At 39.9% G+C, this 144179-nt stretch overlaps 1 long non-coding RNA gene across 1 annotated transcript; it reads left to right on the top strand.

The window, feature by feature from the left end:
* Positions 1–26300: 26300 nt before the first annotated feature.
* Positions 26301–86613, top strand: LOC148115121 (uncharacterized). The gene is made up of 3 exons (XR_015732207.1): positions 26301–26380; positions 85524–85602; positions 86198–86613. It is a non-coding gene; the product is annotated as an uncharacterized LOC148115121 (long non-coding RNA).
* The last annotated feature ends 57566 nt before the right edge of the window (positions 86614–144179 follow it).

Genomic DNA, 144179 nt, shown 5'->3' with positions numbered 1-144179 from the left:
TAAATCCTGGAACAGGTTTACTTGATATATAATACTAGGTCTTGCAAAGACTCTCCTAGCCATTGCTGCCACCCACCAGTTCTATCTGGGGGAAAGGCAACCCTCCCCAAACTAAAGCTGGAAAATCACTGAATCCAGAGAATCCTAACATCCAGAGCTACTTAATCTTGCTAACGTTGAACCTAAGCCTGCTCCTCCCCCTTCAGATTATAACAACCTCAACCTCAATTGCATCACTTGGTTTGGCAGGGGTTGTGATATAAACTGAGTACCTTATTGATGATGCCTGATCGTTTGCTGTTGGATAGCCTTATCCAGCGGTCATGTACAGATAGTGAAATAGGAGCACAGATTGTGTTGAGCCCTGAGAAACCATCCAAAGCAAGAGCCTAAAGCTTGATCTTTGCTCCTCTACCAATGTCAGATGGAACCATCCATGGAGAAAAAGGGGATAATCAGTACCCTGCACTCCTAACCCCAAAATCCTCAAAGTTATGGTCCACAAAGATATCATAATCAATGGCATCAAAATCTGCAAAGAGTTCAAGAAGGACAAATTGAGTTTCATCATTCCTATCCTGGCACCAATATAGATTCATGCACATATTCAGTTGGACTGATATGAATTGACTGCTTTTACTGCTGAAACCTATTCTACTTTAATGGCAGGCAATGAATGCTAATGTCATCATAGTTTTAAGGAAGACTGAGTTAAGAAAGCATTTTATGGATTCCCAGGTTTCATTTTCCCTCCCGCTGAATAGCCCTTGCTGATAGAAGAAATCATAACCAATGTATTTAATATGAGTTTAACTACATTTCAAGTTAACCGAGCAACAGAATGGAGGCATGGAGGTACTTTGCATCTGTGATCTGTCACTTGAGTTATTTCTGAAAACAAGTTTAGTACTCTTCTGGGAGACTAGTAAACTCATGTCTAAAAATAACAATCAGAAGGACTGTGTAGAGGTTGTAAGGATCATCTGGGGCACTCCCTGTCATATCAGCCAGTGTCCCTTCATTACAACTATGTAGTCAAGGTATTTTTGGACGGAGGTCTAGTAGTCTACTAGAACCATTCTGAGGATCATTGAGTGCATTCTCTCTCTTGGCTCAATCCCCCATCTTTTGTGCCTGCAACCTGTCACTTAGACTAAAAGGGAAACTGATGGAACCCTTGATAAGTTCACCTGAGCTCAGTTCACCTTGGCTCCTGTGCAGGCTGGAAAAATTGCAAAGTCCTGGAAATAATCAGAAATGGGTATCGAAAAATGGGACCACATGACCCCAGGACACTGCAACTATCAAAAATATGAACCAGTTGCCAAGCATCTGGATATTATTATTATTATTATTATTATTATTATTATTATTATTATTATTATAATAATAATAATAATAATAATAATAATAATAATAATATAATCTGGATTTTGATCATGTGACCATGGAGATGCTGCAACAATTGTAAGTGTAAAAAATGGCCCTAAGTCACTTTTTTCAGCGCCGTTGTAACTTTGAACAGTCACTAAATGAACTGTTTTAAGTCGAGGACTACTTGTGTCAACATTATGGTAGGTCAGGCCTTGTTATGAGGTTGAATCAGAAAGCCCCTTTTAATCCACAAAGGGGACAAAAAAGGATGTGAGCTACAGTATTCATTCCTTCATTGTGTTTTTCTATGCAAATGAAGCACCTGTGGATCATTCACTAAAATAATCTCACTGGCCTCGAATGTGATTATTTATTTATTTATTTATTTATTTATTTATTTATTTATTTATTTATTTATTTATTTATTTATTATCATATTTATATACCGCCCTACTCCCAGGAGACTCAGGGCGGTGAACAGCCAAGATAAAAATACAAATAACATACAAAAGTTAAAAGCTATTAAAAATAGATTAAATAATTTGGGCTCAAAAACAAATTTAAAAACATCCAATTTATGTAAAACATTTAAAACCCAATTTAAAAGGTAGAGTTAGGCCAGACCAGCCTGTTGGAATAAAAACGTTTTTAGGGCATGGCTGAAAGTGCATAAATCTTGGATCCTCCGTATCTCCGGGTGGAGCTCGTTCCAGATGGCAGGTGCCCCCACAGAGAAGGCTCTCCCCCTGGGAGCTGCCAGTCGACATTGTTTGGCCGATGGCACCCTGAGGAGCCCCTCTCTATGGGAGCGAACTGGTCGGTGAGAGGCTACTGGTGGCAGCCAGTAGTCTTTCTTTGACTTGGAAGAAAGAAAAATATATTTTCTACTCTGCCTTAGGCAGCAAAATGTCTTGGGCTGGGCATGTTCTCAGCTCCTACAGGCAAGTCACGCTTTCTCAGCCTTATCTGGTAGCTACTGGATTGTAATGAGGGTAAAATGTGAACTATGCCTGTGTAAGTCACACTCTGGCATAAAGCATGAAAGAAATCTATATGGATAATAACAATAGTAATAGGGAAAACATTCTGTACATATTTTGGTATCATTTTGACTTTGCTGCTTAGTCTTTTGTCTTGAGTACCTGGAGTAATGTTCCCTTGCAGTGTTCTGTTCTATGGAAGTCAGGTTCCCCATGTCCCTTGAACACGACTTGGGTGTGAGAGAGAAACTCCTCTGAATCACAATGAAACCTCTTAATACTGTCCTTCTCTTGGGAGTGTTTCCTCAAGGCACCTTTCTTGAGAACATTTCGCCAATAATGCGAGTCTAATTGAATGGAATGTCCGGGTGGACAAGTTTCTCTGATAGAACCTGGCAACGATTCCTAGCAGTTTTAGATTTTAAGTGGTTATAATGATAATGTAGACTTCAAAGGTAATACCTGCCCAGAACAAATGGAACAAGTTCATACTTTTTTCTCCCGGATGGTAATAAGCATCTGTCCCAAATAATACATATTTGTGTGAAATTACCAAACATTTTTTTGCACATTGTTCATGTTCTGGAGGAAGAAGGTGCAGATCAGAATATATCTTGTTTGCCTACATTATCACCTTAGAAGAGCACATTCCAGCTCATTGGATTGTAATGGATTTTTTTTCTTAAAAAAAGAATTAATTTTAAAAAGCCCTCCAGCCATTGTATTCAAACTTTCCCAAATATGCAAGCAAGTTTCTCTATACAACTTTCCCAGAGGTGGTATTCAGCAGGTTCTGACCAGTTCTGGAGAACCGGTAGCGGAAATTTTGAGTAGTTCGGAGAACCTGTAAATATCACCTCTGACTGGCCCTGCCCACATCTATTCTCTGCCTCAGTCCCAGCTGATTGGGAGAAAATGGGGATTTTGCAGCATCCTTCCTCTGGAGTGGGGAGGGAATGGAGATTTTACAGTATCCTTCCCCTGCCATGCCCACCATGCCACGCCCACCAAGCCATGCCACGCCCACCAAGCCACACCCACAGAACTGGTAGTAAAAAATTTTGAAACCCACCACTGAACTTTCCCCAATATGTGTTATAAATAACTGCAAAGTATTTTTAAAGCAAGTTCTACTTTTAAAGATAGTCTTTTTGTTGCATACTTTTTTCTATGCCTATTTTTCTCTGATACTACCGTAGCTGCTCTTCTAATGTGAGCCATCATTTTATATGGAATTTTCAGAAATGTATCTTATTTTTTATACAGTTCTCACATTTTTTTTTTTTTTTTGCAGAACTAGAGAAGGCTGGGCATATAAAGGTCCAGAGCTGTGAGTGCCAAAATCTTGAGAGTAATCCTTTGAATTTCTCCAGAAGTTATTTTTAATCAGATAAAATAGAATAGAACAGCCAAATTGCTTCCAGTAAAATTTAGGAGAAGAATGATAGCAATTTTCCCTGAAAGCAAACTAGAAACTTCAGAAGTAATTTTATTTTAAATCTTGGTTGGGCTACTCTAATTGTATTTTTCATGATATCTTGATATGCAATGATTAGCACAGCATTTATCGAACTTGGCACCTTCCAGGTATGTAGCCTTCAACTCCCAAGATTTTTCATATTTGGAAAATCTGGAAGTTAGCCTGCAAAGTCCAAATGGGGCATTATGAGAAGGCTACATTCAAAGGCATATAAGAATGCAGGCCAGAGCCCACTCTAGTCCACTATCCTGGTTCTCATGGTGATAAATCAGTTGAGCAAATTGGTAATGAAAATCTCATCTTGCCCAGTTGTGCGTAATTGCCATTAGTTTATTATGGACCTTTTAGTAAATGTCTTCAATAAAAGGTGTGGTGGATGAGAACTTCAAGCACCAAAATTTCCCACTCATCGTATGTCTAGGCGATATGTCTTTGTTCCAAATGTGGAACTAATGTGTACAGCTTTGAAATCGCTTCAAAGAATTACTTCACATAAGAAGGGAGGGAAGGGGAGAGAGAGCTGGGAAAGAGACAGGTAGGCCTGCCAAGACCCCACCTTAGTTTTGGCTCCCTTCCATACCAGTGTTTTTATTCTGATATAATATATGGTGTATGTTTGCGCCCTGAGGCACATGTACATGCCATAGCATTGAAAATAAATTTCTGTCTGCTCTTGAATAATTGCATCTTTCTCCTCTGCACACCTCATTTTACCTCTAAAATGTGAAAAAATGACTTAAAATCCCGCATGCCTGATTTTTGATCTATTACCAGCTATATATGCATATCCTTCACAAATTACTACAGTAGTGCATCTGCACTACTAATATGCAGCATCATACCCAAAGTTGTCTTGCAGGAAGCTAAGTTACTTTCTAAAGGTTGCTGCATCCACACAACACTAACCCTGCCATTTAGATGCATGGCATAGAGCAGTGTTTGTCAAGGTTCACAACTTAAGATGTATAGACTTCAACTCCCAGTATTTCCTAACCAGTATGCTAGTGTATGGCTGTATGAATAGTGGAACTGTGTGAACTGTTCCACAGCCATATATAATCATTAAAATTTCTGAAAAGGGACCATCTTTCAAAAAGAATAATATCAATGGTAGCATGGTTGATTTTTCATAAACTAAGTTATTCCCACTATTGCAACATTTAGGTCCTAGAATTGAGTAAATCTCCATGGCTTCCTCTTGACCAGAGTAGCTGCATTCATGCAACACACTCATCTATTATTAACTTTGCAATGATTTAATACATCACTTTTTAGCTCATAGAGCATATTGGACTACAAACTGACCAAGCAACATGAGTTGATATATTAGATTAAAATTTGCTTTGCTAAATTGTTTGTTTGTTTGTTATCCTGCCTTTATTATTTTTATAAATAAATCAACTTGGCAAACATACCAAATGTTCCTTCTTATTTTCCCCACAACAACTCCCTGTGAGGTGAAATGGACTGAGAGAGAGTGAGTGAACCAAAGTCACCCAGCTAGTTTTCATGCCTGGGGCAGGACTAGAACTCACTGACTTTAAGCTTGGTGCCTTAACCACCAGACCAAAATAGTGCCACTGTGGCATATGAATACAACCAGTATTTTCAGTTGGTGGAAGCTGTACATCTGATCAGAAGAATTACATTACTTCTTGAAAGCACCTGCAATAGACATTGTTGGTGAGGCATGGGAGCTTCAACTGTGTCTCTACACAATGTCCTATACAGATGTTTAGTACAGATCATGCAGGTGAATCACTTCAGTGAGTAGTAAAGAATGGAGTGGAAAAGGTGAGGGCACCTGCTGCTGTCTCACACATGATTCTTTTAATGAAATCATCACTGCTGTGAATGGTTCATTCTCTAATGTCCTTTGTACAGTTAAGCACATGGCTAAAGCCTGACTCATTGATGGTACAATACGAGGAATGAACTTCAATCATTCTAAAGGACCAACATGCTGATAATGCCACACAGGCATAAAGTCAAGATACACTATAATAACAAGTATTCCACTGTCCATGATCTTTACCTAATCTTTATGATGCAAAGAAATCTTTAGGCTTCATTATGAAATCATAGAAGACCAAAAGCTTTTGTCCACCCACCCACCCAACCCCACAAATGATTCAAGGGAAGATTTCTGAATTGCTCTTTCCTTTTCAAGCTTAAACAAAAGAATGGAACAAAATAAAACAAAATAAAAAGACTTTCCCCCTCTCCAGTCTTAGAGGGCAGTGCTCATCTCCGTTTCTTACCCGTGGGAGCTAGCATCGTCTAAAGACACTTCTGTGGTCATGTGGCCAGCATGACTATATATGATAAGGTGCAGGGAACACTGTTATATTCCCACCAAAATGGTACCTATTTATCTACTCGCATTTGCATGCTTTTGAACGGCTAGGTTGGCAGGAGCTAGGGCAGGAAGAGGAGTTTGGCCCATTGATCAGAAGGTTAACCGTTAGAGACCCAAGTACTGCATGACGGTGTGAGCTTCTGTCCTTATTCCGGCATAAACTCCTATTCCCTCTGCCCCACTTCTGTTGTACCTGAATAAGATGACTGTCTGGAACGTCTTGAAGCTTGATTCTCACAGGGTTGTAGTTCTGATTCCTATCAGATGCCCGATAAACCTTTTTGCTTTGCAGAAAAACTAACCACCACCAATTCTCATAAAATGGATCAAACCATCTATATAATATTGTTATATACTGTTATAATGTTTCAGATTATATTATAAAGATGCCCAAGAATAGTAACTACATGCTTTAGTACTCTAATACTACTTTGCCCTAGTATTATATTTTATTAATCAAAATAATAGATCTAGATTGGTTATAAACTGTTTAGTACACATTGGAATCTTGATTAGTCACTCATTTGGGCTGATCATTTTTGAGGAATTAGAAAGAAAATTTCAAGCCACTTCAGTTTGGTCTAAGAATTTTTTAAAAATAAAGAGTGAATAAGTAAAATAGGCACTTGTTCTAAACACATTCACTTAATAATATGAACCAGATCCACTGTTACTTCTGTAAGCATGGAGCACTCAATATCAAGGATGCAAACAATGATTTGAGGCTCCAATTTTACTTTGGGGATCCAGGTTTGCACCTGTTGGTGTTTGTTTGTAGCGTAGTAACTATTCTCTTTGATTTGTGGAGCAGGGCGTACAATATAAAAGAAAAGAAAAAAGGATACAGATAAATGGCAGCTTTTAATACAGAAAAATGGAGCAGGCAATTGATGTCTGCAGACATACCTCTTCTACTGACATCTGTGTTTTATTTTAACCCAGATTGTCAAGAAACTGAACTATGCATTCATATTTATATGTCCCTGTAAAGATGTTTCTCAAGGCAATCTGAATACAAAAAAGCAATCTATTAAATAGCTTCTTTTCAGAACAACAAAGCTATAAACTCCTCAAAGTAACCAAGCATCTCTTCATTGTCAGCTTCTAACAGGCCCACTGCTTCATCTCCACATAGCTTTTTTCCCCTTTTGTTTTATGTTGCTCAAAAGTGAAGAGGGGGAGGGTTTTTTTTGTCTTCTCTCTGCTGTCTGGGAGGTGAGGGAGGGCTCCTGCGGGTTAATCACATTGAGAGATTTTAATTCCTGTCTCAAAGAAAAGTGAGGACTGGCAAAATGTTCCACTTCTAAGACAGGGATCCAGCAATTCTGAAATGCTGGGAGAGAGGAGGGGAAGGGGGAGGGGGCAACGGGCAGAAACAGAGTGTAGTAGGGCAGGAAAAACTGAGGTAGCTTTTGTCAAATTGGTTTATTGAATAATTTTTCCAGTAAAAGACAAGGATTGCTTAAATTGCTAAATCTTTGATTTATTTACCTTCTTACATGGGAAGGAAGGAAGGAAGGGAGGGAGAGAGGAAGGGAGGGAGGGAGGGAGGGAGGAAGGAAGGAAGGAAGGAAGGGACGAAAGGAAGAAAGGAAGGAAGGAAGGAAGGAAGGAAGGAAGGAAGGAAGGAAGGAAGGCCTTTGTGACCAATTTTCAATTGTAAAATTTCTATGATGCAGCTTTCTGCCATTTTGAAATTGAGACCATCTGGAAGCTCCAGTATATATTTATAGAGAACAGAAAACTAAGGAAGTGAATAAATATATTATCCTTTATCTGGATAAATTTAATCATTAGAACAAGATCCTGTGGAAACAAGGGCAAAATTAATGCTTTGGGTTCTACAGCACTCCAAGGAATGGATGTATCCTCAAAACTGCCACAACAGCAAAATTGACCTAGAAGATTTTGGGAACTATTGGGATGCTTCTAAGGACATCATTTTCTCCCTTTAACCTCCCCTCCCCCCAAAGTACTGAAACATTTTGGGGGAGGGGTATGGATAAACTCTGAGAGTGACAGAATTAACTCTGGAAGTTTCATGTGGCAATTCGATAACATTGTTCTACATTACTGATATATGAACTTTAACATGTACTATAATTGCACTGCCTGATTGCCCCATCACCAGAATGAGCGGAGAATTGTTGCTGGAAGCAGAAATGGACACATTATTCCCTGTTCATCCCTCACTCACCTTCCAGATGAATGGAATGTTTTGTTCTGTTCCACTTCTGAAGTACAGGTTTCTCTACTGTGGATGCTTGAGGCTTTGAGTCAGTCTTGATTCCTGATGACTGCCTGGATCAGGCTCTGCAGTTTTCTTGCCAAGGCTTTCCAGAAGTGGCTTGGCTATTACCTTCTTCCTATGGCTGAGTGACAGTGATTGGTCCAAGGGCCTCTCACTTATTTGTGCCTCAGGCAGAACTAGAATCACATCTCTTGGTTTCTAGCTTGACGTGTTAACCACTGCAATTAAACTGTTTTTCCTGTACCAAATTGGCTGTCCCTCTCATGTCACTACAAATGTTCCTGCCTACCAGGGCTACAGAACTTCAGTTTGTTGCAAGCTAATCTTAGCTGTTCATTGGATGTTTTGCAGAGGAAAAACTACCCTTTCAACTGAAACAAAGCTTATCATTAACCCTAATACCTTTTAGATTGCACATTTATTTACTAGTCACCCTAGTAAATGATCTCTGGCGGGCCAGGGATGGGGGTTGTTCCTCCATCCTGGTCCTTCTTGACCTCTCAGCAGCTTTCGATACCATCGACCATGGTATCCTGCTGTAGCAGCTCAGGGGGATGGGGTTAGGAGGCACTGTTTTACAGTGGTTCTCCTCCTATCTCTCTGGTCGTCTGTAGTCTGTTTGGGTGGGGGGTAAGGGATCCTCCCAGAGGCCTCTCACTTGTGGGGTGCCTCAGGGATCGGTTCTCTCCCCTCTGCTCTTTAACATCTACATGAAACCGCTGGGTGAGATCATTCGTGGTTTTGGGGTGAGGTATCATCAATATGCTGATGATACCCAGCTTTACATCTCCACCCCTGACCACCCTAGGGATGCCCTTTCCGTGATGTCCCACTGCCTGGAAGCGGTGCGGATTTGGATGGGGAGGAACAGACTTAGACTCAACCCTTCCAAGACTGAGTGGCTGTGGATGCCGGCATCCCGGGATCTGGAGGTTCCATCTTTAGTGATCGGGGGAGAGACTCTTGCTCCCTCCGATAGGGTCCGCAACTTGGGTGTCCTTCTGGATTCTTGGCTGTCCTTGGATGATCATCTGATGGCCATAACCAGGGGGGCCTTCGCACAGGTGCATCTTGTGCGCCAGTTGCGCTCTTTTCTAGACCGGGATGCTCACTCACGCCCTCGTTACTTCTAGGTTGGACTACTGTAACACCCTCTACATGGGGCTGCCCTTGGGATGCGTCCGGAGGCTCCAGCTAGTCCAGAATGCAGCTGCACAGGTAGTTATGGGGATGTCTAGATACTTCCGTGTAACACCGCTCCTGCGTGAGCTGCACTGGCTGCCAGTGGCGTTCGGATTCATTTCAAGGTGCAGGTGCTTACCTATAAAGCCCTTCATGGCTTAGGCCATGGTACTTGCAGGACCATCTCCAGCCGCTCTCCCATCGTCCTGTGCGCTCTCACAGAGTGGGCCTCCTCAGGGTACTGTCGGCCAAACAATGTTGGCTGACGGCCCCCAGGAGGAGAGCATTTTCTGTGGGAGCCCTGACCCTCTGGAATGGATTGCCCACCGAGCTCAGGACAGCCCCCGACCTTCTTTCCTTTCGTCGCAAGCTGAAGACGTGGCTCTTCCGTCAACTTAACTGATCCGTTTGGGGGTACACTGTTATAATTTTAAATTGTTTTAATAGGGTTGCTGATTTTAATTTTTATTTCATTGTGATTTGTATTGGAAATTGTCATTTTGTAAGCTGCCTTGAGTCCCCAGGGAGGCAGCATATAAATCGCATTAAATAAATAAATAAATAATAAATTTACCCTGACTGTTTGCAATGGCATAGACACAGTGGTGAAATTCAGGAATTTTCCCTACTGGTTCTGTGGCTGTGGCTTGGTGAGTGTGGCTTGGTGGTCATGTGACTGGGTGGGCATGGCTTGGTGGTCATGTGACCGGGAAAACCAACTATCACACTTTACACAAAATTAACAGAAAAGCTATATAACTGACTCACACACAATGCAAAAGCAGCTGGACTTCACACAAAATGGCCCCTGCAACAAGCAGGAACCTCACAGAGTCACAGATACTGCCCGAACTGGTAGTAAAAAAAATGCTAAAATAAGTTTTTAAAAAAGTTCAGATGATCAGCTGTGCCGCGCAATCGTCGGAACTTTTTTTTTTACTTTTTAAAGCATTTTTTTACTGCCTGTTCCAGTGAACCAGTAGTATTTTCACTACTGGTTTGGGCAAACCACCCTGAACCTGTAGCATTTCACCCCTGCATAGACACTATCACTTTTGCTCATAAGGCAAATATTGTTTGGTTGAAACTTTACAAAAACCTTATTTTTTTCTTTCCATGCTTGCTTCTTCTGGTCTATACTTTGTTCCATTGTTCTTTCACCTTTCCAAGAGTAACAGGTACTCCATAGCTGATAAATAATGAAACTAAGGATAAAAACCTTTCTATCAGTGGAATTGTGGAACAGAATTTACCAAGAAGATAAAGCAAAGGGAGAAGTAGATCCTCGCTTGCAGTATGGACCAAAAGCTCTTGCAATCTGTTACCAAAGTATCTTAGCATAGATGGGGTTTGAAAAAGCTTGTTTAGATTCAAGGTGGCATGAGCGCAGGACAGGAGCAGTTTAAAGAGTAAGTGTGGATATACCGTAGGTACTGTATAAAGTGGATGGCCCTGAATTAGAAGACAGGTGATGAATCTGAAGCTACTTCTCTTCAAAGATAATGTTTCCCAATCTTGGCAGCTTTAAGTTATGTGAATTTCAACTCTCAGAATTCCCCATCTTCCTTGTTCAAACACGAAACACTTGCAGGAGCTTCATAATGGCAGCTGATTCTTATTCGTTCTATTAAAACCACAATAAGAACATTTGGGAAAGCAAAAAAAAGGAGTTAGCTCCATTGAATTTGAGAATTCAAGGAACATTTAGTCCAGATTAGCTAACCTAACTTTTGTTAAAGACCAGAAATATACTAAACACATTACTTACTGTACTTGAGCAGATGTAATTTTTTAATGAGTGCAGGAATTTCTTGTAAATAACTTGAATGAAATTTAATGTTGCAGAATTTCCCAAAAAATAAATGTGATGGGGTTGGTTCCCAGACTTTGATTGCAATTCTCTATTTTCTAGGAATAAAGCTGTTAGTCATTTAAAAGTCTTTTAAAGAGGACAAGAAACAAGAGACATTATTGCTGATGCACTCTGGATAATTAAGAAAGCCAAAGAATATCAAAAAGAATGAAGGGCCTGAGTTATTTGTTTCTTCTATTGTTTTATGTGGAGAGTTTGCCATCCAGAATTATGTATATAAGATGATGTGTATATATATATGTGTTTGTGTGTGTGTGTGTGTGTGTGTGTGTGTATTTTTCTGTCAAAGCACCTGGTCTACCCCAAAATGGGAGGGAGCATCCTGCTTCCCTTTCGCCTTTCAGCTCCAATCCAGGAGCCCTCAAGCAGTCGCATTCACGACAAACCATTTTTATACCAAATCTGAGTAAGGGAATGGCTAGCTGATGAGAGCTTGAAATAGATCTATACTAGTTTCCCATTATTTCTTTATCGGAAAATATAAATTTGGTGTGTGTGTGTGTGTATGTATGTTTTCTGAGGTTTTCGCGGGTGTTTGTATGTAGGTCTTTGGTTATTCGGGTTTTCTCCCACGTAAAATTGGAAGTGTCTTGGCGACAATTGCTCATTCATTGCTCCTAGAAGCACGAAGCCGAAAACACCAGCCTGAAGATGACGAATGAGACTTTGTCGAAACGTCGCCAAGACACTTCCAATTTTATGCGGGAGAAAACCCGAATAACCAAAGACCTACATACAAACACTCGCGAAAACCTCAGAAAACACACACACACGCACACACACACACACACATATACATACATACATACATACACACACACACACACACACACACACTATTGGTACTTTGATAGCTGAAAATCATGGCACAAATAACAAGCTCGTGGTATAAGATTTTGAATATATTATGGGAAGAGCCATTTTCTTTGAGAAGTCCATATTCCTGGAAGAGATAGGGAAAAAAGGGAAGATGATCAGCCTCAAGAATTCCCTCCCTAAAATCTTGCCATCTAGCGGGAAGTCAGAACATTCCACCCATTGGCAATTTGATAGGCCCCCACCCTTCTAGACTTTCAGAAGGACATTAAGATCTGGTTTTTACTCAGATGCTGGGATTGTAGAGGTAGAAGCTATGGAAAGAAGGCAGATCAACCTGCTGTGGGTATCCCAGAGGAATGATTACAATGCATTATTGAGCCGTGGTGGCGCAGTGGTTAGATTGCAGTATTGCAGGCTAATTCTGTGGACTGCCGAGTGCCAGCAGTTTGGCAGTTCAAGTCTCACTGGCTCAAGGTTGACTCAACCTCCCATCTTTCCAAGGTTGGTAAAATAAGAATTGTTGGGGGCAATATGGTGACACTGTAAAACTGCTTAGAGAGGGATGTAAAGCACTGTGAAGCAGTATATAAATCTAAATGCTATTGCTATTGTTTCACTGTTTTTATTGTTTCTATGATTGTTTTATTTATTGGTTTTAGTGTTACTGTGAGCCATCCAGAGTTGCTTAAGATTGGCAGCCATATATATCTTTCAACAAATAAGGATGGATTTCATTACAGAAGCAAGAAGGATGCACTATTGGAAAGGCTTAATGGGCCAAACTGGGGACAGACCATCCTGGAGAAGGATGTATGTCCACTAAGCGAGGAGACTAATTTGATTGCCTATAATAAAAACAAAATAAAATAAATTCCTATTATGGCTTCAGTGAAGTTAAGTGCTGTTGTCCTGGTCCTGATGTCTAGTACATAGAGCTTCTTTCCAAATTCCAGTTAAATTGCTAAGTATATGCATTTGTACTAAAATTTGTACTTTTCTTATAAATCAGTAAAAATTTTGACATTTCTGTGAATATTACCAACCAAATCATCTCTGGCAATTAATGGTTTATTAGCTTTCTTACCTATGATTAAGTGAGGTAGCATTTATTTGTTAATTAAACATGGCTTAAGAATGATCCTGATGTGATAGATGGAAAATTATATAAGTGTTTGTTTTTTAAAAAAAGCAAAAAACACACTTGGCTTTTGTGGCCAATTACATATCTCATAACATGATGGACTTAGTGTAGATGGAACGGAAGGAAGCATTCGGAATTGGTAACTTCTGAAGAGTGTCCTAGAAATAGACCTTCCCTGCAGACATTTGTCCTATTTCACAGTAGTCTTTTCTTTAAAATACAAAAGGTAACAATGTCAAGAGGAAGTGGAGACTGTTGTTCAACAGATGGGTTTGCTTGTATCTTTCCGGCTGATATCTTTTGTAGCAAATACTTAGTAGTTCCACTTTTGTTGGGCAATACCACAAGAGTATACAAATGGTGAGTGTGAGACTTTCTCAATTATTTGCAAATAAGGAGGCCTATGTACAGGGGTGAAATGCTCCCGGTTTGGACTGGATCGCCTGATCCGGTAGCGATGGAGGCGGGTGGTTCTGAGAACAGGTAGCAAAAATCCCTGCCCCCCCCCATCCCACCTGAGCCGCACAATCATCAGAGGCTTTTTTTTTACTTTTAAAAGCATTTTTTCTATAACCGCTTCGGCCGAAAAAATGCTTTTAAAAGAAAAAATGATGATCACGTGGCTCAGCTGGGATCGTCATTAGCTTTTAAAAGAAAAAAGCCCCTTTTTTTGTTTAAATGCCTCTGACGATCCCAGCTGAGTTTTTTAAAAAGGTTCTGCCGATTAGGCAACTCAGCTGGGATCGTCAGAGCCTTTTGAAAGCATTTTTTAAAAACCTCTTTGCCGAAGAGGTTGTAGAAAAAATGCTTTTAAAAGTAAAAAAAAAAAAAAAATTGGCCACGCCCACCCAGTCACATTACCACCCTCCCCCACCAAGCCACGCCCACAGAACCGGTAGTAATAAATTTTAGATTTCACCACTGCCTATGTGCCAGATGTTTGCACCTTCTGACATGTGTGATTACAGACTTGATTATATATATAGATAGCAATACTTGCAAAGTCTATTTTCCTGTTGGGAGCCCTTGGTACTCCCCAAGTCTTGCCTTTCTTCCTGTTAATATACCAGAAATGAGAAATAGGTGGTGGCTGCAATTCACTGTCCCAACCTTTTGGAGAGTCACAGAGTCTATCCAATGATGAAGTGATGACACCAGCACGAGTGGAGTCAACACCTTTAAAGCTGTGTTCTTTTGGGAGGAGCGGGGAGGTTTAAAACTAGCAATTAAAATGGGAGCCAAACTATTCCCGTTCCATCTTTAATCTATAGTGATCCCAAATCATGGTTTTAGGAAATCCTTTTTGTAGGGACTAGAGATTTTAAGGATGAATGTGGGATTGACTTATAGCCATTTTGCAATGAAATTGCTGCACTTTCATCTTTAGAAACCTTTAATATATAGCAGATCAATTTTGGATTTTTAATATAGCTACGAGTGGCGCAAAGAGCCATGGAAAGATACACACTCAGCATTATAAGACACGATAGAAAGATCTGCACATGGATTAGAGAACAAACAAAAGTCTATGATGTCACCAAGAGAGTCAAAGAATAGAAATGGAAATGGGCTGGTCACATAGCAAGAAGACCTGATGGCAGGTGGACCAAGGCAGTCATAGAGTGGATCCAATTTGATAAAAAGCATCCACGAAAGAGTCCTAAAACAAGATGGATTGATGACATCCGCAAGTATTGTGGGCCCAACTGGCAAAAGAAAGCTCAGGACTGTATTGGTAGGAAAAATGGGGAAGAGGCCTTCATCCTGCAGTGGATAGACAATGACTAAAATGATGATGATGATGATTGGAACCATTGAGGCAACAGCATAGAGTTTCTCTGTTTGATGAATGTAGATCTGAAAGAATACTATACTATCTACTTATTACTATAAAATTTCATAACAATTAGAAATATTTAAACATACATGCTAAAAGTTCACATTCTCACATTTGTAATTTTGGCTTTAAATATGATTGATGGGAAATTGACACCAGCTGCAACAATTTCTTGGCAGGTTCTGCTCTCTGAAGCACTTCAATTCCAGGCACCCTTACTTCCAGTATGTTATCTTTTTTATAATGGCAAAATATCAATAATATTCATCTTTTTCCAGGTAGAAAGCTGGACATAGCATTTTAATGGCATGCATTCTGAAAAGTAAGTTGAGCCAGGATCCAAACAACGTTAGTTGAAATTAATTATCACCTAAATTGGATTCAAATTAAATGCAATTAATTAAGGACAGCTAATTACATCTGGTGTATTTTGCTACAGTTACATTCAATTACATTAAACAATTATTGTTTTGGTAATAATTTTTGGAAAGGCCCTGAAGCAGTGGTGGGTTCCTCCCGGTTTGGCCCAGTTCTCCCGAGCCGGTAGCGGTTCTTCCCCCCCGACCTCCCGCATCCCTTCCCATGTCCCACCCATGTCCCACCCACCCACCCCCACGTTATTCTTACCTTTCATTTGGCCCCACCCCCAATCTATTGCTGCCTCCTGAGTCCCAGCTGATGGCTTTAAAACTGTTTAAACTCTTGCCGCGGGGCTTCAAAGGGCCTCCCTACACCTGATCAGTGTTAAAAGAAAACAAATGAGTAGACCTGTGTCTGCAAAAATAAATGGGTAGATCAGTGCCTGCAAAAATACATGAGTAAACCAGTGCTTGCAAAAAATAAATGGGTAGATCAGTACAGCTCTGCAAGCAATTAAAAGCCTGGTAGACCAGTACCTCTGCTAAATCCTAAATAATTGTCACACGACCATCAAGCCACGCCCACAAAATAAGCCACACCCACTGAACCGGTAGTAAAAAAAATTAGAACCCACCCCTGCCCTGAAGGTCACATCCACTGCTTCTGGAAGCCTCCAGTATTGTAATACATTCTCATAATAGCATGTACACTTGAAAGAACAATAACTCTGAATTTAAGAGAATCCTTCCAAGAATCAGTACTAATGCGCTGGTTTCTGTCCCTTACCACATTCTCAGCTAGTGTGATTTCTCCCTATCCTTCAGTCAGAAAGAAATATATATTGACATAAATTGCACTTGTACTACTTTCGCCTCAGCAAGAAGGTGAGTGAGGAAAACTTAGTACAGCAACTGATGTGTTCCCTGTTCTTCTTTCTCCTTCCATAAAGTTCCATTTGTCTGCAGAAAAAAAACACAAATCATCCTCCTGAATCTGTGGGGTGTATGTGTGTGTGTGTTTGTTGTGTAAGAGAGAGTGGGTGTCTTCAAAAGTGTGTATGAATGTGGTATCACAATAGCTGCCATCAAGAGTCCGTTTGGTGTTACTGCAAGCTGGAAGCAGTTGGCAAAGTCTTTTCATACCACAGATACGGGAACTTTTCCACTTTAAAACCAAATTGATTGTGGTGGTAGGAGTATGCTTTATAGATAAACACAGTCTGAGGAGGCAGCATTCAAGGACTTACTTGTTACACAGCCTGGCTTTTAAAGCAGGTTTCAGAAGAAAAAGGAGAGGCTATAATAAGATTCCTAGGAAAGACTTGCAGGCTTCCTTAAATACTCTTGACATATAAACAAATGTACCACACACATTGCATGACATTCAAGGCACTGAAATGGGGAAGTGAAATCAGGCATTGGATTTGAGACCATCACTCTCTCTTATACAACTTTTTAGTAATGTATTGTTGCATTTTCTTTAGCACCGATAGATGCTTTGTGGAAACTCTCTTTCCACCCAGAAAGTGTATCTGCAAGAGAGAGAGGATCACCCTCTCTGTTAAATCTATTTTTGTTCCTATTGTAGATATTTTGGAAAGGGTTGAACACCAAAAGGGCTGGCAAGACAGTTCCACAAATTTCAGAACGGAGGAAGGAATTGTGCCAAGTGTTGGAATAGTTTAGTACTGCCAGTTTTAAATGTGTGAATGTGTCATTCATGACATAAGAGAGCTGGGTTTGTCGACAGAGCCTCCTTTTGGAATCAGCCTCCTGTTCTGAAATTCATATTGTTGTCGTTTTGTGAGCATCTTTGAAATTCAGCCTGAGCAGGTAGTCCTCAACTTAACAACAGTCCATTAAGTGACCGTTCAAAGTTACAATAGCATTGGAAAAAAAAGTGACTTATAAGCATTTTTCAAACTTATACCACTGCAGCATCCCCATGGCCACGTGCTTAAAATTCAGACGTTTGGCAACCAGTTCACACTTATGACGGTTGCAGTGTCCCGGGGTCATGTGATCCCCTTTTGTGACCTTCTTACAAGCAACCTCAAGGGGGAAACTGGATTAACTAAGCCTAACTTCACAACTGCAGTGATTCCTTTAAGAACTGCGGCAAGAAAGATAGTTGAAATGAGGCAAAATTCACTTAACAAATGTTTTCCTTACCCTGTTTCCCTGAAAATAAGACATCCTCTGATAATAAGCCCAATCGGGCTTTTGAGCGCTAAAATAACCCCCCCAAAAAATAAGCCCTCCCCGAAAATATTTAAACGCATGCGCAGCTGGTCCCCGCCATTTCCTCTTAGGAAAGGGTTAGGGAGACAGAGCTGGAAATCAGGTAAGATGGCAAGAGGAGCCCCGTTTGCTCCACGTGCCCCAAAATAATAAGACCTCCCTGAAAATAAGGCCAAGCGCTTATTTCGGGGTTCAAAAAAATATAAGACAGGGTCTTATTTTTGGGGAAACACGGTAGCAACAGAACTTTTGGGCTCAATTGTGGTTGTAAGTCAAAAACTAACAGCATTTTCAGGAGATAGAGGTCAAGTGTTTTTTTTTAAATTGGCTTCAATCTTTGCTGAAGAGTGAGCAGACTGGGTGCACTGCCAGTTCTTTACTTGACCATGTGGGCCCATTAGGTTTCCTCCTCCACCCCTTCCTGCTAGGGAGGTGCAGCAGAGCTGTTCTTCTGGCCTACATGCATCTCATGATTAATTGGATGAAATATCTCAGTGCTTATTAGTGGGCTGGTGGTGGGAAGACTGATGATCAGCCTTTGCTGTCGTTTTGGCACTGAACATTTTAAGTTGGAACCCAAAGATAAGTTGTGGTCGTGGCTTCGGAACAGAAGGAGATGTGCTGGGGTGGCAGTGCAGGCTCATGGACTCAGGAAGGGAAAGCCAGCCTGGCTGGCGAGATGAGTAAATCGTATTCTCTGAACGCCCAGTTGCTTATTCATGCTGTGAATGAGAAAGCTTGGCAAAGGCGATTGCAGCCTTCGCACGGTTGCTTAGAGATAGCTGTCTATAAAACCGTGCAGCGGCTTTATTAGGATTTTTTCCCCCTAATCCTCTCCTCACGGCCAGTAGGAACACCAGTCATCTTTGTCAGTTGAAGATCTGTACAGAATGGCAATTTAATTAGCATCCTTATCTGGAATACTGAGCTTTGGGTTGTTGTTGTTGAGCTGTGTATTGAAATAAAATAGAGTTTTAACCGAACATTTGCTCTGCTGCCTGACTCCTTCCCAAACATACCAGTGATGATTCTGAAATGAGAGGACTGAATTATTGTACTGAGAAAAACTGGATGGTGCTGCCTGTGTCAGTTATGCAAATGTGGATTCCTTCCTTCCTTCCTTCCTTCCTTCCTTCCTTCCTTCCTTCCTTCCTTCCTTCCTTTCTTCCTTCCTTCCTTCCATCCATCCCTCCCACCCTCCCTCTACCCTCCCTTCCTTCCCTCTACCTACCCTCCCTCCCTCCCTCTCTTCCCAGAAGAAAACCTATAAAGTTGTAACCATGTTCTATTTTTTTCTAGCCTCTAGAGCAGACAAAGCTTTGAGATCCAGTGTCCTTATTTTTCATGTTTCTGATCTTAAATTGACTTCATCTTGTTTTTCTATCACTTTTAGCATTTTAATTAGGACTAATGCAAAAAGTTCATTTTTGCATATTTATCTTATTGAGCCATGTCTCCTGCAAGCAATATTCCACAATAGAAACCATTTTCACAGAGGATACTTTTCCATTATAGCATCAGTGCATGCACTTTTGGATTAGATAATTACATATTACACATGTTACATACCGGTAAGTTGAAGAAATTGAACTAAGATGGATAACTCTTTAGGTAAATTTGCAATCTAAATTATTTTCTCTCCATGCTGATCATAAAACTCATCTACTTCCTCTTCTTATGTATGTTGGTTGGAACATAAACTTGGATGATTGCCATATTAAACACAGGTCCACAAAGTCTAACTGATATTATTTGGTCATTGATTGCTTTGTAGCCAAGAATCATTCTTGCTAAATCCTATTCAACTATAAAATCATTAGGCTGAAGTCAGACTAAAAAGGTAAAGGTAAAGGTTCCCCTTGCACATATGTGCTAGTCGTTCCTAACTCTAGGGGGCGGTGCTCATCTCTGTTACAAAGCCGAAGAGCCAGGGCTGTCCGAAGACATCTCCGTGGTCATGTGGCCGGCATGACTAAATACCAAAGGCGCACGGAATGCTGTTACCTTCCACCAAAGGTGGTCCCTATATTTCTACTTGCATTTTTTACGTGCTTTCGAACTTAGGTTGGCAGAAGCTGGGACAAATAACGGGAGCTCACCCCATTACACGGCACTAGGGATTCGAACTGCTGAACTGCTGACCTTTCAATCGACAAGCTCGGCATCTTAGCCACTGACCCACCGCGTCCCTGAAGTCAGACTAGGATTATAGAAAATAAAAGGGAGCAGTTCCAAGAGGGGCACTAAGACAATATTTGCTTTGATTAAAAAACAGCATGATGGAAAGAGCTACAGTCAGCACAGCATAGCACTTTTTTAAAAGTGACATTTCTGAGTGTTTAGTGGCAATCTTCATGGAAAACTCTTCTTGCACTGAAAGCTTGTAGCACAATTTATCATCAATGCAAATGGCACTGGAAGCTAGGCAAACAAACACTCTGGAACTAGTTACTGAGCAAAGGGAAGCATAGAGTTTGAAAAATGTCCCAGGGTCACCTTGAGGATGCTCTTCCCAGGCTCTTCTCTGTGCCAGAATGGAAGTAAATCAACCTATAACTGACTTCTCAGCACATTGTACTACTGTCCATGTTGGAATGGAGCCAACTCCTACCCAGCAAAGGGAGTAAACCTTGTGAAATTTGTTCCTGTTTTGAATATCTAAGGTAATATGGATTATGTCAAATTAATTAACATACCCTAAGAGTTCTATATGGAAACTGAAAGCTGTGGCAAAGTTAGACAGCATACTAAAAAGCAGAGACATCACCCTGCTAACAAAAGTGTGTATAGTCAAGGCTATGGTGTTCCCAGTTGCAATGTATGGCTGTGAAAGTTGGACTATAAGGAAAGCTGAGCACTAAAGAATTGAGGCCTTTGAACTATGGTGCTGGAGAAGACTCCTGCAAGTCCCTTGGACTGCAAGGCGATCAAACCGGTCAGTCCTAGAGGAGATCATCCCTGACTGCTCTTTAGAAGGCCGGATCCTGAAGATGAAACTCAAATACTTTGGCCACCTAATGAGAAGGAAGGACTCACTGGAGATGAGCCCAATGCTGGGAAAGAAGAACGGGACAACAGAGAACGAGGTGGCTGGATGGAAGGAGGAGTAGGTGTGAGCACTGAAGAAGTAGGTGTGAGCTTAAACAGACTCCTGAGGATGGTAGAGGACAGGAAGGCCTGGAGGAATGTTGTCCATGGGGTCGCAATAGGTCAGACATGAACTTCGCAACTAACAACAGCAACAAAGGTGATACTTTTCATATAAACATCAGATTGCATGTTTTATCTCCTAGAGAGATCAATAACCTCATAAAATGATTGACAAACATCTATCCCATGGCGAATATTTCCAATAGGGCTATATAGTGCTTTGAATCTGATTTCCAGATCATCTGCTTCAGAGTGAATGGGTGCGTGAACGCAGCATCCTTCTGGAACCTTAAAGTTAGTTGTGCCTTTTACAAGATCATAAAAGTATCTGCAGACCCTGGAAAAGAGGAAGATCTTTGAAAGTTTCATTTAGATTTGTGCTCCAATTTGCTCTATAGCACTTATTAAAGACCAAATCTGAAGCACTGAACATTCTTTGGAATGAACCTTTGCATCTCTATTATTGGATAGAGAACACAGAGAGGCCGGGCAAATTAGACTTTAGAAGAATTTCTGCAAAATTACTGGTTTAGAGGAAAACCACTTTTTATAGAAAAAGTTTCAAATTAATGTTTTTATGGATTTGATGTTCTTCTAACCTGTTTAGCTGGAATATTTGCTATAAATTAGGATAGGTTTCAGCAGATCCAGCATAACATCAGCAGAACTGCAGAAATTAAGGAAATTGTTTCCTTGAGAAGGAAGCCTTGAGAAATTAAGAAAAACTATAAACAAATCCAAATTTGCATAGAAAAAATGCAAGCAAACAGTAAGATGTCAGAAACATGAAACTTTAAGGAACATAATACTAGAACCTATGCTCACATCCTCATACTCTCTTCAACCACATAGACATTGGTTTCACAAGAGGCAATGATGGCTGCTGGAACCTTAATATATTTTATATATTTTAAGTATATTTTAAAAGGATGATTTGTGGAAGGTAAGGCTATCAAGTATGTAAAGAGATAGAGGGAATAACATAGAAACCTTTAAGATAAGGGAAAATAAAAGATTACTTTTGCCCAAGGAAGAGATGGAACAGCAAAAGCACGAGTCCCAAATGGGACTAACAAGGAAAGAAGAGCAGCCTGTGGGGTGCAAAGGATTCGAGAGTATCTGCTGGCAGTTTGGCCAACACTGAGAAACAAAGAGTAGCTGGGATTTTCATCAGTAAAGAAATTAGGGCAACATCAGAATTGTTTTGAGGGAGGCCTGAAGTTGAAGGCTGAGAGTGAAAAACAGACTGGATACAGATGGGCCAGACAAGAGAAGGCAGAAGGGGAAACTATCATGTGAGACCTGCAGAGACAATCGTTGCTGTGGACATTTTTGCAAGAGAAGGGAAAGAATTGGATTGTTAAACTATATACTGTGCTTTAGAAGCTGCACACTTTTCAGATGACTGCTGTTGGAAGAAATGTCCATCTGGGTTCAGTTCCAAGTGGGGAGAAAGACACTGGAAACATGGAAGCTGTTTGGAAAGATGGTTTGATGGTGGACAGGACCATATGGTTTGAGGTCCTTCGCTATTGAGCTTCCTGTTCCTATGTAAGAGCAGGTGTCCTGATTGGTTGTCAGACTCCCATGGAGTCATGCAGGGGTAACTTTGTAGGTTGTCTTGAGTCCCAGGCTTGGTTGAATCTTGCTGGGTGATGAGGTAATGAAGCTAATCCTATCATGTCCTGAGGGTGAAGATCTTAATCCCATCACCCTGGAGCTGAAGTGTGGGGCAGGGAGCTGCAGGGAGCTGTTTTGTCTTTAAAAACATGTTTCTCCTTTTCTCATCCAGGGGATGAGAATATTTCCTAGAATATTTCATTCTTTTAGGAGATGGGTAGGTGCTAACTTTCTTACTGCATAGTCTGCTGCACTAGCTCTGAACAAACCTGTCCGCAGGGCACAAGAAGATTTATTCCACTGAGTTCAATGCCTTATTGATTTATTTTATTTCTGAAGATTCTAAACAGCTTGTGAACCATGTGTCTCCTCTCTGTATATCTGTTTTTCTAATACAAATAATGAAGTTGTTCTTTTCTGATCATAACTAATAGTGACTTTTTAAAATTAAATGTCCCAGGGAAGAGGGAACATTATCTTTCAAGTCCTATTGCTGATTGGACACTCTGGATGGTTTACAATACAGATTTACATGCATGCAATTAAAATATAATAGAAACAGTGAAAACAAGCTCTAATGGAACATGTATTATTGAGCAAGACAGTCTTTACTTCTATGTGAAAAATAAACAGAGTCGGAACTGAAGACAAATTTAAAGTTCTCAGTTGCATGGTATCAGAAGGATCCAAGAGAAAGCCTTTATATGTAGGCCTGAAATACCTTGGAAAATTGAAAAAAGTTTCTTTTTCCTCATCCTGATGTCTGCATAAATTCACATAGAGCTATGTGGTTCCCTAGAAAGTTAGATGCTATGCTATTCATGACTTTAAAATCAAAATCAACACCCTCAATTTCCAAAGAAAATAACTGGTGCAGCTCTTCCAAGATTTATGATTGCTTTGGGCTTCCAGTGAGATTTATGGCAGAATAGTTGTCCCTGAAGGAACAGGGATGGCATTGCAGTGGAGATCAGCGCTCAGACGGTGAATTCTGGCCAGCAGAGTCTTTCCAGATGAAGGACAGATCATGAGATTGCCCACTTGCCCTCCAGATAGCTGCTCCTCATGATAAATGGCAGAAACTGAAGTTTTTGTGGTTGGCTTGTGAATTGAGCAGTGGGAATTGATAAATTTCCAACAATCCCACAGCTGTAATGGAACCTATAAATTACACAAGGTTTGCACAAGCCTAATTTCTTAAACACTTTTGGATGTAATTACTGTAAGTTGTAATTAATTATGTATTATATATGTGTGTGTATGTAGGTGTACACCCACCCACCCACGCTGTGTGTGTGTATATATATATATATATATATATATATATATATTGGATGGATGTTTTGAACACCTTTGATAAATAAGACTTTCTCTTAGTGGGAACTTACTTTTTTGCTCTCTAATTGGGACCAGGGGTGGGTACTATTTACCTCCGCTACCAGTTCACAACAGGAGCGTGCATGCTTCTGCACATGCACACCCGCTTCTGCACATGCGTAGAAGCTTCTGCACATGCACAGAACTTCCATGGTGACGTCTGGCTGGGTGGGTGGAGCCTCCCGCCACCATTACTACCAGTTCACAAGAACCGGACTGAACTGGGAGCAACCCACCACTGATTGGGACCCTTATAAAGTGGTATCAGAAGCTAAAATGGCTGCTGATAACAATGTTTTTTTCTAATTGCTTTGCACTTCCACATCAATCAGAATAGAGTTGGAAGAGACCTTGGAGATCATCTAATCTAGCCCCCTGCTCAACCAGGAGACACTATACCATTTCAGACAAGTGACTGTCCAGTCTCATCACATAGGAATCTTCAACACTAAATTGCTTATTTGCTGTTTTGACCCATGCCTGTACCATAATCATGCTTCTAACTCAGAGGGTTTTTTTTTACAGGTAGTACTATGTTTCTTGATAATTCTTGATTTACAGATAATCTCTTGAAACCAATGGGACTGAACTCACCCATTATCTTACCCATATTGTTTCTCTGGCAACCCTGTGCTTTTGCTTTACAGAACAGCACTCACTAACCTCTACAAACTATTACTATGAAATTCTTGAAAAACTATGGCTTTGGTGAGTTTCCTTTGTTCTGCCTGTTGACATAAATCAGGGGTCTCCAAACTTGGCAACTTTAAGACTTGTGGACTTCAATTCCCAGAATCCTCTAGCCAGCCATGGGAATTGAAGTCTACAAGTCTTAAGGTTGCCAAGTTTGGAGAATCCTGATCTAAATGATGAAAAACTAAACCAATATATTTACCTTGGCCACAATAAAATCAGAACTCTTACAACTTAAAATGGAATAGGAGTGACATGATAGCAGTGTTCCAATATTTGAAGGGCTGCCACAAAGAAGATGAGGTCAACCTATTCTCCAAAGCACCTGAAGGCAGGACAAGAAGCAGTTGATGGAAACCAGTCAAAGAGAGAACCAACCTAGAACTAAGGAGAAGTTTCCTGATGGAACAATTAATCAGTGGAATGGCTTGCCTCCAGAAGTTGCATGTCCTCCATCACTGGAGATTTTAAAGAAGTGATTGGACAACCATTTGTCTGAAATAGTATTTGGTCTCCTCCTTGAGTAGAGGATTGGACTAGAAGATGTCCAAGGTTCCTTCCAATTCTGTTATTCTGTTATAAACAAATGGGACCTATTTGCTTTTTTTTTTGGCCTATAACAGAAGACTTCTATTTGTTTTCTAAAAATTATCTAATTCAGTCATACTATTCTGACCTAACTGGGAAAATCTATTTGCCACTAAGTTGAATGAAAACACTAACTCTTTGTTTTAACTGTATGACATACGTTGTACGTATCCCAAACTTGTTCTCTTTGTAATCATTTTCCAGGAAACCGTAATGTGTTTCTGTTCTACATGGAGCTCTTCATTTACTAAATCATTCAGCCTGAATATTGTTCCTTCTGGAAAAAAAATAAAACAAGAGGAGCATTTTATAATGAGAGTGTGAGACAGCTTTTCAAAGTTAGAAGTTAGCAATTCAAGGAAAATACCAATTATAAAAGAGCATGGAGAATGACTGACATGACTATCAGTTTATAACGCTTAAAATGTTGTGTTAGTCAGTGGACTATTGAATCAACATTGTGCAGCTTGTCAGCCATAAGGCCAACTCTGCTCTGTTTAGAATACAATCAGTAAATCTAAATTGTGAAATCATCTGGGGCAAAATTAGGTGGGCTAAGGATCACAAATAAAAGGGCAGCAACATATCAGAAATAAGAAAAAACCTAAAGAAATAGGAACTTTCTCTTGGGGCCTGATAACCATAATCAGATCCAAAGCTGTGTTTCTGAAATAATTGCAGAATATGATCTATGAATGATTAAGACCAGCCTGTTAATATTATTTATGGCTTCAGTCCAGGGTGAAATTCAGCCGGTTCTATCCGGCTTGGGTGAACCAGTAGTGACGGCTGCAGGAGGCTCCGCCCACCTGCGTGGACGTCATGACGTCGCTTTTTTGTGACATTTTAAGCCTCTGCGCATGTGCAGAAGGTTTTGCACATGCGTAGACGATGATGCACATGAGCGAAGCGAGCACACATGCAGCGCACACACATTTGCAAACCAGTAGGGAAGGAATTTCACCCCTGCTTCAGTCCCTTTAATGAATAAATGCATTTTGTGATGCTTGAGAACCTTGATGTGCTATCTACAGGGTCAAAGAAGCAAGTAAAATGGTAAGAGTTTAATTTTTAAATATTTTTTTAAAAAGTTTATATTTTTAAATTGGGGTAGGACACTTTCTGCATTGGTTCACTGCAGCTTCTGATCTTTGTTGAACAATTTGAAGTTTGTCACGCACCCTGTCCTCATCCCTGTTTTCTCCGTCTTGAAAGAAGTTGCCAGAGGACTATTTCAAAAAATGATTACTGTAAATATTTGCAGTTTTAAAATGAGTGGACTTTAAATCCCAGAATTTCTTTGCCAGCACGCTGGCTGGGAAATTCTGGAGGTTGAAGTCTAAACATCTTATAGTTGCAGACACTGAGAAGCACTGCTCTAAATACTGTAGTTGATTCTCCCTGGAATCTCCCATCACAAACTAAATCCTGATTGATTCAAAACAAGAATACAAACTATGAGTTGGGTAATTTACATTGGCTTATACCAAGGGTCAGCAACCTTAAACCCTCAAAGAGCCATTTGGACCTGTTTCTCACAGAAAAGAAAACACTGGGAGCCACAAAAACCTTTTGACATCTAAAATGAAGATAATGCTACATATATTGTTTTTTTTACCTTTATGCTATGTATAAAAAGCTATAATGTGTTGCATTTATGTGATCAATGAACTGCTACAGAGAAAACAAATTTTTATTTCTGCATGCAACAAAAACATTTTGAACTCTGAAAAAAAAATGAGTTGAAAAGCTCAATGAATCGCATGCTGGTGGGTGTCACACATTGGTGGTTGTGACGCATGTTTTGAGCGACAGGGAGCCGCAGCAGAGGGATGAAAAAGTCCCATGCGGCTCCAGAGCCACGGGTTGCAGACCCCTGGCTTATACCAATGTATGTTGTATTCCATTCAGCTGTCCCAAAGATGTTAATATTTTTGTGAATTCCCAATGCATTCTAATGGCTTTCTTTTATATGTTTGCTCTGGTTTTATATGTCTGAATGTGGTAAAGGGCTTCCTAATAGCAATGAACTTATAATGTAGAAACAAGGTATAAATCTGCACATATATTGAAATGACTTGATTGCTAAAATTATAATAATTTTTTATTATATTTTTATTATATTTTATTATATAAATGACTTGGTTGCTAAAAATGTATTATAATTATATTTGAGAACACAGTCATATAACTGAATCCCAGATCAAGCATTCTTAGGTTGGGTCAGGGGTGAAATCTACTTACCTTCATTACCGGTTTGGAAGTGCGTGCGCTCCACGCATGCACTTGCTTCCCTTGCGTGCAGGCGCATCACATGTACGCACAGACTCTCTGCGCATGCACAGAGGGTAAAAAAACACATTACTTCCTGGTTAAAACCAGGAAGTAATGACACCCGGGTGGGTGGGCGGAGCCTCGCGCTGCCATCACTACCGGTTCTCCGAACCACCTGCCACAATAGCTACCAGGAGCCTTTCACCACTGGGTTGGGTGTAGATTTACTCTATTGACTTCACTGGATTGATTTGGAACCAAACCATATGGATTTGTTGGGTAGAAAGGGAGAAATCCAACATGTAATTATTTATTGAGTATATTTTAGCCAGATTTCAGGGCAGAACATCCCCACAGTATAGTCTTTCATTTTCCATAGGTTTGAACTAACCAAGTCCAATCTTTATTTAATATTTGACAGTGGTTTCTTGCTTCCTCCTAGAAGAAGAATAAAATTCCCAAAGAGAAAACCTTAACAGATTTAAGTTAAAGCCTTAAAAGAATAGGTTGTGCATTAGGAGCCTCTAAATCATTTTGGAACGACTTGCAGTCTCTTCACAATATGCTATTTTGCTGGTTTTAGAATGATATCAGTTTATCCTTGGAAGAGAAGTTGGCATCTCACATAACTCTTTTTGGAACTGCCAGGTTAGACAGGAACAAAATTTTAGACCCATTTTTAATTATATTGAATAATTTGGGGGATAAAATCTCCCCGGCCCCTTAAGCCCTCATCTAAACTGCCCCAAACATAGAAATACTATTCTGAAAGTGTTATGTATATGGGCATCCCCGCTGGATTGGCTAGTCCACTGGCGGGAGATTTGAAGATCTGTCATTGGCCGGCTTGCCTGCCGGCTCCCTTTATAAGGCGAGCCCAGCAGCACAGTCGGCTGTTCTGATTCTCTTAATAAAAGTGCTGAACGGACCACTCGCTGCTCGCATATTCCTTTTCCCTGCGCCAATCTAACAGAAAGTCTATGGAGTTTCTCAGTCATCCAGGTCATGGTGTCCCAAAGGTGCTTTTTCAAAAGGCAACTGGACTTTCTGTTTTTTTCTTTGAAGACATTTTGCTTCTCATCCAAGAAGAGCTGACGAAACATCTTCAAAGAAAAACCAGAAAGTCCAGTTGCCTCTTTTGAAACTTTCAGCTTTGGTTTAACAGGAGATATTTGGACCTCATTGGCCATAAGTTCAAAAGTTGTGGGGCAGAACCCAAAAAGAATCCAGGTATACCCTTCCAGCCAACAAGTGGGATGAATCCTTGCCTTAAAATGTTAACCTAAACTTTCAATCCACAAAACAGAACGAAAGAAGAAATTAAGGAAAATGTAGAAAAGAGGTGTGTTTCTGGCTAGCAAGGTTTGCCTATCTTTTTACATAAGAAATTCCCTTGTGACAGTTTTCTTGCATATATGGTTGAATATGCTTTTCAGAAAATGTAAACATTCTTAGTCAGATGTGTGTGTAAGGTAGCCCACCATGGGTAAAATGGGCTTAATTTTGAGAGATGACAAATTTCATGTTATACAAATCAGGAACAGATACCAACAAAGTCAAATAACAGGAGAGTCCAACAGGACATATGATATTCTCTCTGGCCAAGCGATTAATTTGTTAGTATCATACATGGAACAAATTCCTAGAAAACCGGACAGTGTGTCAGCCTGCAGCTAAAGAAAAGCTGGAGCTGCCCTACTGTATTCTTTTTTTAATTTCCTTATTCTGCTTCCTCTCAGCATATTTCAGAAGTGGGATGAATTTTCAGCCTTGCAAACAGCTGTCTTGCCTCTCTAATAGAGCAGACCTAAGCAAAATGCCAGAAGGCATCAGGTAATTTAATAAGACAAGGCATGCAAGGCCCTGACTAACCCTGTGCCCAGAGAAATGAATGGTGCTATTGTATTCTGCTGCAACAGCAGTCCTGACAGCCAGGCACTCTTAGCAAAAAGAAAAAAAGAAAAATGTGGATTGCTCCAGATAATGAATTTTCAAAGGAAAAAAAAATAATTTGATTGCTTTCCAAGGTTTATAATATTTTTTCCAAGAAAATTCTAAATAATGTTGGAGTTAATAATGGAGAAAATCCATCTTGTCTTTCAGAAACCTCCCTTTTTTTCTTCCCCTCCTCCACTTTCGCTCTTCTAAAACCCTTACAATTTTAGACTATGGAACAGAGAATTTGTTACTACAATAGAAGGAACAAGGACCAATGGCTGTCCTATCTTGATAGAAGTTGTTCAATCAGGGTAACTTGCACCAGTGAGTTTGTAGACCATTTTAATGCTACCGTTACAGTTTTATGGCGAAAGAGTGAATTATAAAACGGAGAATGAAAATATAATACCTTCAGACAGTATCTTCAGAATCACATTATGCATGAGATGAAATAATCATGGAATTCCACATATTGCTCAATTACAATTCCCAGAATTCTTAATACTGTCCGTCTTAGTTGGGAATATGCCACTTTTCATTCTGCACCATGTAAAAACCCAGCCTCCTCACCTCTAACATATCCCATTCTACTGAGTGGGTTTTGCTCTTAAAACGGAGTGTTCCACCCAACATTATTCCTGTGTATGGACTTGGTTGCTTTAGTTGGCTATTTTCTGTTGCAAGGTATTACAGGATTTAAGTTATTTTATCTATTTAAGATCAAGCATATTTATCAATCCAAAGATCTGATTTTCCACTCTTCCATAGTTCAAAAGTGATTTGGGAATCTTCATGGACAAGAAAGGATTCCCGCTGAATGTGGCCAAGAAATTAATGTGGGAGGCAACAGAATCCTGTTCTCCTTCATATGCGCTTCCAAAATGTCTCGGAAATTACATAAAACATTTTAGAGCTTGTGATACTTTCTTCTTAGTCTTTTTGATATGAACTCTTTTTTTTTTTTTTTTTTAGATGGGCTGACTATCTTCACAACATTGTACACTCAATGATTTTCAATAACCACGCAGAAAATGGTGCTAGGATCACAATCCTTAGGTTAGATCCTAATAAAGTCAGTCATAAGAAATGAGAAGACACCAACCTGATTAAATGTATGTTAGCAGTAGGAGATTATAGCTGGACTAGTCATATTAGTACATTGGGCCAGCAAATAAGTGTGCAGTAGCACACCACCTTTTCCCTTTTGTAAGAGACATGGCAGAAGACAAGGATGAATGTGCTCCGCCTATTACTGTACAAATTGCTGTAGTACATTAATATGGATGCTTCATAGGCATATTAAAAAAGGCTATTCTCTGTTTCTACAATTTGGGTTAAAAAGCAAAACAAAATATCTGCAAAGGATTTTGACTGCATAAAGGTGAGGTGTGTAAAGTTTTCTACGCTGTATTTCACATTAGGCTAACATGATGTTGCTCAAACTTTTTATTTATTTATATTTATTTATTTGTCAAGCATATATAAGATAACAGGTAAAAGTTGAAACATAATTTGAATAAATGAAAAGAGTAAGAGTAAAAAGGAATATTAGGACAGGGATGGTAGGCATGCTGGTGCATTTATGCACGCCCCTTACAAACCTCTTAGGAATGGGGTGAGGTCAACAGTAGGCAGTTAAGGTTAAAGTTTTGGGGGTTTGGGGAAGAAACCACAGAGTCAGGTAGTGCATTCCAGGCATTGACCACTCTGTTACTGAAGTCATATTTTCTGCAATCGAGTTTGGAACGGTCTACCTTGAGTTTGTATCTATTATTTGCTCGTGTATTGTTGTGGCTGAAGCTGAAGTAGTCACTGACAGGTAGGACATTGTGGCAGATAATTTTATGTTCTACACTTAGGTCAGACTGAAGTCGGCGTAGTTCTAAGTTGTCTAAGCCCAACATTTGAAGTCTGGTGGCAACTTAAACACGTGTCAACTTCAACTCCCAGAATTCTGCAGCCATGCTTGGAAATTCTTGGAGTTGATGTTCACATATCTTAAAGTTTGAGAAACAGTGGGCTAACAGAGCTAGTAATATCTTCTCCCTTTCCTTTCTGAACTTGTGTTTTGTTGCAGGATATCAGGAAGGTAGGTAGGTAGCTCTTGGCTTCCTTGTCTGCCTTCCAAGATACTTTGCATATGAGCTTATAATATTTTACACAGCTATTTTAGGACTACATTTTCTCCCACAAACATTTATGAGAGGAACAAGATTTCTTCAGTTAAGAGGCCAGCTAGTAACTGACATGAGCTGCCTAACAAGTCGAACTGCCAAGACAAAAAGCTGAAGAAATTAGAATATCTTCCTGAAGTAGACATGTAGGACGGGCACTTGCAAGTAACTGAAAAAGGTGGCGTCATTACATTAGTATCATGTTGGAACTCAGTGTTCCTTGGTGTAAAGTCCACGTTTTTAATAGTAGCAGCAAACAACGCATAATTTTTCTTAAAAAAAAAGTTTAGATCTTAATTCATCATGAAGATATGTATAACTAAATCAATGAAGTCCGGATAAAAAACACTGCATTTGAATGCTGCTCCAATTCATAAAATAAATGCAATATGTATATTTATATTTTACCCTAGATCACAGCTGTCAAATTTGCCACATCACGTTGCCGCCATGTGATGTTTCATGACGTTTTCCCCCTTTGTGGAGCTAGGGTGGGTGTGGCTTGCATGTGATACATCCGGCCTGCGGGCTGCCAGTTTGACCCACCTTATCAGATAGTGGTGCATCTGGATTTGCATTTGCATGCATCGTTCACCCCATATTGTAACTCAGTTCCACACCAACTGTGCATGACTAAGGAATTTTAGGGATGACTTTTGGTAAATATAGATACCTAATGATTCAGAAATGAGTTTTATATTTAGAAAGAAAAATGTGTAAAATCATAATTCTACTACATCAAGTGAGCATGAATCTGTAACCTTCCATTAGAACATGAGAAATGGCTTGCTGGATTAGATCAGATTACACTTCATCCAGCATTGTTTCCAAGAAATAATTAAGTATATGGCAATAAATGGGTAGTAATTCACAGGTGAATCTTCTGTTGATCTTGTTTCAGCTATTGAAACATGTATTTATAATCTGTATGAGGAAAATAGCTGTAAGATACAATTGATCCAGATGAAGAACCACTTTGGTCTTGCCTTCACAAAAATAATAAAAAAAGGATTTTCATTGACAGGAAACATTTAGTATTACAAAACTATCTGAAATGAAGTTTGTTTTATGGTTAATATTGTTTAAGAACAATATCAAGGAATATTTTCTTAAGGGCAATCAAGGAATGTCTCCTTAAGCATCACAGCACAGGCACCAACAAGAATTGATATGGGGCATATGCACTATTGAACTTGAATTTAATTATCTATTGAGCATGGTTCATAATGTAGCCAAGCATTATGAGTGTAACAAATTCATATTAGCTAATTATCACGATACCACTATTAAATATGAATGACACCATTAAATGACATTCGTTCCACATGGCAGTGTTTGCTCAAGTTCACTGTTTTTCTTACAGGCAGTTTGGATGCCATGCATGAGCTGGAAGTTCAAAAATTAATCAATTCAAATCAAATCTTGGTTGGGTGTTGTGATAACACCCAGAGTAATTAAGTGAGACTATCTTTCTCACCATCCTGTCTAGAATTTGCATCCTAGGTTTTATATCAGCCTATAAGTTTTCTTCCCGGTCTTCCTGCTGCTTTTTTTCCCACAGCCCTTTTGGCTGTTGATTCAGGAAGAGATTAGGGGTTGGCCTGCTATAAAAACAACGACTTCTTTTCTTAGTAGAACGGATCTGGATCCAGCAAAACTTTCTTACTCAGGAAGAGATCAGAGTGGAATATTTTCCCCAATACCTATTCCTCACTCAAAACCCTGGCATCCAATTCTGGCATGTTATTCACTCTCCTGAGATTTTCTAGGGCAGTGATGGTGAACCTTTTCGGCACTGAGGGCCAAAAAGGGAGCACACGCGCACCTGGGCAGCAATCCAGAACAGGAACTGCCCAGGGTGCTTGCGCGCCCCTGAAAATGAACTTCTGGTTTCAGCTACTGAACTTCTGGTTTCAGCCAGTTGCTCTTCTGGGTTTCTGGTGCCCATGTGCATGTGACGATCAGCTGGCTGGCATGCATGCTCATACAGGAAAATGGAAGACCATCTAGAAGATCTTCTTGTTTCTGGCACTGCCGCATGCAAAAAAGCTAGCTGATCGTCACACGCGCATGCGCACCAGAAACCCAGAAGAGGAACGGGCAACACCACACATGCCAGGTGACATGGCTCCACATGCCACTTCGGGCACGCGTGCCATAGGTTCGCCATCACGGTTGTAGGGTTTCCTCTGGATAGTCAAGTTGTCATCCTACGCATTTTAAATTCAATTTATTGTAGAACATGTAACAGTGTTCCATATTGCCCAATTGCATAGGGTTAACTGAGGTACCTTGAAAGCTACTTACTGAAGTTGAAATTAATCTTGATCAACCAGAATGACACCCACGTATAGCATGACAAGTGCATAAGGACTTAATGTACATTTGATTTAAAATCTTATGCTTGCGTACCATCTGAAAGGGATTTTTTGCTGACCCGGTGTAACCTCGAGTAAAGATTTGGTTTTTGGTCTTTTCCTTGAAACATGAACATAATACAATATCCAATAGAAGAAAATAGTATGCTGCTATGTTTGGGACGTGTATGCTACCTGTTTCTACAGGGATGCATGATGATTTATTATTTAATTGTATGGTCAGAGTTGCTTGCTTCATTCAAGAGAATGCAGTGGGAAAGGTGGATATTTAAGATCCTGTAGATCTATACTCAGGCACAGACCACACACATAATCCATTTTTATATATTGTGGCTTTAAGAATGGAATCAGCTGTGGGTTTTATGTCACCATAGGCTTCTTTTCAAATTCAAATCTTTATTGTCAGTGCACAACATATGTACAATGAGATTGGTTGAGCTCCCTCAGTGCACCCCCCCGAAGCACAATACAACTCACAGTGAAGACAGAAAATCCCCTAACCCAATAAATCATATTAACAAAACACCCAGTCCTATTGCACCAGTGTGAACATGTTACACATTGCGCCGGCCCTGCAGTCCATCATACTACATAGTTATGATGTTATTTCTCATTCAGGAGTCTGACAGCCCACAGATAAAAACTGTTCTTCAGCCTATTTGTGCGGCTGGCTATGCTTCTATATCTCCTTTCCGATGGTAGGAGGGTAAAGAAGTGATGACCAGGGTGAGAGTCGTTTTCAGTTTACTGCAATAAGCCATTCAGTTGTGATATCAACTGATATAGAATATTAAGCCCAAAACTACTGTTTATGAATTGCAGTAGCAATAGGTAGGTTTGAATATCACATTAGATGAAACTGAAACATATTATGACTAAGCACTGTATGAAAACCTCATGTGTCTAAGCACCTTATGATAATTGTTTGGATAATTTGGTATTTTCAGAATCCAGAATTTGCAAAGGTATCAAAAATGGCCATCATACCAACTGATTTGCACCTATATTTGCAGCTCATTTCCAAAAGGTGGCTAATTTGGATTTTTAAAACCTTAAATGCTTTACATCAGGGGTGTCAAAATGGCGGCCCCAGGCCATGCCCATCCTGGCTCCTCAAAGGCAAAAAAGTTACGATATGTCGCGATGCATCATGTGACGTGATCAGTAGTGGTATTCATTTACCTTCACTACCAGTTCTGAACTGTGATCATGTGCGCGTGCCACCTCTGCGCATGCGCAGAGCCTTCTGTGCATGTGCAGAGCATCCGTGATGACAACCAGGCAGGTGGGCGGAGCCTCCCGCCGCCACCACTACCAGTTCACCCGAAGAACCAGTAGAATCCCACCACTGGACATGATTGAGTTTGATCCAATGCTTTACATCCAGACTATCTGAAGGACTGCCACCAATCATATGAACTTTCCAGATGTTACAGAAGTTAGAACAACAGTAAGATGAAGTATAGGGTATTTATTTATTTATTTTAAACATTTATATGACTGCCTAGTTCACTTTCAGTGATTCCTGCTGGCTTATAAATTAGGAAATGAATTATCAGTCAGTGGCAATCCATTTTTTTGACTGGGTCATTTGAAGCTGATCAAAATAGTTTATATTTCTGGCTTCCTTAACAATTTATAAACCTATAAAGGTTTTTAAGTGTTTTGTAGCTGCTTTGGTAGGAAAGAAGGAAGCTCTCTTAAATTCCTATTATACACTGCTTCTTTTTTAATATTGTTTTATACATCTTATTTCTCATGCTTAGAAGAATGGGATACACCATCTTAGAATCTGCTACTGAAGGGTAGACTGTTTAAATCAGTTTCCTTTCTAAATTTGATATTTCAAGATTGCATTCTGGAAAAGATATGATCCATTTTAGTAGAATTGTTTAAGTATTTTTCAGGTTTTCAATCTATGAGACACTGGATTTTACAAAACCAGGCTAAAAAGGTTAGATTACAATTTGCAATGAAAACCAGTGTGGCATATACTACAAGTATATGAGAATTAAAATTAACCCCGCCTGGTTTTACAAATACAGATAGTCCTATATTGAATTTGTTTTTCTCTGAAGAATTTGGTCCACACAAAACGTCTGCTAAAGTCAATGAATACTTGTTTCTAGAATCAGATGTGATTAGTGTCATGCCTCAGATCACTACAAGTAGTCCTCGATTTATGACCACAATTGAGTCCAACATTTCTGTTGTTGTGTGAGACATTCGTTAAGTGAGTTTTGCCCCATTTTACAACCTTTCTTGCCACAGTTGATAAGTTAGTAACCTGGTTGTTAAGTGAATCTGGCTTCCCCATTGACTTTGTTTGTCAAAAGGTAATCACATGACCTTAGGACACAGCAAAGTCATAAATATGAACCAGTTGCCAAGCATCTGAATTTTGATCACATGATCATGGGAATGCTGCAAAATTTATAACTGGGAAAAATGGTCATATGTAGCTTTTTTCAGTGACGTTGTAACTTTGAATGGTCACTAAATGAACTGTAAATCAAGGACTTCAACTTCGAAGGCAGGATATTGAAATATTCAGACATCACTCATAAGCTTCATGCATTATGATTTGTTAGCAGCCGTTTGTAGTTAAAAAATGCCCAAACTCAACAAATGGTGGTTTAATCAAATTATAGTTAAGCAAAAACAATCTACTCATATAAATACAGTTTCTCCTTTTTTTTGCCATGATCTTGGCCTGAAGGTGATTTCTCACTGATTATATTGAACAGATTTAATATAAACATTAGCCAGGGCGGAATGTTTTAAAAGAAATAGTACAATTTCATTGCTATTTTTAATTTGACTGAAATATGACAGTGAAAATGATTACAAAAGAAAGATGCAACCTATTTAAAAATCCTACTTTAGGGAACTTCAGTTTGCTTTTCTGTGGTTTTTTTCAAGTGACAGATTTGTTTAACATTTACCTTTTTAAGCATGCAAATGTCTAATTAGGTCTAATAAAATCTTACCAGACCTTCAGAAACTCTTAGATGTCACAGTGACATTCATGTTAGGTCTCAGTAACAAAAGTGACTCTGCCCTTCTTTTTTCTTGGATTTGTATCTTAAATCAACTTTAAAATGACACTAAAGTATTATTTTGCAAAGGTTAAAACTAAGTAAGGGAAGTCATATTCTTAAGGTTGTAATGCAAAAATCGCATTTCTAATTTCTAGTTTGAGGAGTTGTGCTTTCTTGAAATGTTAAGAGAATAAACTATGCCTACAGACTCATAAAACGAGAATGTTTCCATTCTACTATTTCTATTAAAGGAATAGAATTAGTGACAAACAATTCTTCAAGATTTCCTAGAGCTACTGGGACCATGATAGATACATTCCAAACAAACCAATTTGAAATGGGTTTTAAAATGCATACATTGACTCTCTATGATTTCTAGGAGGACAACCAGATAAGTGCTGCTAATATCCAGATGAAAACAAAATGGCAGCAGAGAGCTACAAACACCCACCAATCACTGAGCTAAGGTGCAAAAGGCTTAGGTAGCCCTGTCCAGATTCCTAGGATGGAGGCTTTAGTCATTTTTCAAGTTGTCTGAGTAATAAGGTCACCAGGAATAGGTTTTCAACTTTGATAATTTTTCACTCAGACTATATCTGAATATGGTTCTACTGCTACTTTGGATGGAGAGCTGAACCCATGTATATAAAGAGAAGCTGTCTAAGAGGTTGGTGGACAGGAGAAATGGTGTGGAGATCATTTAGGAGGAGCTATGCCAGAATCTTTAATTCTAGATCCTTTGTCTTGTCTAGTGGCCGTTCAGAGTTTTGTAATCCACAGATGATAGCCCTGTGAAATATCATGAGATATATTTAGTACACATGCTAATCACAATTTTAAAAAGTGTATCTGTTTGTGGGTGGCAGACATGTCACGAATGAAAAAATCCTACTTATAAATAAAACATATTTTTGTTCTCCATATTTTTCCTGCCATAATGTTTATGCAGATGTACACTCTCTGAAGATTAATGCTTAACCATCCACACTCAGAAAAGTGTACATTGTTTCTTGGAAATATTATACAACAGATGCAATTTTGAAATCTCCTATTTTGAATGTCCCTAGAGCCAGAATTTAAGAGCAAGGAATACAGCCACTCCAGCGTAAGCTGCACAATAGGAGCTGTAGTGACTCCACCTCCAAGAGGTAACTGCTGACATATTAGTCAGTGAAGAATTTCAGGTGTCCTCCTTGACAAAAATGCATCCAGATGCAATATTAACACCGGACTAGCTAAAAATGAGTTAAAACTGCCTCAGGCTTGGGCTTGGAATGAGGTGAAAGCAATGTGCAGAAAGATAAAAGTAAAGGTTTCACCTGCCCAGTCATGCTAAGAAGTGGTACTCATCTCTGTTTCCTAGCCAAGGGAGCCAGTGTTGTCCGAAGATGCTTCCATGGTCTTATGGGCAGCAGAACTATACGCCGAGGTGCATGGAACGCGGTGACCTTCCCACAGAAATGGTACCTATTTATCTATCTGCATTTGCATGCTTTCTAATTGCTAGGTTGGGAGGAACTGGGTTAGGGTTAGGGTGGGGCAGGAATGGGAGCTCACCTCACATGGTACTTGAGTTTTGAACTGCCAACCTCTCGGAGTCTTAACCGCTAGGCCACCATGCCCCCTGTCAATGTCAAGAAAGGTAAGGTAAAGGTAAAGGAGTCCCTGTGGATTTTAGTCCACTAGTATTTGCCAACCATAGAGGGTGGTGCTCATCTCCATTTCAAGGCCATTGAATCAACACTGTCCAAAGACATTTCTGCAGTCATGGGACCAGCATGATGTCATGGAACATTGTTACCTTTCCACCTTTGTGTTTGCATGTTTTCAAATTGCTAGGTTGGCAGGAGCTGGGGGAAAGATGAGAGCTCACCCAATCGCATGGAGCTTGGGTCTCAAACCTTTCCAGGTGACAAGCCAAGTGTCTTAATCAATGAGCCATCACACCATCCCAATGTCAAGAAAGCCAGCAGCAAAAAGGAGTTGCCAGATGTGTCTACACCATGGTGGCATGCAAGTGAAGGACCTATGTTTTCTTGACTACAGTTGGGAAGATAGAACACTTGTGAATATAGAAGGAGTTCTTACTTGTTCCTCTACTCCATGCTCCAAGTGGCCCCAATATAATTAATACAATAAAAAAGGCAAAGAGTTTAATCTTTTGAACTTTCAACTTCAACAAATATAACAAAATAACTCAGCGCAGATATTCCAAGCTTCTCCTGCCAACTTTTCATACATATTGTTTTTATTAAAACCTAATTGAAAAGTAGTATCAAAGCAGCACATATTGTAAGCTTGTTTATTGTCAATAAGCATCTTTGGCTCTGAAGATTTAAGATGCATTTAAATCAACAATAACAACAACAGCAGTCATTTCAAAGAAAGAAAATGTCAGAATGTACTAACTTTTATACCAAGAAAAACTAATTCTCAGAATCAACTATTGTATGCATCAATTAAAATGGCAAGACTAAATATGCTTCTAACACACAGAAGAAAATATGTCACATATTTCTTTTCAGGTGATCCATCAAAATGAAATATAGTGGATACCAAAAAGTGTTATGTGAGCGAAATTGCATATTAAAAAATTGTACACATGACAAGTAACGAACAAATAAAAGTGCAAATTTTTGTAAAATAAAAGTTACTTTTGGAGCTTGCAAGCAAATTAAACACTATAAGATATATTCATTTACAAAAATGCTTTTGCATTGATTGATTATGTGCTATCAAGTCAAGGTTGATTCTTAGTAGTTGCAGAGAAAGTTCTGGCTGCATCAATGCTTAATTGAGTTCATCCATCTTACTACTGGTCATCCTTTTGCCATCATCTTTTCAGCATTATAGACTTCTATAGGAAGCTAAGTCTTCATAATTGACCAAAGAATGATAATTTATGCTTGGTCATTTGTGTCTCAAGTGTGAATGCTGAATTGAATTGTTTGGTGATTCATTTGTTTGCTTTCTTGGTTATCCATAGTGTTGTCCGGACTGCTTGAATACCAAGATTCAAAAGTGTTAATACACTTTCTGTTCTGCTTCTTCAAAATCCAACTTTGGCATCCATAGAGCATCACAGGGAAAATGATTCCCTGTATGGTTCTGATCTTTGTAGGTACAGATGCATCTGAGTATCTTTTCCAAGACTTTCATATCTGTTCTACTATTCACTAGTCTACATTGTATTTCCAAATTATTGGTTCCATTAGTGTTGATAGCCAATCCTAAAAGTCAGAAAATAGACCTCACTTCAATATCTTCATTGTGAATTGTTGTACTTGTTGCCATTAGGTTGGTCTTCTTCATATTTAATTTTAATTCCATTTTTCACCATGCTCATTGACTTTTACAAGTAGTCTTCGATTTATAACAGTTCATTTAGTGACCATTCAAAGTTACAATGGCACTGAAAAAAAGTGACTTATGATCAATTTTTTCACACTTATGACCATTGCAGCATCCCCACAATCACATGATCAAAATTCAGACACTTGGCAATTGACTCATATTTATGACTTCAGTTTCAGTGTCCCGGAGGACCATGCAATCACTTGCAACCTTCTGACAAGCAAAGTCAATGGGGAAGCCACATTCACATAACAATCTTGTTACTAACTAATCAACTGCAGTGATTCACTTAACAATAGTGGCAAGGACGGTCATAAAACAGGGCAAAGGTCACTTAACAATTGTGTTACTTAGCAACAGACATTTTGGGCTCAATTGTGGTCATATGTCAAGGACTACCTGTATTACTACAGCTTTCAGACAGTTAGTATTTTCAGCTAAGTAATGTCATGAGCACAGTTAGGGGGCATTAGTATTTCTTCTTCCAATTTTAAAACTATGCTTATCTGATATCTTATCCAGCCTCCCTCTATACATATTCTACATATAGATTAAATATATAAGGGGAGAGTGTCCACCTCACTGCTTTGCCAATCTGGAGCCAGTTTGTTTTGCCATGTTCTGTCCAGACAATACTTTCCTGCCTTGTGTATAATTTTTTCCATGAGGACAAGGAGATATTCTGGAATTCCTGTTTTTCTAAGCAAATTCCATAATTTCACATGATTTCCACAATAGGAACCCAATAATTACTGAACTGTATTGACTTTTTGTGTATTTTTTGGCTTTCTCAGTGATCCTGCATGGAACACCAATGATGTCTCTCTTACTTTTTATAAAGCCAGCTTGAACATCTGGGATCTCCCTGTCCATGTGGGTCTCTATTCAGCATTGGATGGTCCCAGTGGTGGGATTTAGCTGGTTTACACCGGTTTGGGAGAACTGTTCGTTAATTTTCTGAGCAGTTCGGAGAACCAGTTGTTGAAAGAAATCTCCTTCTAACAGCCTTTTGTTTTTCCCACTTTACATAGCTAATCCTGTCAGGAAGGCAGAAAGGAAACATTCTGGTGTGCCTCTGTGTTGTTTCTAGCCTAATCTTTATTGTCCTGCTTTAAGTGTTTTCAGAAACTGCCTCTTTGGTAAGCCTTGTTACATTGTAACAGCAGCTAAAGGTTCTTGACAGTACGCCCAGACTTGCTGGAGCGGCTTCTCTGGAGTTTGTTTGTTTGTTTGTTTGTTTGTTTGTTTGTTTGTTTGTTTGTTGGTAGCTTGCTGGTAGTTTGTTTTTAGGAGCTTGACTTTTTTTTAAAGCTTTCTATGCTGCTTGGGGTGTACTTTTGGGGTGTACTTCCAAGAGACAGGATGCAAGCTTGGCACTCTGTCTGATTTTTTTTTTATTGCCTTTCTGGAGGCATGTGATCTTTCCTTAAAACTGGATGACTTCCTTAGGATGTCTTGTGAAGTGAGTGAGACCAGTTAGTATCTTTAAGTGGTGCAAATGGATCTAAGGATTGCTTCTCCTGGGTGGAAAAGGGTGCTTTGTCAGTTCACTGAGCACAGGAATCTCTTGTCTATGGGGATTCTCCAGTTATCCAGGTCATGGTTGTCCCAAAAGTGCTTTTTTCAAGAGTGTTGGAAGAAATATCCATCTGGTTCAGTTCCAAGTGGGGAGAAAGACACTGGAAACATGGAGGCAGATTGGAAAGATGGTTTATTGGTGAACAAGACCATGTGGGTTTGAGGTCCTGGGCAGCTGACCAATTGGTTTGATGAGTACATGGATTTCTATACAGGATTTTGTAATTTAGAGGCTTGGGTTGTGTATTTTGTTATTCGATTTTAATTAGTTTGTCTCGCGAAAGCTGTCAATGAGTTGGGGTTTTTAATCTTATATAACATATGTAATTAATCCTAGATGCTCACTTCCTTGGGGTTTTAATCGTGTCTTGAATGGATTACCAAATCTGCATTTTTAAAAGGTGAACTCCTCAGTTTCTTTGGGGCTATTAAGAAAGATTGAGTCTGTTTCCTGCCTTTTAAGAGCATATTTCTCTATTTCTCATTTAGGGAAATACGATTTACACAAAATACTTCATTCTTCTGGGCTGTATGTGTGTGCTAACTTTCTACAAGAGGCAACTGGACTTTCTTGGTTTCCAGAAAGTCCAGTTGCCTCTTGAAAAAGCACCTTTGGGACAGGAATTTCTTTCATTGCTTTGGAGTGGCCAAGGCACATGATTGCTCACTGATAGTAAGATTAAAAAAAAAAAAGGAGGTAGGGATGTGAATCCTTCAATTCGTTTTAGTTTTCTCTCATGATAATAAGCCTTAGTAACATGGCACCAGACTTGAAGTTTATTTAGATATCTGTGGCATGTACTAATTTTATTGTGATCCTGACAAGCTTGGGAGGCTTGAACATGGGTCCCCTATATACTTTGTTAATTTGTCTCTTTAGCTTGGCATTTTGTAGCCCAAAGATGCCCATCCACTTTCTGGAGAGTTTAAATGACCTCTCTGCTAAAGGGTTTCACTTTAGGAGCAAGAGTTGGCTGCTAATAGTTATCATTGCATTTTAACTATTTTAATTCCTCAAGGTACTCTGGCACCCTGCCTGATTTGTAACTCCAGGTTGCAGGTATTGCTGATGAAAAGGAAGGTATTCGGACAGAATGGTTTAGTTTTCCATGATGGCTGTGGCTATCATTGATCTTCAGTGGGTATTCCCCTATTTCTAATCTAATGATTGGTATTTAGGGCAGCTTTTTGCAAGCAAAGAAGCTTTTTGTATTTTTCTATAGGTAATCCTTGACTTACAACAGTTCATTTAGTGACCGTTCAAAGTTACAATGGCACTGAAAAAAGTGACGTTTGACCATTTTTTACACTTATGACCATTGCAACACGGTCACGAGAGGCCGGGCGAGGCAAAGCACCCTTTGACATCGAGTTGGCCATACCCAGCCAGTCACATGCCCACCCAGCCACGCCTACCCAGCTGGTCATTACAGTAGAGAACCGGTTGTTAAATTATTTGAATCCCACCACTGGATGGTCCTAAGTATTATTATTATTTTTTGCAATCATGTGAAATTAAGGGTATGGTATGATAGTTTGCACTCTCAGTTAATTTTCCTTTTGGGGAATGGGGTATTGGAATGTGGAATTCTCCAGATTTGCTAGCATGATTTGGTTAGAACCTTGACTGATTCTTGCTTGAAGAGAGAATAAGGAATGAAAGTATTCTCTGACACAAGGGTGAGGTATTTACTCAGTTTCAGACAGTGGTAGGTACGATCTCTCCATTATTATCGTAAACAGCAGGTTTATATAACAGCAGGGTGATATAATTGAACTTTGGAATGACAGATAATTCTAGTGTCTAAAGATTTAGATTTTTAAATCTTTATTTTTAAAAATAAAGAAGTTGTTGGTATAGTTATGTATACAATTAATTTATTGTTTTATATTCTCTTCTGGTTTAAATAGGAAAGTTAAAATCAACATTGCAATTCCTTGGCTATTATTTGTTTGGCTCTTGCCCAGTGTTAACAGGGAGAAGTGGAAGGATTCCAAGAAGAATCCAGTAGTGGTGCTTACAGAAACTCATAGACATTCGGGTTTCCAGTAAGTCATTTTTTTGCCTAAGATCCAATAATGAAAGGATTTTCCCATATCTAAACCAGCTTGGAATTGATCCTTTATTTTCAACTGCAGCGTGGCTTCCTCAGTATTTGAAGAAGCATCATATATAACAATTCTAGGCATGCTTTTCATGAACAATTTGCAAAAATAAAAATGGGTTAAACGGAGCAATTCCTAAATACATACCATACTGACATATGGATTTGGTTTGTCTAATCATCACACCTCTTTCTTAAGATCTTTTAATTATTTGGAGGAAAGCAAAAATATAAGCAGAACATTTACATCTATGAAAATGTACTTGTGGCTTTTGAATTAAACCAATTTATGGTTGAGCTTATTTCCCTGGAAACAGAAAACAGTGGTTCCTTGGGCTAGGAAAGAAGTTTAAGGCTATTCCAGGTGAGAACCTAATTTCTTGTGAATATGAGCTGACTGTTAAGGCAGCACAAAATTAAATAAGAATGCAGCATAATACAACAGTGAAGCTTTCACTGACAAAAAACAGCACTTAAACAAAATATTGATACCAAGGTCATACTTTTCTGTGTTGTTTTTGCTTTCAGATGAAGCTTCTATTGTGCAATAGCCATATAAATATTCTGTCAGCTCAATTATGTAATCATAAAATGATTGAGAGTTCAATATAAATGCATACCAGCATTCAAGAAATTTGAATAACAGAGATACCAGAATGTTAAAAAACTGAGAGGAAAAGCTATATTCATTCTCTTTGGAACAATAACAATTCAATCAACTTAAAGGCACACTAGTAGAACTGTACATAGTAAAATGTTCACAGTGTTCTGTGTTGAGTTGTTCATTGGATGCATTGACACAATCCCCAGTCAGATTCAAAACATCCTGAAAGCAAAAATACTGTTCAGTTGGGAACAATTTGTTATTTATCATTCAGAGGAATTCCAGTTTTAAATCCTTGACGTACACACCTTTGCAGTATACTTTCCAATGGTCCTTGATCTCTGTAAATACCACCTATCTCAGTTATGTTGTTTTTGGTACACTGCCACAGATACGCTATGGAAGAAAAAAGCAGCAACCTCCATATCCCCCCCCCCCGCTCTCTCATACACACACATACACACACATTATCGAATCACCTAGTTGAATTTAGTGGTTTATGTGATGTTTTACGACATAATTTTACACTAATCAAATAGCCTTTTGAACATCTAAGCAAACTTTTAAATCTTATAATTCAAATAATCAGGCAATAATTTTGCAGGCAACCAAGCATGTTGCTTGGTTTTTGATTGGAGATACAGGAAACTTTCAGAATTTCATGTTGGCTAATAACACTCTATGACAGCTCTACATATATAAGGGAGCTATAAGGGAGAAAACTATAAGGGAGGGGGAAAAAATCCAACTTACAAAGTCACATGTGCCCTAATCATCTTGAGCCTAGATTACTACAATGCACTCCACACAATTATCATTGAAAAATATGTGAAAGTTACAGCTGCTTCAGAATACAGCAACGCATGCAGTTATTGGTGTAGCTTTCTGCAGCCATAAAATGGCTACTCCACAAACTGCACTAGTTACTGGTATGCTTCCAGGTGTGAATTGTGCCCTTACTTTCTTTTCAGAGGCCTCTGAAGATCTAGCTCAGGCATATCAAGCTTGCGGCCCATGGGCCGAATGCTTCGTGTGCTGGCCACGCCCCCGCCTGGTTTAGCGAAGGGGAAAAATGACACCGCCATGACAAACATGAGTTTGACACCCCTGATCTAGCTTTTTCTCTATACATTGAATGTGAGCTGCCCTTGATTATTCTGATTGTTTGGGCTTGGATGAAGTTGTCTCATGTGTGAAAAGCTTCATTCTTTTTTATTTTTTAAACTTATTGTTATGTATTTTACCTTGTAGCCAATCCTGAGGCACATGTGAAGTTTTATAAACCAATGTAAATGAATGAATAAATACATCCTATGATGAGTAAATATGTCTGTAAGCCATGGATAGACTCCCCATTGTTAAATCCCAGTTCCCATCAGCCTATCAAACATGGTTTGTCCAGAAATATTTTTATTGGGCATTCTGCTGGAAAAATATGACAAAGGGACTATATACTTGATTTTACATGTATTAATTGCAGCTAGAATTGTATATATTCAACAATGGAGGTGTGACGAGATCCTGACAGATAAGAGTGTAATTAAGAAAATATTAGAATGTGCAGAAATGGATAGACTAATGCTTACTATTAAGGACAAAGAAGAAACTGAATACCTTTTGACATGGGACTTATTTTACCAATGATTAGACAATAAAAACAGAAGTTAGAAATGCAGGGACATAAAAAGGATAAATGTTAAAATGGAAATTTGATAAAATAGACAAACTAAATATTATTGTTATTATAGTATCAATGTTATTGTGATGAATGTTATTGTAAGGATTTTGATTACGATTGCCTAAAAACAACTGTACCCAGACAACACATTTTGATTGAAATGGAATTTTTACATATTATTCAAACAAAGTAAATAAAACATTAAAAAAAACATGGTTTGTGATAAGGTTCTATGGGAGCTCCATCTCAGCAACCCCTCTTAGCAATCTCAAAATTTGTTCTGGCTCAGTGTATTTTGCAAACTGACAAATTTTATACGAATTATAAAACGCCTCTTTATTTTTTTTTCAGTCATGAATCAATGAACTGGAAAGAAAGTAGTGGAAGACCTCTTGTGGAGCATTTGAAATCTTTGCCTTAACTTATTTATTTTCATTTTGACTTGCAAGAAGCACTGATAACATAGCAAACAACCTTTAACCAATGAAAGAAAAATAGGTGCACAATACAGATGAACCTAAGGAACATAGGAGAAAATGGAATCTTTCCATTTAAGCAGAAATTCTGGGGAAATATTTGAATATATTTTCTCCTTGTCTCCCTCTCATTGTTCCACATGACCTTTTATAAACCTGTGTGCCTTAATAAAGCAGAGCCTGGCCAAAACTAACATTTGTACAATGTTTGCTTCCTTTACCATCTTACAGGATTACTTTCCTTGCAGCATGAGTAACTCTAAAAAAGGTGTCTATTTTTATGGAAGGGTAGGCAAAGAAAGAGCTCTGCCATGAAGCTGTAGGCCACAGCAAACCTTGATTTTCCACTGCTTTGTTTGCTGATGAGGAAATGTTCAGTGCTCACATACAATATTCTACATGAGGGGAAAAAGTGCGTCAGAAAGAAGGCTGCTTTGACATTCTTTCTGCGTAGAGAAAGCTTCTGCCACCTGCAGAATAATAGTGCAGAACCAGATTATCAGTTCTGAGGGAACTGAACCATATTGACAGCTTTCACTTTGTTTTTTTTAAAAAAGGTCCTTGACCAAATAATTGAAAGGTTGTTCCAGTGGTGAAATACAATTTCTTTTACTACTGGTTCTGTACGTGTGGCATGGTGGGCGTGGTGTGGTATGGCTTGGTGGGCATGGCTTGGTGAGCATGGCAGGGGAAGGATACTGCAAAATCTCCATTCTCACCCCACTCCAGGGGAAGGATACTGCAAAATCTCCATTCCCATCCCACTCCAGGGGAAGGATACTGCAAAATCCCCATTCCTGGGGGAAGGATATTGCAAAATCTCCATTCCCACCCCACTCTGGAGCCAGCCAGAGGTAGTATTTGCTGGTTCTCCAAACTACTCAAAATTTCCGCTACCGGTTCTCCAGAACCTGCCAGAACCTGCTGGATTTCACCCCTGGATTGTCCTTATAGAGAAAGGAAACCTAGGGCACTTCTGATTTTCCTGAACTGCAATTCCCTGCCTCTTTTCCTGTTAGCTATACTGACTAGACCTGAAAGCAGTTGTGGCATTAGGAAAAAGGCCTTTGTAGAATAGATTTGAACCCGGAAATGTTTTTACTAGGCATGAAACCAGAGAACTTAAACAAATTTAATTGGTATCTCGCTCTCCACATCACCATTGCAGCCAGGATCTCGTTCGCGCAAGAATGGAAATCCAAAAATATCCCATCGGAGGCTACGTTAATTGCAAAGATCATGGACTGTGCAGAAGCAGACAAGCTTACTGGACTTTTGCGAGATAGACAAGAATCGGGGCTATATAGGAGCTGGGACAGATGGTATGCTTGGCTGAAAAAAAAGAAATCTTAAGTAGAATGAAAATATTAACCTTAATGTCAACGTGGGTAAATATTTATAGGAGCATTGCATGACAGTTGAGAATTTTTTTCTCCTGGATAAACTCTTTTTTCTTTTGATGAGTTGGCTTAATGGAGGTTTGTACTTTCTCTAGGCGAAAATTGATACTTTAAAACTCTATATGTATTATATTACTCTCTGCAATTCTATCCATATTGTTATACTTTTTTTCTGTATTTTTTAATAATTTTCAATAAAAAAATTTTAAAAAAAAAAAGGAAAAAGGCCTTTGATAGAAATTGTAGGAGCTCCGGCAGCTGTAATCATGTGAATCATTAAATGTATCTTTTCCTTACCATATGGCTTCTTTACCATTCCCAGGAGAAATATCTCTGGTGTTAGTTCAATATCTTCGCCAATTATTTCATATAACCACTTCCTGATCTTATTCCAATATCCTTTCGCTTCCGGGCATGTCCACCACATGTGAAAGAAGGTGCCTTGACCGTGGCCACATTTCCAACAATTGGGATATATATTAGGATATATCTTTGCTAATCTGGCCGGGGCTAAATACCATCTATGGAGCATTTTGTAATGGTTTTCCTTGTAGGCCACCGTTCTAGTCAGTTTAAGATTCCTGTTCCATGCCTCCTCCCATTCCCCAAAGTTTATATCATGCACAGTACTGGAAAGAGAAAACTCAACCACCAGAAGAGCTCACAATTAGGAAAACACTGGAGTGCGCAGAGATGACTAAATTAACCCATGAATTAAATGATGACGAGAAGTCAGTTTACTATATTGTGTGGGAAAGGTGGTACAAGTGGATGCATGATAAAATGAAAGAAAGACTTAAAGGTGTGTTAAATAATGGTTAAAAGTGATTTGAAATATCACCAAGTATTATTTATGTAAATAGTTAAAACATTGCACATCCGATATCAACTGAAAATGACATTACATTTATGTTTTTTATGTTTTTGTTTGTATGTTTTTCTTTTTCTCTGTTTGTAAAAAATCTTAATAAAGTTTCTACAAAAAAAAAAAAAGAAAGAAATTGTTGGAGCTCCAATTTTAGAGAATGAAGGCTAGAGAGTTAATCTTTCTTGCAAAGAGGTTTTTTTCCCCAAGTGTTTCAGGCATTTACTTGGAATACCTTGACACTTTATGCTTTGTAAAAGTGCCCTGATTGACAAATAACTCTTATACTTCTCAAGTTTGTCCTTTTTTTGGCTCTAATTCAATCTTGGCAATTATCTGCTATACCACACACAATGTATTATGCTACAGAAAGGAATCCTCTAAGCCTGTGTTTTTCAAACAGGCTTACGAGACGCCTTCTTCCACCAGTAGCCTCTCACTGGCCAGTACGCTCCCATAGAGAGGGGCTCCTCAGGGTGCCGTTGGCCAAACAGTGTCGATTGGCGGCCCCCAGGGGGAGAGCCTTCTTTGTGGGGGCACCTGCCATCTGGAACAATCTCCCCCTGGAGATACGGAGGATCCCGGACTTACGCACTTTCCGCTGTGCCCTCAAGACCTTTTTATTTCAACAGGCTGGCCTGGCCTAACCTCCTTTTTAATTGTTAATTTTAAATTTGTTTTAAAATAATAGGGGTGTTTTAAATTGTTTGGGCCAAATTATTTAATGGGTTTTTATAGTGTTTTTAAATTTTGTATTATGTGTGTTTTATCTTTTGGCTGTTCATCGCCCTGCGTCCTTCGGGAGTAGGGCGGTATATAAATTTAAACAATAAATAATAAATAAATAAAATAAATAATTTTAAATTATGTATACTTCTTCTCCCAGAATTCCCCAGCAGTGGTTGAAGTCCACACATTTTAACATTGCCACGTTTGAAAAACTCTGCTCTAGACCAGGGGTCTCCAACCTTGGCAACTTTAAGCCTGGCGGACAGCTTTGCTGGCTGGGGAATTCTGGGAGTTGAAGTCCGCCAGACTTAAAGTTGCCAAGGTTGGAGACCCCTGCTCTAGACAATAGAGCACTTAATTGGCAAAAGCTGAGAATTGCAAGATAATCCTGAACAAATCTCTGACTCTGCTGCATGCCTATCAGAGTGGAAAGATTGGAAAGCTGTGTGCTGCACAATTAAGATCCCTCCCTCCCATAATGAGATATTCCAACATTACAGTTACTCTTCCATGAGAGAAAAAGATGTACTTTTATTCTATCAATCAGCAAGGGAGGACCCAACATTTCCTTGTAATGGGAGATTCCTCCAGGTAATCCGCTATGCATCCTCACATTGAAGCAGAAGCAGAATTTTATAAGTGAAGCCATGCTTCTTGTTTAGATTATATTTGCAAGGCATAATTACCCAGCGATCACGCACAATTTCTGTGATAGCCTCCCACTGTATATACAGTGGATATAAATAGTTTGCTCACAGTTTGCTCACATAATAATCAGCCATTTCCCATGTGCCATGATGAGAATTAGATTGACTTTTAGGTGAATTTTTAGATGATATAAACATGATCACTAGCTAATTTTCACGTGACAATTTCTTTAGGACAATTCCCTACACTACACCTGCTTTTGTCACAGTATGTGGCAGAGCTTAAGCAAACAGCGTTGATTTTTTATAGATACTCAGTAAGGTCAGACCTGGTTAATACTTGTAAGGGAAACTGTCCAGAACTCCTAGGATTGTAGACTGTATGGAGACACAAATAGCAAAACAGAACAAAACAAAACAAAACATGGAAAAAGGTACTGGCACACTACTTCAGTAAGTTCACTTGACATTTCTGCAGTTCTCAAATATATATTATTTCTTTCTACAACCAGAGGATGTTTGTCTAAAGTAGAATACCTATTGAACTAAACAGGGGTCCCTGTAAATCTTTTTAGTCTATCTTTCGTTGTAAAAGCATTGCCTATCTATTTAGAACTAGAACATTGACTAAAAGTTTTCCTTTTCACAGCAGGTACCTAATGGTAGTTTATTCTTCTCTGCTTGTTTTATTTCAGTTTTTCTTTTCTGTCACCTTCTTTCTCTCATTTCCCCCTTCCCTCTCTTTCTACTTCCCCTTCTCTTCCTCTTCCTTCTTTTCTTGTTTTACCTGTAATGAAACATTGCTCCTGAATATTCTTAATATTTCTTTTAAGACTGGCTTGTTCAGGTAATTTAGGATTTCATTGGAAATTTTGGTTGTGTTGTTCATTGTACTTTAATCAGCTCTGCATCTATAAATCCTGGAGAATTTATTTTATGAAGCTCCAAATAGGCATCAGATGTAAAAGAATTGTTGTTAGTTGCGAAGTCCTGTCCGACGTGATAAAATGAAGTATCTTGCCTTCATCCTCCCCATTTCTCCAAAGCTGTTGAAAATATCATGTTGATTTTTTTCTTGTTTGAATTTCGGGGCAAAACAAATTAGTCAACATTCTGCCAGGCAGGGTAGCTCTTTCTTGCTGATGGCACTTAAGAATTTATTATCGCATCTAATCATTTCCTGCTGCCCTGTTAGACTATACATTTCCAAGCCCTGGACTTTATTTTCTTTTTTAAATTGCCGGCTGGTAAGCCCCACCGCTGTTGGCAGAAAACAGAAGCTGTGTTCCTAGAATGTGCCCAGGAGAAAACTTCACATCTTTCGATTGGTCATTTCAAGACAGATTGCTCAAGGAGTGCTTCATGGAAAAACCATTTGCTTTGCAGAGAAACCACCAGCCACTGGAGTGCTTTAGCTCCACCTGCTTGTGTTTCCCCACTACAGAGAAGCTTTCCAGGAAAGGCAGAAGCTGGTAAGTGTTTAGAGGAAACCTCACTTCTTCTTCCCCTCCTGCCCATGCCACACCAGGTTTCTCGTAAGCAGGCTGCTTGAATTCCTCTTCTCATTCACGTCAAACCTCAGTACGGAGCAGTATTTCAGAAGTAAATTGCTGTGACCTCTGGCATTCTGTCAGTGTTTGGAAAATAAAACCATTTTTTTAAAAAAAGTGCATGGCCAGTTTGAACAAGGACAAGGAAAAGTCTAAGCTGTGGAGTTTGACACTGTTATAACATTTTCACGACTGGCCTGTAAAGCCTGTCCTTTTCTCATTCACACCCAAGGATTTTTCTTGCACAAAGTTGCAATGAAAGCAAAGCAGGCTGCAGGGCAAACTGGCATGGCGTGCACACGGAAAACTAATCTATGGTAATTAGATCTTTCTTTCTTGTGGTTTTGCAATAGTGGAAAAATTGCTTCTGAAGATTATGAGGCTCTCAGGAACTGAGTGGGCTACAGAAGATGTTTGCAGAAGAAGGGTAAAAGGTGAAAACATTTTATCTTCTGCTAGTGGAAGCACTTTTTGTGCCGGCAGGAAAAGTGCCAATTGGTCCACACTATTTTCAGCTGGATTTGGCATTTTTATTCATGAATTTCATCCTTTCCAAGGACCTCAGATCGGCAGTTGTTTGATGATATTAAAGATATTATTGCAGGATGTGAGCTGTTCCAAGTAATGTTGCCTTTTGCAATTGACTGATAATCATTCTGTCAATACCAAAGGTGATGTTGTGGTAGTGGTGATCGTTATTGTTATATAAAAATCCCAAGTAAAAAAAACCCTATGTTTCTTTCATAGAGAATCCCATGAAATCAGGAGACCTGATTCAGTCTACTCTTATTGTATCTAGAAGCGTATCCTCTGACTTCCCCAGAGATGAAATGGGCAGCCTAGATATTTACTAAAAGAAAAATAATAATAAACCTTTCTTCATGTCCTTAAAACAACTCTTTGAGGATCAAACCATATCTATTCTGTTCCTGATTTTTTTTTTCTGCAGAACAGAAGATGAATTCAATAGCATTTTTTCATTTACACCTTGCAATGTGTGACAATCGTAACTAATGTTATTCTTCGTAAATATATCTAATTCTCTTTTTTAACTGTCCAAACTGGCACCCAGTCTTGTGACAGTGTTAACTAAGCATTTCGTGAAAGAATTATATGCCAGTGAGGTAACTCCCCACTTTGACAAGTTATATACACAGGCATTTACTACAATGAGATATTAAAATAACCTACATTGACATTAATGGAAAAATATTTTAACCTTGCATTGCTATATTGGGAAAAAATATAAGGAATGGATTATTTCTGATTTTTCTCTTTTTAAAAAATAAAGTGTCTGTCTGCACCTGTGCACATTTAAATAAGCAGAAAAAAGGGGCTTAAAATAATTTCCTTTTACAGAAATGGAGATCAGTAGTACAAACACATAATCAGTAGTGTTTCCTTTTCTGCAGAAACATGAATTGGAGTGATTCAGAAAGGAAGATAAAAGCTAGATTAAGAATCACATGGTATCTCTGCTGAAATTGAACTTCTAACAAAACATTACAACTTCATACATACACATTATATATATATATCGGGGTGAAATCTAAAATTTGTTACTACCGGTTCTGTGGGTGTGGCTTGGTGGGGGTAATGTGACTGGGTGGGCGTGGCCATTTTTTTTAACTTTTAAAACCATTTTCAGTGAAGAAGTTGTAAAAAAATGCTTTCAAAAGGCTCTGACGATCCCAGCTGAGTTGCCTGATCGGCAGAGACCTTTTTTTCTTTTAAATGCCTCTGACGATCAGGCAACTCAGCTTGGATTGTCAGAGGCATTTAAAAGGAAAAAAAAGGATTTTTTTGTTTTAAAAGCCTTTGATGATTCCAGCTGAGCCGCGCAATCATCAGAGGCTTTTTTTTTTTACTTTTAAAAGCATTTTTTTGGCCGAAGAGGCAGGGATTTTTGCTACCGGTTCTCCGAACCACCCGCCTCCATCGCTACTGGATCGGGCAATCCGGTCCGAACCGGGAGCATTTCACCCCTGATATATATGTACAATATATATACCACTCAATATATATACCACACCATTCCAATCTCTCAGGAGACGCCAATTATTATATGGAACATCCAATAATTTATTCTTACGTCCTTTATAAAATTCTGTTTTATATTTATTTGGGGCATAAATTCCCACTTTTAAAGTTTTAGTGCCCTATAGATTAATTTCTACACCAACATATCTGTCATGATCATCAGTCAATGTAAACTTTGGATATAATTAAGGATTTATATACAAAGCAACCCCATTATCTGATTATGGTTAAATAATGAGTTCTTATTTCTGTGGATGTTGAATCATTGTCTGGTTTGGATGGTTTTAGAAATGTCTAATGAGGTAATGGATTAGTTTGTGATATATAAATAAGAGGAGGTTATTTTTGTAATGTTTAATCATTAAGAGAGGATGACTAGAATGTAGACTTAATGGAAAAGGGAGCCACAGTGTATACACACTGTATGTACAATGTATTTATTTTAATAGGTATTTTTGCTAATTTTTACTGTGTCTTTACTGATTAATAAGGAGAGTCAAACCAGTCAGAGCTGAATTTGTCAGCCAGAATCCAGAATTGGGTTTCAGCAGGTTCTGACTAGTTCTGGAGAACCGGTAGCGGAAATTTTGAGTAGTTCAGAGAACCGGTAGTAAAAATTCTGATTGGCCCCGCACCCATCTATTCTCTGCCTCCCAAGTCCCAGCTGATTGGGAGGAAATGGGGATTTTGCAGTTACCTTCCCCTGGATTGGGGAGGGCATGGAGATTTTACAGTATCCTTTCCCTGCCATGCCTATCAAGCCATGCCACGCCCACCAAGCTTCATCCACAGAACCGGTAGCAAAATTTTTTGAAACCCACCACTGCCAGAATCTGTATTTTGATTTCACTGAGGCACTATCTCCCCACTCACAGAACCATTTACAAAGATGTCTAAACCGCTGTAGTAACTAACCAAGAAGCCACAACTTGTAGTGTCTCCTAATGTGCTGTGAGGCACAGTTTAGGCAAAAGGATACATTGGAAAAATTGAAGCATGTGTTAAAGGTTTTCTACTTGAAACTTTGCATGGAGGTTTCTTTGCAGGCTTTCTAAACAGGCTCCTTGGAGAAAAGCTTGATTCCTGTAATTCCTGATTTCCAAAGCAGGTCTTAAATTAGCAGACTAAGCAAAGTAACCTTCCATTTAGCAATTTGGCATAACTGGCTGTAAACTGAACGGGGTTTTTTTTTTTGGCAACTTTCATTCAATAGATTGATTTCTGCTGCCCAGAGTCACCTTATAGGGGAGATGGCCAACATAAAATAAATAAATCAATAAAACAAAATAAATAGATTGCAATCCAACTAATCTTTTTGGGGGGCTAATTTATAACCTGGATATAAACTAATCAAATCCCCTGAATCTTCTGAGACTCATACAGAAGATCTCACGTAAAAATGCTAAAATGCCGTGCATTTTGGGGCATCTTATTTTCTTAAAGCATATTTCATTCATGGCAATGCTCCCTGAATATGGTAGAGGCAGAGCTGCCAGTGTGCACTTTAACCACTTATATCACAACAAACCTCATCGAATGTGCACGTTAAGCATGCGTGTAGAATTACAGCCTTGTTAATGTCTTGAAATCGTTTTGTGTACTGCGAATAATCCTTCAGTATAACCCATTACTCTGTTCAGCCTATTGCTTTGAACTATTCCTTCTGTCAATATTTAAAAAACCATTAACCTGCTCATTAAAAACAAAAGCTGGGTTGTGAATGAAGCTTCGTCCAAACTTACACCGTGATTGGCCAGAAAATAGATTTCAAGCAAACAATGCCGATGAGAGTCAGAAACGTCAGCAAGAGCTTATGTTTGTTTGTGCAGTGTGTATCTCTGACCTTGAAGCCAACAACAGAAAATGCTCACTTATCTTTCCTGGTTCGTATTGGCTGAAGGGTATTGCTGCTTGCAGGGTCAGTTCTCTGACTCAACAAACCAGAGGAGCTGCCCGGGGCAACACTTTGGCTCCAGTAAGAAATGGAAAGTGCTTGTTTTTTCTAGCCCAGCCTCTGTCCAGTTTCTTCAGTTTGTTGGGGCAAGCTAGGACACCGAATGGCTTCTTGGGTTCATATCAATATGCTCCAGGGGACCAGTCAGATGTCTGTTTTGGAGGCCTAGTATTTTTATCTCTGTTGGTTCTACTGGCTCTGTTGACTCCTGGATATTATGTTGTGGTGTAAAGCTTCTCTCAGGCTGTAAATGCATTTCTTTCCCTGGATAGAACTGAATATTAAGAAGTAGGACCGGTGGTTAGCACAAAGTTCTCCAGCACTTGTCCAGAAGCATCTGAACCAATTGCTATTACGTTGTATCTTCTTGCATGCATCTTGGAGCAAGGTTATAAATGAGGAAGCATCTTTATTGACTATCGTTCTGAGCAGAGATGTTATTCAGCAGGTTCCGACCAGTTTTGGAGAACCGGTAGTGGAAATTTTGAGTAGTTCAGAAAACCGGGAAATACCACCTCTGACTGGCCCCACCCCCATCTGTTCTCTGCCTCCCGAGTCCCAGCTGATCGGGAGGAAATGGGGATTTTGCAGTAACCTTCCTCTGGAGTGGGGTGGGAATGAAGATTTTACAGTATCCTTCCCTTTCCACACCTAACAAGTCACGCCCACGAAGCCATGCCATGCCCACCAAGCCACGCCCACAGAACCCGTAGTAAAAAATTTTGAATCCCACCACTGGTTCTGAGACAACCAGCCCTCTCACAAAATATGGGAAGAGCACCAGGGACGTCACCTTAAAATGTCAACATCCTTTCTCAAGTGCAAAAGAAATAGGTGCTTCCTTTTCACAAAATTCAGGAAAGAAGGGTCCAAATCAGTGGTGGGTTCCTCCTGGTTCGGCCCGGTTCGGCCGAGCCGGTAGCGGTGATGATATGACATCAAAGAACCAGTTCTGCCCCCCCGCCCCCTGCCCCCCCAGGTTATTCTTACCTTTTATTTGGCCCCACCCCCAATCTATTGCTGCCTCCTGAATCCCAGCTGATGGCTAGAGGGAAAAAAACTGTTTAAACTCTTGCCGAAGGGCTTCAAAGGGCCGCCCTACAGCTGATCAGTGTTAAAAGAAAACAAATAAGTAGACCAGTGCCTGCAAAAATAAATGGGTAGACCCAGTGGTGGGATTCTACTTCGGTAGAACCGGTTGTTAAGTAGTTAAGTAGTTAAGCAGTTTGGAGAACCGGTTGTTAAAAGAAATCTCCTTTTGTTTTTTTCCACTTTACAGGGTTAATCCTGTAAGGATTAATTACAACATTTGGTGTTCCTAGCCTAATCTTTATTACAGAAACTGCCTCTCCGGCAGTATGCCTAGACTTACTATCACTTCCGGTTCCGGAGGCTATTTTTTTGCTTGACTTTCTTAAAGGGGAAGGGTTGTTTTAAGCTTTTTACACCGCTGTTGAGAGGAAATACTCCCCTGTTGGAGTTCTTCCAGCCAGGGTGCAATCATCAGCACTTTGAAGAAATAATTGAATCCTTTTGTGCATATGGACTACTCAAGGGCTGAAAAAGTTATTTTTGACTGGTCCTCGCACTTTTGACCAGTCCTCGAATTTACGACTGTCCTCACATTTTATGTTTTTCGCCCTATCTTGTCACCATGGTGAAGAGAAGCAGTTGTGAAATGAGTGACATGGTTGTTAAGAATGCTACAATGGGCATAAATGATGACCAGTCATAAGTGCGAAGACCAGTCAAAAGTGCAAGGACCTGTCAGAAATCACTTTTTTCAGCCCTCTGGGTAGTCCTTTTGTGCATATGGACTATTCAGAGGGCTGAAAAATTTATTTTTGACTGGTCCTCGCACTTTTGACCGGTCCTCGAACTTATGACTGTCCTCACATTTTAAGTTTTTTGCCCTATCTTGTCACCATGGTGAAAAGAAGCAGTTGTGAAATGAGTGACATGGTTGCTAAGAATGCTGCACGGGCATAAATGTGAGGATGGTAATAAGTGTGAGGACCAGTCAAAAGTGCGAGGACCTGTCAGAAATGACTTTTTTCAGCCCTCTGGGTAGTCCCTATACACATAGCCATGGCCACCCGGTCACATGACCAGCTAGCTACACCCAGCCAGTCACATGACCTCCAAGCCACGCCCACAAAATAAGCCATGCCCACAGAACCAGTAGTAAAAAAATTTAGAACCCACCCCTGGTCCAAATCGCTCCCAAACTCTCAGTTGAAAATCAAGGCTTAATCCAGACCTCAGGATCCAGGAAACGTAGTTTTTCCTAATATTATTAATCTCATACATAAAATTCTGATGCAGGAGTTTTCTTCTCCTTCCCTCTCTTTCTTAGGGAATCATTTTACATGGTTTATAAGTGTCATTGCATTTTCTTCAGTCTTGCTATGCCACATCAGGTTTGTTCCAAAAATATCTCTGTTTACTCAGCTAAGAAAAATTAACTTGAGTGCCTTTTTCAAGCTACATATAAAAAAGAAATATGATATCAGATAACATCTTTCACAGAACAATGGGACATTTTATCAGCTCTTCAGAGAAAATGTTACCAGTTTTTGCAACTGATTATTTATTTGGAGAAACCTTTAAAAGTGACAAAAATGTAATGAGGCCAAATAATTCTTTCTGCTGTTTCTTAAATAATTTGGACAATACCAGTTTTAATTGGGACAAATTATTCCCCCAGCCAGCAAATGCTGGCTGGGGGAATTCTGGGAGTTGAAGTCCACCCATTTCTGGGAGTTGAAGTCCATCCATTTAAAGTTGTCAAGGTTGAGAAACACACTGCTATAGTCCATTTGCTCTTATTTTTATTTGGAATGTGCACCAGTCCTTTGTGGAGGCTGAGCTTGAACAATTCTCAGGTAATATTCACTTGGAACTTTACCCAGTCATGCCATTCCAGAAGTAGAGAATTTCCACAAATAAAGTCCCTGCTTCTGAGTCATCTTGCCTAAAAGGAATCTGCCCTTAAAGAGATATGTAGTACTGTCACACAACACCACAGAATTCCAGATCATTGGCTAAAGGCCAAGCAAGTTGCCAAATCAAGGTCACTTATACCAGAACTATAAAAATCATGGGCCTTTGGAGTCCCAAATGCAGACTTTACTAGGTCCTGTTTTGTTTACAGGGGATGTGAAAATAACATACCTCCTGCACAGATTATGATGCATTCTTAATATATATGCAGCATTGCTGAGCCCATTGAAACTGTATTTTGTCATAAACTGGCCAACATTTGCAGAATACAACAAGCCAAATCTGGCTTTTACGTTTTACCCCAGGTAAGTAAGTTACCCAATGATATGACAACAGGTGATCTAGAGTAACAATGGCTGTCATATCTACATTGGGAAAAGCCATCTTGGGTAGTATCTTAGTTGCTTGGTAGTGGCTAACAAAATATTATCTCCTTTTAAAAAATTGATAAAATACCCAAGGAGTCATGGTGGCGCAGTAGTTAGAATGCAGAACTGCAGGCTACTTCTACTGACTGCCAGCTATCTGCAGTTTGGCAGTTTGATTTTCACCGGTTCAAGGTTGACTCAGCCTTCCATCCTTCTGAGGTCGGTAAAATGAGGACCCATATTGTTGGGGGCAATATGCTGACTCTATAAACTGCTTAGAGAGGGCTGTAAGGCACTGTGAAACAGTATATAAGTCTAAGTGGTATTGCTAGTGCTACCCAATGGGGATTCAACTCATCAAAAGTGTCATAGGGAAAGCTTGGCTTTTCCATAACTTTTTTGGAATTATTAACACATTTCACCACCCTGTTTACATATTATAATCTTTCAATTCTTCTGTCCAGGGCCAGAAGAGAGCACTAAGCTCAGGTTAATCCTTGCTTCTACAATATGGTCAATCAAAGAAGTTCAGGATTATGTAAACTGTCTGCTGGCTGACTCTGGGACTCTGGAGTTAGAGCATGATGGTGGTCCAGAAATCATCAGACAGTAAAATTCACATTACATGTTCAGTCTTTTATTGCATGCAAACACTGCCATTCTTTATACGTCTTCACCTAGTGCTTGATATTGGCTTCCTTTCCACTTAGCAAGGTGATAAATTTGACCTGGCCAAGTATGAAGTTGAACCTGAACCACATTTTTCTTTTATGTTAAGATGCTCTTTCTCTCTTGTCTGCAATTTGTTTCAGCTACCTTACTGAATTGAGTTGATAAGAAACTGGTTTTGATTCCCATCACCCTCTAGGAAATGAGAGTTGGGTAATTTTTCATAGATGAGATTTTCATAGGGTGGATTCCACAAACTACCAGACGTGGCCCTTCTGGGGCAATTCTGAATTATAGATCTGACAACGTTTTGATGTGTGCAGTATGATTTCAATAGATTTATGCTATGTTGTTTTAATTGTTGATATGGGCAGAGTTCAACATAAATTTGGTGTAGTGCTTAAGGCACCAGGCTAGGAACCAGGAGGCTGTGAGTTCTAGCCTTATTTTAGGTATGAAAGCCAATTGGGTGACTTTGGGCCAGTCAATCTCTCTCTCAGCCCAACTCATCTCACACAGTTATTTTTAGAAAAATAGGAAGAGGAAGGAATACTGTGCATGTTTACCACCTTGAGTTATTTATAAAAAATAATAAAGGTGGGATATAAATAAATAAGATGGGCAGCTATATAAAGGTTTTAATAAGTAAATGAATGAAACAAACTTCTTTTTAAAGAAAGAGAAAGATTCAAAAGAATTAACTGTCCTTCAACTGACAATGACCTATGGGAAAACATAATTGAGTAAGTAGAAGTAAAGGGAACATTATGTGACAATGAATGTGAAATGCTGAATCTAAGAGAAGCCTAAAGCCATTGCTACTGAAAATGTATCTTGAACTTTGAAAAAGTAGAATTTAATACAATCAAAATAATGATTAGTAGGATTCCATGGGAAGAAAAGCTAATAAGGAAAGAGATTCAAGATGGCTGGGAGTTTCTAAACATAGAGGTACCAAAAGCCCAATTTCAGTGAAAAAATGCAGAATTATAGTGGCAGATTGCAGAAACGTAGTGAAGTTCTGAAAACAAAAATAAGGGTGGAAGAAATGGAAAGAGAACTGGTAACTGAGGAAGAGGATGTATAGGTAGTTTACAATTGTGAAGGTCAGGAAAGCAAAAGCCCAGAATAAACTGAAATTGGGGGAATGGACGTAAGAAGAAGGCAAAATATTTCTTCCCATATGTTCAAAATGAAGGGAGAAAAATCAGTATACCCGCTGCTCAATACAGATGGCAAAATACTAACAGCGAAAAAGCCAGCTGAATGTGAGTGGGCAGCAGCTAAGTGGTTCAGTACTATATTGGGCTGCATCAACAAAAACTGCATTCAGATTCTAAAGTCGTGGCTGGGTTGTTGTTGGTGGGTGGTATTAGTTCCACTGTGCTATGTGCTGGAACTGGTTAGAATTTGAGGGAAATCCCCAGTAAGACCTTACATTATAGGCATGGATTATGGACCTGAAGAAAAGGCAACAGCAAATCCCTTTAGTATTCTGTAAACTTCTCAATAGCAGAACCCACTGAGAGGTCTCAAAGTGGGCATTTTAAAGGATAGGACTAGGGAAGCTTTGGAGTGATATTTCACTTTGGAGTGAAACCCCTTACTGTCTAAGTGGGAGGAAAAATATTAAATTAGGAAACATCAGAAGGGAAGCTAGTCAAGAATTATCCCACTTAGCACTTAGACTTATATACTGCTTCACAGTGCTTTACAGGCCTCTCTAAGCGGTTTACAGAGTCAGCATATTGCCCCCAACAATCTGGCTCCTCATTTTACCGACCTCGGAAGGGTGGAAGGCTGCGTCAATCTTGAGCCAGTGAGAATCGAACTGCTGACTGCCAGCAGAATTAGCCTTCAGTACTGCATTCTAACCACTGCACCACCATGGCTCACTTGCCACTTTGTCTGTGCTCCACATGATGGCTTGGAGTCACCATAGGTCTGCCCATCAGGTCATTTGCCCCGTTCTACTTCTAACAATATTATACACTAAGTTAGAGGTATTCAGTGGTGGAATTCAATTTTTTTTTACTACCAGTTCTGTGGGCCTGGCTTGGTGGGCATGGCAGGGAAAGGATACTGCAAAATCCCCATTCCCTCCCCACTCCTGGGGGAATGATTTTGCAAAATCTCCATTACCACCCCACTCTGGGGCCAGCCAGAGGTGGTATTTGCCGGTTCTCCAAACTACTCAAAATTTCCGCTACCGGTTCTCCAGAACCGGTCAGAACCTGCTGAATTTCAACCCTGGAGGTATTCCATTATTAACAGTTCCACAGCTCTGGCTGAAAGAGAAATTGGCCAACCTAACTAATGTCTCATGAGCCTTGAACTGTTCATGCATTTATTTATTATCACCCTCCTCACATTAATAGGGATATCCCAAGAGAAAACATGGTAGATATATAAAAAAAGAAATTTCCAAAGATAAGCTCAAGATTCCTGTTCTCAGTTGCACTCTGTAAACCCCAGTCCACCCCTAAAATGGCTTGCATGGTTTGGAGGTTACCCAGTGCAGAAGATGATATTGTCAGTCCTTCCCACCTTCTGGAATGTGAGAAGATAAATGACATCCTCAGTGCAGAATGCTGAAAGGTCCCGGACTACAGCTGTGTCATCACAGGGCTGGAATGTACAGTATTGCTGGGTCTGTGAAGGGAGCTTTGGACCGAGACGTGTACCAGATCAACAGCACCTGCCTCCAGGAGGACAGCTCAGCTGTTGTGAGAGCTGATGTTCTAAATTTAAGGCACGCATATGCTTGATTCTATTTAGTCATCTGCAGAAGGGGAAAGTGTTGTTTGTTTTTTTAATGGCCGTACTTCTGAAATGGGGAAAAATAATCCCAAGCTCTTTTGATAGTTATATCTAGAATGGCACATTAAAAAAGGAAAGAATGCTGATTTAAGCATGGCTTGTGGTACGCACAGGCTTGTGTGATCTAGGAATTGAATAATGCCAGAGAATTCACTTTTCTAAATATTAGATGACTGCACATTCCATAGAAACTCATAACTTTCTTACCTTCTGTCCTATGTTTCTTGTAACATCTGAATTTGATACATAAATTCTTTCCATAGAATTCCAACCCCAGCTATGTAAAGAGGGCATAACAATATTATGCTTGTTCTTTTGGACATATTCAAGTATGAAAGACATATGCTAAATGTGGTTTATTAATCATGACGGGAATTAAGATACTGCAACATACTTTCGGAATGAATGCATGCCAAAAGCCTTCTTCAAATTCCTTCCCTGCGCTGGCAAGGAAGATTGAACTAGCTATGACAGATACTTATGTACATTCATGTTAGCAGTAACAGAAAAGTTTAAGATGTTTTAAAGGGCCAGGACATGATATTTTTAACATATCAATAGAACAATCCTACATTCCTCCTTTTCAACCATATACCAGTTTTTTTCAATTGGCATCCTCCAAAAACCTTGGATTATAACCACTGTCACAATTAACTATTCTGGTTGAAGATTGTGGGTACTGTAATCTAGCAGGCCTGGTAACCAAAGTGGCTTGGAAAAGGCTGTTAGAATGAGGCCAGAGAACTGGGCAGAAAGCATTTTTAAAACTACCTAGCTCATAGAGCTGGACCAGAGGTGGGTTTCAGCAGGTTCTGACCAGTTCTGGAGAACCGATAGAGGAAATTTTGAGTAGTTAGGAGAACTGGTAGTAAAAATTTTGACTGGTTCCACCCCCATCTATTCTCTGTTTCCCAAGTCCCAGCTGATTGGGAGGAAATGGGGATTTTGCAGTAACCTTCCCCTGGATTGGGGACGGAATGGAAATTTTACAGTATCCTTCCCCTGCCATGCCCACCAAGCCATGCCACGCCCACCAAGCCACACCCATAGAATTGGTAGTAAAAAATTTTGAAACCCACCACTGAGCTGGACATAATGTTTTTTCAGAATTATCCATCAGATTTGTAGCCAGATTAGATATGACCTGATAAATGCTCAGTTTTCCTGAAGAATTCCTCAAACACAGGATTTTTCCTTAGCAAAGGCAATGGCACTGTGATTGAAAAAGCCCAATGGGTTTTCATGATGATTTCCTTTGGGATTTAATTAAAATGTGAGAAGCCAGGAAAGAGAAAGGCAGCAGAAATATTGATTATATAAGGAAAGCAAGGCTATCTCATATCCGTGGGAATGTAAGAAGAGCACACTGCATTCATGATTTCTCCAAAAGTGTCTCCTTCAAAAGGAATGTCTAAAGCAAAATTTCTTCTATCATACAAAATGAACACTGGTAAGTTATTTTCTGTCTGTACTACTTGCTAAGAAATATTGAGCCAATAAATCTTTCCAACTTCCATCCAATATTTCCTTCAAAAGAACTTTCCCGAACAATGAAACCTTCCCTAACTTATTTAGGACACTAGCTGCATTTAACCATCCCAACTTTCCAACTTCCAGCCAATATTTCCAACAATGAACTTCCCCTAATTTATTTGGGAAAGCTGCATTTAACCATCCATTGAGGAGGTTGAGCATTGCAACACATGGTTTAGGCAAGTTTAGGGAACTACCTCTTCAAAAGTCATGCTCCTTGCTTTGTGAACAATAGTGGCATCAGGTGGGAGACATTTAATATTGGTTGCTATATTATTATTGTGGTTTCATATTAACAAGTGACTTTTGCTGTTTCATTCTTGAATTGTGTCTCATCCAATTAAGCTGTCATCGGGCATACCGGAGGAAGGTCAAAAAAGTTGAGATGTTGGCTGTGACCGCATGATTGAAGCTCTGCTCCTTTTTTATGTACACCACAAGTCTTTAATTACAATCTTGACATTTTTGATCAACCTTGCAAATGTCCCTGCTGTCAGAAAGCTTTCTTGTGTAGACTTCCTGTTTTCCAGGAGTTAGAAGCACATTTCCTGAATCTTTCTTCTAGGCCTGTTCACATTTTCATGACTGAACTTTAAGGAAAAGCAAGCAAGGAAAGGAGTGGAACTAGCAGCAGGCCTGACGCCTATTTTATCATTTTGGCAAAAGTAGCAAAATTCTGTTGATGCATCTGGCTAAGGTGCTTTTCCAGATACAGTATTTATTATACTTATTGATTATAACATTGATTGCAACGTTATACAGATAGTCCTCAAGTTACGACTACAATGGAGCCTGACCATCATGGCTGTAACTTGTGATATTGTTGTGATCCAGGCCCACGTAGTTAATATTAAATGCAAAACAGCTCAGAATTAACTCATTCTCAGCTTATTCCAAATTAAATGAAAGCAAAGTTCTCAAAACACCTTCAGTTTATCTCTGACCTTGGGATAATTAGGCAAACTGCCAAAGGCTTTTCTTGGCAACAGTTCAGGAACAGAAAACGCTAACAAGAAAGAAGTACATCCAAACATGAAGCAAATCTCTCAACAGTTGTTTTCCGGCAAAGAGGCCAAGAGCCGTTGCTGGTCTTTTAAGCCTTATGGGAGAGGCCAATCATCTCTTGGCCCTACTCCCGAGTCAACCTCTCTGCTTTAGCTGCTCCTGCCTTCTGGCAGCTCTTCTCATATGTGCACTAGGAACAGGCTCCTCCTGTTCCTCTGCCTCTCTACTGTCAGCCTCTGGAGGCTCTGAAGTCCGCGCATCACTCCCTGATGGCCCTGTCCCCATCTCTGCCTCTGATGCAGAGCCCTTATCTGGGCCTTCCCCAGCCTCCAGGACTGGCCCATGTTCTTCCTCAGCCTCATAGCTGCCTGAGTCTGCTGCCAGCTCTGCAGGCTGCTGGCGGACCACAACAAGTACAACCATATAAAGTGGGTTGGTCACGTGGTGCGGTTTTGCTGAAAACTGGAAGGAAATGCTGGTTTTCAGAAAAACCATCATAAAATCCAATCACGTGACCATGAGATGCTGCAAATGGCTATAAATAGCGAGCATCCAAAATGTGGTCACATGATCTTGGGGGGGGCAATGTTGGAATTTTAAACCCAGGTTGTAAGTATCTCCCCCCCTCCCAGTAGGTCCATCGGAACTTTGAACAGTCACGAAAAGATCAGTTATAAACCAAGAACCAGTGATGGGATTCAGCTAGTTCGCACCACTCCGGGAGAACCAGTTGTTAACTTTCTGAACAGTTTGGCAAACTGGTTGTTGGAAGAAATCATTAGGGCAGAGAACCAGTTGTTAAATTACTTGAATCCCACCACTGCCAAGAACTACATATAAATGCAAAAAATGTTTTAAGTGCCCATCAGTGGTTTCGAGGAAAGGTGTTCAAAATGCAAAATGCAGAAGTGGTGTCACAATGCAACAAGCCCTACCGCTTTTGAATGTGCTATGATGCTGCATGCCCATAAAAAGGGGGAGCACGGCTTTTACTGCATTGTTGCTTCCCTTTCTCTACCCCCATCCCCAGAGGCTGCTGCTCATTTGAATCATTTTAAACATGGAATCTCTGCTAACACTGAGTTGGGATAGTGGAGGTGGCAGTTATGCAAAGCTATTCAGCCCACATCACTCAGTGTAAAGCTTAGCACATACTGGATTTGGAAAGGAGAATTTGTAGATCTAATGCATCTGGTAGTTTCTTCCATTATGTACTTTGGCTATGCATCCATGGAACTCATTCTGGTGTCCCATAGTCTACATTACTATGCTCTGCAACATGAGAGCACATGCATCATTTGCTTATTTGTGTTTAAACCCTGAGAATACTGATGGGGGTAACCCCGGTGCTGAAAATGGCAGCACAGGGTCTTTCAAGAGGATAATTGTGCTGAGATCAGGAAAGTGTGAAATATATTAGGTTATCTCTTTGCAGCATACATAAATTTTGAATCTGCTTACTCAGATTGCTCTTAATTGGATTCTGCTGCCCTATGAAGGGACTTCTCATATATGTTTGTTAAAAAGAAAAGTTAAATTGGCAATCAGAATATTGCAGGAGCCAATGTATTCAGAAAGAAAATGCAGAGTCAGTTTTAGATATTATCCAATCATAAAAGAACTCCTGGCAGAGTTTCTCCAGATAATTACATTTTTTTTTTGAGAGAAGAAAATTCTCCACATAATATATATTGCAACAGGCTTAATCTTGCCATTTCCCACTGCTTCAGGATTTCAAATAAACATACTGTAAGCTTTGGCGCCAGGTTGCCTAGCTGAACTACCAGAAAAGGTATCGCTTATGTGTCAACAATGTTGTAATGCCAGAGCCAGATTACAGTCTACTAGGTAAAATGAAAATGCTTATGTGGCTACAAAAACTACTTTGGAAGTTAAATCTATCTGTGCATTCCTTAGGAGCAAGTGCCAGTTTGCGATTCTGTTAAGCCTTTTATCTATGGAATGTGCATTGAGACAGGAAGCATTGATGATATCGGTATCGTGTTTTGAACATAAATGTAGTAATAACCTCATGTATTGGATCTTTGCAGATTGTAGAATTGCAAGCATAATTACCAACCCCATAACTTTTTTTTTACTCTGTATATCAATTTTCAGTCCTAGTATATTAATATATATATATATAATCATAATCCATTTATTTATTTGATCTCCCATTTTAATGCTCAGTTTATTTACTTTTTTCAGAACAAAGGACTTTTTAAATCTCCTCTGTCTTCTGATTACTTTTATATCACCATAATCAAATGATTAGGGCAGTGGTGGGATTCAAATAATTTAACAACGGGTTCTCTGCCCTAATGATTTCTTCCAACAACCAGTTCACCAAACTGCTCAGAAAGTTAACAACCGGTTCTCCCGAAGTGGTGCGAACTGGCTGAATCCCACCACTGGATTAGGGGTTCTCCAGACAAGATAAATCTTTTGGTTTCTATAAGGAAGAAGGTTTAAAGTTCTATTCTATTTATGTCCACGAAGACTTGTGTTCCATTCTGAATAGTCATCCCAGACAGGTCAGCCAATATTAATGAACAGGTGTAATTTACTGCATGTTGAAGACAGGTGAACAGAATACTTCTGTCTATCTTCTTCCACAATATTAAAAGCCAATATAATTGGCTAGCACTTCAAAGAAACAGAGGAGGCCTCATGAGCAAATTGTCCAATAATCAAACACCTTTTAAAGTTACCAAGTCAGATGAAGGGAAGACTGTTAATTAATGGAAACTTGCAATACCAGCCATTATGCCTTATGAGGTTACTAAATATAATACCTGCTGATGTGGCATCTCCTGTTGTTCACTTTGATAAAAAAGTTGGAGAAATGTATTAGAAATGGTTGGTATATTAAAATGCATGATGCGAGGTATTTTTTATTAAAAGAAGGGATAAAAAAAATGGAAAAGGTGATAAAGTACAATAAAAATAGGGCGTTTAAATTTAAGATTTTTCTAGAACAGGATTCTGATTTACCCAAGATCCTTTTAGAATTTGGCTTCAGAATGAATGGTTGTGTTTCATGTTTATTTCTGTGCTAGAACCTGACCTGAGATTGTCAGATACTCTGTTTTTATTTTTTGTCATAAATTAAGGCTATTGATGGTGGTTGCAATAGCCAAGCAAAGTTAGGGTTAAAATGACTTTTTCATAAAAATATGGAAGGTGATTGATAAAGTAATCAGCTGCAAATGTTTTAGATGGGTTTCCCCTTTAACAGACAGATTTTTTTTAAAAAAATCTACTTATTTTTGGAATTTTTCTTCTCAGTCCTGTGAATAAATCCATTTCTTTTTCAAGATCCTCTTGAAAAATGTATGCAGTTTTTCATCTGGGACAAAATCCTTCTTGACTTTATAAGCTATCAAGAGGTTATTTGTTGATTGATGATCTGCCATCAAGTCTTTTTCCACTCCTAGCAGGTTTTTTTCCATGACGATCTGTCACTAATTTGGCTTTTCAGGTCTGACAATGGTGTATCCATCGCCACTGTAACTACTCACCAGTGGTGGGTTGCCCCAGGTTCGGACCAGTTCACAAGAACCGGTAGTAAAACCAGCGGGAGGCCCCACCCACTGCCCCAGATGTTGTCATAGATGATCTGTGCGCATGCTCAGAAGCAAGGTGCACACGTGAGCGAAGCAAGCGCATGTGCACGATCCCATTGCAAACCGGTAGTAAAGGTAAGTAGAACCCACCCCTGTACTCCACCCACCTTGCTGCTGCTCATCCTCTTCTTTTCTGTCCTTCCACTTTTCCCAGCATTAGAGCTAGATTTTCACATAATATGTACACATCAAGGTCTCGTTACATGTTATGAAATGTTAAGCTGAAATATACAGTATGTGTCAGTTAATGCAAAATGCTATTAAGGTGAGGTGGATTCAGTTAAGGTATTAATTGTCTTCACTAGGGATTTATGATTCAACTTTCTTGGTCTATTTAGGACACATTGCTTAATTTTAATTATATTGTACATAAACTCATGTGCCCTGCTGAGCTTACCCATGGAGTAATGTCATTCTATTGTCACCAGTATGCTGTATTCCTACCACCACTTATTGTACTTACTTAACTTTTTGGGTCCCATAATATTGCTGTAGCCACGGGTCACCACGGACACAATTCTGAATTCCTATGAATCCAAACACATGCTCAAAGGTACATATCAGAGCAGTTTCAGACTTCAGCTTCTGCCAATTTGATATTTATATGTGAGATATGCTTACTTGCTAGAGTAATCCAGGAGACCTAGGCAGTTTGCCAAACTAGCATCATAGCATTCTACTTACTTACCCATATTATATTTGCAGAAAGTAAGTTCTGAATTTCATATTGACTCCAGGCAAGTATTTGAACTGAAACCCTGTAGCTTTCTTGGCAAGATGCTTTTTGGTGCACTGTGGTTCTAGGGCTGCTTTCCCTCCATTCTCACAGCACAAAAGCCAGCACTAGCTTGTCCCAAAAGCATGGCACAAAAGGAGCTTTTTGGCTCACTGTAGTTCTGGGGCTACTTTTTGCTTTTTTTTCTGTAGCATGAAGCACAACCTCAGCTTGACCCAGTAGCCAAATCAGACATACCTTGCTGTCCATGGAGATGCTGCAATATATAACATCAGGCATGGGTTGTAAATCAGTTAGTTCAGTGCAGGGGTGAAATCCAGCAGGTTCTGACAGGTTCTGGAGAACCGGTAGTGGAAATTTTGAGTAGTTTGGAGAACCATCAAATATCACCTCTGGCTGGTCTCAGAGTGGGGTGGGAATGGGGATTTTGCAGTATCCTTCCCCTGGAGTGGGGTGGGAATGGAGATTTTGCAGTATCCTTCCCCTGCCACACCCACCAAGCCACGTCCACCAAGCTACACCACGCCCACCAAGCTACGCCTACAGAACCGGTAGTAAAAAAAATTGGATTTCACCATTGGTTCAGTGCCACCATAACTTCAAACAGTCAATGAACGAATGGTCTTAAGTCAAGGACTACCTGCATATATTTTATTGGGCTTTAAACTGATTGTTGCAATTACTAATCATGTGACAGTGAATTGTATGTAGGTGTATTCCTGAAGTTTGAACTGTAAGAGCAACGTGGAATTATTTGAAAAGCAACAATTCGCCTATTCAGAACACACAATGTTGACAAGTGTTGAAAAGAAGCACAGCTCCGTTACTGCTTTAACTTTGCCAAATGTTCTTTGCAACTGTCAGTTAATGTAACACTAGCAACACTTTGAAGACAATTTTGAATTTTTTCAAGTAACAGAGTATGTCTAAGCTACCAGGCCATTGTTCTTTTGTTTTAGAAATGCAAAACAAACTGTGGCAACTAATTATGCTACATAAACACTTATCATAAAGTTCCCCACTGAACACCACACATGAATTATGGCTGAATGTATGCTGATGCAGTGTTACTTGTGAAACAGTTTTCTTTACATCATAGGAGAACATAAATAAGCCACCTACATGTTTCTTCCTCGAAGTATATAGGAAGTCATAGTTCCAGTTCAGAGGAGCGGATCGGAATGCAGTAAGTTTTTCAAGAAAGGAGCTCCTTCCAAAGGAAGAAGCAGAATAAAGTTGATGAATTAGAACAGGGGTGTCAAACTGGACTTCTTTGAGGGTCGGATCAGCATGTAGTTGTCCTCCGTGGGCCAGCCAGGGGAGGGGAGATGGGACGGATACCTCCTGCAGCACCCTGCTGGCCAAAATGGGGCGCAGGGGGCTTCAGGGGGGCCTGTACCCCATGCTAATCCGGTCCTCAAAGAAGTCCAGTTTGACACCCCTGTTCTAACCCTGCACCCTGTTTTGGCTGGCAGAATGCTGCAAGAAACCATCCAGGCTAAAAAAGGGGTGCAGGGGGTGTATGCACACACACATACCCGTGCCCTGTTTTGGTCGGCAAAGGCACCACGGGCCGGTCCTTTGCTATTTCTAGGCTGGCCCCGCAGGCTAGATCTAAGCACCCCACAGGCCGGATCTGGCCCACGGGCCTTGAGTTTGACACTCCTGAATTAGAATGTATCAGAATCTGTAATTCAGCTTATCTGGGGGGAAATTGAGACAATAGTTTTGCTGTCCTACTATTGCCATTAATTAACATAGCAGCAAGGAACTTTAGCCCAGCAGGCCCTCTCCCGCAAGAGCCTTCAGTAGTTTCATGTTTTTACTTCATAACTGATGCAGACAGATCAGAAAACAGGCAGACAGGTACACATGCGATCCGTGCAATGCAGATGAGGCAGCCAGACTAGAAGTTCCAATAAGAGATGCCATACACTATGGTTCTACTCCAGTGGTGGGTTTCAAAAATTTTTACTACAGGTTCTGGGGGTGTGGCTTGGTGAGTGTGGCATGGCTTGGTGGGCATGGCTTGGTGGGCGTGGCAGGGAAAGGATATTGTAAAATCTCCATTACCTCCCCAAACCAGGGGAAGGTTACTGCAAAATCCTCCCAATCAGCTGGGACTTGGGAGGCAGTGAATAGATGGGGGCGGGGCCAGTCAGAATGTTTACTACCAGTTCTCCGAACTACTCAAAATTTCCTCTACCGGTTCTCCAGAACTGGTCAGAACTTGCTGAAACCCACCTCTGTTCTACTCCCAAATTCTCATTCTACTTTAAGAGAAATGGCAGAATGAACAAATACAGAGAAAGCAAAAGAACCAGCAAGTATATAATGTAAATTAAATAACTGGTTTAAAAACAGGTGAGTGAAGAAAAGTCAAAATTTGTCCCTCCAACTGAAAGCTGATTATATAATTTTGAAGCAATGCTGGACAATAGTATTGGTTGCTTGCAGCTATTTTGATTCAAACTTCTCACTTTTTGCTAAGGCTACCCTCACCACAAGGAATGATTATTGATATTTTTATCTCCTTTTCATGCCCTATATGATACTTGCTCATCTCTTTTGCAACTTTCATGGGAGTTTTAAACCCAACTTTCCTCAGTCAGGTGTTCTCCAGATGCATTGATCTATACCTTCTAACGTACATGGCCAATAGGCATTATTATTCAGGCTGATGGAAGTTGCATCTGGGAAATTCCATTGTTATTTTTTCTAAAATCACAGCACCACTCCTGGGGAGAGATAAGGTAATTAAGGATGAAAACATTAATTGAATCCTTCTTATCTTCCTGCCCTTTGTAAGTGAATGGCACATTGCTCATCCCAAAACCAAGAGCTCATCCACTTCTTTCTCATTTCATTCCATAAAGTTCAGACAAATCTGTTACTTGCTGTTTACATACATGTTCCTTTTCCTAGAACAGAATGGAACAACTTGCCATGGGTCAACTCGCTGCAGGACAATTCAAAAATTCAATTTAATCATTTAAAATAATTTTAAAAATATTTTACAGTATTTTTCGGAGTATAAGATGCACCGGAGTATAAGACGCACCTTAGTTTTTGGGGAGGTAAATAAAAAAAAGCTGATTGACAGGTGGATCAGCCTCCGGAATACCCCCAATCAGCTGTCCCCAGAGGTGAATTTTAGCAACAGGTTCCTTGATTGTGAGCTCTGTGCCTTGCTTTTTTTTTTGCTTTTTTTTCTGCGTCTGAAAGCCTCTGAACAGAGCTTCAGAAAAAAAGCCTCTGAAGCTCTGTTTCTGAGGCTTTTTTTCTGAAGTTCTGTTTGGAGGCTTTTTTTCTGAAGCTCGGTTTGGGGGCTTTTTTTCTGAAGCTTCGTTTCTGAGGCTTTTTTCAGCCTCTGAAACCTCCGTTTGAGAACAGAGCAGGGCTACATTCGGAGTATAAAATGCACCCAGATTTTCACCCTCTTTTTGGGGGGGAAAAGGTGGGTCTTATACTCTGAAAAATATGGTAATTTTTGTCATTCACATTTCATTTTATCCCTACTTTGGCATCCTTTCTTTAATGATTGTATTCCACTATTTCTTCAATAAGAAATTTAACTCTTGTTCCATGGCGAGTTTTCCCATGGTGAGTTGACCACGGTGAGTTGGCTGCAGCAAGTTGGCCACCGTGAGTTGGTCATGGCGAGATGGCCATGGTGAGCTGTCATAGATCCTTCAAGAAATGTTGACATTCAAAATCAATGCTTATCAGTCATCTTCTCTTCCTCTCTCTTCAAACATGTTCAGAGACAACAAATCTTGATATATACTGTAATATTCTTGAGCCAAATCAAATTTTGCAGGCCATAGTTCTATGGAAGGAAAAATGTAGCTATTTAATTACTTGAAAAATTACTGTTTAATGGAATCATACCATTTTCTTTAGCAGCTGTCTTTCAGACATTAGGATTCTCTGTCTCTTCCAAGTGTCCAATGGAAACAATAAGATGGTTTCAATCTCCTGGGCATCTTTTAACACCTGTACTATGTATAGAAACATAGATAGTAATTAGACACAATTATGATTATCATAGCCTACTAAAAAGGAAATGAGAAAGTGGTAGGGCAAAGGAACTTCATAAATGAAATTCAAGGTATTTTTAAACCAGGCAAGGGAAAACAGCTGGAATTCCTTTTGCCAGGAGGGCCTGTTGGAAGTATCCATCCTTTGTTCTGTGTAATAGAGTAATGGTGAGGGGGTATATTGTTGTGGGTACATGCTTGTATGCGTGCACTGGGAAGCTTGGGGTCTGACTTGATCTGGCCCATTTTTAATCTTCCTTTGGTAGCTTTTCTCTTCATACCAAATTTGATCCAGCTCTGTTCTGTTTTGGGGATGTTATCCTACCTGAGGGCAAAAAGCCAGAGTCTTAATCCCTTTTGTATAATTTATTTCCAACATTTCTTTGGTTTGGAAAGAGGAACAATGGATCTAAAAGATCAATAAAGCTGTATCATGTCTGTATGATTCATGGTCCTTTATAGGTGCAGCTTCATAACTTTAAGCTTTAAAGCTCTTACAATGTTTCTCTCCTACCATAGGACACCCTTCATGATATATTGCATTATACATTAAAAATGGAAGTGGAGCCTACCTAATCAGGCCTATTTAGGAAAGTGTCATATGACCCACAGGAGCCAAAAAAGTACAACTGAGAAACCTATCAGGATAGGCTATTAGTAGCTAAAGTGAGCAAAGGTATATATCAAAGAATGATATATAATGGAAGATACCAGATGACTGAAATTAGTAAAAAAATTATTAATTAAGTCCAGATGCTTACAACATTGGAGAGTCCCCTCCCATTCAGCTGTGGTGAGCATATATAACAGAGAGCTAAGAGTCATGCTTGGCACACACTTTGGGCAAGTTTTATAGCCTTTCAACCATTCTCCTCATTTCACATCCCCCACAACCCTGGAATTGCTCAGTTTAGGCATCGGCAAAGGAAGGTTATTGAGGATTATTATTAGCGAGGATTAGTTATGTTGTTAAGTGTCTAGCTGTTATTAGGCACCTAGTTAAGGCAAATGTGGAAAATAATCATCTAATTGAAGTCAGGGCTGGGAGCTTGCTATCCTGCAGCTCACACAAAGAACGGCTTCCCAGTTGTAGAAGCAAATAGGAAGAACTCACTTGTCTAAACAGCCTGTCTTCCCCATGTTAATTAAATTGTGGTAGTGGGATATTTTCAATGTGAAACATTTTGTATACCCACCGCTAAAAAGTTCCAAAACTCTAATCTTTCATAATTCCAGAGCTGCTCTAACTCCCTTGCCAATTTTTGGGGGGGGGGGAATGGGGCTGCTATATTGGCAAAACTGTATACCATACAGTGTTCCAAATGCAATTATAACATAAACAAAAGTTTGATTGCACTAGAATCCTTTTTCAGTCTCTTTCTTAATTCCATCTAAATTTTTTTACATGACAGAGCCATTGAGTTATCTTCTATTACTATTATTATTATTATTATTATTATTATTATTATTATTATTATTATTATTAATTGCACAGTCAGCTAGATGTTCAGACTGGATTTGACATTTTTGTCTACCTATCGAGTCCTTACCAAGGGCCTGGGATGTTTGACGGTGTTACAGATATTGATGCAGGATGGAAGCAGTTCCAAGTAAAGCTGCCTTCTGCAATTGACAGATGGCAAATTTGCCAATACCAATGATGGTGTTCAAATGGTGCTTCAGTTGTTTTGGCACTGCATCCAAGGTGCCTATTACTATTGGTACTTATTATTATTATTATTATTATTATTATTATTATTATTATTATTATTATCTCTTTTATTCATTAAACATGAAACTCAGTCAACTGAACATTTAAAAATATATCACAAATATCATTGACTGGCACTGATGGTTGATACGGGTTGCTGCCAGAATCCTAGGTATCAACCAAGCATCTTTTTAAAATGATGATGATGATGGTGATGTTGATGATGATTATGCATGATTCCAGGGCCCTCTTTCTCACTCTCTTATTTTGCTAAGATGCACTCTGTTGTGCCTTTGCTGAAATGCATTTGGCTCTTATAAAGCCCATTTTTTTAAAATCCAGTTTCTTTTTGAAACTCTTTGCAATATTTTTTTAAAAAATTATTTTATCATGCCATATCATCATTAAATTGCTCAATCCTAACAGTAGGTCATTCATGAACAAATGACAAAGCTCCAGGCCCAAAACAGACTCTTGGGGACCCCACACACTTGGAATCCTTCGTATCAGCACAGAGTCATAATTCATGTTTTATTGGTTAAATCTGGTCAATTCTGAATCTTGAACAATATATACATACCATGGCACGTAGATATTGAATTTTATTTAGTTGTTTAGTGGATATTTGCCTTTTATGAAAGAAATAGCAATTAAATTCAGCAATTAATCTCCCCCACCCAGTTTTTCTTTCTTGATGAAAAAAGCAAGGTTTTCCCCCCACCATATAACAATAACAGGTTAAGAGTCCTTTTCAATATGAATCATCCCTTATAAAATTACAGGTAGTCCTCAACTTATACTATAATGGACCATTATGTCATAAGCCATGGTGGTTCATTAAGTGGGTCATCATGTGATCCCAATTTTATAGTCTCTTTTTTTTTTTGCAGCGGCAGCAGTCATAAAGAGAACACTTCAGTCTTTAAGTAAACCTATTTTTCACTATGGAGCATTTTTGCTAGAAAACAGTAAGTAAATGCTAGATTTCAGCAAAACATTGTAAATTGTGATCACAATTTGCAGGACACCACAAACAGCAGTAAATGCAGACAGGCCAAGTACTCAAAATGTGGTCATCAGTGGTGGGTTCCTCCCGGTTCGGCCCGGTTCTCCCGAGCTGGTAGCTGTGATAATATGACATCACCGAACCAGTTCTGCCTCCCGCGCCCCCATCCCCATCCCCGTGCCCCCCCACCCCCTGCGTTATTCTTACCTTTTATTTGACCCCACCCCCAATCTATTGCTGCCTCCTGAGTCCCAGCTGATGGCTAGAGGGAAAAAAAACTGTTTAAACTTTTGCCGCAGGGCTTCAAAGGGCCACCCTACAGCTGATCAGTGTTAAAAGAAAACAAATGAGTAGACCAGTGCCTGCAAAAATACATGAGTAGATCAGTGCCTGCAAAAATAAATTGGTAGACCAGTGCCTGCAAAAATACATGAGTAGATCAGTGCCTGCAAAAATACATGAGTAGATCAGTGCCTGCAAAACAGCCTGGTAGAGCAGTACCTCTGCTAAATCCTAAATAATTGTCATATGACCATCAAGCCATGCCCACAAAATAAGCCACGCCCACAGAACCGGTAGTAAAAAAATTTAGAACCCACCCCTGATGGTCATGTATCTGTGGGATGGAGATCCAAAGGTCAGAACTTTGAAATCAAGTTGTTAGTATTCTTTGGGGTGGGGTCCATCACAACTTTGAATGTCACAAATTGACCAGCTGAAAGTGAAGGGCTACCTATATAAATAAAATGAAACACTAATACTACAACATAATAACTGCAACATTTGTAAAATTTAATCATTGTTCTGGAAAATGTACTTTTCTTTGAGTGTCTATGGAGATTCTCAGTCATCCAGATCATAGTTGTCCAAAAGGTGCTTTTCCAAGAGGCAGCTGGACTTTTGTGTTTTTCTGTGAAGACGTTTTGCTTCTCATCCAAGAAGCTTCTTCAGCTCTGACTGGATGGTGGGGAATGGAAGGATTTATACTTCTTGCAGACAGCTGGTCATTTGCATTCTTTTAGAGAGTCGTTGAGGCCACCTGGAGATTTATCTGTATCCTCAGGGTCATCTGAGTAGTGCAAGGCTGTGGAGCCTTCGTGGAACTGTTGAAAAGACTGTTGTAGACTGGAGATAGATGATGTCATATCCAGGGGTGAAATCCAGCAGGTTCTGACAGGTTCTGGAAAACTAGTAGTGAAAATTTTGAGTAGTTCGGAGAACTGGCAAATACCACCTCTGGCTGGCCCCGGAGTGGGGTGGGAATGGAGATTTTGCAATATCCTTCCCCTGCCACAACCAAGCCACCCCCACCAAGCCACACCACCCCCACCAAGCCACACCCACAGAACCGGTAGTAAAAAAAATTGGATTTCACCAATGGTCATATCCCTCCCCCTTTGTTGAGAGAGGGCTGTTCAGTGTTGACATAGATGGCCTCTTTGACCCCTCTTTCAAACCAACGGTCCTCTCTGTCCAAAATTTGGACTTTGCTGTCTTCAAAAGATCAGCCTATGTCTTTTAAATACAAATGTACAGCTGAATGGGTTTGTTCTCCTGCTGAATGGGTTTGTTCTCCCTGATGGGTTTGTTCTCCTGTGTTGTGCCATGTCTTTATGAAATGGTTGTTTGTGAGAAAATAACCCCAAAGGAGAATATCTCTCTCTGAAACCTTTCACCCCAATGTCAGTCATGCCAATGAGGCAGAGCAAAGCAACTTTTCACAGGTGACCAGAAATGGCCAGTCAGAGACATGCAGGGAAAGGCAGGAGGTGAAATCGACCTGAGTGTGGTATGTGAACTGCCTTATTCCCACAGTTACTCTGCTGCCCTCCAAGCAGAGTAGAAAATGTGCTCTTTGAACAACCCTGAAGCTCTTGACAGTTTTGAATTATTGAATTTGAAATGGCCGGGGTGCCATCTTGTCTTGCCCCTCTGGCATTTTGGCCAATTCTCGTGTCTAGGAAAGAACAAGCACTGCAAAGTCTACAGGCTGAAACTCACCCCTCTCCACCTAAGCATAAAAGAAGCAGGCCTGTTTCCAAACTCAGTCTCCTTCTTCAAAGCCAGGTAAAAGAGAGGGTTAATAACAGCCGTGTGAATGTGGTGCAATCTGTTTGTGCTTGAATCAGAAGAGTCTCTGTTAAAACAAGGAGTCAGGCTAGACAGCCCCAGCCAGTGGTGACCTACAGCAAACAGATTTCGTCTGAGTGGTGTTTGCAGTTTAAGCAGAGTTTAAGCAGAAACAATAAAGATTCTTAACAATCCCTGTCTCAGGCTGAGCAAGTTTATAAAGTAAGCCATTTATTTTTCCAAATCAAATTTGGGTGTATGTAATGTCTCTGTGTGTGTTTCTGTCGTGTGTGGTGTGTATTTGTGCATGTGTACTTCCACTGCTGCCTAGCATCCATTGTTCAAAGGTAATGACATTTTTTCTCTTGTTTGTCTCCTGCCTAAATGTCCACGCTTAATCTCTCAATATTATTGTGGCTGTCAGAACGGATAGTTCTTTTTTTCCCTAGCTGCTGCTTTACAATTTCATTAGGAACACAAGGCAAAATTGTCATATTGATTTGCGTATAGTAATAACAGTTTCTCTTTGGTAGTCATTCTTCATCACAGGCTGTTCTGTATCTTCCCAAGGTCATTGCACAAAGTATGCTCTACAATTAAATTGTAACTGCCAACACAAGAGCAACAAATGCCAGGATTCAGCTGGGGTGTTCTCAAATCATTGTTGATATTTGCACTACGGTATAAGCTCTTTATGTTTCGTAGCAGATATTTGTATAAACCAGCCTCTTTTGAAGAGATATTTGCATAAGCCAGCCTCTTTTGAACAGCAAGGAGCTTTGATTCTTACAAGAGATTTTTTTTCTCTCTTGCTGCAGTGCAATAGCATCCAAAGTCAATGTAGAAACCAGTTCTGATGGGGGGAAAGAAGAGAAAAATCTTGTTTTTATTTGATTTATTCTAAACATGTATATTCTTTATTCCCTAATCCCTAACTAAGATTTATAATCTTAAAGCATGTATTTTTCATCTCTCTGTTTCTTTTTCTCTGGATGTCATTCATGCTGGAGTCTTGGTTTCCAGAGACTGGCTTTTATTACAGTTTTTTAAAAAAGCTTTAGTTTCATGATTGGACCTGCAAATATTGTGACGTCCTTGTGTTCCAAAGACAAGCTGAGTTGGCCTGCTTTAGCAATACCAATAAGGAACATTGGCTTAATTAGATCTGGTGAGAACAGTCCAGGCTTCAGAGAGAATAAGGAAAACAGGACTGCCATTATGTCTTCATTTCCTCCGGCTTCCTACAACCCTGTTACAAAATGAAATAAAAGAAACAGCTGGGACATCATTTCTTATGTTGTAAAACTAAAGCGAAGATAAAGAGAAAAACACCAAACTATAGCTCTGATTAAAAGCTCTAATACAATGCATTTCGTAGACTCCAATTAGTTTATGGAAAGTGCACTACACACTAGCTTTGGGACATGTTGGATAGCTCCCATTGGGCACATGGCAGCCACAGGTAGTTGCTCACCCTTGCATTCTGCAGGGAAACCTCTACTTCATCTCTGCATTACCAACATATTCTGTTTGTTTATTATTTTATGCATTTATTTTTCACATTTCTGACTTTCCAGTCTCCCTCAAAGAAGGACTCTGGATGGTGTACAATAAAATATTAAAATATAAAACAATATGTATAAAAGTTAAAAAATTAAATTATTAAAAAAAATAAGAAGAGGCAAGAGATTAATATTGGTAAGAGGTGAAGGGAAGGTTTTCAGAGGACCAACCAGCCCTATGGCTGTCTGCTTCTCTCGACCCACCAGTTGGAGCTCTTTAACTGATGGGGGCAACATTCCTTCCTTTGTGGATTGGCGGTGGCAGGGGAGGGAGGACATGGTTCTGCACACAGGCGAGCGCACTCCTATGTGCCACTCCAGTAGTGCCAGTGGCAGATGTACGCAGGCTTTGTGGACTGGCACTGGCAGAGGCGAAGGCACAAACACTGGGTGAGCTCATTCATGTGTGCAGCTCCATTTCTACCAGTGGCAGACACATCCACCCGCCACTTGGGCAAATGGAGTTTTGCACACAACCTGTGCATGCTTGTCGCTTGCACAGATGGAGTGTTTTGACCCAGCTCCTAAACGCCACAAACCCTCTGTAGTGAAATCAATGATTCCTTTATTAGGAGCACCAGCAGCCCCGCCAAAAAGTCTCTCTCACAGCAGGCTAAGAAGTCTGTCTGGCAGGGAGATGAATAGTTGTCTGCCACATCTATTCATCTCTGCCCCCTGCCTTTTATCCCCAGAGCTAGGGTGGGGCTTCGCTACCATCGGTGACTCCTCCGTCCCAAGGATCAGCCCATATAATTCCACTGCTCTCCTCTCCTTTGCCTTCTGTGCATCCACGTGTCAGGCACTGGACCCAGTTGTTCCTCCTCTTCCTCATCAGCCACCTCCAGACCTGGGGGCTGTTGACTCTCCATCTGAGGGCTGATGGATGGTCCATGCTCCACCTCTGGCTCTATGTCTGACACTCCATTCCCTCTTCCCCCTCAGAGCTCTCAGGTTGCCTTGATGCTGGTCCTGACTGCTACGCCTCATCTGATTCAGCTGCTGGAGGGGCCGGTGGCTGACAGACCACAACATGGAGCTTCACACATGAGCACGTTCATCCACTGCTCATGCAAGTGGAGTTACACATGTGAACATGCTTGCCCTGTGGCTGCAGGGTTCAGGACCTCTGATCTAAAATATCTGGAAGGTGAGGAGGGCTACACTGTATGAGTAATGAGTCATACAGTGACATACAGATTATTCCTGTAAGAGCCTTGGTGGCGCAGCAGACTAAAGTGCTGTTAACTAGCACCAGCTGCCTGCAATTACTGCAAGTTCAAATCTCACCAGGCTCAAGGTTGACACAGCCTTCCATCCTTTCGAGGTAGGTAAAATGAGGACCCGGATTGTGGGGGCAATAACCTGACTTTGTATTAAAAAAAAAAGAACACTGCTTGGGGGGGGGGGCAAAAGCCCTACTAAGCAGGTATATACAAAGGTATGAAGGCTATTGCTTAACACATTGTAAGCCGCCCTGAGTCTCCGGAGAAGGGCGGCATATAAATCGAACCAATAAATAAAATAAATAAATAAATTCCATTATCATGATGTGAACCAAATAGCTAATGAAGGAGGAGAGAAATAATTTTATTAATTAATACTGTGTCCTGAAGAGATGCCAGTTCCTCATGCTGTAGAGTCTAGGGTTAGCTTTATCATCAGCAGAGTACAGACTAGCAAATGGAAAACCTAAGATATCAAGTCTTCCCACTCTGTATCACTAGTGAAATCTACAACAATCTGCCAAATTTTAATCTTTGTTGCAAGAAATACGATAGGAAAAATGACATGAAATATAATTAATTTAACTGCATTTAATTAATTACTCATAAACGAACAAATAACCTTTTTCTTATTTTGACTCAAATCATTTTCTTGGCCTGGCCCTCTTACAAACTAAAAGAAAAACCCTGCCAGATCAAGTATGTATAAAATCAGAAAAACTACCAAAAATGATAATTAGTATCCATATTCAATACCTCTAGAAAGCCATTTGTAGAGATATAGCTCTGAACAAGTGCAAAAGGCTATGCATATCTGAGATAGGAAGAAAGTGTCCAGTCAGTAGATGCTGTAATAGAACAGCAACTCCTTATTATTCTCTGTTAAACTAGCTTATTTTACCCATCAGCTTGCAATGAGACTACTGTAACTTGCTTTTACATGAGGCTGCTTTCAAAGATGACTTAGAACTTACAGTTGGTCCAAAATTCACTGTCCTGAGTGAGGTTCAGGAGGTGGTAGATTCAGTAATATGGTCATTGTTTAGGTTATTGCTTTGGATACTGGATCCAACTCAAGATGCTGGTTGGAAATTATAAAGCCCTATGTAGCTTGGCGTCTGTATGTAGGTAGTCCTTAATATACAACCATTAATTTAGCAACTATTCAAAATTACAATGGCACTGAAAAAAAGGCACTTTCAACCAATCGTCGCAGTTGCAACTATCATGTCACATGATCAACATTCAGACCCTTGGCTACCGGCATGAATTTACGATGGCTGAAGTGTCCTGGGGTCACATGATTACCATTTCAACCTTCCAAACAAGCAACAGGGGAAGCCAGGTTTGCTTAACCAACACAAGAGACACTACTGCCAGACTAGTAATGATGTCACCAACTGGTATCATTTTGTGTAAAAAAATAGTGGCTGAGATTTACTCCCACTTGAACTTCATTATTGGGGTTGATCGATACAATGAAATAGTGATAGCTGCTTATCCACCTGCTCTGGATTCTCTGCATCTTGTAGATTTCAAAACTTAATCAGGGTGACTAGGAGAGTATCTATTCCGGGTGATTAATTCCATCAACCAAGGGCTGACATGATGAGTAATGGCATTTAAGTGAACATTATTCACCTCAAATACTAAGAATAAATAATGCACATAGCTGCAACTTTTTATTCTTCTCAAGGCCCAAGGAAGAGGAAGAAGACATGGCACATGGAAACAACAAAGAAAATAAATACTAATCAAATGGATCAAAGGAAGCCTAGACTTCGTTCTCTTACCAGACAGAAGGAAAGCAATTGTTTGGGGAACGTAATGTACAGTATTTGCCTACCATACACAGACATGACTAACTTTGTCATGACTGTGTACTGAAGCTCATGTAAGAATGGCAAATGATGCTGCTGTCATAACCATGCCTTAGAGCTCCACATAAGGGAGGAAGAAATGTGACTTATTCAGGAAGTCTTCAGTTTTGTCTTCTGAGGGGGGCGGGGGGCGGTGTACCAATTATCAGAATGAACATAGATGCATCATTTCTGAACTCTTAAAAAAACAGTAATACAAATGTACCCTTACAAACAAAACTCATACATGAATAAAAATGGCTTTGTACTTGTTGACTTTGGGAAAAAAAAGATGGAATACAGCATATCCAAAAATAATTTCAAATAACCATTTATGTGCAGGGATGCTGTTTCCCAGGTCATCCGCCTTGGTATGTTAAGCAAACGGTCAGGCTCACATTTGTTTCTGGATGAGAGACCAAAATCCAGTAAGATCTTCAGAGAAGTATGTGTCCTTAGGATGTTCAGGGTATTTCTATGTGCATTTAAAGGAGAATCCAATGCACATAATGACTATTTACCTCACATTTATTTTTTAAAAGTCTTGGATTTAAGTTGTGAAGAACATTTTGACTTTGGTGAAGGCAACCGTCTCCATCTGCATCGCAGGAAACAAAGCTGGTTTTTGTTTTTTTTCCTCCAACACATATATCCCACAATGCAACTACTGGGAAATGGTGTGTACACTATGGATAAAAGGGAAAACTCCTGTGCTTAAACAAAATTCTGTAGTTTGTATGACAGCACAGCCAAGATTTGATTTGAATTTGTGATTCAATTTATATTTGCAATTCAATTTAAAAGGTCCAGTCAGTTTGATTAGAAATTTGAGTTCAAATTGTCAAATTGAATCAATGCCAGGGTTTGATTTGGTATAAATGCATTTTTGCATGTGCAAAAGTCCATTTCATTTTCAGATCAGCATTAAGGCAACTGGCTAGATTCAGAACCTCAATTTAATTTGATGTCCCAATTTTATTTCACTATTCAAAGTGGTGAGTCAATCAAATCAATTTATGAAAGCTCCACACAACTCTAGTTTGAAGATTGATCATGTGTCATCATGTCATTGTCAACTCTTAGTGACCACATAGATTGCTTTTCTCCATAATGATTTGTCCCTAATCTGATTTTTCAGGTCATTCTCTTCTTTTCTGTTCTACCTTTCCCAGTATTAGAGCCTTCTCTATGGAGTTTGGTCTTTGCACAATATGCTCAAAATAGAATAATTTGAGCTCGGTCATTTGTCCTTCAAGTAAGAACTCTGGATTGGTTTGATGATCCATTAGTTTGTTTTCTTGACTGCCCATGGTATTTTCACATATTGCTTAAAAATTATCAAGCCATAATGTTTCTGTAAACTGAGAGTCAACAAGAAATTGACCTACCCTTACTTTTAGTGTATTCTTCAGAAGCATATCTTTCATATTGCTTAAATCTATTGGACTATTCTTTTTTCACTGTACATGTATTATCCAAAGCACATCCTGGATATGTGCACATGGCACAGTAACATCTTCCTAAAGTAACTGCATTAAAAACTATCTCTGTTTTTTCCCTGGTGGCCTGCTAGCATCCAAGCAGTGGTACTTATGTAGGAGGTGGTTACAGTTAATCTGTGTAAGTGACATTAGTCATCTAAATAAGCATTTGTGAGACTGAGTGCTTACAATTATGAGGTAAAAGTGTCTGCAGGCCTGCTCTGCAAAAGGTGGGAATTCACAGCTTGGGCAACACAGCAGCACAATATTACACCATACATGCCAATGTCTCCCAAATCGCAGCCTCAAAGAGGAAGATAACAATCAACCTCTTGCATTTTTTTCTACTTCGTTTGATGGAATGAAGGTATCTATTCAGTGTACAGTGAGTCAGATAAATGACATGTCCCTTTGACTAGACTGCTCATTTTGCTAAAAACAACCAATTTTAAAGCAGGCCCTGCAGAGAGAAGGCCAAACATGACAGTAGAATGGCAGGCTGTGTTCTCAAATAAAAACAGTAGGAGGAACCAGGATTAATTTAGTTATGTTTAATTGAATCATAGCAGAACAATTACTTCTCATCTATCTAATTGTGTTTTTCATGCTGTTGCATTAAAAATTATTTTTAAAAGATCAGCAATGTTTAGAGGAACTGGGTAAGATACAGCATAAGCAGTCATGGAATCATATATCTTCCAGATGCCAGAATTTGTGTACCCGAACTTACATGAACAAGATCTTATATCATCAGGCCACCACTTCATGTATTTCCTCTTAGGTAAGTAGCTAAGGTTGCAATAATTTACTACATTCCTAGATATAATAATAAACTGAATCGAGATTGCTTCAAAGAAGATTTATATAACACTGCATAAGTTTAAAACTAGCCTCAGTCACCAACTCATTAGATGGATTTCCATATCAGTTTCTGTTCTAGAAGAAATATTTCAAGAGTTCCGCTGTGTTCATTTATGGTGCCAGGCTAGAAACAAGGAGACGGTGAGTTCTAGTCCTGCCTTAGGCATGAAGGCTCATTCACGTCACAGGATTGTTGTTGTGGTGATTATAGGAAGAGGAAGAAGTATTAGGTATTCACTACCTAGTTATAAAAAGATAATGAAAGTGGGATTATAGTTGCTAGCTAGCTAGCTAGATGATTGATAGATAGATAGTTATACACTTATGAGAATACTTGCCTTGTCCCAGCTCTATTCAATTTAGGAAAAGGAAATTGAAGATACAAGTCCCATGCAATAGACTAATTGGCTAACTAGGCAGATGAAGTTAAGAAAGGGGTTTTATATCAACCGTTTCATCAGCCCCCCCCAGTATCCTCATCTGCACTATAAGAATATTTTCTTTTTATCTTTCAGGGTTGTCACCAGTGCTATTGGCTGACATAATGTGTCAGGAGCAATTGATATAAATACTACCATGTCCACCCAATGGAATTATTTCAGATTTACAAACTGTACTACACCTGATTGACTCTACAGTTTATCAATGTACTGTATATAATGAGGTTTGCAATTTCAAGTATGTCTTTGCATGCAAAAGTTTTCTGAGTTTGTGCCTTCTTTACTGCATTCTAGATGGCATTATGATGCTGAAACCAGTGATATACTACAATTATAATCTTTCTTTCTTTTCAACAAAAGAAAATAAAGAATCTGGATACTTCATACTTTACTTCAATATTTTTAGTCCAATTGGAAACACAGCAAAATAGATAATAAAACACCTTGCATCCAAGATATTCCATCTCATCTAACGGAGTGGTGAAATCTTAAATTTGTTACTACTGGTTCTGTGGGCGTGGCTTGTGGTGGTGGGGTAATGTGACTGGGTAGGTGTGGCCAATTTTTTTTTTTTACTTTTAAAAACATTTTTTCTACAACCTGTTCGGCGAAGAGGTTGTTAAAAAATGCTTTCAAAAGGCTCTGACGATCCCAGCTGAGTCGCCTGATCGGCAGAGACTTTTTTTCTTTTAAATGCCTCTGACAATCAGGCAACTCAGCTTGGATCGTCAGAGGCATTTAAAAGAAAAAAAGGGTTTTTTTCTTTTAAAAGCCTTTGATGATCCCAGCTGAGCTGGGCGATCATCAAAGGCTTTTTTTTTTTTTTTACTTTTAAAAGCATTTTTTTGGCCGAAGAGGTTGTAGAAAAAATGCTTTTAAAAGTAAAAAAAAAAGCCTCTGATTATTGTACAGCTCAGCTGGGCATTGGGGGGGGCAGGGATTTTTGCTACCGGTTCTCCGAATCACCTGCCTCCATCGCTACCGGATCAGGCGATCCGGTCCGAACCGGGAGCATTTCAACCCTGATCTAACGTTCAGAAATCCAAGATACACTTTCTAAATACAAAATTCCAGCTGCAATTGAAATTATAGTGCTATTTAACATTTGGGTGTATTTCAATATGTGGCCTACACTGGCTGGTCTGGCAAAGTCACTTTTTGATTTTACTTTCAGTGAAATTAAGGCAAACAGGAAAACGCATTTGACTTGCATAAACTGAAACTTAAGCTAGGGAACCTTGAATAGCAAGTTCATTTTCTGACCTATTTACCAGAGTTTATACTTAGACCAGGGACATTTCTGTTTCTGCTGTGATCCCATCGTTTTACACCACTTTGTTCAGTCTGGGTAAAAAGTGTTCTGAATTTTCTCTCTTCCCCTCAGGGCAAGATTGTTCTTAAGTAGCCTGGTAGTGACAGAAGAAGGGTGGAGATATCTCTGCTGCTGGATCTACTAGATGAAATCATCAAGATGAGTTGCTTTTCTTTCTTCCCTCCCTATACTTTAGGAGGAGATGACTCTTAAAGAGAACAGTGATGGGCAAGGCTGGAAGCATAGTCCTGGCATTGTTGCCTTTCTGGATATACAAAAACAAGAATATTGCCAAGAGTCTGTTGTAACCCTGAAGATGTTTCTATTTTCAGGTGCCCTCTTTATAAAATATGACTGCCACTTGAACCTTCAGCATAATACTATTTTTCTTCATGTCGGCTCTGCACTTGAGGAAAAAGCTTGAAATAAGAACAGCTTGAGAAGACAGCTGATTGATAAATGGGTTGCTAGTATACAGTGGTAAAGCAGATGAGCTTCTATCTTTCCTTGCCTTTTTTTCATTATAAAACCCATATCCTTCGTGACACTTGTAATAATTAGAGAAATGGCAGAAAGGACCCTCACTGCCTCCAAGAATTACGGAACCCATGGTATACATAATGACAAGTAAAGACTACATTTCCCAGCTAAGAATTTCAATTTCCTTTGAGACAGGTTGGACTAGTCCCGGCACTTTTCTTGGCAACATTTCAGAAATAGTTTATCATTGCCTACTTCCTAGGAGTAAGGGAGAGTGACTGGCCCAAGGTCTCTTAGCTGGCTTTGTGCCTAAGGTGGGAGTAGAATGCAGAGGTGGGAGTAGAATGCACAGTCTTGTAGTTTCTGGTCTGGTCTTAAGGGTTTAGAACAGGGGTGTTAAACTCAAGGCCTGATGTGGTCGGTTCCAGCCACAGGGCTGACCTGGAAAAATGTAAGGGGCTGGCCAGCGCCACTTCAGCCCAGTCTACCTGTGCCACTTTGGCCCAGATCTACCCACATCACTTCAGCCCAGTCTACGCACGTTGATTTGGCCTGGTCTACTTGCGTCACTTCAGCCCATTCTGCCCAATGCAAAGAGGAAACATCGGGCCACTGTGGCTTCAGCCCAGTCTACCCAATACGAAGAGGAAACATGCCAGCAGTTGAGTGGCGTCAAACTGGCCATGCCCACCCAGTTGGCCATGCCCCATGAGTTGTGTCAAGCTGGCCACACCTACCCAGTTGGCCACACCAATCCAGTCGGCCACGGCCACCCGGCCCCTCAAGGTCAACCACAGCCCTGATGCGGCCCTCCATGAAATTGAGTTTGACACCCCTGGTCTAGAACAACAAACCACAGCCAACTCACCAACTCACCACAACCAATTCACCATGGCTCACTTGCTGTGGGACAACTTGCCACAGGACAAAAATTACATAATATTGAAGAAATTGTGAAATAGAATAATTAAAGAAAGGTTGCAAAAGGAGGGACAAAATGAAATGTGAATGATGAAAATTAAAATACTTTTTAAATAATTAAATAAAATTGTTGAATTTTTCTGTAGCGAGTTTTCCCACGGTGAGTTGACCACTGTGAATTGTCCCATGATGAGTTGGCCATGGCGAATTGGCAGTGGTGAGTTGGTCACAACAAGTTGGCCATGGCGAGTTGTCTCATTCCATAATTATTAGACCAAATTTCAATTAAATTTTAATAAAAGTTTTAATAGAAGCCTTCCTTTGCAGCTTGCAAGTAATAATTGCAGATTTTGAGCCTAAATTGTGGTTACCTATAAATTGTAATCACAAATACTTAAAAAATACTTATTTGCATATTTCCTCCAACAATCTGGGTCCCCATTTTATCAACCTCAGAAAGATGGATGGCTGAGCCAACCTTGAACCCCATCAGGATCGAATTCCATGCTGTGGGCAGAGTTTACAGAGTTTACAGAGCCTACAATACTGCATTTTACCACTGTGCCACCACATTATTTGTAATGTTTCTGAGAAAAAGCATAGTTAGTGTCTAGAACACTGAAACAGAAGTACTTTGTAATATTTTATTGCAAGGCACTTATTATTATAAAATGTAGTCATATGCCATACAATAAATATTACTAAAATATGTAATGTATTAGAAATAGCAGATGTCCATGGTTGCTGAACACTGATTATAAATTTTAACCAATCTGCTGATATCAAAAACACCAAAGAAGGAATGTAAAAATGTATAGAAAATCTATTTTAGTTCTTGGATCTATATGATCAGTTCTCTGAACAGCAGTCATTCAGACAGATAGCTGGTTCTGAAAGGATCTAAATTCAGTGCTGGAGAAAAATTACTGGTTGAAAGAATTCAGCAGAAAAATGCCTTCATTTATTCAACAATCAGGAGACATGACATGCAATAATACCATTGTATTTGACAACAGACTCTGTCATGGCCTCTTAATATTACATTGTCTTATTAAAAATCAGACTTGATGAAAATTCAAGTGAATGCACAATATTAAAAATATTCTTGACATATCTCAGCAGTGTGTTTTTTAAAGAAATTCAGGTTGCTTATTAAAGTCAATGCCTCAACAGCTTGCTAAGAAACATAAACATTTCCAAATGATCTCTCAGACTAAGAGAGAGGGAAAAATGAACAAATTAAAACGCAGCATTGATTTCACTCTGTTGAGAAGGTTTTACATCTGATGATACAGCTTTTCGGCAATGGACCATTTCAGAATACCAAGGCCATTCTAGAGCAGATAATATAATCATTAGTACGGATTTGTTAACAAAACCTTGTTATTTTCATTTTTGATTGAGTAACTTCCTTGGTAATTGGAGGAATGCTTTGGATATTAAATAACTTTCCCATTTGACAAAAATCCCATGACATTCTGATTAGCAAGTTTAAGTGTGGTCTAGATCAGGGGTATCAAACTCACATCGTCACAGCAGCATTACATGACGTATTGGGACTTTTTCCCCCCTTCGCTAAACCGGGTGTGGGCGTGGCCAGTGCGTGACGCATCCGGCCTGGGAGTTTGACAGCCCTGGTCTAGATGGCCTAACTATTTGCTGATTTTTACAGCTGGTTTGAAAACTGTTTTCAATCATCAGCTGTTTCTCATTAAATTGGAGTAAATTGTCAAATGAGGGGTTACAATGTCTGGCTATAGGTGCTGTTTATTTTAACATTTTCATTAAGTATTTGGACTGAGAAATGCTTAAAAGCATTAATTGCTTTTTTCATTGCTTAATTTCATTAAAGACTTGGTAGAGGAAATGCTTATAAGTTTGCAGATGGCATAACATTGAGTGGTAGAGCTGATACCATAGAAGTCCAAAGCAAAACATCAAAGTGAACTTGATAGATTAGAGAGAGAGAAAGAGAGGCAGAGAAAAAAAAATGTTTATTTATAAAAACAGAAAATAAAATGCCTGGACACAGGATAGAGAAACTTGAAAATTTTGGACATAACTGATTATAATCTTATTCAGATTATAATCAGTTACGTCCAAAATTTTCAAGTTTCTCTATCCTGTGTCCACGCATTTTATTTTCTGTTTTTATAAATAAACAGATTATTCAGATTATAATCTGAATCGGCATGGTAACATGGCCTTTAAAAAGGCAACTACAGTTTTATGCTGCATCAGTTATAGTACTTGATAGAGCAATTCTACACTGCACTGCAGCCTAAACTGCTTATCTCCCTTGCGGCCCATGCTGTTTCTTAAGCCTATTCCAGAAATTCTACTCTGGATTGCAGTAGGTTGGAAATAGACTAGGACTGATGCGTAGTTTCAACCATGCCCACTGCAAGATCTGACTAACTATTCTCCTATCTCTAGTTCTTCTCATCCATGCAGAGCTGGCGCCTCTGTGAACTGGTATACTAGTGCTTGTCTTTTACTTTTAGGGATTGTTTTCACTAATTCTGGCACCTTTCTTTCTTTTTCTTTGCACATATGCATCCATTCATCCTTCACTCTTCCTTCTCACCCTTTCTTCCCAAATAAACAGATACGGATAGCAGCTGGGGCAGGAGGGTTTTGCAAAGGTTCATTTTGTGCACCAGTTAGGATTTTTTCCAATCGAGAAGCCGTTCAAACTGTCACTTATGCTCTGTTCACTTGCAACTGGACTATTGCAATGTGCTGTACATGGTGCTGCCCTTGAAGATGATCCAGAAACTACAGCTGGTCCAAAAACAGGATCCATCTTCTCTAAAGTGCTTAAGTCAGCTTGGGTTAGAAAACATTTAGTTTGAATTCAAAATAACATTCAATTCAATTCAAAACAGTAGTTTTGAATTCAACATGGAAAGCACAGGTGCACAGTGCATTTTCATTAAGATGGGAATGTGTGTGTATGGAGGGAGTGGGGACACACAATATTCTGTATTTGACTCATACTGGCAATGGGCCAAATAGAAAATTCAGATCTGCCAGTTTCTAAATAATAGATAGCTCTTTAAGAAAGGCTCAAAGAAATTGAGACAGTTTTTTTAAAAAAGCAATGGAGAAGACAAGAAATATACATATACATATACATATACATACATACATACATACATACATACATACATACATACATATTAAGAATTGTCCTGAAGATGCGAGTTCCAGGTATAGTTATAGAAGAAGCGATAGACATCACGATCTCCGGAACGTTTAAAAGTTTAAAAAAAATTTATTTTAAAACTTGTGCTAAGCTTTCGTCGGCCCCTACCGACTTCGTCAGAGTATAAAATCACCATTGAAGAGCTGCTTGCTTTTATGTAATGCTGATCAATTTGGTCATTGCGCGTGTAACACGCAATAAATGATTTACTATCTAGATAGTTATGCAAGTATAAAAAGCTAGAAAGGTCCTGGCAGCTTTTTAAATGGGTTACCACTATTGGCAATGGGAGGGGGGCGGGAAGCAGTATCCCCCCCCCCCCGGTACTTTTTCTGCTACTCCCAGCAAATTAATTATCTGTCTACAGCAACTCTACTTGTGATGCTGTGTGCTAATGCCTGCTTTGTGTCTACCCTCAGGTATACAATTTCATGGAAGCCAGAACCTCAATTAGGCATTATTCAAACAGCTTGGGTCTAGCCGTGCATTCCAAGCCATGCCCTGTGTGTTTAGCATCTGCTAGAGTCCATCTGAATGATCATTGTCCATATGTTATGGGCACGAAAGAATGACATCTTGGTGATGGAAAACCCCCTAATTGCCACCTTTGCTTGCAAACCCCACCAGAGCTAAATGCTTAAGATGAGTGATTATTCAGAATCATGTTAGCAATCTTTTCAGTGAGCACAGTCTTAATTAATTTTCAAACATATTAATCATGTATTATATATGAAGCTCCATAATGATGTTGCACATAAAGGCATACCAAGCATTGAAAATTCAACTGAACAATTTAAAAAGTCAGAGGAAGAATCAGCAGCTGAGAATCCAAGGTGGTGTTACAAACAGATGCTACCAATACTTAGGATGGGTCTTCAGAGCCTTCCCAAAAGCAGTTAGCATAGGGCAGGGGTCTGCAACCTTAAGCACTCAAAGAGCCATTTGGACCCGTTTCCCACAGAAAAGAAAACACTGGGAGCCACAAAACCTGGGTGGGCGTGGCCAACTCGATGTCATTCACTTCCACCAGTCACATGACACCCCCCCTAGCCACGCCTACCCAACTGGTCATTAGGGCAGAGAACCAGTTGTTAAAAAACACTGGGAACCACAAAACCCTTTTGACATATTTCTCTCTCCCCCTCCCTCCCTCCCCCCTCTCTCCCTTTCTCTCTATATCTCTCTATGTCTCTCTCTCTCCCCCTCTCTCTGTATCTTTCTGTCTCTTCCCTGGCTGCTTCTCCATCCCCCACCGTCGTCCATACCTTCTCAGGCCAGGCAAGGAGTGACTGGGAGGGGAAAGCGAGGGGCAGGAGCAGCCAGTGGTGGGATCACCCGACAGGGAGCCACAGCAGAGGGCCCAAAGAGCTGCATGTGGCTCCAGAGCCGCAGGTTGCTAACCCCTGGCATAGGGGAAAGATTCTTAAATAAATATGGAGTGACTGAATTGGCCTAAATGAAAATTAAACTGTTTCAAGATGTCACTTTTAAGACACCACTTTGCTAACTACATTATTATTATTTAAAGTAATGATGTACAATCCAACTGAAGTAAAATGACAGAAAGGGGAAAGAAATAGAAGCAATTGATGCAGGCGATAATTCTTAAATAATAATATAACCATTCTTCTGCTGACCTGCTGAAAACATAATTGGGAGACAAGTATTGAAACAACAGTTCACCCAATGAAGTGAACTCAATTTTATCCTGGCTATTGAGGGAAGCAGCCTGGGGAGGGAGGAGCCAGGATGGCAGCTGGTCTCACCATGTGAAAAGAAACTCTGGGGGCTGTATCACTTCAGAAGATTGATGGGGGATGTGTGTAGAATTGTAACTTTGAATGCTTTCCAAGAGTATTTTTCCTAAATGCCCAAATTTGCTCTCTGCACTTCCCCCCACAGAAGACCACACATCAAGCAGAAAACTAGTTTTAAAACTATTTTTGTTTGTGCTCTAGTTTTCCAGTATTTGGGAAGTTGTACTTTAGGGTTTCACATTAAATCCTCCATTTATTAAATATATAGAGTCACTTGACATTTTTCATGGCAGATCTGCACTCTCTGCTTGGCCCATCGTCAGTACGGGCCGCTCACCACTATCTGAGCACAAGAATGGATGATGTCCTCCATTCCCATCCTGTTGCAAATGTGTCCCATACCCATGTTTTCCAGCTGCTTTTAGACCAGAGCCATCTTAAGCCCTTTACTGCCAAAATATTATTCATTAATACTTTATTCCACTCTACCAGAGACCAGAAGCTTCCTTTTCCTTTCAAAATTTTTAAAAACATATTTAAATTTCTACACGAGAATAGCAATAGCAAAGGGGCAGGATCTGGTCCGCAGGATGCTTAGATCTGGCCCACGGGGCCATCATGGAAACAGCGAAGGACTGGCCTGTGGTGCCTTTGCCAGCAAAAATGGTCCTCACGAGGGCTGCCCCCGCCACCCTGAATTCCATTTTCACTGGCAGAGGGTTGCAGGAGGCCGTCATAGCCTAAAACGGAGCTCAGGAGCCCATTGTTGCTGGCAGAGTGCTTGAGACACCACAGGCGCCCCCCACATGAGTGACATCGACCTGGCCACACCCACTCTAGCCATGCCCACCCTGGCCCCCTGAGATCAAACTCTGATGCGGCCAGTAATGGGATTCAGTGGTGTCAAATAATTTAACAACCGGTTTTCTGCCCTAATGATTTCTTCCAACAACCAGTTTGCCAAATTGCTCAGAAAGTTGACAACCGGTTCTCTCAAAGTGGTGCGAACTGGCTGAATCCCACCACTGGATGCGGCCCTCAATGGGATTGAGTTTGACACCCCTGCAATAGCACTTAGACTTATATACTGCTTCACAGTGCTTTACAGCCCTCTCTAAACGGTTTACAGCATCAGCATATTGCTCCCAATAATCTGGCTCCTCTTTTTACCAACCTTGGAAGGATGGAAGGCTGAGTCAACCTTGAACCAGTGAGACTCAAACTGCCGAACTCCTGGCAGTTGGCAATCAGCAGAAGTAGCCTGCAATACTGCATTCTAACCACTGCGCCACCATGGCTTAAAGAATGTTGCTGCTTTGATAGACGTATCCTGAACTTCCTCCCCCTCCCCCATCCAGCTTTAGACTGTGCAGTCTCTCAATTTAGTCCCCAAGCAATTTAATTGTACATTTGGATAGCAATGACAGTGCTTCATCAACACAAGTATCTGAAGTAACACCGCTGAAATGTGTCGGTAAACCTCCTCTTTATGGAGGCAATTCCTAGACCTGTGGATATGTTCCTCCATCATTAACTGCTCGAATTATAAGCACTTGATTTCATTGTAGCAAATTCAGTATGAACTATTGAAGGCTGGGTTTATTTGCATTGCCTTAAGCCTTAATATCCATATATTCCGGTTCTTGATCATCCTGGACCTTGACTCTGAATGTAATGGAAAACTCTAAATAAAAATGCAGATGTGATTTTTGTTGAGCACATGATTATTAACATTGCAGTTGTATTTAAGTAGGTTAGATAGCAACCACTTCTACTCACATGTAGATGCATTATTCTCTTCTACAGAAATAAAAAACCCTTCAGTGCTACAAGAAAATCAATGCAGGAATTAAAGTCAGGTCTACCAAGGAATATATCATTATATCAACCTCCCTGCTTACATTTTCAAAAACCTACATCTTGTGAAACTGCACAGTTTGGGCCAGTTAGCTGCCCAGAACATGATGTCCTGCAAAATATGATAGACATCTAATTCCTGAACCATCTCTTGAATTCTCCACCTCTTTTTGGAACACACTGTTCTTGTGAAAGACATCCTCCTGTTATCAACAACAAACTTATATTTGACAGAGGAACTTGGAACCTCAAACTACTTTGCCATTTTGCAGTGGAATTAATGTAATGATAAGGCATTTAATAATAGCATGTTCTCCCAGAGTTGAATCCTAGCAGCCTTGTTTGCAACCATTCAGTGACAGAGAACCAAAATAATAATTGAGACTAGTGCGAAAAAAATATTTCTGACCTCTGCACCTTTGAAAATTATAGAGCTGCGGAATACTTAAGACACTGGTTAATCAGTCAGTCATATCTAATTTGTGCAATCCTCCACTGCAGCCTAACCTGCTTGTCTCCCATGCTGCTCACTCACAACTATTTCTTGTGTCAAGTTCAGAAATTCCAGTGTTGATTGCAATGGATTGTAAATCAGAGCCTCTTGATGCTCAATTTGGACTACAAGTAAAGTAGCCATCGACTTACAATTTTTTAATGACACTTCAAAATTATGATGGCCTTAGAAATAGTGACTTGTCACCCCTGAAGTCACACAATTTAGTTGCTTGGCAACCAGTTTGCATTGATGAATGATCAAATGTCTCGCAGTTATACAATCACAATTTGTGACCTTCCCAGCCAGCTTTTGACAAAGTCAATTGAGAAAGCTGGATTCACTTAACAACTGTTTGATTCACTTAATAAACACATGATTTGCTTAACAACCATGGTAAAAATGGTCATAAAATTGGATCCAGTGACATAATGACTTGCTGAATAATTCATTGCTTAGCAATTGAAATTCAGGTCCCAATTGTGGTCATACTGCATCCAGTTTTGGTCACCACATTACAAAAAAGATGTTGAGACTTTGGGAAAAATGCAAAGAATAGCAACTAAGATGATTAAAGGCCTGCAAGAACAGTTGAAGGATTTGGGTTTCATTAGTCTAGACCAGTGATGGCTAACCTTTTTGCCATTGCGTGCCAGGAGAGGGGGGCGGGGGAGGGTCGTGTGCACACATGCCCACGCACATGCATGTGCAACCCCCTCCCCCCTCCCCCCCGCTCCTGGCACATGATGGCCTGGTAGGCCCGTTTTTCTTTCTTACCTGGTTCCAGATCCTCTCTGTGTATCTGGGAAGGGCGAAAACAGCCTTTCCCACTCCCTTGGAGGCCCTACGGAGGCTGAAAGGGCCCATTTCCCAACTCTCGGTGGGACAGGAAGTGACATTTTTTGCTGTCCCCAGCCTCCAGAACCTCTCTAGGAGTCTCTAGGAGCCTCTCTAAGAGTCTCTAGGAGCCTCTCTAGAAGTCTCTAGGAGCCTCTCTAGGAGTCTCTGGAGGCTGGGACAGGAAAAAACATCACATCCTGTCCCACCGGGAGTCAGGAAATGGGCCCTTTCAGCCTCCGTAGGGCCTCCAAGGGAGTGGGAAAGGCTGTTTTCGCCCTTCCCAGATACACAGAGAGGATCTGGAGCCAGGTAAAAAAGAAAAACGGGCCTTCCCCACCCCGCCCCCAGGTCCTCCAGAGGCAGAAACAGCCTGTTTCCCTACTTCTGGTGGGCCCAGAAGGCCCGAAAATCAGCTGGCCGGCGTGTGCATGCACCCCAGAGCTGAGCTGGCGTGCCCAGTAATATGGCTCCGCGTGCCACCTGTGGCACGCGTACCATAGGTTCGCCATCACAGGTCTAGACAAAAGAAGGGCTGGGGTGGGGGCATGATAGGAGTATTCCAGTATTTGAGAGGTTGCCACAAAGAGGGAGTCAATTTATTTTCCAAAGCACCAGAGGGCAGGACAAGAAACAATGGATGGAAACTAATCAAGGAAAGAAGCAACCTGGAATTAAGGAGAAACTTCCTAACAGTAAGGATAATTAACCAGTGGATCAGCTTACCATCAGAAGTTGTGAGTGCTTCATCACTGGAGGTTTTTAAGAAGAGACTGGACAGTCACTTGTCTGAAATGGTATAAGGTCTCCTGCTTGAGCAGGGGGTTGGACTAGAAGACCTCAAGCTCTATTCTGATTGAATGTAAGTCAAGGATTGCCTGTATGGACAATGCCTGATTAGTGTTCCCATAACTTCCTGTGCTCCCATCCATGCAGAAATGGCAGGCCTCAGAGGCTGGCTCCTGTGTTGATCCACTATGGTGTCTGCCTAGTCTCCATACTTTGCTTCCCCAAATAGTGGTAGCAATAGAAATAGTGCTTAGACTTATATACTGATTCACAGTGCTTTTACACAATGCTCTCTAAGCGGTTTACAGAGTCAGCATATTGCCCCCAACAATCTGGGTCTTCATTTTACTGACCTTGGAAAGAGGGAAGGCTGAATCAACCTTGAACCAGTCAGGATTGAACTCCTGGTAGTGGGCAGAGTTAGCCTGCATTCTAACCACTGTGCCACCACGGCTCTAACCATGGATGCATTCATATCCTTCCCATATTATTTCCTTTTATGCTATCATACACCATTTTTCTTTTTTTCCTTCTTAGGATTTAATCATTGCTCTGTATAATTGAGCAATTGGGAGCAAGTTGTTCTTTTGCTCCTATGCCCCTCTGTAGATTCATGGAAATGCAGCAAGGAAGAACTGATAATTCAGTTTCATAGAAACCAAGCAGTCATGTTCCTATATTGTAATTTAAAGATGATTTTTTTAAAAGTAAAGGGAAGTTTTGCAGTCTAGCATGCAGATGGTGAGAAAGGAAGGGAAACATGCTTCAGCTAGCCTGGGCAGAGTTGGAAAGGATGCCCTCTGGGAGAGATATTATTTGAATGGAATGTAAGAAGAATTGATTGACTTAATGACCATTGTTGGATCAATAACAAGAGTCTGTCTCTTTCATTCTGTAACTCTCACAGTGAACATAGCAGCCTGCTAGCTCAGTACAAAAGGAAGGTTCAAGTCATGGCCAGCTTCTAGAGCAGGGGCCCTTTAAGATTAGTGGACTTCAACTCCCAGAATTCCTCAGCCAGTGATCCTGTTTTAGCCTATGGCAATGGAGCTTGCATGTCTCCCTCAAGGTCATTTTCCCTACTTTCTACATAGCAATATCTCTGATTGGCTGTAGTGCTTGCCATGCCTCCTTCCCTCTGGAGCAGGGGGTCATCCTGGCTGGGGAATTCTGGGAGTTGAAGCCCACTAGTCTTAAAAGGGCTGAGGTTGGGAACCCCTGCCCTAGAAGGAAGGAGGCATGGCAAGCACTATAGCCAATCAGAGATATGGCTATGTAGAAAGTAGGGAAGATAACCTTGATGGAGACATGCAATCCATTGCCATAGGCTAAAACATGTTTAAGTCGACAATATCCAGATAAGATTCAGAAGTGGACCAGGAAGGGCTTCTTTACTGAATAATAAGAAGGAACAGAAGGTGTTGCACAATTAGGCTTGCAAGATTCTATTCTTATAGCCAATTTCCATAAAAGCAGTTTTAGCCTTCTTGGGGAGTTGATTTCATGGTCTGGTTTGACCATGGGGCTAACATGCTGCTATCAGAGTGGCATGAAGCACCGAAGACCATTTACTCTAAATGGCTTAAGACAGAGGTTCCCAAAATAACATTTCAAAATGGGAAAACACAGGTGTGAAATGCATCTCAGTAATCTAGGAGTAGAAGGAGGATTCCTGCACTCGAGAAGTAATAAGTGGCCTGTACTGGTTTGGAGGAAAGCAGAAATTACAGATCTGGTCTTTGTGTGAAACAGCCGTCCAGCAGAAACAAATAATAGAACTCTACCAAGATCTATATTCCACCCTTATTATTTTTACAAATAACTCAAGGTGGTGAACATATCCAACACGGCTTCTTCCTCCTATTTTCCCCACAACTCTGTGAGGTAGGATGGGATCAGAGAGAGAGTCTAAACCTTCTCTGAACATGTGTCTTATTTTAATTGCTTTTTTAAAAAAAATTAAGCTCTATATTTATTTGGGAGTTTAAGTTATGTTGCCAAGTCACAATGCCATATCAAATTATTCTTTATAGACTGCCTTGAGACTTTCTATTAAATAGCATTAATAATTCATTTGCAATAGTTAAGTGTAAATTGCTTACACTATTTTTTTACTTTTTTCTAGTAGAAACCTCACTCCCCAGTTAGTACTTGCATATGTATGTTTTTTTTTTCTTTCTTTCTAGATTCTTCCTTTCCATATAATATATTGGTTCCTCCTTTTCTTGATCACTATATTCACGTTAGTATATTTAGTTCCTCCTTTAACTCATAACACATCCCATTGCCCGGTTTGCGCCCATAGGGAGGGCCTGCTCAGGGTGCTGTCGGCGAGACAATGTCGGCTGGTGGCCCCCAGGGGTAGAGCCTTCTCTGTAGGCGCGCCCACCCTCAGGAATCAACTTCCCTTGGGGCTTCGGCTGGCCCCTGACCTTTGCACCTTTCGCCGTGAATTAAAAACTTGGTTATTCGAGTTCCCCGGCCTGGACTGATGGGGTTTTTACGGATTTTAGTTGTATTTCTTTAATTAGACATTTTAACTTGCATTGGAGTGTGGTTTTATTGTTGTGATTTTATTGTTGTGAGCCGCCCTGAATCCGTTGGAGATAAGGTGGCATATAAGCCTAACAAAATAAATAAATAAATAAATAAATAAATAAATAAATAAATAAATAAATAAATAAGCTATATGTTCTCAGAATTTTGAACTGTTGGCACCCTTCTTGGCTTTGCCCTGTTTTTGACATTTTGAATATGAATATGAGAATTACTGCCATACACTAGATAGAAGATAGATAGATAGATAGATAGATAGATAGATAGATAGATAGATAGATAGATGATAGGGTTTCTTTGACACTGCAAGTGTCCTCTGTTCCTCCTAATTATGGTTGTTTTGATAACTATTCTTCTACAGTTATTGGTTCTGATGGTCTCTTCTGGTCATCTAATTCCATTCCCACTAAGGGTCTAGGATTCAATTGTGGGCAAAGCACATAGTCGATTGTAATTATTAAAGTAGAACTATGAGCTTTTTGCTTTTGCATACAATTTTCTTAAAATCAAACCAAGGAGAGTGTAAATTTGTTTCCAAAAGTAGAATTGATATTCATAGCTGTCATTCCATGATAAGCTTGCACAGGCTCCACTTAGTGGCTTTAATGAGAGGTACTTATAATGTAAGAAAACTAAGAATAGATTTTCCTACACTAGTATTTGCTTTGCAGCAGCTTTGGAGCTGCTCTGCTGCTTCCTTGTTGGTTTGTGGGTGAGGGAAAGAGTATTTCTCTCTAAATAGTGCAAACTCTGTCCCTGTAAATCTGCAGCTAGCCATTTTTCAAAGCAATCAGTGCAGTAGATCTCTTTAAGACAGACCGCAGTAACAGTCTTGAAATATCTGGAAAACACTATATGTAACTAAGTCTCAAGGTTGGGTATTTTTTTGTTTTTGGGGTTTTGAGGGTGGTGTGCTTTTGAGTCAATGTTGATTTCTAGCAACGGCAGGAAAGTCTGTGCAGTTTTTCTTGGCACTTTTCAGAACCATTGCTTGGCTCCTAGGGCTGAGAGAGAGCAGGCAGTCCAAGGTCACCCAGCTGGTTTCATCTCTAAAGTGGGACTAGAATTCACAGGCTCCTGGTTTCTAGCCAGCGGCCTTAACCCTTAGGCCAAACTTGTCTCAGTCCTAAATTCTAATGATAAATTTATTACTAGATTATTTTCTTCTATTACTTTCATTTTTTATAGATGGCCTTATAGATGTAAGAGCCTTGGTGGCGCAGCAGACTAAAGTGCTATTAAGTAGCACCAACTGCCTGCAATTACTGCAAGTTCAAATCTCACCAGGCTCAAGGTTGACTCAGCCTTCCATTCTTTCGAGGTAGGTAAAATGAGGACCCGGATTGTGGGGGCAATAAGCTGACTTTGTATAAAAAAGAACACCGCTTAGGGGGGCCCGAAAGCCCTACTAAGCAGGTATATACAAAAGTATGAAGGCTATTGCTTAACGCATTGTAAGCTGCCCTGAGTCTCCGGAGAAGGGCGGCATATCAATCGAACTAATAAATAAAACAATAAATAAATAAATGATGTTTTTATATTCGTGTAAGCTGCCTTGAGTCACCATGTGTGACTAGGCGGCAATATAAATTTTCTAAAATAAATAAATAAATAAATAAAATAAATAAATCCACAGACAGGAGCTTCACTTCTCTTTCAGGCTCTAGTTTGCATTCATGTAAACCAGCAGTGGGGTTTTGGCTTTTTTTTTTTTTTTTGCCGAGAAGGTTTTTTGCTATCAATATTTTAACTTTTTTGCAACCACCTGGAAAGTTTTGCATGTGTTCCGTATGGAGTGATATCTAAGTGTTCTTATGAAGTTTTTCAAAATAGCTGACAGATCAGCTGGAATAATAATTTTGTCACTGTGTAGATAGTTAAGCCATGTGATATTGACTCTCTGCCAAGAATGAGTTGAGTGGGATAGGCATGCGGTGTGTATGTGATGATTAACTATTTTCTACAAAGGTCCAAACAGCCTGTAGCTTGGATCAAAAGCAGTATAAGGTGTTTATGTGAAGAAAACCTTAGAGCCTTGGTAGTACAGTGGTCTAAAGCACCCTGTTATTAAGACCAGCTGCCTGCAATTACTGCAGGTTCGAATCTCGCCAGGCTCAAGGTTGACTCAGCCTTCCATCCTTTCTAAGGTAGGTAAATTGAGGACCCAGTTGTGGGGGCAATAAGCTGACTTTGTATAAATATACAAAAAGATGAAGGCTATTGCTTAATGCATTGTAAGCCGCCCTGAGACTCCGGAGAAGGGCGGCATATAAATCAAATTTTAAAAAAACAACAACAGTAAGTAGCAAAGTACAGGTTACTTATTGGTCTGTAAGGTTTTATGTCTTCTAACAGTTGAATTGAATCCAGATCAAAATATTTTGGTATCAGAACAAAGTATGTGCTATTTTAAACATTTTGATGAAATGATATTCAACAGGACTGGGAGAACTCATTAACTTTCATTGGTTTTCAAAACATTGGTTTGCACTTTATTAGCAGAACTCATATCCTATAGCCTGTATTTCATTTTTTCCCTCACATGCCTGTACTGCTTTAAGGAATTCTTTATCAATTTGGGCACTCTGCCTTTATGGATCTATGAATATTCTGAAATAGCAGCCTATTATTGTCTGGTCTCCTTTATGATCTTGAAGCAATACCTGCACAAGTGTCTGCAGAATCTGACTATCTTATATGAATGATAATCGGAATGTGACATTGCGAGCTCTGCCCTTATGTAATAAGTATAATTAATTTGACACAATTTGTCCAACCATCTGCCAGAATTATTGGTAGCCTCTTGCACTAAGATTGAAACTATCTAGGTTTAACTCTATCCTTAGCCATAGAAGCTCACTGAGTAATGTTTGGGTCAGGCATTCTCCCTTAGCCCAGTGTACCTCCCACAACTGTGAGTACAAAATGGATCAAGCTGCCTTGACCTTCCAAAGAAAAGGCAGTATAGACTGTACCTCTCTCTTTTTGTGGCACAGTTTGACTATTTCAGATTTATACAGGTAACCCTCGACTTACAACAGCTAATTTGAACTTACATAGGTACTGAAAAAAGTGACTTATGACCGTTTTTCAGACTATTGCAACATTCCCATGGTCATGTGATCAAAATTAAGAAGGTTGGCAACTGACTCATATTTATAACCAGGGCCGGATTTTCCTATAGGCTAACTAGGCTTCAGCCTAGGGCCTCAAGATCAAGAGGGGCCTACATTCCCTACATTCAAATTGTTAGCAAAATTAAAATTACACTTTCACTATAGGTGGAAAGTGGAATAGCCTAGGGCCTCTTTTCATCTAAATCCGGCCCTGTTTATAACGGTTGTAGTGTCCCGGGGGTCATGTGATTCCCTTTTCCAATCTTCCGACAAGCAAAGTCACTGTGGAAGCCCAATTCACTTAACAACTGTGTTACTAACTTAACAATTGCAGTGATTCATTTAACAACTATGTGGTGAGAAAAGTCATAAAAAGGGGCAAAATTAATCAATCACTTGTGGTTGTAACTCAAGGACTACCTGTACATATACATTCTATGACTGTGATATCATTAATGAATCTGTTAGGTCAGTCATCATTACAATCAACCCATGCTAAACTCTAGCATTTTACTTTGAGAAGAACATCTTATTCCTTATTCCTTAAATTTGCAGGAAGAAACTATATTTTCTCGTAAGTCTTTGCAGCGAACACTTCCACATGTCACATCAGGGTAAATGGAACACATGCTTCTTACCCTAAAAGTTTTTTAATCTGATTATTGAACACATATGTTTTAAAACCATTCTCTGTCTCTATAATAGAGTTCTCTATTCAATTTCCTTTTCTTTTTTGCTATCGCAGTCTGCAAAGGACTTGGTAGCTTCTGCAGATTTTGAAATCTTTCATGATTTGGAATTAATCAGTGTCACTGATTTCTTAAATTACTTCCCAAGAACTGGTAGAGTCAACACGTTCATTGATATCCCATCTTTTCTGACTTCTCTTGCCTTTCTAATATTGTAAAGCTGTTTTCTAATATTTATAACAATCAAGAATATTAGCATGACTTTCTGGCCTCTGTGCCTCTCCTGTCTCCCAGTTAGTAACCCTAGGCTTAATTTGCATTGCTTGGATAATATTTACCCCATGATATTCCCCCATTCAGACCTGGGTGGGCTGGCTCCTGTTTCCCTCTTTAGCAGTGTTTGTATGCCAAGAAAATGTTAGCAATTTCTTCCCATCCCTTAAATTTTCGGTATCCCGAATCTGGGCCTCAATCATTTCTGACTTTCTCATCCACCCTGCCCCTTCTAAAGTTATTTCTATTTGTAGCTTTTGGATTAAGGTTTCTACAGTCTGTTCTGGATAATTTTATTTTTTGCTGACTTTGTCCCCATGTTCACCTTCCTTCTCATGCAACAACTTCATATATGCCTCAGGAGATTCTCCCGGCATCTCTGGCCTTTGATTTCATGACTCTCACAGATCTGGCTTATCTTGGAGAAAATAAAACTTTCCTAAGAAAAAGTTTTTTTTATTTGGAGCAAACAGAAAAGACCAGAAAGTGAACTATAATTTCAGCCTAACTGAAATTATATTTCTTCTCCTACATTCAGTTTTATATAATTTGGCAGCTGAAGAACTTCTATTTCTAATCAGCTGTTATAAAACTATCTGCTAATATAGAAACTGTTGCCATAATAGGCCTCAGAAATATGTAACTTAAGGCTTCTGACTGGAATTCTACTGACATTCAGGAATCTCCAGAACTATCAGACTTTTTGACCTCTTAGTTTTTTTTTTCTTTATAACCTTACAAGCGCTGAAGAATGTGGCTTGTTTACAGTCCTTTCCTTACAATAAAAAAATCCCCAATTTTCCAGTTTTGTTCCTGCTTCTATTCCTCCTGTGTTTTTCCTTTCCATAGAAGATATTGGCTCCTCCTTCTCTTGTTCACAAATTGGGACTGTATTTCACTACATTCCTACTCCGGTGCAAATATGTAACAAATATTGTAAGCAGCACAAAAATTACCACAATGGATTAAACTAGGACAATGGATTTAAACTAGAATTCCTTGTGTATCCAATCACACTAGGCCAATAAAGAATTCTATTCTCAGTAAGAGTCAACGGAGATGGCGCAGCACTCATACAAGAACCTAGCTCCACATTCTTAAGTGTTTTTATGACGTTCAGAAAAAAGCATAGGTAGCTCAGTGTAAAATGCCAAGCACTCTGTTGCTGGTCAGGGCTGAAGAAACAGGTTCTGCATTCTTCTGTCACCTCAGGCATGGAAGGAACACACTGTTCTCCATGTTTTTCTTCCCTGCAGAGTGAAGCAGTTGCAAGCAAGCAGCTCAGCTAAACTGAAACTGTTTCACCCTAAAAATGACTGTTTTCTTCTTTCACTCTTTCCAGCTCCTGGTTCTCTGAGGAAAACACAATGGGGTTTAGAGCAAGTTTGCTCAGGAGGAAACAGAGTTTAAAAGAACAGTGTCTTGGATGTGCCGTGAAAATTGAATGGGTTTCTATGTAGAGTCAATGCTTATCAATTGTGCACTTTGTATTTTATTTATTTCTTTGTATTTTATTTGTATTTTATTGTATGCTGCACGAGTCAAAAAGAGGGCTGTGAAAATATTTACAAACCGCTCGCATCCTGGACATAAATTGTTTCAACTCCTACCCTCAAAATGATGCTATAGAGCAGTGGTCCCCAACCTTTTTATCGCCGCGGCCCGCTGAGCGCGCGCAGGGGTGGGGGCACGGCCCAGGAGCTTTTGCGCACGGCCCAGGAGCCTTTGCGCTGCAGCGTTCATGTCCCCCGGCCGCTGTGCGGCCCGGTGCCAGGTACTCCACGGCCCGGCACCGGACCGCGGACCGGGGGTTGGGGACCACTGCTATAGAGCACTGCACATCAAAACAGCTAGACACAAGAACAGTTTTTTTTCCAAATGGCATCACTCTGCTAAATAAATAATTTCCACAACACTGTCAAACTATTCACTAAGTCTGCATTACTATTACTATTAGTCTTCTCATTGTTCCTATCACCCATCTCCCCCCACTTATGACTGCATGACTGTAACTTTGTTGCTTGTATCTTTACAATTTATATTGATATTGTTTCCTAGTATGATTTGATTGCTTATTTGTACCCTATGAGTATCATTAAGTGTTGTACCGTATGATTCTTGACAAATGTATCTTGTCTTTTTATGTACACTGTGAGCATATGTACCAAAGACAAATTCCTTGTGTGTCCAATCACACTTGGCCAATAAAGGATTGTATTGTATTGTATTGTATTGTATTGTATTGTATTGTATTGTATTGTATTGTATTGTATTGTATTCTATTCTATTCTATTCTATTCTATTCTATTCTATTCTATTCTATTCTATTCTATTCTATTCTATTCTGTGGTTGATTGTTTTTTTTTAAAGCAGGAAGGGTATGAGAGTGTAATCTGGATTTTGTTGGGGGAGAGAGATGGGGGTCAGTGGGACGCAGGTGATGGAAGATGCCTCATGATGCAAGATTTGCCACTTACATAGGCGTACCAGGTGTCAGCATGCAAGAATGCCAGGACAGGATTTGTATTGTATGTCACACTGTGTGTCTTCTCATATTTAATGTAATTTTGGTCTTTTGAAGATGCCTATAGGAAAGTTCTTTTATTTGGGTACATCTAACTTTAACTGTGACAATGTTTCTAGGTCTTGGCAACATTTAAGAATTCCCCAGCCAGCCCGATCTAACAAATACCGGTAAGCCAATTTGGGTTTCAGAACTTGGAACTGCACTTTGAAGCATGGTTGTCAGTGGGATCAGTAGATTTGGCCTCCTAATTATTTTTGCTCATCACATATAATAAAGCAAATGACCCAATACTGCAATGTTATCCTGCAAATAAATGTCCATGGTCAATATACTTTGACTATATACTTCTTTTGGTTTCATGACAGGTCATGTTGCCTGTTGGAAGGTTGCACATTCCAGTTTATGAGTTGCTATTTTCTGAGTGATGGAGTGTTACAGCACAACGATCCCACATTATGAATTTGCAACAAGGAAGTAATTACTGAAAAGTAATAGGAAAGAATAGTGGTTTTCAGTGGCAGCCATTCTTCAACTATAATTGCATCAAAAAACCAGCAAAACATTAGTTTCCCTGGCAAGATTTTTATTTGACTTTTGTTCCATCTCATTCAGGAAATGTTATTGTATTTATTTCTCCTCTTCCTGTATTATATTTTCTTTGCTTCTGAACAATCATAGGGGAAAAACCCTTTTAAGGAGAGAAAGATGGAGTAACTACAGATTTCTGACTGATAATGCTAGGAGGGATATTTACCTGGCAGCACATTAAGAATACTCTTCAAATAAAGCAAGAAACTATAAATAACAAACATTTAATTCAAATAGAACACATTCATTTAGACCTATGTCAATAGTATTTTTTAAAAATAGGATATGACTAACATATGCTAGTGCTGATAACATACTGAGAATAAGTTAAATTGCATTTTACAATATAGATAATCCTCAATTTACAACAGTTTGGTGACTGTTCAAAGTTACAATGCCAGTGAAAAAAGTGAGTTATGATAATTTTTCATGGTTGTAGCATCCCTGTGGTCATGTGATCAAAATTCAGACGCTTGGCAATTGACTCATATTTATGATGGTTGCAGTGTCCTGAGTCATGTGACCACATTTGCGGTCTTCTGACAAACAAAGTCAGTGGGGAAACAGTTTCACTTTACAACTGTGTTACTAACTTAACAACTGTAATAATTCACTTAGCAACTGTGGCAAGAAAATGGGGCAAAAGTCACTTTTGTAAAATGGGGCAAAAGTCACTTAATAAATCTCTCACTTACCAACATAAATTTTGGGCTCAATCGTGGTCATAAATTGAGGACTACCTGTATTGCCTTTTGTGAATATCCTTTTGGATATTCACAAAAGGATATTCACAAAAGGATACGAGTGTCCCCACCCCATTTTCTGCCTTCTTTCCCAAGTGTTTGAAATTTATAGAAGAATCTGGTCTGGAAGTTCAGTGCTTTAAAGGACTAGCCCACATCAAAGGGTTAATCCCTGAATTCTTGAACGAATAAAAGAATTGAGTGTGGAGTAACATGTGCTAAATCAGAGCAAGTCAGAGAACAGACTTCAACCACTGCTCAGGGGATATGCAACTGATTGTTTGATGGAATTAATACTATTGTTCAGGGACAGCTGCTGGTGTCCTGGGTGGCAAAGGGAGACTGCTGCTTCTCTGTCTTTTGACATCACTTCCAAAGAGGAAGTGCATATCAGATTGAGGAGAACTCTGGAAAGGAAAATGCTTGGATAGAGATCCAGATCTTCTTCTATGGTTATATTATGATTTAATGTGAAATCCAATGGAAGCAGAAAAAGAGAGACGGAGAACCAGTCGCTACAATGTTAGACATTCTAGTGCCGTGATGGCGAACCTATGGCACGCGTGCCAGAAGTGGCATGCAGTGCCCTCTCTGATGGCACGTGAACCGTCGCCCCAGTTCAGCTTTGCTGTGTATGTGCCCGTGCCACCCACCCACCAGCTGGTCTTTGGGTCTCTGCCGTGCATGCGTGGGGGTGGGAGGCGTGTAAGGGGCCACGCGTGCATGCGCAGACAGGCAGTCTGCATCAGGGGTCTGCGCGTGCATGTGTGTGGGGGGGTGCGTGCACAGGGGCCACATGCGCATTACATTTGGAGGGTTCGGACATGCGCATGTGTATTTGCATGCACACGTACACACTTTGGGCACTCGGTCCAGAAAAGATTAGCCATCACTGTTCTAGTGACATTTACTGACAAGGTTGGTTTTGAACCACAATTCTCTGCTTATAAAATAAAATAATCATGTTCTACCTATGCAAGAATGTGATCAATAAAGTACTTAATATGTGTTACCATATACTTGATTAAAAATGGAGCATACATGGTAAGTATCTGAATCCATCCAATGTGTGAGGGTATCTTTTCTGTGGCCTCCTCTAGCTTGAGGTTCTCCAGATGAGCTGGAACTTCATTAGTTTTGGCCATGCAAACCTGGAATTATGGCATGAAAATTCTAGTTGTCTACCCTGCTGAGTTAAAATCCACGATGTAACCTGAAGCAGCCACAAGCCCTGAAATCACTACTTGCAGCCTTCAGAGACTTCCAAATATCATGATTCAATTATAATGTTTAATTTTACAGGAGGTAAACATTATTAACTGCACGATGGGGTCATATTTAATGTTAATTTCATCAAACAGTAATGAAAAGTAAATCAATTCAGGGGTGGGCTGCTGGGGGTTTGCAGGGGTTTGGGAGAAACTCTAGCTAAGATTAGGTATAATTTGGAGAACCCTCAAATCCCACTTCAGACTGGCCCTGCCCTGCCCTGCCCACCCCTCCCCTCCCATGAGTCCCCACGCGGCCCGTTTTGGATGCAGGTAAGTGCAGGGCGTGCATGGAGGATTGGGGAGGGTGAAAAACGAGCCTACCGGAGGTTCAGGCCCATTTGCGGCCTCCAGAGCCTGGGGAAGCAGATTTTGCCCTCCCAGAGGTTCGAGGAAAGCCTCTGGAGCCCGGGGAGTGCAAAAATGCCCCCCCGCCTGTGGTGCAGGAGGCTGACTAGGCCACCCACCATGGCCATGGCCATGCCCACCCAGCAATCGGGCAGAGAACCCCTTGCTAAAATGTTTGAAGCCCACCCCTGAATCAATTACTTGTTGCTTGCCCACCACTTCCTATTTTCGGAAATGGGATATTGAAAGCAAATGGCATGTTAGCCATTTGTTAACATTTGAAATTCATTTTTTTTTACTACTGGTTCTGTGGGCGTGGCTTGATGGGCATGGTGTGGCTTGGTGGGCATGGCAGGGGAAGGATACTGCAAAATCTCAATTCCCACCCCACTCCAGGGGAAGGATACCGCAAAATTGTCACTCCCTCCCCACTCTGGGGCCATCCAGAGGTGGTATTTGCCGGCTCTCCGAACTACTCAAAATTTCCACTACCGTTTCTCCAGAACCTGTCAGAGCCTGCTGGATTTCACCCCTGCATGTTAGGATCTCTTGACTCCACTCCCCACTAACAGGTGATGCCTGTTTCTTGAAGATCTAGAGTTCTTTTGCATGTGATGCCTTTGTTTGGAATTAGCCCTCAAAACTCCTTCAAGCATGATCTACTCAGCCACAGAGCTATATTGATCCATCTCAAAAGGAAATGTTAACCTAGTTCACATCAACCTCTGCTATTTTCTTTCTTAGCATTAATGCTTCCTCTGTTTGCTCTGTTAACTCACTCAAATGGTACATGTTTATATTTAAACATGACCTTTCCCATCTTGGAACAAACTATTAATGCCTAACAACTTTTTCATTTTGATTTTTCTAATCAATAAGCCTTATGGAGCAGGTATGCTTGGCAATTCCCAGTTTCAAAGATTTTCTCTTCAATCCCTAATCTATATGGCAATTTCCCTTCTCTGTTTACCATTTCAGATTACAGGTACAACTAAAAGAACAATAACAAAGAAGATATTTTCTCAAGAAGCTGCATGATACTTCCTCCTTCTGTTGTTTGATACTTCTACGTAAGCACTAGTCTGAAAGACATGTACAGGATTGCATTGTTAAAAATGTTCTTGGAATCACTTTAATTATAAGCTTAATAAGATTAAATTAAACTTTGATTGATTTGTTGACAGTTACTTTTGCAACATGTATCATTTTACCTAGATTATGTATATTTCAATTCATGTTCTTTTGGACTCAAAGCTTTCCTATCTGTTCGATTTACCAAGATTGCATGCCAAACAAATAAAATAACTACCCCATTACTGGATTATTAAATCTTTGCTTTTGCCTCAATGTTGTCAGTTACCTGTTAGGCCTAGGAACAGGTATAGCTTTCTACAAGTTTTGATTTCTTAAAAATCAAAATTTTTGATCAAAAAAATCAAAATTTGTGTAGTACTATCAAAAGAAGAATCTGCATGTCCAGTCTCCAGCTGATCTTTTTCAGCAATATTCCCCCATGCATGACTTATCCAAGTAACATATCTTACATGTGTCTCACTTTTAATATTTGCAAAACACAGGTACATTTTAAATGAAATTTAATAATTTCAAAAAATGCAGAGAAATACAAACAGAAGAATTAGCCGCATGCTAGTGTGTGTATTACTTGGTGTGGCTAACATTAAGCTTAGTTTTAAGCCTCTCAATCTTCTTGAGAGTCTCTTTAGACAGCTATACAATTTACTTGGAAAACAACCCCAATTTGGTTGTGAAAAGAATACTATTTTAAAGGTAAACCATAAAATAAAATAAAGACTCATAACTGTGTCATCTATCTATCAAATCATATGGGGACTACCTTAGCTAAGGGGTTGTGGAAGTCTGCCATAATTACCCTATTGCAATTAGTTCAGGAAGTGCAAATTATCTTGTCTGATATTTAGATGTAAACCAAACACATTTCTTTTCCACCCCTAGAATCTGTGGCTACCTGTGGCTGACTATCTGTGGCTAGGATCCACATTGCTCTCAGGAGGTCGTGTTGAATAGGCCAGGTGCACATTCATACAATTTATAATCACTAGGGCCTTTTGCACTCCTTACTCTGTTTCCTTTGCAGGCATAGTCACCCTTCATTCTGAAATCAGCAGGCTGTTGCTGGGAGTCTATCATGAGAATCCATACTTTGAGGAACTGAGCCCTGGCACCATCTGCTGGTCTTTCAAAGGGAAAAATCTGATTGGCCTCAGACTGTTGTGTGCCTGCTAGGGCCATACTTCAGTTAATTTGAACTTTGTTTAGAAGTCTAAATGAGGAACATGGACTCAGTTGAGATTAGCTAAGCACAAAGCAGTTGTTGTTTTTTTGCTTTGTGAAGAACTTTTGCAAATTGCATTCAAGGCAATTAGGCTGATCTACTCTTAGTTGCAAGTACCTATTAACCTTTCAGTCAGCTTCTCTTCTGGATAAGGTCTCCCTCTCCCTCCCTCCCTCCCCCCCCCTCTCTCTCTCTCACACACACACACATATTGTTCATTTAAGGGTTTCATATAACTATTCACTTCAATCAGGGCATTCCATTCAAAACCTAGCCCTAAATCTAATGGTAACTCTAACCTTAAGCTACATCTCATGGTTTCAAGTATGCCCAGCCTTCCATCAGAACACACTTGGATATAGACAGATTTTTCAATATTTATCCCAGTCATATCTATCTTAGTCATGCTTTCCCATGGGAGCCTCTCTATATTCTGTTTTTGCTTATTAATTTTAAGCTTAGTTTTGAGTGCCCTGCAACAGATGTTTGGAATAATTACTTGGAATAGGAACACACCAGGGTAGCCCATAAAAGGAATCCTGGCTCCCATTTAACTCTTCCCTAACAGTTAAGGAAACCTCTAATAGTTGTTGTTTTTCCAGCTTTGTTTGAAAGTCTCATTCTGATGCTGATGTTGGAGGTGGGAGGGAAGTTTATTTTACTAACAGTTCCCTTTTGTGCAAAGTGATCCTCAATTCTTGGCTGTTTTATATACTTCAATGAAGAGAGGTAACCAGGACTAACACTTTGATGTTTCTTCCCACCCCCCACATATCTCCCTATATCTTCCCCCTATAACCAATTTTGTTGTATACATGATGTACAATGACAATAAAGGCTATACTATACTCTGGGCTTGATTCTCCCAGTGATTTCTCCCAAAGGTTTATCTCTAGTCATGTTTAATTGAGAGACACAAGGCGTGATGGCCCACACCTTTAACATAGCATGCAATATGGCCCTTGGGACATTTTGTTTATGCCCCAGAAAGTATTTCAAAATTGCTTGGTGACATATATGGCTTGTTATGTGTAACTACACTGTTTCTGGCTCGCAGAAACTTTGAATAAACTGTGGTGGAGGTGGTGGGAATGGTCATTTCATAACTCCATTCTAAAGGGTGCTGTTCGTATAAGCAGCATCCACATTCTATTTGCAGATCCAAATTAAGCCCTGAAGGAAGTAAACTGAAAAGGTGGTCTGGTAAGGCATATTCTGCATTTAATCCCATCAATTGCCAGTTTTCTATCTAGTCAAATCGATCAGAATAGACCTGGAAGGGACCTCTGAGGTCTTCTAGTCCAACCCTCTGCTCAAGCAGGAGACCCTATACCATTTAAGTTTTTCCTTAATTCCAAGTTGCTTCTCTCCTTGATTTGTTTCCATCCATAGTTTCTTGTCCTGCCGTCCAGTGCTTTGGAAAACAAATTGACCCCCTCTTCTTTGTGGCAGCGTCTCAAATACTGGAATTCTGCTATCATGTTCCCCCTAGTCCTTCTTTTTTCTAGACTAGCCAAATCCAATTCTTGCAACCGTTCTTCATATGTTTTAGTCTCCAGTTCTTTAATCATCTTAGTTGCTCTTCTCTGTACTTTTTCCAAAGTCTCAACATCCTTTTTTATAATCCAACATCCTGGATGCAGTATTTCAGGTATGGTCTTACTAAGGATTTATATAGCGGTATTATATAAATACACTATGCATACAATGATGACACTGCATGCATAGCGCTTCCAACCCAATTTATACAGGTTAGTGAAAGTGTAAAGCATGATCTCCATATCTTTTGTGAAAAGGTTTGGGAAATCCTTCAGCGTTGGAAAAATATTACTAGTGGAACTCTCCTGCCACCCACTGGCTCACTGCTTGAACCACAGAATTGCTAATTCTCAGACACATGTTTGGTGGAACAATGACAAGTGATTCTAATATGGTCATTTTGAATGTATTTCCTTCCCACGCTTTTAAAGTGGCTTTGGTACTAGATGGATAACATCAAGAATTTTAGACCAGACTTCTTCTGCGGAGCATGGAAGGAAGGATGTTTCAGTTTTCACGGCGGCCTCTTTTAAGATTCTTGGTCAAAGGGGAAGAATTGAGATTCCCTCTTGGTGCTGCTTCAGGCATCATCCTGACGGCTAACGCTGGCACGATAAAAGGCAACCTGCTGGATGATGGCACCCTCAGCTGGGGAAAGATAAAGGCAGGGATTGGTGTGCAAGTGACTCAGCATTGCATCATTCGGAGTAGCTCTGAATAGATGTACTTGTGTGTATTTTCCTGGTGATTAATTTCTCCCCATCAAATGTAGGATGTAAATGCCTTCATTTGAAACAGAATGTGATGAAAATGCTAAAAGAAAATTTTCAGGGAAATTGAGCTCTTCGCATAATGAAGACAAGCTTTCCCAGACAAATCAAAGCACAGAAAAAGGAGTATTGTTGGCATTTACCGATGTTTACCTACTCTAGATCAAAGTGGGCATTATGAGAAATGCCCTAGAAGCAAAAAGGAAGTGATTAGGTTGGAGAAAAATACCAGGCTTTCACAGGACCCAGCAGTTTGTGGTTGAGGATTCCTATACCAAACAGTTCAGCTGTCCTACCTTCAAGAACAGCATAGGGCAGGGCTGTCAAACTCGTGGCCCACGGGCCGGATGCTGGCCACGCCTATGCCCGGTTTAGCAAAGGGAAAAAAGTCATGATACGTCATGTGACACTACCATGATGCTGTGAGTTTGACACCCTGGCATAGGGCCAAGCTTGTTTACTTTCCTCCCCATCATTGTTCATTCTGCTTGTCATTTGCTTGAAGCAGTCACCTTTCATGTCCAAAGGGCAACATCCATCTACAGAGACTCTTCTATCCACAGACATTCCATGCTAATTTTCCACTGTGTAATTAGTCCCCCGATTTAGCACCCTGATTACCCTAATTTCCTTTTCTTGTGCTAGAAATTGCATATGGTTATAAAGCCTTGTAAGACTTAATATTATGTGCTGACAGCATTCCTGTGACTATGTTCGATGTTTTATTGATTCTCTGTTATATCAATTTAGTACAGAAGTTAGTTAGTTAGTTAGTTTATTAAACTTCTATACTAGCCCTTCTCCCGAAGGACTCAGGGCGGTGTACAGCCACGTTAAAACACACATAAACTCACAAAATTTAAAAAACAATTTAAAACGAATATATAAAATTTGGCCCACGAAGTTAAAAATAACAAACAACCCAATTTAAAATTCATATTCTAAGCCAGCCCGGCCTGTTGGAACAAAAGAGTCTTAAGGGCATGGCGAAAGGTACGAAGGTCGGGGATCATACGAACCTCCAGGGACAGGTCATTCCAGAGGGCAGGTGTCCCCACAGAGAAGGCTCTCCCCCTGGGTGTCGCCAGTCGACATTGTTTGGCCGACGGCACCGTGAGGAGTCACTCTCTGTGGGAGCGTATTGGCCGGTGGGAGGCTACTGGTGGCAGAAGGCGATCTCGTACATACCCAGGTCCTAAGCCATGGAGCGCTTTAAAGGTGGTGACCAGCACCTTGAATCGCACCCGGAAGACCACCGGGAGCCAGTGCAGCTCGCGCAGGAGAGTTGTTACATGGGTGCGCCATGTCGCACCCATAATTACCTGCACGGCCACATTCTGGACAAGTTGGAGCCTCCGGGTGCTCTTCAAGGGGAGCCCCATGTAGAGAGCATTACAGTAGTCCAGACAAGACGTGACAAGGGTGTGAGTGACCGTGCGCAAGATGTCCCGGTCCAGAAAGGGACGCAACTGGTAGATCAGGCAAACCTGATAGAAAGCTCCCCCGGCCACGGCCGTCATATGGTCTTCTAAAGACAGCCGTGCATCCAGGAGAACACCCAAGTTGCGAGCCCTCTCTGAGGGGGTCAAGATCTCGCCCCCAGCGATGGAGCTAGCTGACTATATTGGGACGCCAGAAACCACAGCCACTCGGTCTTGGAAGGGTTGAGTTTGAGCTTGTTTCTCCCCATCCAGATCTGCACGGCCTCCAGGCACCGGGACATCACGTCAAAGGCATCATTGTGGTGGTCCACGGTGGAGATGTACAGCTGAGTATCATCAGTGTACTGATGGCATTTCACCCCAAAACCACGGATGATCTCACCCAGCGGCTTCACATAAATGTTGAACAGAAGGGGCAAGAGGACTGACCCTTGCGGCACCCCACAAACAAGGCGCCTCGAGGTCGACCTCTGACCCCCTGCTAACACAAACTGCATACAGTCAGAGAGAAGGAGGAGAACCACCGCAACACTGTGCCTCCCACTCCCAACCCTTCCAATCGATGCAGCATGATACCATGGTCGATGGTATCAAAAGCCACTGAGAGGTCTAATAGGACCAGGACAGAGGAACAACCCCTGTCCCGGGCCCTCCAGAGATCATCAACCAATGCCATTTCTGTGCTGTACCCCGGCCTGAAGCCCGACTGGTACGGATCTAGATAGAAGTGTGCTGTAGTTGTGTCACCCGGTGCCAATTCCAAATTTGAGGAGTTCTTGGCTGTGAACTTGATCCTAGATTTATGGAGCTATCTAAAGGGATTTCTAATAGCAAGATTTATTGGGGCTAAACAGTGCTGCCCCGATATAGCATCCTTGTCATGGATCTGTTTAATTATCCACAATGCCCTGTTAGATGTATCAAGGAAAAATTGTATTGATGTGCAACATTTAAAAAGAGGACCTTGTTGTTGTGGCTCCAGCAATTATGTAGCAATGGCAATGAAACCAAACCTGTCTGTGTCGCAATATGTAATATTGATCACTAGGAGGCACCACATATTTGATTTTGTCCTGTTGAGACACCTCTGATGTAAGACAGCCAGATCTTATTCCATGGATAAATTTTCAATTTGTCTAAATTCTATGCTGAGGATCTTAACTGATGAGCCAAATTGGTTTAATTATTTTAAATTGTTTTTTTTTTAAATTTCACATTATATGTATGTTATTCTGACTGTTCACTGCCCTGAGTCCTTCGGGAGAAGGGCGGTATAAAAATTAAATTATTATTATTATTATTATTATTATTATTATTATTATTATTATTATTATTATTATTATTATTATTATTATTAATGGGTTTAAACTCTCTATTGGGAATTGAACTCATGGCCTTTTGCATTCGTTTTAGGACCTGAGCCAGATCCTGGTGTGCAATGCCTGCTGGGAAAAAGACACACAGAAGCTATCAAAATTGTATATGCAGTCTACCTTCCCTTAAGCTCTCAGACCAGAGAGTTATCTCTGAATCTCTGTTCTTAATATGCCATGTTGCCTGCGTGCTTGCTATCTTAATAATAAGATTCCTGCATGCTAACTTTGGCTAGGATATGGACCACAGCTCAATGGAAACTTCAGACTTGCCTTTTTCAGTAAAGAGGCAGATCGAATAGGGTCATTTGAATATTTACTATTGTATCTTATGGGACACAGTGGCTCAGTGGCTAAGACACTGAGCTTGTCAATTGAAAGGTCGGCAGTTCAGTGGTTCGTATCCCTAGTGCTGCGTAACGGGGTGAGCTACTTGATTCTTGTCCCAGTTTCTGCCAACCTAGCAGTTCGAAAGCTTGTAAAAAATGCAAGTAGAAAAATAGGGACCACCTTTGGTGGAAAGGTAACAGCTCTCTGTGCTCATTTGGCATTTAGTCATGCCAGCCATATGACCACGGAGGCGTCTTTGGACAACACTGGCTCTTCAGCTTTGAAACGGAAATGAGCACCGCCCCCTAGAGTCGGGAACGACTAGCACGTATGTGCGAGGGGAACCTTTACCTTTACTTTACCTAACTTAGACCAAATGGTAGAAAAGCTAACATGATGGCCTATTTATTTCCATGTTCCTTACCATCAGACCCTCATAGTATTTGTTTCCTGCTCTCCAGGGGAATAACAACTTTGTTAAAGGTTGTTTACCCCTCATTAGTCATGGCCTTGTTATGAACCTTTTTATTTTTGTAGTATTAAGCTGAACACGGTGTTCAAGGGCACGATTGGTGATGTGCCAATTTACTGTGGCTCAGGTGGATTCTAGCAAGCGACTCTTCTCTGCTTTCACTGATTCCTGAAATGATCAACTCTAAGCTGGGGTTACGGATGGATGAGTTGATTTACCAGCTCGGAAGCTATTGATATACGGCTCTTCCTTTTCTCATCACCCTCTCTGAAGCGCTGCTGATGCCCGCCCAAAGGGAAGAGTGACTCAGATTCCCAGCACCGCTGCATCTTCCCAGCAGCAATTACATTGCAAAGCAGTGCTAGACCTTGCAGAACTGAGAAGAGAACACTGGGGGACTGTTCAGCTGTGTAACTGAAATGGCTTTAATTGCTTTTCCTTTGCAGGCTGGTTTTATGTTACCTCTCTACAGCACGGTGTTCGGCATTCCTTAGAAAAAACCCAAGAGAGATTTTAACCCTCCCCTTTTACTCATTATCTTTCTGATCCACGATAAAACAGAAGGGAGGAGCTCTTTTATTTTCATAGCCTGAAAATAGGATAGGATGGGATGGGATGGGATGGGATGGGATGGAATAGAATAGAATAGAATAGAATAGAATAGAATAGAATAGGATAGGATAGGATAGGATAGGATAGGATAGGATAGGATAGAATAGAATAGAATAGAATAGAATAGAATAGAACAGAACAGAACAGAACAGAACAGAACAGAACAGAACAGAACAGAACAGAATAGAATAGAATTGGAAGGGACCTTGGAGGTCTTCTAGTCCAATCTCCTCCTCAGGCAAGAAATCCTACACCACTTCAGACAAATGGTTATCCAACCTCTTCTTAAAAACTTCCAGTGTTGGAGCATTCACAACTTCTGGAGGCAAGTTGTTCCACTGATTAATTGTTCTAACTGTCAGGAAATTTCTCCTTAGTTCTAGGTTGCTTCTCTTCTTGATTAGTTTCCACTCATTGCTTCTTGTCCTACCCTCAGGTGCTTTGGAGAATAGCTTGACACCCTCTTCTGGGTGGCAGCCCCTCAGATATTGGAACACTGCTATCATGTCTAATCTTTCATTCATTAAATTACACATACCCACTTCCTGCAACCGTTCTTCATATATTTTAGCCTCCAGTCCCCTAATCACCTTTGTTGCTCTTCTCTGCACTCTTTGTAGAGTCTCAATATCTGTAATTATTTATAAAGTGGAAGGACATTTAAATGTCTGACAAATTTCTATAATAAGAATCCTTCGTGCATGGAATTCATACAGTGTATGAATGATGAACTGAAATGTGGTTAAACTTAAATGCTCACAATTATTGTGGTAGAATTTGACTTGAACAGTGTACAGAATTGAAAAAGTGCATACAGAAATATGTAATTTAATGAAAACAATGTTAGAAAATTGGGTTAAAGAACTCAGCATATAAAAGTAGTTTGTATCTACCAAGGTAACAGCCATAATATCCATAATGTCCTAAACAAAGCTTTCAGAGCATTATTTTGAAGTCAGTCTTATGTATTATTATAGCAATCAGCAGATAGTTTGCAAGAAGAAATAAAGAGAAATTACAATTATTATTATTTTTTTTAAAAAAACTCATAATAAATAGTAAAACAGAGAAAGTGGAAAGCATTATGTGTGATATTGGTATATGGGAAAGACCTTGGGAGAAGGAGCCAAGAAACGCTGCCTAGGGAGTGATCAGATAAGAGACAGCATATCCTGCAGCTGCATAATGGGTGGGGCAAGAGGCTCAGAAAGGAAGCGGCTAGAGAATTGTGCTTTCAGACTTGCAAGATTCTATTAATGTGGCTCTACAATAAGAGAGAATTAGCTCATCTGGTTGTGTTTCCTGTCTGGTCTCCCTAGTAAGCTGACATCAATCTTGCAAGTCTGATGGTACAATTCTCTCCTTTGCAGCCTGAGAAACTAGGAGGGTCTCTACTGACCTGCTTGCCTCACCGACTATCCAGCTGCAGATATGCTGTCTTTTCATTCCCTGGACAATATGTTCTTGGCCCATTCTCCCAGGGGCTTTTTCCCATACCATTCAAGAGATCACCTCAGACATCTGGAATCCAGAACTCTGCTATTGTTTGTTAGAGGAAGCATCAAGGGATACAATGGGAAGTTAAGGACAAGCAGGAATGAATGCTTCCTTGAAAAAGGATGCAATGCCATTTCCCTTGAAGGAGATTGTGGTAAATGGTATACCTCCTTCTCAAGGGGTCATCTCTTTAGATAACCACTGGCAGTTTCTAACATTATATTTTTGTAAAGATAATTGAGATGATGTGGTTGCAGTGGTACATGGCTCTGGAGTAATTGGATTATCTGGATCCATTCCAGTCAGATTCAGACTCATGTATAGGGGTGAATCCATATCAACAGCTTTACACATTTTTCAGTTTTATTAATCCAAATTTCCTTAGCTGTTTTGAAATGGACCACACCAGTAAACCTATTTAACCTTTTTTCAGAACCATGCACAGCTAATTTGCAAACCACTATTTATCCTTTCTTATGAATATATGTTAATAGCCAACATGGAAAAAGTTTTATATTTTATATTTTGGGGGATTATCTATCTATCTATCTATCTATCTATCTATCTATCTATCTATCTATCTATCTACCTACCTACCTACCTACCTACCTACCTACCTACCTACCTACCTGTCAAACAAAATAAAAATACCTCTGTGAGTTGCTTGAGTCAACTCACCCAATTTGAGAAGTATCACACCAACTAATTTTTTCATATACAAACCATTAACCAAATTTCATTTTGTTGTTTTCCAAGCAAACTCCAATGCTATCCTTGTGATTTTTGGGGTACAATTTTCTGACACTGAATATATACAGGCTTGTTCCATTGCTTTTGTGATTCTGTGCATCTATTGCAAAAAAACAGCAACCCACCCTAATCCTCTTCTGCCTTTGGAGAAAGTAAAGTAAATTGCCTCTTCTTCCCATTATCCCATTGGTGCTTTCCCACTCTAGTTTCCAGTACAAGCAAATGTGATGAGCCATCAGTCAGTTTAAAGCTGGAAATCTCCACTCCAAATACTATGCTTCTTCCTGCTTTTATGCAAACTAAATAGCACCACACTTCTGAAAACAGCTGCATTTGGCAGCACTTGTAAATGCAATTGCCCAAAAGAGTCTTCATTAAAACAGCTAAAGAGGGATAAAAGCAGCTGAGAAAAATGGCATGACGATAATAGATTGGAATATGCACTGCATGTCCTGTGGGTGAAGTAGCTGTCCCATTGATAGATATAATGTTCCTGATGGTCCATTCAAAATTTATTTGCTTCCTTTGTAAAGAATGTAAGGACTGCAGTAAATTGTGCTTTTTCATGACACTTTGCTTTGGGCCTTAAAATAGAAAGTTCTGCCTATAATTCAGAAATGACAGGAAAGTGCTGAAGCTCAAAAGTACTATGGGGGATATTTGAATACAAATCCCTGTAGGGTTAAGGCCAAGGGATTTACTGTATGCAGAAGATCTACAAATAAAGCCCATACCCTCCAAACTCAAGATATACAAAACCAAAGAAATTATTCAGGTGCACACAGTGGGAATGGAATTTATTGTTTAGATTTCCTTTGTAAATAACTAGCTGTTTGCCACCATTTCATGTTGCTGAAAAATCAGCTACCCCTCTCAGACAGACAGGGCCAATTCTAAGTTAGGGCCATTTCTCATAGAATATAATGGAAAATGTCATGGATGTGCCCATAGAATTTAGGATGAAACAACACTTGTCAATAGGTAAGAGAGCAAGTCCAATTAGCCATTGGTCTATAAAGTAAACATATTTATGTAATTTAGGATGCTAGACTGTTTATTTAAATGTAAGGATAGTACCTTTTTATTTATTTATTTATCAAATTTATATACCGCCCAATTATTCTTGTTAGAACTCTTAAGTGCTGGTAGAGGTAAAAAATTATGTTCCCTTAGAGCTAAGTAATGCTTTCTTTATGCAATGTAAACATGCATAAATAACAAGCAAAGTGAATTATTATGCAGCACTGTTTCAAAATACTAAGTAAACTTTCCATTTGGAGCTTCAGCTTCATGATCCTCTGAAAAGAAAATTAAATAAGGAATTCAAGATTTATAAAATCACTCTGACTAATAAATGCATAACAGTTAACAATTCAGACTTATATGTTTCCCATTTGTTTAGTTACTACACTGATGATTTCATAGGTTCAAAAATAGACATTACAAGCCACAGTGCCAACATATCTTTTTAAAAAATTGTATGGATATTCCTATTTATACATATTCTAAGCAGAGAATTGTCCTCATTGTTAGGAAGTTTCTCCTTAGTTCTAGGTTGCTTCTCTCCTTGAAAGAAAGAAAGAAACAATGGATGGAAACTAATCAAGGACAGAAGTAACCTGAAACTAAGGAGAAATTTCCTAACAGTGAGGACAATTAACCAGTGGAAGAGCTTGCCTTCAAAGGTTGTGAGTACTTCATCACTGGAGGTTTTTAAGGAGAGACTGGACAGTCACTTGTCTGAAATGGTATAGGGCCGTGATGGCGAACCCATGGCATGCGTGCCAGAGGTGGCACGCAGCACCCTCTCTGTGGGCACATCTGCCGTGTATGCGCGCGTGCCTTCTGGTGGCCAGCTAGTCTTCAGTTCTCTATGTGCATGTGTGGGGGGCAGAGCGTGTGGGGGGGGGCACGCACGCATGCTGGGTGGCGAGTTGTGTGTGTGGGCCCGCGTGCGTAGGGGGCAGGGCGCATGCAGGGGCATGCATGCATGTGGGGGGCATGCACGAGGGCCTCACACACATTGCATTTTGGGTGTTCAGTCACATGCTTTGGACACTCGGTCCGGAAAAGGTTGGCCATCACTGGTACAGAGTCTCCTGTTTGAGCAGGGGGTTGGACTAGAAGACGTCCAATATCCCTTCCAGCTCTATACTGATTGAGAAGGTCCTAAGAAAGTAATTTTTTTTCTATGTTATGGCCCTTAGGCAGATTGAACGAGGACTCAGAGAAAAGCAAATGAGAACATCAGGAAAATCTAATGTTCTCATGGATACATGATTCACAGGCTTTCACTTCATGCAGTGTTACAGGGTCCAATTTGTTCTTCTGTTATTTTAATACACACAGAGCCACTAGATGTCAGGCTTGACTGGCACTGTCTGTTTCTCTCAAAAGAATATGTCCCATTGAACCTGTTCACTCAGATGTACTGGCTAAATATTCCTCATGTTCTGTTCTTTTTCATGTCATAACATCTGCTTCTTAAGCAATCCTCTCGACATGGATTACAGCACCTTCCTGAAGTGATGTACTGCAGTTGGAACATTTTCAGCTGGTCAGCTTTGTTAGGCCTAAGGCCTTTTTGTTGATGTATCATTTCTGTTTCCTGTTCTTCTCAACTGAATAAATAGTGACACACACATCCAAGCAAATATAAAAAGAACTCTATATCTAATTAAGAGTTGATTTCTGGACTGACATGCTGAATCGAGTCAGCACTGTTCTAGATATTAGGCGAGGCAAGTGTTGCAGGCTTCCTAATGTGCTCAGAATTCCCTTCCCAGAAGGATTGCAACCAGCTTCCGCATAGCTCAGTGGACCGTAAGAAGGATAACACTGCCTGAAAATTACAAGTTTGTCAATATGACTCCAGAGATACTACTTTCCATTAAAGATGCCCATGTTTTTCTTGTTTATATCCCTAAAACCTGGAAGATATCATGAGATTAAGAATTGATATTAAACAGGTTGCCACAAGAATGATTATACAAAACCAGAAGAAGAAATCTCTATATAATTTGCCACCATGTATTTCTGGCATATGTCTTTCATGAACATTTACACTATTCAATTTCTGACAAAAGGGCACACATTTTTGTAATCTGGGTGGATTTTTATGGATTAATTTTTGTTTACAAGGCAAATTTAAATATGCATGAATCCCCCCCCCCGCTCTCTCTCGTCATTGTCTATCCATGGATCGATGACATCAGCAACTATTGAAAGCCCTATATATACTCTGTGTGTGTATATGTGTATATGTATGTATATGTGTACTGTATACACACACATACATATATGTGTGTGTATATGCAATCATCATCATTTTAGTTATTGTCTATTCATGGATCAACAATGTCAGCAAGTATTGTTGGCCCTATATATATATATATTGTGTGTGTGTGTGTGTGTGTGTGTGTGTGTGTGTATTCAGGCATTATCATAATTTTATATAGTAAATATATCACATAATTTTCTTATTATACTATATAATACCATGCATAATATTTATTGCTTAATAAAGCACATACAAAAATAATGTTAACATTAGCTAGGAGCCAACAGTGTTAACAAATTTTCAAGATATCATACTTCTTAAATTAGTCTGCTTTGTTGAATTGTTGTGAAAATAAAGGGTGACCTAATGATATAATTTTATGAAGTCCTCCAGATATTTTTATTTTCTAAGAAAGATGAACATATTTCATAAAATAGAAACTAATGTGAGGCTAAAAGTAATTCACTTGTTTTTTAGCCACTTGTTTTACTCATTTCTCATTGACTTAATTATTCATATTTATCAAACTTATACAGTGATATCATAGTTATGTGGCAAACCTATCCAACCCTGTTCAGAAATTAAACAAAATTCTCTAGGATTTTATGTCTAGAATAGAACAGAATAACAGAATTGGAGGGGAACTTGGAGGTCTTCTAGTCCAACCCCCTGCTTAGGCAGGAAACCCTACACCACTTCAGACAAATGGTTACATAATCTCTTCTTAAAAACTTCCAGTGTTGGAGCATTCACAACTTCTGGAGGCAAGTTGTTCCACTGATTAATTGTTCTGTCAGGAAATTTCTCCTTAGTTCTAAGTTGCTTCTTTCCTTGATTAGTTTCCACCCATTGCTTCTTGTTCTACCCTCAGGTGCTTTGGAAAATAGCTTGACTCCCTCTTCTTTGAGGTAACCCCTGAGATATCGGAACACTGCTATCATGTCACCCCTAGTCCTTCTTTTCATAAGGCTAGACATATCCAGTTGCAGCAACAGTTCTTTATATGTTTTATCCTTGAGTCCCCTAATCATCTTTGTTACTCTTCTCTGCACTCTTTCTAGAGTCTGAACATCTTTTTTACATCGTGGCAACCAAAATTGGATGCAGTATTCCAAGTGTGGCCTTACCAAGGCATTATAAAGTGGTATTAACGCTTCACATGATCTTGATTCTATCTTGATTCTATTATGCAGCCTAGAACTGTGTTGGCTTTTTTGGCAGCTGCAACACACTGCGGGCTCATATTTAAGTGATTGTCTACTAGGACTCCAAGATCCATCTCACAGTCGCCACTGTTGAGCAAGGTATCACATATACTGTACCTGTGCATTTTGTTTTTCTTGCCTAAATGTAGAACCTTACTTTTTTCACCATTGAATTTCATTTTGTTAGATAGCACCCAATGTTCAAGTCTGTCAAGATCCTTCTGTATCTTAAGCCTATCTTCCAGAATGTTGGCTATTCCTGCTAGCTTGATTATATATTGCTAACATAACTATATATAAAATTAGAGCATTGGACTGCAATCTGATATCTATTTACTTGCTGCTAAGCCTCTTGAACTGAATGCAAGTTATTTGGCACTGTATACAATTACAATTTTAGAATCAGTGAAAGGGGCAGAGCTGCTATATTATCTAATCCAATCTTTCTTCTTGTTGCTTTAGGAAAGTCACTAGGATTTCTTATAGGTGGCTGTACATTGCTATCCGAAGATTTGAAGTGGAAAAAAAGGCCTGTTAAGGGATCCAGAATGTTCACTATCTGGATATATACCACCTCTTACTGTTGCTCAAATGATTTCATTCTCCTGTAGATAATCAGTTATTTAGAATGAAAGTCTACACATGAGACTTGTTTTATGGCTGCAGCTGCATTCTAAGAGTTTTATTACATACTCCTATAATACTCTAAGTTAGTCAGAAAAGCTGACCTTAACACAGGTAAAACTGGCGAGGAAAAAAAATCAGAGTTCATTAACTTCTAACAGTACTGACTTGGTCTAGCAAAGTAGCAAAATTCTGGTTTAAAGGGACAGTTGAGAACATGACAACCCAGGTTAGTCTGAAAGTCCTAATACCCAGATATGGTTATCAGAGAATTTATGAGACAGGACAGTGATGGTTAACCTTTTTGGTGCTGAGTGGCCAAAGCATGTGCGCGCGGATGCCTAAACCCCCAAAATGCAATGCGAGTGCCCCTCGTGCATGCGCCCCACCCCGCGCATGCGTGTGTGTCCCTCATGCATGTGTGCGCATCCCTACGCATGCACCCCCTGCACATGTGCTCCACACACCCCCAGTGCCCCGTTTTGGATTTCAGGTTGGTGCAGGAGGCTTTCCAGGCCCAAAACGGGGCACAGGGGGGCTGTGTGAGGCTCCCCTGTGCCCCGTTTTGGGCCTGGAAAGCCTCCTGACCCAACCTGTCCCCCCAGGCATGCACCCTGCCCCCCGCACATTGTGCATGCATCCCCCACATGGGCCATGCCCCCCATGCATGCACAGCAGAGACCCAAAGATCAGCTGGCCGGTGGGAGGCGTGTGCACATGCATGGTAGAACTGGACTAGGGCAACAGCTGCCATGCCCGCAGAGAGGGCTTGCATGCCACAAGTTCTCCATTACAGCTTTAGGATGTGTCTCAAATGCACGCAACGTAAAAGATAGTCCGGAAGGCAGACATAGATTTGCAAAGCAAAGATCACACAGATGCTGCCTAATTACATTGCAAGAGAAACTCTGGACTTCAGATGCTTTTTTCAACTTTAATCCAGCAGCCTCAGTTTCCCTCTCTATTGTTAGACTCAGAAAAGGAGCAGATTTAAGCAAATCATCCTCTCTTCCCCATTTGGGTCTTCTTTAGTGGAAATGGCCATCTTTTCCTTTTTGCAGGACCTGATCCTAAAGAGGTCCTGAGCCTCACCAGAGGCAAGGTTCTGTCTGATTAGGAAGGCAATATGTGTAACGCTTTATTTGCAAAAGTTATACTTCACCAATAACTATGCTGAATACAGGACTTTAAAAATTCCTAATTTTTTCCTGCAAGAGCCTGGAGTGATTTGACTGGGAAGGGATGTCAGAGAACTTTTATAAGGAGCTTCTCACACAAATCCTCTGTATTTAACCAGTCTATTTGTTTCATTTGTTTCAGTCTAAGTCATTTGTTTCATTGTTGATCTCCACTTGCCATCAAGACTTCCCCCCCAAATTTCAGCTGAATACTTTTCTGCTGTCAGTCATTAGAGGTGGTCTGATTTTTCCTGCTAAGAGATCTATAAAAAGTGCTAATTAATGAAATGTGTCAATTAATGCCTAAAAGCAAGTTTAATTTTAGAAAAGTATAGTCTCTTCAGTTTCCTACATTTGATTTTATTTATGGGCCAGGATAGAGAGGCGCAGGGCCTCAGTAGTGTAAAGGATGCCAGAAAAGGTTTGAACTCTGGCGGTTTGAGTCCTACCACCACATAATGGAGTGAGTTCCTATCACTTGCCTCAGCTCCTGCCAACCTAGCAGTTTTAAAGCATGCTACATGAAAATAGATAAATAGATACCACTTCAGTGGAAAGGTAATAGCATTTTATCGTGCACTGCAGCATGATGTCATGTTGTCTGCATGACCATGGAAATATCTTTGGACAGCACTAACTCAATGGCTTAAAGCAGGGTTGTCAAACTTGCAGCCCACGAGCCGGATGCATCACAAGCTGGTGATGCCCATGTACGGTTTACCGAAGGGGAAAAAAGTCACGATACGTCACATGACACTGCTGTGATGATGCGAGTTTGACATCCCTGGCTTAAAGAAACAGAGATCACCCCGTAAAGTTTTACCTAGAGGAGTAAAAACCACAGGGACTCCTTTACTGTTACCTGTTTATGAGCCAGGACTGTCCACAACATGGTGCTTTAGAAGTTTGCAGGACTTCACACCCTTTATCTTACTAAAAATCTTTATGACTCCCTGAAGATAAAGTTGTTGATGCTTTTATTTCAGATGGCCATCTGGGGTTTGCTAAAGATGATTCTAACTGCTAAATGATCTGGTTCACAGTATGTGAATTCACCTCAGCTTCTGAGTCAGTACATGACATCATCTCTTGGCATTTTAAGTATTTTTACGGAGGCATAAAATCACAGTTAGTATAGCAATAATTATACAGAAAGCTAAGGTTCTGAAAGGAAAAGAAAATCTGCAGGTAGACATACCCAAGACGTAATTTTTTGGCCATGATATTTATTACACAAAACTTGTGCCACTTGCAGTTGGATAACTATAGCTCCAATCCAAAGAGTGTTAAATTTCAATTGATTTGCAGCAATTTTATCCTTGAAGAATTTAGCGAATAACACATTGCTCTTCCCCCGCCTGGAGCAGGCTATTCTAAACTAAAGTTGCTGAATAAGAATCTGGCAGCTTTTTTTGAAAGCGGGGAACTACTGTATTTTGTACCAATTGCAACTTCTGGATAGTCTTCAGAGACAGACCTACATAGAGTACATTACAGTGGTCAGTATGAAAGGAATTTTTAAAAAAATAATTAATTTGTTTGTTTGTTTGTTTGTTTAGTCAAACATGTATTTTATGACAGATACAAGTGTAAACATAATTATAAATACTGAAAAGGATGCAATATGCAGTGTGAGTTCCAGACAGATGAGCTGTATTCAAGAATTGGTCTGGCAAAAGTTTTGTATGCCCTAGTTTGCAGTTCAATATTACCGGAGAAGAAACTACACAAGATTAGGTTAACAACTCTTAATGCTTTTTTAGCAATGCTAAAAAATTTAGCATTGCTAAATTTAGCAATTTAAATTTAATTTAATTTAAATTTATCAATGTAATCCTTGCCGGGCATCTATGCCCAGATACAGTGTGCATTGCTGTGGTTGCCATCTTGACTTTTTGGAAGAGATGCTTGTGTGATATGTGTGTGTGAGCAGCAGATGTTATTCCTGATCATGCAAAGTTTTTCTTTTGCTAATATTCATATTGCATACACAAGCAAAGGGACTACATGATATTGGCAATGTCAGGGTTATTTGTTGGCACTTTTCTTTTTTTGGATTTTGAGTAAGCCCCTGGCTATTGCCTGGCCATGCCCCTGTAGTTTTCTTGATTTGCCATTGTCTGTTTCCTAGGCTGAGAGTTAGTGACTGGCTCAAAGTCATCCAGCTGGCTTTTTGCTTAAGGTGGGAGTAGAATTCATGAGCTCCTAATTTGTAGCCCAGGGTAACTAGTCTAACCACTGCACCAAACCCTACATTCTTTACCACATTAAGGGAAATCTCTCTCTCTCTCTCTCTCTCTCTCTCTCTCTCTCTCTCTCTCTCTCTCTCACACACACACACACACACACACACACACACACACACACACACCTATTGATATCTCTTTATCATATCTCTCATCTCTGTCTGTCTGACTTGTCTGTCTGTCTGTCTCCCTCTCCCTCTTTCTTTTTCTCATCCATCTACATCCAACCACCCAACCATCCATTCAAATTTTGCCCTAAACACTGCCTAAGCAAGGCTAGTTTTGATTCTAACACTATCTTCATTTTGCCAGACCTTATTATCACCCTTCCCTAACCTTTTGTCCTACAAATATGCTAAGTCCTGAAGATTCCCTAACTACTTGGAGCCCCAACATTTCTGGAGATAGTCATGCTATGAAAAGCTGCTTTTCATACACCTGAGTGATATAATGCCTTTCCCTTCAGAGACCTTTAGTCATTTTTCCAGGAACCAGTCTATGAGGAGTATCTGAGATTACTGGACTGCAGTGTGGGGGACAGCAATCTGAGGTCACACCAAGGTATGTCTTACATCATTAGAATGAGAATAACCTCTTCCTATCATCCAAACAGAAAGATTCACATCCCTAATTATATGTCTGACAACTGTCTTGTCAAAAAATGTCATGCTGAACAATTGAGCTCTCCGTTTATAAAATAATACATCAAGTAAATTTAATCATCAGTGAAGGCCATCATAAAATACCCTGGAATCTGTGGCAATAATGAATTGCAACCCAGGAAGAATACCCAGAAGCTTTACCTGGATCAAGTGAATTACTTCCAGTAAATAAACATAAAACAAGAGGCCTGCAGATTTCTGATTTCAGAAGACCATTGGAGCCATCTCCTGACTAAACAATGATATTACAGGGATGAAGTAATGGGAGGGGGGGGGGAACCCAGGCCCTAAAGTTATTTGGTTTATGTGGAATGAAAATAGTACAGAGTCCCCGGGTGAAGTAAGGTTAAAGAATAGTAGAAGTTCTGCCAAAAAGGAGAAGGATTGGTGATGGTAACACAATACTTGTAAGTTAATGTCTGTCTGCATAACATATTTCCTAATTCTCTTGGCATCTTGCAGTCTTGGTTACAGAGTTTTAAAACTGTTGTGCTTTAAAAAAGGGAAAAGAAGAGAAATCATTAACATTTTAAAATCCTAATGGAAGAAGAAGAGTCTGAGTGTGACTCCTGCCTAGCACTAGCATTTGGAGCCATGAGGAAGACAATGATGCTGATTGATCCCTTATATTGGAAAATAATCCCAGTAAAAGCAAGGGAGGATGCTGCCAAGTTCCAAGGAGATTTCCTCTGTTGAAATGGGAAGAAATTACAGATATAAGGAAGCAGCATTTATTTTGAAAATTGATGTTTTATTTCAATCCATAAGCAAATCCCCTTTCACTTTAGGAAGCCAAAGAAAGTAGGTGCCAAATTTGACATGGATTTGAGGGTTTTTGTTGTTGTTGTTGAATCTGATGCAAGTTCTTAATGTATAATATGGAAGGATAAAAGTTTAGATGGATGTGTAGAAAGTTAGCACCCACCCATCTCCTAAAAGAATGAAATATTCTAGGACATATTGGAAAGGCAGAATATTATATTTCCCTGGATGAGAAAGGGAGAAACATGTTTTAAAGACAAAGCAACTCCCTGCACCTCCCAGCCTCCGCTTCAGCTCCAGGGTGATGGGATTAAGACATGGCCCTCAGGACTTGATAGAATGAGACCTTTACCCATCTAGCAACAGAACTCACCACATGGACCTGGGGAGATTACATCACCCAGCAAGATTCAATCAAGTTTGGGACTCAAGACAACCTACAAAGTTACCTCTGCATGGTCCCATGGGATTCTGACAACCATTCAGAATACATTTATTTCACAGGAACAGGAAGCTCCAAGGCGGGGCCTAAGAGAGGGTATAAATATCTCACTTTCCACTCCATGTGGTCAGCTACCCAGGACCTCAAACCATGTGGTCCTGTCCATCATTAAACCATCTTTCCAAACAGCCTCCATGTTTCCAATGTCTTTCTCCCCACTTGGAACTGAACACAGATGGACATTTCTTCCAACAGATTATCGTTACAAGGTACTTCTCCCCCCCCCCAGCTTTACTTATAAAGTGGTGCAGTAAGTAGAAAAAAACGTGTGTAGTTCTTCTTTTGTGGCAACATTTATTTGAATGCATCCTTGCATCAGTATCACTTCAAATGGCTAAAGTTAACCAGAAGGCTTGCTTGATAAATTTCCCCACAAGCTTGGGCAGATGCCTCCATAGGCCTTTCCTCTTTGCTGTTCCATCAACATTCCCTGGGTGAGGAGGCAAAGAGGGAGTTTGTCCAATGTTCCATGTTTGCACCATTTTAATCCAGTGCAGAAAACACTGAAATAAAATAGGAAGCATGTTACAAGAATGCTAAAATAGAATTGCAGAAGGAGTGGGAGGAAAAGAAAGGTTAACAGAGAGGCTTCAAGTTATTGGGCTACTGCATTAAAATGCACTTATGTTGGCTCAGCTCTGCATGTTTAAGGTTACAAGCAAACTCAAGCGTGGGTAACTCAACTGCAGCTGTTCCTTACAGACAGTAGTCCTTGGGGGGGGAAGGGGGGGCGAGCTCCCATTATCTACAAAAGGAAACATTTCAGTCCTGTCCTTAATAAACATTACAGAAGGGGGGGAGGAAAAGGACACAGAGCCTTGGATGAGCCCTTTGCATCTCTCTCCTCCATTTCTGCTTATTTCTGTGTTTATCATACAGACAAGTATGGGTCTCAAGTTCTTCTGCAATGCTGCACCTCTGCATATCTAGAAACTGCCTACATGTCAGACTTCACAAGCAATGGAAAAAAGCAGCTGTACCTACTTCTGCAGAGTGGAGAGAAAGAAAATGGAGATTTACCAGGGTCATCAACCACGAGTGACCATAAGACCTGCTATCAGTCACTTGTTATTAAATTAAAGGGTATACTGTTTCAACGCCAGCAGATATGGACAACTTAAAACTGTCCTACTGATGGGTTGAGGATAAAATACAGGCAAAGTCAAAGGGAGCTGGCAAAGCTTGTTTACACCATGGTTAGATTTCAGTTTGATTTTTGGAAACACTATTGTTTACGACCATGTAATTTTCTTGAGAAAAATATATTAGCAATTGGTCATTCCTGAGAAGTGTTTTGGACTTCTCAATCTAATAGTCATTTCCTGGTGATCTCCGATCCCAATACAAAACAGATCAAACTATTCTTAGCGTTTCCAGGATGAACTAATATTGTGTAGATGCTTCCTTCTACAAAGGTAGGATTCAAAGGAATTAATGTAAAAGGATGTTGCAAAGTCAGCTGATGTTGCTACCTTTGTGACCACTGGGTTAGACATTCACATCAACTCCTCCAAAACGTCCAACATTGTGTACTATAATGTCAAAAGCAGCAGTGACATCAGGATGCCATGTTGGGAAGACTGTTTCAGAGGAACACGAGAGCACACATTGTCTTTGTCACAACCTGTAATTTGAAAAAAAAATGTGCAAAAATGATGGGCTGCAGAAAAATACATAGATTTACAATCATGTATTTGCCAAACTGAAATTCTGGAAAGTAGATGGTTTCCATGATTTCGAATCAGACTAATATAACAATCCAATCAACCAACCAACCAACCAACATCTCATCCTGAGTGATGTTCAATGCTGGGTACGTTTCAAAAGAAGCTGACTGACTTCTGAAAAATGACACCATCTCCCCAGGGGTGAAATCCGTCTGCCCAGGGGTGAAATCCAGCAGGTTCTAACAGGTTCTGGAGAACCAGTAGCGGAAATTTTGAGTAGTTCGGAGAACTGGCAAATACCACCTCTGGCTGGCCCCAGAGTGGGGTGGGAATGGAGATTTTGCAATATCCTTCCCCCAGGAGGGGGGAGGGAATGGAGATTTTGCAATATCCTTCCCCTGCCACGCCCACCAAGCCACGCCCACAGAACCCGTAGGGAAAAAAATTGGATTTCACCCTTGTCTGCCACTCACTTACATGGCTACAGTAGTGTATCGGTGAACCTGAACCTGAATGATTCTTACCAATCAGCCACATAAACCCAAATGTTGTTTGTGCCAGCAGAACAAATGCACTCTCTCAGCTCTCCATGGATTTCTGCATCAGACTAATAATGCATTGTGTCTTACAAAAGAGTGTTCAGCTAATCAAAAAAGAATCCTTCTAGATGCTGATCTTATTGTGCCTATAATGCAAATCTACCCAAGAGGATTTTATGAGCAAGTTGTGCTTGTTCAATTGATTCATAAATCTTTGCTTCGTCAGTTAATGAATTCTACAAGGTGCGCGTGAATATTAGGCATCCATTCTTCCTTTAGTGAATAACCAAAGCTACCATTAGATTTAATTGAAGTCATACATTCGAGTAGTGAAGCAAACCCACGGACCTCATTTTCTTTTGCCAGTAGCAATTCTATAACCTAAAAAGCAGATTTTTGCTTTGAAACAAATCTTAAAATGAATTTGTGCCGTTGCTTTTCAGACTGACACATTAAATCTATATGGCATTGAGGCTGTTACTGGTATGGCACATTGCCTACAAACAGTACATTCTTTTGCTCGCAGCTATATGCCAAAAAAAAAAAAATCTTTAAGCAGTAGCTGCCTGATTAAAATGTCAGTAGATTTTTCTGGGGGGAAAAAATGGGTAATGAAAGCTCAGCGTCTCCAGCACGCCAATATTCAGGCAAGAGGCCGCTGCCTTTTATTAAAAACAGCCAATCCTAATGTGTTGACCATGAGATATTTCTAATGGTATAATGGAGCATTCATAAATGTTTTATGTAAAAGCAGACAAAAGAAATTTATTGGGCTGCTATATTTTTAATAGTGAGATTTAAAGGCCTTGAGTAAATGCACCCTTTCTATTGGGAGGCCCTGTTTGTAATTTTCAAAGCTTGGTACAGATAATCCTCAACTGATAACCATTTGTTCAGTGACCGTTTGAAATGACAATACTGAAAAAAGTAACTTATGACCAGTCCTCACACTTATGACCATTACAGCTTCCCCATAGTCACATGATCACAATTTGGGAGCTTGGCAACTGGAATTTATATATAATGATTATAGTGTCCCAGAGTCACAGGACTGCCATTTGTGACAATCCTTTCCCGGTCAGCAAATTCCGACAAGCAAAGTCAATGGGGGAAGCCAGATTTGTTTAATGACCATGTAATTCGCATAACAACAAGTACAGTGGTTAGCTTAATGACAGTGGCAGAAACACTGTAAAAATGAAGTGACTCAGTTAATAACTGCCTTGCTTAACAATAGAAATTCTGATCCCAACGGAGGTTGTAAGTCAAGAACTAGTACCTGTATATATAAAAAATGTATATTTAAGTAGTGGTCCTTACAGCCTCAATATTCTTGGTGGGTGAGAGATATAGAGATTACAAAAAGTGCTACCTTGCAGATTATATTTCTATTTGAAAAGTTTGCACTCGTCTAATCCAAGGATCCACTCACAAAGGAAGTGAGTTGTGTATGATTGCTGTTAGGAACATTGTCATAATTAACATAAACACCTCATTTTTCAAACAAACTCAGCTAATACTAACAAGAACCTCAATTTTGGTCAATGCATGCAAAAGTATTAGGATTATTCTTAAAGCTCATTACATTAGATAAAGAAATGGAACACTTGGGCAGTTTTTCCTCACAGTTTCTTTTATCTCGCCACTAGATCATGCTGTGATACAATATATGGCTGTTTCTCTTCTCAATAAAAGCTAATTTTATCTGTTATCTAATGCTGTACAGCAGTTCAGGCTTTGCAGATGGGCCCATTTCCCCTTTGGTTTGATAAGAGAACTCTTATCTGGAGAAATGAACAGGAATTTAATGTTTCTAGAAAAAAATGATTAAAGCTTGTAGGGATATTGGGCTTTCAATGGCCATTGCTTATCTAAACTCCTGGTTTTCATTTTACACATTTCATTTTATGCACTAGATCTGTGAGGGGAGGAGGGATGCTATAGAAAGAAAAAACAAAATGGATTGGATTGATTGAGATAAATTAACAGAGCTGTTTCCTGTTTTTGTGGGCAACAACTGCATTTTACAGAATTTTAAGTTAATACTAATACTTCTGTGTTGGAAGCATTGAAGTGCTTCCGTGGTGAAAGGATTTGCTGGTAACATCACCATTGCCCAGCGGACATCCAGTTGGGAGCTTCTTTCATGTCCTCATGACATTGCCCACCAAAGTGGTACTCATTTATCTACTTGATCACCCGCTTTCAAACCCGCTGGGTTAGCAGGAGCTGGAGTGTGTGACAGAAACTCACCCATCCCCATGGCAGCAACAGGTCTCAAACATGAGCCTGCTGATCATCAGCCTAGTGTTCTACGCTCATAAACCATCACGCTTCACATTTTGTGATAATCGCTGAGTTTTTTAAAGTTTAAAACTGAGCTTTAAGTCCATATAGCAACACAAATCATCAACTATTGCATTTGCAAATCACTCTTGACAAAATTTAAACCCTATTTCTTGCATGTTGTGCTTGCATATGTATAAACTTACCTTGTGTGTGTGTGTGTGTGTGTATGTGTGTGTGTGTGTGTGTGTGTGTGTGTGCTAAGACCCTCCTAGAGGAAGTAAAGAACTGACAATTGTTTTCCTAGAACAAAAAGGAGGGAAGAGCATTGTCCATTGAGAATAGCTAGTAGTTGCACTCCAGAATCAGTAACTTGCTAGCTGTTTTTAGTGTATCTCAGGCACAATCAAGCTGCCATGGACACAGGACAGGAATAGATTAAGAACGCACTGTCTGGGGAATTGTGGGAGTGGAAGTCCACACATCTTAGTTGCCAAGCTTGACAAATACTGATTAAATTAATAACATGTGGGAAAATAGGCTCATTACTGTGATAAAATCATGCAGTATCTCCTTTCCTTTCTTTGCTTACCCTCTTGAACAAAGTACTTTCTGCTGAAATATGTTCAATATTTTATTAAAATATATTCAGTGTTTCAGTCGTAGATTGGATTGTGCTCACTCTGGAAGCAGAGATGAAAAATGCCTATGAATTTAGACTGATGGGTTAGATAATATCCCAATGAGTAGGTAGAAACAGAGGACAGGAGAGAATTATTAGCTCATTAGTTCAAACAAGTGGCTAATCTTGCTAACTTCATGTAAAATGCCATACTTACGATGCTGAGTGAGTGCAGTCTCCACTTCACTCACCTACAGATCTTAAGATAAACCACACAGAATCTCACTGAGTAATGAGTTCTGAAAACACCCTTGACAGCCAAGGCCATGACTGTGCTGATCTCTCAAAATAAATAAAAACATAATGGCTTTCTTGATAGTGAATTCTGCACTGCAAATGGACACTGTCATCCATGAACTCCCTTCACGCTGTTTCTCAATGAGATTGCAAAAAAAGATTGTCATGCTTTAATAAAACCACTTGGCAATGTCAACAGGAAACCTGGGTCAGGAAAATTATTTTTCTACGCTCTCCTTCAAATGTCAAGAGGATCCTCTTTCTTATTATTTAGCATATTTTGCTTTCTACCTTTTATCTTTGTGCGATCTCCACAAGGAAGCTCAATTTTATTTAATTCTCAATAAATTGAGAATCAGTATTTTAAATCAGCAGTTGCATTTATTTTCAGGGAAAAACAATAAGCTGTTGTAAACAGGCACAGGGCTATTTTATAATAGCAGTAAGATAAAGTAATATTGAAAAGTTTCATCTGCTTTTTAATATGACCATATTCTGCAGACACCACTGCCACAAATAGTCAATTTTTTCCCTGTTTGGGAAAAAATTTGGGGAGAAAAAAAGTGCCTTGAATTTAAGATACCTGTTTGTCCCTTAAAATCCAAATGCTCCCCAGATCCTTCAAAAGGCCCCAAGCAGAAAATAATGTATCTCACTGGCCATGCCTACTATGAGTTCAAGGCAGGGCAAGTACCAAAAAATCATTGCATACTCCCAGGGTAAATAACATTATGGAGTCCTTGGTGTTTTTTGAATTGGTTTGTTTGTCTGCAGACATTTCATTACCTGACTAGGTAACATCATCAGTGTGAGTAAGTGTGGGAGTTGCTCCCTATTTATATATAATAGCTTGCCCTGTCAGTTTTGGTGGGGGTTGTAGTTCTTGTTATTTCCTTGATTATTATGTTCTGTTTAATCTGAGTGATGGCTCCTTGCTCTTTTTGTTTCGTTCTTAGTGTTTTTATTGTCTCTTTAGAATGATCTGTAAGTATGTTTTATCCACTGGTGGGATTCAGCCAGTTCGTACCACTTCAGGAGAACCGATTGTTAACTTTCTGAGCAGTTTGGTGAACTGGTTGTTGGAAGAAATCATTAGGGCAGAGAACCAGTTGTTAAATTATTTGAATCCCACCACTGGGTTTATCTCTATGTGTTTTTTGATGGCTGATTTGTTTCAATGCCAAGTGTCCAGGAATTTCCTAACATTTTTGGATTTGGCTTGTTTTAAGTTTTCCAGTTCAACCTATGGTCAAGTCTGTCCATGTATTGTGAGATTAAGGAGTTACCATCCTGTCTTCTGACTGATAGTTTGCATTTATGGATAGTTTGTGTATTATAATGATTCTGTAATAGTGTGTTGGTTGTTTCAGAGTTTTCTTAAAATTTATGGTAGTGTTATCCTTTTCATAGCTGGTTGTGTTGTAGTGGGTTGTGTAGTCAGGCACTTTTTGATAAAGTTTAGTGGGTATTCTTTTTTGTTTGTTTTAAAGATGTGGCATAGATGGTCTGTCTCCTTTTGATGGTATTCCAGGTTGCTGCTGTACATTTGTGCTCATCTGAGTAATGTTCTTACACAACTCCTCTTGTGGGACATTGGGTTGCTACTTTGATAATGGAGTAGTGTGGGCTGTTTTTAATTTGCCATGATTTGCTCTGCTGATGAGGATATCCAGGAAGGATAGTGTGTTTTTGTTTTATTCTTCCCTTGTGAATTTTATTCCTTTGAAGTTTTTGATTGTCTCATGAATCTTCTCTAGTTGTTTCTTTTTATTATGAAAAAAATATTGTTAACATACTGGATCCTTACTTTTGGTTGTATGTGTGGGATTGTTATAGTTTCTAGATGCTGCATTATGGCTTTGCTATGAGTCCTGAGAGTGGGGAGCTCATGGAAGTTCTCTGATTTGTTGATATATTTGTCCATCAAACTGAAAGTAGGTAGTGAGGCAAAGGTTGATGAGATTCATGAATCTGAGTAGTTTGATCTTAGTGTATTTAGCTAGATCAGGTGTCTTGTGTAGTACTGCTACCATGGATTCTTTTACTAGTTCCTGGATCTATGGACATGAAGAGAGCTGTGGTATCTAATGAAATCATAATTGCGTTTTCTTCTATTGTTTGGACTTTGAGTTTATGATGGTACTAAAGTGGGGAACTGATAGAATATTAATTCTATCCAAAGATGCTTGGGGGAGGGGGAGGGGACAAGTCCACTGTTTGATCTCTGCTTTTTATCCACCACTATTCTTCTTTTATGATTTGACCTTTCTTGGCTAGGTTGTTGAGATTTCTCTTGATCTGGTTGTCCAATTTCTATATTGGGTTGTGACTTAATTGGATGTAAGTTTCTTTGTCCTCCAGTAATTGTTGGTTTTTTATTTTTTGTGTCCTATCCATAATAAATGTGGTTTGTCTATTAGTGTATAATGATGGTTTGGACCATCATTAGCCCAGAGAGCCCCAGGGACTCCACAATCCAAACCCAAGCTACATATATTCTCTTCTGTTGGAATAAATAACATTTGATGGTATAAATGAGGGATAATATAAAACAACAATGCTGCCAGGTATTTCTACACATTTTAGAAAGCCTTAGGAAACCAGAAAATATGCATAATAGTGTTACCTTTGTTCAACAAGTTGGGGCATCCATAGAAAGGCAAATGAAAAAAGTGCATCACAACATAAACTCTGTCCCCCATTGAATTCTATTTTATTATAAAATAATATGGAAAAAGTAGAAAAGGCATTTCAGAAATAAAAGTTTTCATTGTACAATCTATTAGTTTCTTGAAGAAAAAATATTCAGTTCAACAGATAGCAGCAGGATTATTCCAGCTGCAATCTTTTGTCTGTCCTGCACTGTCTAAGATTTTGCATGCTCATTGTGAATAGAATTAGGATGTATTCAACAAAACTACAAACATTCCTTCATTAAAGAGGTAAAGAGAAAGGTTTGCCCTGTCTAGTTGTGTCTGACTCTAGAGGGTAGTGGTGCGCATCTTCATTTCGTAGCTAAGGGAACCAATGTTATCCGAAAATACTTCCATAGTCATATGACCAGCATGACTGTATGCCAAGATACATGGAACACTATTATCTTCCTACCAAAGTGATACCTATTTATCTACTCACATTTGCATGCTTTGGAACTGCTAGGTGGGCAAGAGCTTGGGCAGGAATGGGAGCTCACCTGTTCTGTGGTGCTCGGGTCTCCAACCCAGGCTGTCAGTTTTCCAGCTAACAGTGTCTTCAAATGCTGAGCCATTGTGACTCTCTGATATGAATAAATTCATTGCCATGCTTCTTTCATCAGTACATAACCCAGTTTCTACCTGTTTATTTGATAGGACTGAATTCCACAATGTTTTCCCCAAGAATATCTTATGAGATAAGAGTCAGTCAAATCACCAAGAACATTGTCTGTCTGTCATCTATCTATCACCAATTTTTACAAACAACTCAAAGCGGTGAGCATATCCAACACACCTTTCTCCTTTTAGTTTCCCCAGAAAACATATCCAATTTCATTTTACATAGTTACCATAACCAGCAATGTTTCTTGAACCCCTTCATTTGGCGTAAGAGGGTGCTTTTGGTCACATTGACTCCTGGTGACTTTGTCAAATCCCTGCAATTTTCTTGTCAAAATTTTCAGAAGTAGCTTGACAACTGTCTCAGTTGGATTGGCTTTGTGCCTTAAGGTGAAGAACCTAGAATGTCAAACACTCACTATACCTTTGGAAATTGATTGGTTGATTGATTATGTGCCTGTAAGGCTCCAAAACCAAGAAAGACATGTTGAATTTCTTTTAAGCAATTTCCTTTATTGTTCCTCACCAATAGACAGAAATCTTGCCAAACTAAAGCAAACCACCTGCACCATTAAACATATATTCTGAGAACTCCTAGTAGGAGCTCTTTCTCCAAATTTTCTAAACTTCTGTCAGGACCAAGGAACCTGTTTCGGATAAGCAACATTGGTTCCTTGGGTCTGACAAAAGAATGAACCATGAGGAGTATTTTCTTTATTGTTGTTAGCCTTGAGACATAAATCTTGCCAGATTAAAGCATTTAACTACATAATTATTAGATATGCCTTGTAAATCCTTCTTTGCCCTTTTCCTGCATAGCAGAGGTTTCAAGTTTCTTTGTGTACTTGTTCCCTCCTCCTGCAACCCTTGAGTACATTCTACTATTGATTTTTGTTCCTCTGGAATTCCTCTCCATGATCACATGACCCCAGGTCACTTCAACCGTCATAAATATAAGTCAGTTGCCAAACTGACTTATATTTTGTTCACATGTCTGTGTGGCTGCTGCAACCATTATAAGTATGAAAAATGATAATAAGTCACTTTTTTCAGTGCCATAGTAACTTTAAATAGTCACTAAATGAACTGTTGTAAGTCTGTTACCTATACTCTTGTTGACTCTGCACTCCTGGAAGATGTTAGAAGCAATGAATAATATGGTGGTTGCATTCAGCTATTGTGGCTAATGGCAATTGCAAAGCAGCCTTCTCCATAATCTGCTTTTGCATTTCCTCACATCCGTCAAAGTGCATGATAGTAAATTACATAATTTAATGATGGAGTCAGGGAAGAAGAATTTTCTTTTTTTTTTTTCTGTCCTGAAATTTTCATTGAATGACTCTAAGCATTAGTACTGTGTGAAGGCAAGAAATCATTCTATCAACTTTTTCTGAGTCATGAATAATCTTACACATCTTTATCAAGCTCCATCTCCTTTTCCTCTAAGCTATAAAAATGGTTTTTACCTTTCATCAAAGGGAAAGAGCTATGATACTTTGATCATTTGGTTGCTTTTATCTACAGAGTTCTACATTGTAAAATATACTTCCAGAGATTATTAGGATACCACAAAGTGCTTCATATGCAGCTGCATCACATAAATATATTGTGACTTTATTACAGTGGTGATTTCATTTTCTGTCAACCATGACTCCAAGATTACTATTCTTTGAACCACCACTAATCATTGTTTTTGATCTTGCTGAAAGTGCCTAAAATTTTAAAATGCTGCCCAATTATTCTCAGCTCACAATCAGTGCACTTGCCATCAAAAGAAGAAGGGAATGGAAAAAGAAAATTATACTGGGCAGCATCAGTTTGTTAGAAGAGTTTCAGGTTCATTAATTCAACTCTCAATACTATATCATTCGGAGCAAGATTCTTATTCTTCCCGGTTAAATCCTAAACTGATACAATTCTTCAGGTGTCCTCTACTTTTTTTTTCTACAGATATTCTTCAGATATTCTGTCAATGTCTGGTTGAATACCCATCACATATCTTCCATTGGAAAGGCTGAAAAAATATTTCTTTTACCCTAACTCTAGCACCCCTAATCAAGCTTTTACTGTTGTTTCATATAATGTTCCATCTGACATCTGACCTATTTTCTGTTCTTAGGTTAATCAGCTTTTATTTTTTTTAAATGTTCATTTTCTTCCTCCTAACTTACATTTAACTTACCCATGTTTAAGCAGAGTCTGTGATTTTATTTTATTTTTTGGCTCCTAGGTCATTTGGGGAAATCACACACATCTGAAACAAAAAGTTCTTGCTTTCTATAGAACAGACGAGAAAAACAGCTTGATTACATTACATGCGATACATGTCCAGATCTCATACCAACCAGTATGTACCGGGCAAACCAGTAGTGGCAGTGGCGGGAGGCTCCGCCCACCCACCCAAATATCATCATGGACCCTCTGTGCATGCACAGAAGTGCCACGTGCATTCCCGATTCCGAACCGGTAGCGAAGATAAGTGGAACCAACTATTGATCCCAACGACTTAGTGATGTCTAAGAGCAAGGATCTACCAACTGTGATTTCAACAACTGAACAGAGAAGAAAATTTGGGAGGGTGGAGTTTTGCAAAAAATCATCATGAAGAACCATGGCTCTGGGAAAGACACCTGCTTCAAATAGGGTTGAGAAGGGCCCTGACAGGAACCACAGCCAGCTGATCTGTTGCTTCTGAATCTTCATGGTGGTAGGAGTTCATTTTCTCAAGATTAGATGTCCTTAATAGCTTACGTTCTCATGTTTATATCCTTGGTGGAAAAAACAATCTAGGTGTCTTATTGACTTCTTTGATTTTTTTTTTTTAACAAATTCTTTTTCACTCACATTAAATGTCTGAAATATGTAATGAAGCAGTGGTGAAGTCTGAACCGGTTTGCCACCGGTTTGTTGGCCGCGCATGCACGCTGTGTGCTGAGAACGTGCTGTGTGCACATGCATGCGCAGTGCATGCCAAACACGCGCTGCACACGTGCATGCACAATACGTGCCAAAAGGAGGCTTGGGAAGGTAAGTAGAGCAGCGGGGGGAGGGGGGAGATCAGCTGTGCCATGCGATTTAGATTCACTAGAAAGCAGGATTTCCTTCTTTCCTTAAATTACGCAGCACAGCTGATCGTCGGAAATACCAGTTCAGAGGAACCGGTAGCTTTATTTTTTTACTATCGGTTCATCCAAACCAGTAGTTTTTATCACTACCAGTTCTCCCGATAGCATTTCACCACTGTAATGAAGTCTTAGCTTCACCATTAGTGTTTCCAGTAAGCAAATCAAAGTAAAGTAGCCTCTGGGGGTAGAGGACTGATGGAGTTTTGAGATTCTCAATCAGTTTCACAAAATGGGAGTCTGCCTTTACCAGTCCTCACTCCCTTCTCCAGAATCTCAAATATATTTCCTCCAAATGCTTCATTAGGGTACCCTATTTGAGTTGCAAAGATTTGGACAAGGACCTAATAGTAGCAAAGATATATTCTCTAATATAAGGTGACCAACTTTTTTACAATGAGAGGAGGACACAAATAAATTTTGGAGTCTAATGCATGTGTTTTGCAAAAAATTGTTGTGTTTCGGTAAGATGTAAACAAAGCCACTTGCGCGTGGCACACTCTTGCACACAGCACATTCTCTCAAAACAATTCTCCTGTGCAGAGCACATGTGTCTCATAATCGCATCTCGTCGCACTGTACCGAGCCTTGACGAATCGTCATGTCAAATACAAATACGTCACATCACACGCAATGTATCAGCTTGGCATCGATCGAATACGGAGATTTACAGATTAGTCTTCAAATATCGAAAAGGAGGACATGTAGGAGGACACTTTTCAAGAGAGGACAGAACTTACAAAAGAAGGACTGTCTTCCCTAAAGGAGGACGATTGGTCACCTTATCTAATACTGCTGCCATCCACTCGTTATCTGGATTTTTGCAGTTCATATATGGAAGCCCCAGCTTAACACCACCTGTATTTATTGGTATCTTCTTCTTCTTGGCA

Source organism: Pantherophis guttatus, chromosome 2, assembly GCF_059756535.1.
Source record: "Pantherophis guttatus breed Tessera chromosome 2, ASM5975653v1, whole genome shotgun sequence".
NCBI classification, from domain to species: domain Eukaryota; kingdom Metazoa; phylum Chordata; class Lepidosauria; order Squamata; family Colubridae; genus Pantherophis; species Pantherophis guttatus.
Note: the sequence above shows the minus strand (reverse complement) of the source record. Positions and strands in the feature narration are given on the sequence as shown.